The following is a 144179-nucleotide window of genomic DNA, read 5'->3' as shown; positions in this document are numbered from 1 at the left end:
TTCCCTCTGCTGTTCAGACAGTGTTGAGACAGGCTTACGTGCACAAAGATTTATTTGCAGGGTCCATAGCTGATGGCATACATCGACCCCAGTGGTAAAACAAAGGAGACTGGTAAGAAGGAAATTTTTCTCAGTGGCCAGGCAGGAAGGGACACAACTTGGGCTCTTTTCAGATCAGTGTCCTCTTTGGGGTGGTCCCACCCGTGCTTCAGAGCCTGCTCTCTCCTCCATAGGTGCTGTGCAGAAGCTCGCCAGGCTCAGCCTGCAGAGCTGCTGAGCTTGGTGGTAAACTGATCTCGTGTCCCCAGGGCGCCAGCCACAATGCCTCGTGGAAGTGTAGGGCAGGCACCTGAGCGAGCAATCATATCTGTTGTCTTAATTTTGATCTTTTAAAGTTGTGTGCCCTAAAACTGCTGCACTGCAGCTCCTTATGCTGCCGTGGTGGAATAAGCAACCGTCACAGTTGGAGCAGTCTTGGTGAACGGCCGTGATTAGTTGGAGCAAGTAACGAGGTTATGTCCTAAGCGCTTTCCTCTGCAGCTGCTCTATGCTCTGTTGAAAGCATGCAAGTTAGACGAAGCCTTCTCTTTTTTTACAGCTGATGCCAGGCACTACATAAGCCCCTGAACTATGTCAGAATTGGAGGGAGAACAAAGGTGCCCTGAATTTGCCTTTTCCCTCCTACCCTTTTGCCTCTTCTGCATTCAGAAACAGATGAATTGTGTGAACCTCAGAGTCTGTGGGTTGCTGCTGAGGCATATGTTCCACATATGAAAACATACATGTTCTAAATTTAAAAATTCTGCAGTTCTGTACTTCAGAAAGCAAGAGCTCCTTGTTGCTTTGGCATAAATACTACTTTGTGCAATAGAAACTTTAAAAAGAAAAGCATTCACTCCTTTGAATTGTCTCACCTTCCACTCTTTGAAGAAAATTGAAAATATTTGTCTCTCCAATTCGAAGGTTAGAGGTAAAGTAAATTATTTGACTGCCATTGAATCAATTTGCAACTGTTAAAATTTTTGCTGACTTGAAACTGGGTCAAGTTCAAATCAGTCCCGTTAAACCATTAAACACACACTTACTTCAAAACCATCTTTTGTGATGATCTATTACAGTGCTCATAAAATTAACAAAAAGGGTAGATCCAGTGGTATGTTGAAAATGGGAGTGTTTCACTTCTGCATTTTGGAATTGTAACAGATAAGCTAAATACACAGTTGTGGCTCCAGTTGTCTTCCAAGGGTAGTGCCTTTTTTTTTAGTCTAATCCTTATCCCTATAGAATAAGGAAAGAATTGTTTAAAACCCTCAGGAGAGGTTCAATCTGAAAAACCGTGGTTGCAGGACTTGGAGAGGATTATGATAATTTATTTCAATTACCAATGCAAAATAGGTTATGTATATTTTGTGCTTCACCATCTTGTGAAAAATCTAACATAAAAAGTTGCATTCAAAATGTAGTATAATCAGATTGATATATGCATAGTCTCTCGGGAATATTATATGCCAGTCGCTTGTTTTGTTGCCTCTACAGTTGCAGTGACTGTCAGCGATTTAACGTTTCTGTGATGCTGGGTTTCTAGTAAGCCTTGTCAGGCTACAGGGAAATAAACTGACTGATGGGATGGTGCTTCTGCCTACCGCTGCAGCTTTGCAAGGCCACATGGGGCGGGTGGGGAAAAAGGGGCCAAACTAACTCCTGATGTGACTTGGAACTACAATAGGAATTAATTTTGGAATTGCGTTGCTCTCTTCTTCCTCTCTTCTGAGTGCAAATTACCCTTCCCTACATCTGGTAAGTGTAATTCAACTTGGTGTGAGGAACTAAGCCAGGAGGTGAGTGAATAGAAGTAGCCTACATGGGGAGGCAGTACAGTCCTAAAGTAACCATACTGCCCACAGGTAAACACAGTGGCTTTGGTCCTATTTCAAGTGTGGATTTAGGATTTAGAGTACGTCATGATTTATAACTAGCAGTTTGAATATTTGCAGGCAAAAAAAATGAATTATTCAGTTAGATATCTAACTCAAATATCTCATCTACTTGGACTAGATAGCTTTGGTAGCAGTGGTTTTGTTTAGATGGTTTGGTTTGGTGCATGTGTAATTAACCCATGCAGAATAGAATAGCTTCGTCAGCCGGCACGAGGGGAGCCGCTCCTCCAGAGCAGCCCGCCACCGGGCGATCGGCGCGCTTTCCAGGGAGGCAGTCATAGCCTCGCAGGGCTCTCATCCCTCCAGCAAGTGTTGCACACAGTGGGCTTTGCACAGATGTGAGTTTAGCTTGTTTCCAGCAGAAACTTGTGCATTTGAAAAATAGAGCTTCGTTTCAGGCGTACTGAGCAAGACAATGCAGCTTAAAGATGTGGTCCAGCTAACTCATCTTCACTTTTTCTTTTGACCAGGGTATATAGATATCTTTGTTCCAGAAAGTGACTGGAAGTGACTGTTCTTCATACATTGCCTAGATCATGTTGAAGCTGTGGACTCAAGTAAGGACTTGGATACTCAGCCCCATAGTTTAGTGGGTATATGCCTATGTGGTTTATCATGCAGTGCACCAGAAATCTGTGGAAAAATGCACTACTTTTTCAGAGACAAATCTTAAGTAATGGGACTTGTTTTCCTTCAAATTTCAGGCCAGTTACTTTCCTTCTCAAGATTTGTCTCTGCAAGGACGCAGTGAAAGGATTATACCAGTAGCTGGAGGTGGGGTGGGGAGGAACAACTAAGCCAGCTTAAAGAGCCTGTGTCTGTCTTTGCTTGTGAACCTGCCTCCATTCTGCTTCACCTAATCCAGAGGAAGGTTAAAAAGCAACTTCATTGCCTGGCAACCTTAGATATCTGCTTGAAGAAATGTGTTCCTAAAGTGTATGGCCCTTAGTCTACTAGTGGAAAGAGTGACAGATGCAACAACCAAAACCAGAAACCATGCAAACCAGGGATAGAAGTAGTCTGCCTTATTTACTTATTTATTTTTAAGTGGTGCAGGTAGTTAAACATTTAAACAATCTCTCTGTGTGTAGGGAGGAGTCTCCATTACTTAAAGTCTTTAAATTAGAGAAGGATAACTTTCTTGAAGACAAATTGGAGCTCAAAGTGAAATGATTTTGTGTGCATTACGCAAGGTGAAAAAACCTCCTCTGTGCTGTGTGGTAAAGCGGTAGCCCATCTTTCTGTTTCATTTAGGCGTCTCTCTTAAGATGCTGTGCTCATCTGTCTTTTCTCTTTAGTAGATGATTATTTCTGCTTCCTTGATAGCTGTGGAAGAAAAATGTTTGGAATTTGAAAGTCTCAGCACACTTCATTCATGCTATGAGCTTCTAGTGTGATCTGCCTCACCACTTTCCTTTCGCACACATGTACTTTCGCTTTCTCCTATTCTACCCTAATAATGAAATAAGTGACTAAACTCCTATTTGGGGGTACTTAAAAAGGAAGAAAATGTTACTGTGTCCAAATTTAAAGTGAGTGAATGCTCTGTTCACCTACAGCTTACCTCAGTTATCCCATGGTACTCCCCAAAAATCAGTTGCTGCAGAACCGATTACTCTGCATTGTAAGACACTGTCAATACCTGAGGGCAGAGAGTCATCTTGTTGTTTGGCGTAATGGAAAATGTATTGAGCATTGCAGCACTGAATGACTAGATCAAGAACTTTACACAAAGGTTATAAATAATTTAAATTTCCAATCATAGGTTATTCCAATTGCTGCTAATTTCACTGAACATAGAATAGGAGCCACATGACAGAAGCTCTGTCTGATTAAAAAAAAAAGAAAAAGATCTAGGTGATTAATTGAAATTCATTTATTTTGAGCATGGTATATTACATATATTCTTTGAGCTCTGTGAAAAATTAATAGGACTTTGAGTATCTAATTTTAAGCAATGAATCAACTCTGATTAATGTTCACAGTTTAAGTATTTTTAAAGTAAAATGACTTGTTCCAGTCAAAAGCAGTCAGTACAATGTACTGATTTCCCTCTTTCTGTAAAATCTTCCATATTTATTGAATTTTCTGGAACATAACACTAAAAAAATTATAGAATTATAGTTTACAGGCAACTGGTTTCACTATTCATTGATCAGGCAACCTGAATAGTTGTGTCTTCTGTGATTTTTAGCCATCTGTGCCAAAAAATGTGGGGTTTTTTTTGTAACATATCCATTGGTGAGCACAGCAAGATTTTTAATGGTAGCTGAAGGTAGTGTTTTTTAAGAGTTTTAGCTTTCTGTACTTAGCTTAATGGCATGGATGTTTCTTATCAAATCAAGGGAGTTTAAGATGGAAGAGAAGAAGATTTGGTTAAGGTGTGTCTAGGACACAGATGTGTCTGGAACAACTTATATCCAACTCATATGTAAGGAAATCCCAAATCTGTGCTGGGAGTTTAGAGGGTTTTTTTGTTTTCTTCTTTTGAGGGGGCTGCAACCATGCTATTCCTACAAATATAATAAGCCAGTTATCTCTAGTTCTTTGAGAGGCTTTTTATGGTATCTGAGATAGTGGAAATGATGCTACGGCTCCACATTTAGGTTTAATTTCTTTGTAGAAGCAGATATACCAGAAGGGTTCATCTTCAGGCTGTGTGTTCATGGCATCTTCTGGCTTTGTATTTTCAGCAGGCCCCACATCTTAACTGGAGGTGTATGCATCTTAATACAGCCGTGCTGTCTGTCAAACTGTTATGAAACCGCCGTGCCAAGAGGTGTGGATAGTTAGCAGTTCTTTGTACAAGCTTTAATGGAAAGCGGATCCAAACTCCCAGGCAAACCTAGCCAGCGCGTGGTGTGAGAAGTCCTTAGAGGAGCCCGAAGCGCTCTCGCTCCTCTTCTCAGCGCCCGGCGATCACATCACACTGCACAAAACGCAAAACTACTGAGGTCCTTGTGGGAGGAAATGGAGATCGTGCGGCCTGAGATGACTAAATGGTTTTTAGAGAAACCTCAGAAAGCAAGGTCAAGCTTTGAGTGACTTGTCTAAACTACAGCCACTTGTTCTTTGCTATGAACACCTGCATTTTCACACGTGCGAAATGAGTAAGTGGATAAAGGAAGGGTGTTTACGTGGAACAGCTGCAGTCGGAAGTTTTGCAGCTGCTTAATTCAAACTTGAAAACTAGGGTAATTTATTTGTAAAAGAAAATCATTGTGTATATTGTATCTTTTTCTCAGCCATACTAATTTCCTAATATGTTTTAGGAGTTTGCATTTATGTTTCTCCATAACAGGGTAAAACAAAAATGGCTGGTATTTCAAAGTCTGTTTGTGGAAAAACAGAGTAAATGTGCAGTTTTTTAAACTTAGGTCACTGTCTACTGTGACTTGTATCTGCACTGACACATTGCGAGTTTGATTCTTAGAAAAAGTTAACACACTTAACACCTTTTTATTGGGAAATCGCCTTCCAGGTAAGCTGTGGCTATTGGCAGTCTTGGGTGCAGAGAGAAATATTCAAGAAAAATGTACTCGATGCTTTCACAGGTAAAAAGTGCTAGCTAACATTTTATTCCATGTGACTAACAAGGTTTGCCTTGTTGCCAGTGCTTATTTTTCTTAGCCACACTTTTGAGAATATTTCAAATTAAATTTAATCAACTAGTGCTTCTGCTCAATGTATGCAGCATTCAGGTGTCCCTTGGCTGTGAGATTTTTCCAGGATCGTAAGAATCCTGAAAGGGGCTAACCTTTTTATAAATACAAGGTTTCATGCCGTTGTTCACAAGGACAGTGAACATGAAGTCAAAAGGCTTCTACTTAAATTGTCATAGATTATGTAATCAGCTAGTTGTAGAGTACATTAACTTCATTCCTTGTTACCGTTTGTCATTTAACCTACTACTATGAGCATAGCTGATACTTGCAGTCGGAAATCAGCTATTACATGCTTACACATTTCAGTAAAACAAACAAAGCACATTTATTTTAAGGAAAAAAACTCCCCATAGCTTTTATTTCTTAAAACAGGTCTTCATAATTGCTGTCTACATGGGTGTTCCTTGATGGAGGAAAAAAAAAAAAATATATATATATATATATATATCTGTAAGGGTGATTATTTTTTGTGAGGAATGTAATGAAAATGCTAATTCATTCTTTCCATGTCTGCTCTTGACAGACTTGGCCTTCTGACTCTACTGGTACAGACTAACTAACTTGGTCTATATTACTTACTGTGAATCTCACATAGTTTCCTGCTGGGGGGGGGGATCAGTGAATCAGTGAATGGGGAGAGTAGAGGAGGGAAGTTAAGAAATGGGAATAGAAAGCATTATATCAAAAATGGTGTGGTATGAAGCTTCAGATTTTTTTTATACTTAATTTCCACAGAATGGAGTGAAAAATATTTTGTGCTCAGTAAGCTTTTGGAATTTAACTTTGAAATTTCTGATACAGTATTTTTATATTTTATGACATGTCAGCAGAAACAGTATGTGTGTTGCTCCACTGGTGTGCCAGTATATATACAGTCAAAATACATATAGAGTATTTTTTTGACTTATATATATAAAAGTACTAATATATGTATGCATATATATGAAGCCATTACTTACTATACTGTATATACTTTTGTTTTCCAAAGTGTTTTCCATGATCAAAAGCGAAATGTTCCATGGAGAATTCCAGTATTAACTGCCAGCTTGTGTAGCATCCCCTTGGTGGACCACTGGAAAATTGGGACTTCTGATGTGTACAACCTGCTGTGCAGAAACGCTCCAGGGCCTCGGAGTTCACTGGCCTCAGGGCAGTCCACCAGTCTGTCTGCTATTGCGGTAGGGCTCTTTCATGGGGAGTTTTGGCTTCTGAGCTAGAATTAAACCAGATTCTTAGACAGGAAAATATTGTATGGAATCTTTCTCCATCCACTTGTAAAATAAATTTTCTGAGTTTCCAGATAGATTGATATTTCCTATTTACAGTTTATTCTTGGCATTTACTTTGTTCACATGTATAAGACCATAATTTACTTTTGTCAAACATACTTATTCTACAGTTAAGGCCAGGACAAAAATCCAAGCAAATGAAGAGCCAAAAGACGAGCATAAACCAGCCCTTTCTGCTTCACCCTATCTTTTCTCTTTATTTATAGGCAATTTGTCTAACTAAATTAAACAAATTGGCAGAATCTCAGACCCAGTTAAAGAATGCATGAGCTTCAGTGCAGGCAGTTTACTGTGTCTCCAGGGCATCGTTATTGGCGTCAGAGCTCACAGCAACCTGTTTCTGTCCTGTGCTTCCTTTTCTTAATAACAATAGTAGTAATAATCTCACTTTGTCAGATTCATCTCAGCGTCGCTTTTACAGCCTTTAAACCCCACCCCTCCAAATTTCATCATATAAGATCTGTTTGCCGTTTTCGTTCTACTCTGTGAGGTTCTCCTAAGGAATGTGAAAAACCCTCCAAATCCGCATCCTTACAAAACAATAAGGGTCAGCACCATCTCTTCTTCTTGTGGGGAACCTTTTTTCTGTATCATAGTAGATGTCGAGCATTTTCCAGGTACCTCTTTCAGAAAAGGGTAAAAATAAAAATCTAAGCTCCTGTCACACTCTTATAGTTTCTAGCTTCCTCCAAAATCGCAGCTAGAATCTGACAGTTTCTCCCAGGGTTTAACTCCAGGCTCTTCCTGATTAGCTGATACCTTCTCATAGGCACATTTTGGGGAGTAACCACATCTAGTAGCCACGTAATCACCCACTTCATATCTCTTTATAGGGTTTTCTAGTGTTACCCTGTCTGTATAAATAAATATTTTGAATATTTATCAGTTTTTTTTATCTTGCATATATAAACATTTTAAAAAGCCATTATGTAGTGTAACTATTCAGTGACAAATAATATTTTGTGTAGGACCTTTTTGTTCTCTTTTGAAAAACAGAGTTATTGCCCAACTGTACTATTCCCAGATTTCTGTGCCAATACCTGCTCCTTCTTGGTAAATACGCGCTAGGCTTTCTGACTTGCAATACAATCCTATGCTACCCTAATTCAGGGAACAGTTTTATCTCTGCATAGTATTTGCAGTTTCTGAAACTGATGGTTTCTTTCACACATGGCTGGGCAGACAATTTAATGTGCTGATCACCATAGAAACCTGCAGATACATCACTTGGTCAAACTGTTTCCATATTGTATCAGTGAGCTGGCATTGGAAAATGCAAATAGGGGACTGAGAGAGGATCGGTGAAAACAGTATATTTTGTCTTTGTTTTTACCAATGCTAATATTATTTCTAAGCTGCCCTTATTCCTTCTTTACCTCAAACACAGGCTCTTTCCTTAGTTATTTTCTTTCAAGTTGCAACAGCTTTTCTGCGAGACTGCTGCTGCTATTGCTGCATGCTCAGGGTTAGGCTTTTGTTGTTGACCTTCAAGCTGTATTTAACTGTGTGTGTGTGTGTGTGCGCGTGCGTGCATGCGTGTGCAGGGGGCATGTGCACACCTCTCGCAGGTCCCTGCAGAGCTCCCGGGCAATGGGCCCTCCCCAGCAGCTTGGATGCTGCTCTAGCTCTCCTCCTGCCCTCCTAGGATCACTGTGGTGTTAAATGAATATAATAAAACACAGTGKKCTTTTTTTTTTTTTTTTTTTTAATAAAAAAAGTGGGGTTCCTCTCACAGGGCTCCTGTCTCTTTGCGGATGAGGGTGGGCTGGCTCCTCGGAGAACCTTCTCTTCTTCCGTGTCACTGCTGTATTCCAGTAGGAAGAAAGCTAGCGGCACATATCAGGGAGAAGTGTGTGTGTGTGGGGGGGTTCTAGCCAGACCCAAGTCTGTGGGCATGGAGGGAACTGACTTTTTGTACAGAGAGCTGATACCAAGGCATCCTGGTTGAACTTCATGGTGAGGTTAGGCTTCCCCAGGGCTTTAGTGTACAGTTCTTGGGAATATTCTGTTAAAGGTGAGAGGAACTTAGATCAAGCTCCACTGACGCTCTAAATGCTTTATAAAATCAGGTAAGTTATATTAGAGAAGAAATCTGAATTTGGCCTTTGAGTCTCCTAATTTCAGCTACAGACAATTTCAGTTAAGAAGGACTTTAACCCTTCCCCTGGGCTACACTTTTGAAGCCAGTGCCTGGACTGACGGCAGCTATAAGGTAACTTACAGGAACAAATGTGCTGGCCCTGCGATCAGGTTAACATATTTTAGACTTTTACAGTTTGCCTCATTCATAAACTGGCTGTATAGGATTGCAGGTAATTTCATTACTGAACAATATATTTGTTTTTAATGCTAAGCTATATTATTTATAGTTAATACAATGAATGATTCATGGGAATATTGAAAAGGGTTTTATTTTTCTTAAAGAAAAGGCAAGGGAATGGCTGATTTACATGTGCATAGAGCAGATAAATGGTCAAAGTATTTGTGATTACAGCTGACTTGCAAATTAATCCAGGGAATTTTTAAATTGCAGTTAACCTTGGATTCTCTATGCTTTCCACAGCAGCAGGAGCTGTGATTTGCTTAAATTTGAAGATGTGAGCAGGACTGTTCAAGACAGGAGGAAGCTGACGGTAAAAAATGCTTCTTCTGCAGAAAGATCAAGAAAAAGTAAGAGAGGAAAAGGAGGTTTGATCTAGAATTCAGAAATGCCAAAAGATGAGGTAGTTCTCCTCCTTATTAAGGAGTCTGTCTAACAGTTCTCATTAAAAAAGAAAGAGAAAGAAAAATAATTTAAAAAGCCTTGTGCACTTTTGGACTAGAATAGAATGGGTCTGCCAGGCTAAACCTCTTCCCTGGGCTTAAACTGAGGAATGGCCAAAAATGCCATTTTACGCCAGCTCAGGATCTTCTCTGCTTTGATGGAGTAAGGTCAGCTTTAGATCCACAAAGCTTTCAGATAGCTTTTAAGCATGCCACTATTCAAAATGCTGGCCTCTGCGCAGTTCTGTGGAAGCTGTGGACCTGCTGTCTGTGAGCACTCCCCAGAGCTAGCGGTGGGCATTTGAAGCCTAGATGTTATTCAGGTTTTTTTAGTTTTACCTTTTGAGCACCCATTTGTCAAATCTTAACTCCTCGTTTTGAGGCTTTTCCCCTAATCAGAAAGGTGAGAAACTGCTTGGAGCTAACAACACTGCTGAAAAAAGAGTGAAGCAAGAAAATAATAGTTTACCAGAAAATAGTGACCGCTTGTGCAGTAGACAAGCGCTTAGTGGAGGCAGTGTGCCAGGTACAAGAGGATGTGTGGAGGTGGGAGCATCCAGTTATAACATACTATGGGTATTTCAGAGGCCTTAATGATTTGCTTTTCTTTCAGTAACATTGCCATTCACATTCAAGCTAACTGTTGGAATATATCCCCTTTTATACAGGATTTCAAATGATGGTGACCAGTTTAGTCTCTTATGTTTACCACAGTGTGCTGGGAAAGGAAGATTCCTGATTTAGTTACTGGGATTCACATTTCATTCAAAACCAAAAACCTTTGCAGCTGACAGGAATAGTTTACATGTGGGAATAAATATTGGAGCATATTTTGCAACTATTGGGTGTGATGGACTCAGTTTTAGTGAGACCACAAGACATTTGGTGTGTTTAAAAAAAAAAAAAAAAAAACTTCTTTTGAATACAGAGGTATGAGAAAGGGACAAAGGCTGTTCCACAATCTGAGTTGTATATAGTGAGCAGTTTGCATGGGGAGGGGGAAGGCACTGGGGAAATGATCAAGCATTATGTTTCATATTTTCAAAACCAAGTTTCAGCTAGGAAGTACTAAAAATATTTTGCTTTAAGACATGTTTTTTCAATGTAAAAGTTGATCTAAATTAAATTTGAAGGTGCTAGAACAAAAGTCAAGATATTTCTCTTTTTGATCCATCTAGTGTACCACTTTTATTTGCTGAGCAGTCTTAGATAGGAACAGATTCTCCTTACCTGTAGTTTGACTTTTTTTGATGTTATTTCTTGATTTAGCTACCAATGTGGAAGCAGAAAGTTCCTTCCAACAAATCATTGTGACCATTTTAGGATGTCTGAGTCTTTTGACATATATTCAGTAATAGTGAAGTTTCTAATCTTTGCGGTTTGCATAATATGCTGAATATGCTGTTGTTTTTTCCTCTGTGTTCACTAAATGACAATCCAGACTTTTAGTTTGGTATCACCTGTCAGATGCTGTCATTCAAAACTGGCCATGTGAGTACTTGGATCTTATTTCCATAATAAGATTTTTTTCCTACAATCGTAGGCAACAATAGTTTTCCTTTTTGAGCATATGATTTTTAGAAATGTCTATGCATGGTATCTGAATGTTAGTGACATTGTAATCACTTTTCCCTCTATCAAACACAAAATAAAATCAAAATTAAAATCGTGCTTACTGCATCTCATCAAATCCATGTTTTTCATTTTTCTGAGATGAACTGTTAAAAATTAGCTTATAATATTGTATTTTTTAATCCACCATGATTTGACTTTTAGAAAAAACTCAGGAGTTGGTATGATTAGAACGCCTTTAAGTCTCACAGTGATTTGTTTTGTATGATACAGGAATGTGCTTTGTTATTCCTCCTGGTAACAATCCTCCTTTGATATAAAACAGGAAGGAGTTTGATTTTGGAAGACGCATACTGGATGGATGAATAAGGTCTGCATAATGTGAATGTTTATACATTTTTCTTCAGATTGCACCCATACAATGTATACTGTATTTTTGGTGACCTGGCAGTCATCTAGGAGCTGTACATAATAAATCCAAAATTGCTGCTTCCTATGCATAAGAAAAAACTAGATAGATACACATTCTCTCTATTTAGAGCGCTATAAAGCGGAAATTTCATTTATGTGCAGCTCCTATCACAGACTGCTAGGTCATCAAGAATATGGTAACAAATCAATCCGTTAAGACCAAGATAGCATTTTTTGTCTCACTTGTTTTTACATTTGGTTATTTATCAGAAGAGCCAAATTTCTAAATGTTTTCTTTGCTGTTTGTTCCATCGTGTTCCTTTTTTTTGTTGTTGTTGTTGTTGCTTGACTTATTTTGGACAGATCACCCTCAAACTGAAGATAGAGGGTCAGAATCTAAGCTGAACTGAACTGATACACTACGTAAGTAGATGTATGTTGATTTACAGCTGAGGGTCTCACTCTTGAGAGTCAGACTGATACCACTGAAGTTGGCCTAAGGTTTTGCTTGTTAAATTTACTCTGTGAATAATGTGATATCTGTACAGTTCTGTAAAGCTTATGTATAGGAAAGATGAGGCAAAGATGGCAGTTTCTGGGAATGCTGCTTTTTGTTTTGGGTTTTGAGGGGTTTTTTTTTTGTGTGTGTGTATTTAGGGCTGCATTAGTACAATAACTTGTTCCAAAATGGAGCACTCCCATCAACTTGTTTTACAAGTATACCATGTCTTTTTTCTCTTTTTCAAGAGAACTGGAGAGTACATCACCAAACATGACATTAATAAATAAACGAGTCCTCCCTTAGAGCCCCTGATACCTCCTTGTCCATTGATATGCACGCGAATGAAAAAAGATGCATATGTAGCTCCATTTTCTGTCCTTGAATCACAGCTCCCTACAGTCCATTTCCTGTTACAAATAGTTTGTCAGCAACAGGGGAAAAATTTTTTCAGAAGAGGAGAGTCAGACCATCTTCTGTATTTCAGCAAACTTACAGCAGCTTTAAAATGGCACCTAATTTTAGTGCTGAGTCCTCCCACTCAGTGGCATCTCTGGACAAAGCATCTGCTTCAACATTTTCTCTTTTTCCTGGCATGTACGTCATTGGCATTACCCCTTTCAGTCTACTTCAGAAGCTTTTATCCATGGTATCTTTTCCCCCCTACCTTTTTTTTTTTAATTGAGATTGAAAGTGCCAAATTCCCCCAAAGCTCATGTGCAGAAAATTACAGGCAGTTGCTTTCTAACTGCATCAGCTCTAGTTTCTTGAAGATTGTCAAACACTTCCTGGAATATTTGGTTGTGGATGTACCTCAGTCTAGCTCTGGGGTACCTGCTTCCAGCAGCAGAAAGTCCCAGTAAAACTTAACCATGAGAACCATCGTGTGGTGGGCTTGCTATCAGCAAGTTGTCTCAGCTTGCCTGTGCCTACCAGCTATCCAGAGCCCACGTTTGGGCTGACAGATGGACTGGGGCCAAGGGCAGCTCTTCTCCTCGAAAGAACCGCACAACTGAAATAGCAGCGTGCTTCCACGTGCGACAGCCAAGCGCGTGGTGGCCTGTGGGACACCTGACTGCGGCCGAGGTTTACAATAGACAGGGAGCTGCAAGATGGAAAGAGGAGACCTATGAGCCTGGCACTATGCGGATGCAAGTTTGACTGAGAACTGGTGTGAGGCTGAAAAGGCATGAGAAACTCTAGGATGTGGAACTGAGGTAAAATGTTTTTATACCTTCTTATAAAAAAAGAAGACATCAGTGGACTTTGCTTGTCAAAGGAACTAAAAACAGTTCCCGTGGTCCTCTAAACAGTTCATCTGGCGATGGAAGACTTATGTGTTTTGGTAGAAACGGAGAAATTATCCTCTATCCTCTAGTTTTCTGTTACTGGAAAGCCTTGTGCTCCTTAACACAGGAGTTTCCATTGATTTCCCTCAGTTTCATCCTATGGGCTGTAGAAATAATTTCCCATTAAAGTTGTTTGTGAAGTATCGCAGGGTGTTCTCCATGCCGTTCCTCTGCGGTGACTGACGCAGAGGCACGGACACTGCCTATGCTTGCTAACAGTAGCAGGGCAGAAAAAAGGCAAAGTTAGTTTCTTGTTAGCTGGGTCACTGAACGCGCTGCTGGGCTTCTTAATCATAGATCAGTCCAGAAAGAAGTTACAGTATGTGCTCCCTCTGATACAAATAAATCTTAAATGACTGACACCAGTTGAGCACTTCCTAAGTTACCATCAAAATCAGAAAATGCAGCGGCTTTTGGCTGCTGCATCCTGTCGAGGAGGCGAGTCCCCGGGAAGCCGCCCCAGGCTGCACGCTGGGGCTCCCAGGCTGCGGGTGGCGGAGGAGCCGGCCGGTTCTGCCGCTGCCTCACCGGGGACACCCAGGCACGGGTGGGTGTCCCGGGCAGGGCAAGCCAGCAGCCCAGCCTTACGCCGGCAACTTACTGATGTGTCAGGTGCCCTGGTTTGTACCGTTTCAGCTGCTAGTTGGGCTGGACCAGGGTAAGTGGAGGAAAAAAAAAGCCTGGCTTAAATTACCTTCCTCCCTTTGCCTGTTCCAAATAGTCAAGTGGCATTTCTATTGTTCTGGCTGATGGTATCTTTGCAAGCGTCTGTCAGCTGTTGGGAGTTTGGAGTACTTCTTAATGTGGCAACTCTGAGAGATTCGCTTTTTGGATTATGTAGCAAATCAGTCCGGAAAAAGCTGTTATAGGAAAAAGATGTGACATTTCGGTCTGCCTGTAAATACTAATAACAATGGAGATAGCCAAGAAAAATATACCCTTGTAGCTTGTTTACTTTTTCCTGTATCGCTCCTGCTGAGCTAAAGAATTTCAATCAGTCTTTTTAGACCTGAATCAGTCTCATCAGGGATTTGGATAAAAATAAGTCCTAAATGATACCATTGTAAAGCAGAGAAATTTTAAAGAGTTGGAATGAAAACCTTGTCAATTCGCAGTGCGTGCAGAACTGCTTGTTTCCTTTTCTGCTAACAGCCCCACTGGGTTAAAGAGCATCAAGCTGTATTTAATGATTCGCTTCAGTCTCATGGTCTAGAATTGTGTACTCTGCCATATAATACAACCGGAGGGGTTTCTTCGTTACTGGCAGAACGAACAGACACTTTCTAGCCACTTTGTGTAAATGCTGCTCTGCTTAGCAGGGTGCGAAGAAAGGTAGCTTTGAATAAAGGCTGCTGACAAATCAGTCCTGTTTGAACTGGATCTGTAAATATGAAATATGCTAACACGATTGCTTAAAGAGAACATGCAGAAGCTGGTTCGAGGGATGATTTTCTTTTTGTAGTTTAAAAAAATGCAATATTAATTTCAAATAAAATAAAATCTTGGTCACTGTTAACTATATTGAAGAAAGTGGTTTTTACTGGCTAGAGATAATACTGTGCAGGGTTTTTTTGTGCTGCTTTTTTGTTCATCCTTGTAATGGAAAAAATAGTTAAAAGAATGTAATGTTAAAAGTGTGGATCTGGGTTATTTTCAGGGAAAACTCCCCCTGCTTCACTGGGACCAGCATGTTGTCCTAAGGTCTATCATTTGCTATGTCAGCTTTACTATTTCAAGCTTTCAATATGTTGTAACAGCCAGGCAGCAATTTTGTGGTTTCAGAGGCTGGTTATTCTTTGCAAATAAACAGATAAATAATGGGTTTCATTTTAAGGTCCAAACAAGATTTGTGTAAATTTGGGCCTTTTTCATTTGTTTGAGGTCGACATAAAGTCCAGAATTAGGTACGTGATGAAAAGGAGCAAACCCTTTTTTCATAGCCTGTGCTCTCTTTTTTCACGTTTTGACTTACAAGCAAGGTAGCTTTTCAGAGATTCTGTGAAATCGTGGTGTTGTATGAGAAGCAGTTAGTGTAGTTGCAGAATGATTGTTTCGGCTTTCTCGGTGTGGTGCGCGCTCCCCTGTGCCTGGGGCTTCGCGACTTGGCTGGCAGAGCACAGGAAGGAAGGGTGGATCTGCTTGAGATTTCCTGTCTTGCTGCGAGTTACTGATGCACGCTGCTGTTCTTGCACTTCACTTGCTACTACAGGAACATCAAAAATGTGACCCCCTAAACCAAGGCAAGTGCAATGCTCTCCTATCATGTTAAGCACATTAGCCATCAGTAAAGAGCAAGGCTTCTGTTTTTAAGGGATCTGCTTGCTTTCACGAAACAGGACTAATGAAAAGGAGACCGTTCAAGGTCTGTTTGCTTTGGCTTCTTTTTGATTTACAGCTAAAAGTACAACGAATGAACAATCTGTCTCCCTGGACACTGTCACATTTCCCTCTCTGCTGTTGTATGATTCGCAGTGCACCGACTGCTTTGTCTGGCGGATGCCCTGCATCCAGTATTGCCCGTATTTGTAGGATTCAGGCCTACACATGTGTTACTTTCAGGTTTACGTATATGTTATGAACTGTTCTGTGGGACAAAGTGCAGAGGCAAGCGCAGGAAGTGTCAGCAAAGCACTTTATATATGTCCAGCGTTAACAGTTATCCTTACAATTTTTCTGTCTGCAAATAGTTAGAAATGGCATCCTTAAATACAGCTACAGCTACTAGCAGAACTGTGGCTGGGGCCTGTGCTTCCAGTATGGCCACGCTTGAGCCCCGACGGGCTAGAAAGACAGAGGCTAACGAACGCGAGTGCAGCTGAGCCCCTGGAGAGAGCGTACAGGCTCTGCACCAGTGCTCGCGCTAGCCATGTGGCGCTCCCGGGTCTCACTAGTGACTGTGCTTGAGAGCTTCCTACAGCGCAGTTCGGTTGTTTGGTTGTTGCACCCACACACAACTGATGTAATCATGCTGGTACAGCGTCTGGGTAAATAAGGTCTGTATCTAGAAATTTTCAAGTGCTAAAACTTGCTTTCATTTGTTAAAGACTGCTCTTGCAATAGTGAACAGATGGTCTCTCAGGGATAAGCTCCGAGACGTACTAGTCATGGTTGTCCTGAGCAGTTACTGGTCCCATCTGCCTGCTTCCTCCCCGAGGTTACGGAAGCTTGGGCAGACCCGAGTGCGGCCCTGCGCCCTCGCTGCCCTGGATCACAGCGCAGAGCAGGAGCTTGCGCCCAGTGGCGGGTGCTGCGTACTCTTCTGCCGGTTCTGCTGTGGGAGCAGCAACCTGCAGCAGTGTGGGGAGAAGGGTTGGAGGTGGTGGTGGTTTAAACCACTGAAGATATGAGTTGTCAAAGCTTATTTATCAGTCTGTACGCTGTACTGGCTCCTCATTAATGAAGATGTTTGTTTATGGAAAGTTTGTGTTTACTTAAAGGTTTCTGGAGCGAATGGATGTACACAAAGGAGTTTTGCTTCTCACCTCTTAACACCTCAGTATCAGGCTGATGGTCACTGATATCTACTTTAGTGCCCAAACTCTTCATTCATGCTTTGTGTAATTTATTAGTGGACTATCTGACATCATTACAAGGTGTCCTCACAAAATAGCCAACTTTCTTCTCTTCAGCCTATTTGGGGGATTTAAGTATTTCCATCAGTTAGTGTGCTCCACTAAGCATGAGTACAGATCAGCTTTGGACGTTGATAAAAACGAGGCTATCACAAAAGCGCATGGTGTGTGTCAGATGAAGAGGGCTATGTTCAGGCTGCTATCCATTGCGTGCCACTATCCTGCTGAAGGTTTTGTGACGCTTGATGTTTTGTGCTGAGTTAGAACAGTCTTGCGATTGCTCTAATATGCCCTGGGTCTAAGTGACTACTCACTTCTGAACTATAAAAAGAACTGATTCTGCAGGCACAATATTCTGCTCACCTTCTTGCTCTTTACCTCTCTGCTTTCCTCCAGTCCTGCCCATTTTTTCTGTTTCACCAGCTGCAGTGAAGGAGGGTGTTGCAGGACCCCATGCATTGGGGTTGTCGTTGTGGATCACGCCTGGACAAGTGCTAGCAGTGCCACGAAGCAGAAGCAGCTGTACTGCACTGAAGAACCTCGTCTCCCAGAAGACTGGATGTGTTAGCAGGCTGACTTTCTCCTTTTCAAGAAAAAAGCTCAGGTGTCATCTCCCTGGAATTCATTACCTGGCTGCTGTAATGTGTCTGTCTTCCATCAGCAGTTGCATTGAGAATATTGATAAACATTAATCTTATTTTTGGTACACGTAGCCACTGCAGGAAGGATGCTTGCCTCAGCTGCATAGTAACTGCTACATCTCTGAAGTGTTTGCTGAACACCTCACTGGCTTGAGGATGTGGCTGGATTCGATGTTCAGGGATCTTGTGTAATAAATATGAAAGTCCACTAAATGTAATGCATATGCTGTCAAAGAAAGTGGGTTGTTTGCTTGAAACGGGTCATTCTGGTAGCAAATAGGATCATTGGTCATAAAGCTCATATTATTCACAAGAATCCTTTTAGGGGAGGAATGGAATGAGGCTAGTTCTGGAATATATCCATTTCTGTTTTTCTGAATTAGTTTGTATTTCTGTATTAGCTTGCAAAGGGTAATTTCTGCTAACTTTGTGGGCCTTTTTTAGTTTGCCCGATACGATCTGGCTGTTGTCAGACTTAGTCACATAGTGCTGATCATGTGAACTACGTAAAAATGGCACTCTGTCATCTGAAAATTTACCTCAGGCTGTAACCAAGTAATGGGGAAGGATATATGCTCATACATGTGAGAAAGGGGGCTGCACGTGAGCAAAACTTAATGACAGAGGCTATGCTTAGTGGTGTGCAACTGGTATTCGAGCAATGAATGAGCCATGTAAGACCATCCAATTACTGCTGTCAGCAACTCAAGAAACAGCCTCAGCATAGGTTCTTCTCGTTCTTTTCTTGTAGGGGTGATGTGGAAAAATGCACTCATTATTCAAGCAAATATGTGTTATGTTACTATAATTATAGAGCTGAGAATTTACTCTCCAGTATAGAATACAAAATCCCCTAAATCCAGTCTAAACAGAATAATATAGAGATCGCACATGATAAATGTTGAAGCTCACACTATCTTTAGTGCATCAAATTTAGCTTATTCTTGTACTTGTATAAATCTTTGGTATGTGAAAGCAGTATTTGGCCCATTGTATGGATGAAATTGCAGTAAAATATCTGACTTTGACTCATGAGTCAGCAATGATTCACCCAGGCACAATGTGTTAGGAGGCAGTTAGGTTAAATAAGGGTAAAGTAGGGCAAATTACTGCAAGGCTAAAGCTGAGCTATAAATTCAATGTGTCAGATTGAATTATGATTTTATTTCCCAGTTCGGATTCCTAGTGCTACTTTTCAAAGACTTCTCTAAATTGATGCTTGGAATAGATTTGCACAAAGGCCTCTTATCCACATGAACAGACCATGTAGTTAGGTGTATAAATGTGGGATTCAGTATTGAAAAGGATTGTGGTTCAGCCTGAGAATTGGTAGGAGCTGAAGCTTTTGGTCTGCTGGATCCAGGTTGTTCCAAGTGTAGATTTGAAAGCGTGACCAAATACTCAGTAGGATGTGCAGTGTGCTGGGGCTGGAAGATCCAGAGCGCCTGTGCTGCACCGGTAGTTTTAAGGAAGGCGAGTTAGTGCTTTCTTTCCTACCTGTCAGGTAGATCTGCCCGGATATTGTTTCAGTTGAAAATTTGTGCTTTAGTTCAGGTACTTCTCACTACACACAGTAAATGATTATGGTAACAGAACTGAGTGTCTGGGTCTCTGGGGTAATCCAAAATGTTTGTCGCTGCAAGGACTACGGGTACAGCTGGGGCGCAGCGTGCCCATCTCTGCCGCCGGCTTCCCTGCAGGCCTGCGAGCGCAGCGCTGCAGACTTCCAGATGGAGCCGTGCCGGTGAGCCGAGTGCCTTCCCTGCCCTGTGCCATTGCTGTCTCTGGAGGTAATCGCCTCCCCTCATCTGCAGCTGAACCGCTTTTGTGAGCGCTTCCTCGGGGCTTCGTCAAAGCGCAGCTCTGAGGCGGCGGCGGCAATCGCTGCCGCGGGGCAGGGTCAAGCAGCCGGGACGGGCTAAGGAGGAAGCGATCTCTGGGCAACCGCTTGCAGACTGCCTGTGTGTCCTGACACGGAAACCCGCTGCATGGCTTAGCAGTGGGGGCTTATTGTTAGGAAGAGGGAGAGCTGCGCTCTGAAAGGATAAAGTGCTTTTAGCTATACAGCTGTAGGGTAAGCGTCACTATTTCCTCCAACCCCACGCTTTCTGCACGGTGTTGCTGTTGGGGGAAACGTGTCTTTTACCCAGCGCAGGCCTGGACGGCTCCAAGTAGTTAGCTGGTATTTTTGCTATTTGTTTCTATCCTCTCTGTTTAGGGCCCGATCCTAAGGCGTGGGGAGCACCTGTTATTCGCAGACTGTTTAATTGCTTCTGGCGATCCTGTTTGATAGCCCTGGGTTTACTGGCTTTCCTGCAAGTTCGCTCAACCAGCAATGCTGATCAGAACAGCATGTGAAGCTATGGATGTGTACTCCTGTATTTTCAGATCTCATTTAATTTTTGAGGCTTAACAGGATTTGTCAGGCCAAGTCATCTTCACCCGGATGAGTGACAATCACCAAGGAAATAGAGAAGGGCTCATTAGAGCAGTAAATTCAGAATTATGCATAAGAAGCAGTAAATGGTCCCGCTGAATCCCCTCTGTATTTTGACACCAAATAGCTCTCTTAATTGAATGTCAGGAGGGAGCATTTTTTGCTTACCTTTCCAAGCAGAAAATCATCAAAAATCTACAAACCAGGATTGGGCAATTATTTTTCAGACCCCATTGCTGTCTAATGCAAAGGCACTCTCCAAATAAAATGACAGAGTGCAAACTTCTCCGGCAGCCTTCGCTCCATATTCAGGTTGGAGATCACATATTTGTATTTTTCTCTTCCTGAGTGAAGAGTTTGAAAAGCTGTTATTGAAAATGAGACAAAGGATTTGTGGTTATGTTCCTAGCTCTTAAGGGTACAAATCGTCATGCAAACAATAGCAAAACTTTGTACAACACGCATTCTTACAAGCCTTAAAACACTGTCCTGTGTTCAATGGGCTGTCAGGCTGGGATATAGCTTCATCTGCAGCAGCAGGTGGGCAGATTACATCAATGTCAGAATCCTTCTTATGCTTGATTTTCAAATATTTTTCTATGCTAGAGAAACTTTGCTCCCACTGAAGTTATAACTTAACTTTCTATTAACTTGATTGAGGATGGAATGAAATCAGTGTCACAGCTGAGTGTTTTTCATAATCCAGGAATGCAGTAAAAAGCACCTTGGGAAGTGCTGCTGCAAATCAAAGGTTTTTTCTTAGTCATGCTAACTTTTAAATGGATGCTATTGGACTGAAAATTTCTGGGGAATTTGGGGGATATGACAGTGTGGAAATCCACTAAAATCCTTGGATAAGGAAGTGCCAGTATGCAACTTTAAAGAACATCTAATAACTGACGTTTTTCACATTAGTGCCTGCATGCTTAAGAAAAGAATAGTTTGTTATTTCTGTGCAAGTAAGGGCTGTGATGCTTCCAATTGCATCTAAGAACAGCTGACTTAGAGCTGAAGTCTTTATTGCTATCTATAACAGCATTTTTTAATACATTCTCCTAAAATAAATCTATAATTAGATAAAACACTGATCTTGAAGATTTTACAACTGATTCTTATATCATGCAAATGAATCTCCCAAATCTGTGATATGAAATAAGTAGAAAATATGTTCTGCACTGCCCAAACCATTGTGTTTCATTCTCACTGCTATAAACAATCTACAGCTCCCTTCATAGCGAACGGGAAATCTTTCCATGGGAGGGGAAGCACCACCTCTGCTAATGGTCCGCTAACACCTCTAGGTGTCTAACCAGCTGGACCAGGCTCCAGGCAAGTGGCAAATCTGTGAACATGCTCCTTGGGTCACTAGATTTTCTGCAGAAAGGGAAAATTTGCTTCCATTGAAACAGATGGGAGTTTTTCTGACTTCCATCATTTCTAGTTTTCACTGGGCATGAAAGGAAGAAAGAATTTTTTGTACTTAAATCTAGCTAGCAATTGGCCCTCTCCAGCCTTCTTTTTCAGCGCCTCTGCTTTCCTCCCCTCATGCCTTCCAGTCGTAAAGACACGAGTGGGATGCTCAATGTAAACAAAGATTGATCAATACTGATGAACTTCTCTAGAACAAAACTGTAAAGCAGTTGAACCACAGAGCACTGTTTAGAAGTTAGACCTAGTCAGACTGTCATGATGTTGATTTGTCTTTACACAGTTGTTTTCAGTCTTAAGCTAAATTCCAATTACCCTTCTGTTTCCGCTTTTCTCTTATCAGCTGAATAAATCTTGAATTTTAGACGTGTGCAACTTCACATCCTGGGCCTAATGATTCAAGATAGAGGACCATAGATACAAACGCAATACTGTTGAGTTGAAAATATTATATCCTTGTTTCCAGCAAAGTAAACTCCAGCCTAATGTGAGAAAAGGATTCTGTGAGTCTGTTTCCATTTCCTATCTTCTGTTGCAAAAATCACTGATGGGGCTTTGGTTAAATTCTATAAAACATTCATACTAGGTACTGGTGAAAGATTTCAGCTCAAAAGTTGAAATTTTTGGAGAAGTTTCTGTGTGAAAACAGCATGTTGTAGGTATAATAATAATGGTCAGCGCTGCTGCTGCTATGTTGAGTAAACTACAAATCTGTTCTTTTACGTGTGTAAGATTGGAAGAGTATCGCAGTTATTAGGTATGTGTTGTAATTCTTCACATTTTTCTAAATGATCACTTGACATTCACCTATACTACAACAAACTTAGAGTTGAGAACAATTCCTGTAATTAGGAGTCTTTAATTTCTGTTCTGAGAAGAAAATCTTTTCCTATTGAAGACATTGAAGCTGAGTAAAAGAATCATTTAGAAAGACTTCTCCTTCAGGTTTATTTCTTTTGAGGAGTTTTTCTAAGAATAATGTTCATGATTCATCTTCCCTCTGATTCAAAAATAAAAGCAGGCATTATGTATTGAATAGGAGAGTACATAATATTTAGCATCTTATTATCCTATAAAGTGTTTTAATAAAGCTGGTAAGGACGGAAATAAGCTGAACAGACAAGTCAGCTTTATGTGTGCTAAGTAAAGATGGAATGATGGCTGGAGATCTACTGAACCAGTCTGGAGCAGGGGTTAGGGGGCTTGCAAGAGTTAATAAATGTTGCAGTGCTATAATCTAATATAATTAGAGTCAAAACTCTACTGATCAATTCTAGTTATGATATATGGCCCATAATTACCAATCAATGCAAGCAGTGAGCACAGAAAGGCAATAATGAGCAGGGTAGTTTGGAGATATAACTTAGGACACAGCTCTGACAATATGCCAGTCCCTTTAATTTCAGCTATCCTGTTGTCCAACTTCTGCAATTTTGTAGCTTGGAATAAGAGTTTTTTTAAATGGATTCCTCTCCATTTACAGTTGAGACCTGTTTTGGGTTGTGTGGGGTTTTTTTTGTTTTTTTGCTGTGTTTTGTACAGGTAGGGGTCTGTAAATGAAACAAGGAGGTAGTCCTCAGTCACAAAAGAAACTTAGATTGCTCTGTTTTGTTTTGCTGCAGCTGAACTGCTCAAAATTTCTATGTAAGCTGTGCAGCTCCATGTGTGACACACATGATGCAGATAACTTGCAATTTGGATATATTTGCAAATAGTTTATGCAGTATGTATATTTCAGTGTATAAACCATGTGGATTTAATGCTAGTGAACAGCACTGGCTTGACAGTGTTGATAATTTAAGAGTTTTGTTTGTCTGCAGGGCAGGTTTCCTATACACACAGTGCCTGGCTGGCGCATCTCACCGTGTATCTGAAAAAGATTCATAGCTCGTAACGCCGGGAGGGACTACTGAGATCACCGCTAGTCTGACCTCCTGCAGAATATCTGCCATAGGAGTGGCCTGGATGATGCTCTGTTTGAACTAGAGTATGGCTTTTGGAAGAAAAAAATAGCATTTTCAGTATTTTCAGCATAGAGGAACCGTCACAATCCACTTGTTTTTCATTGGCCAAATTCTCTTACTTCTATGATATTCGTCTTATTTTTGGTCTAAACCTCCTGGGCAGGAGACCTTGCCATATGATCAGCTGGTTAGTAAATGGCCTTCCTGAACTGGCAAATGAATGCAATATATGAATACAGTTCCCCACTTTTTTCTTCTTGTTTTCACAGGAAGGAGTTGGGGAAGGACTGAGAACTTCCATATTGCAAACTTAGCATAGGGTGATTTTTATGCAATATTTTTTGTGGAAGAAGATCAATGGAGAGAGGAAAAAAGCATATTTGCTGACACCAAGACATTCCTTAAATTTACACTTTTTTTCCTCCAAGCTGATTTACAGAGAAGAAACAGTCTACAGCTTTTTAAAAGGAAGACTGCATTTTGACACATTTAATTTAAAGATTTTTAAATTTTCTTTTATTTATATTTTTATTCAGAATGGTTTGTTTGGGTTGTAGCATTTCTTTTATTTTTTCATAATTTTCAGCAAATTAAAAGTAACATTAGAATAGGAAGAATACCACGTCTCACCTCATATTCCTTAAACTTAGATTTGTAGTTCACTGTGATTGAAGAATTTCCTCTTGAGCTTTATTTGTCAGCTTCTTTCATAAACTAGAGAAGTGCCTACGAAAGGTGCACTTATGTATAAGACTGTCTGTCAGGTCTTTTATACCAATTTGTCTACCTTTGTTGTTTCAGAGAGTTAATAAATAGCTGAAAATTCTTCTATTGGATCTTCATGACAGGTCATTAGCTGGACCAAGAAGAACGGTGGGATCAGTGGTGCCACTATTGTAGCTTAAAAGGCTAAAACAAAGAAAACTTATGGTAACAGCATCACCAACAGTAATATTACTTTTCATAGAAGTACAGCTCCTTTGTCTAAAATATTAATTTTTATGTTGCTTATTGTCTAAAACTTCAGCTTTAACAGGTTGAGGCTTTCAAATGAATGGGTGAGTTGGATACCTTCCACAGCACGCTTGAAAAGAACGGGAGAGACATCTTGGTACTCTCTAAACTTGCTCCCAAGATTTGAACTCCCTATGCAATTTGCTCAAAACCTTTTTCTTTAAAGTGGATCTTTTGTTCTTGTTATAGTACTGGTGTTAAAATTAGTCTTCCCAGAAGTTCACAGATAAGATGGACTGTCTGAAATACTGCTGCTTTTTCATTTGGAGAAAGCTGCGGTACAATCTGAATGTGCTTGTCCCAGCTATAAGTATGTGCTTGCTGAGTTACACTGTCAATGGTAAGTCATTTAGGTGACATAAATTGGTTTCATGTCATTTCACATCGTGCAATGTAGCAGCCTAAAGTACTAGAATGCCAGCTGCTCTCTGGAGATAGAAAGGGCATAACCATTCCTAGTTTTTATTTCCTTTTTTTAAAATGTAGAAAAACAGGAAAAATTGCTTTACAATTCAATACCGTTTTCCTCTTTGTTCCAGTACTGCAGGGCAGCCTTGCTGGATTTCGGTTTTTGTTCAAGGGAATATAGGAAACCAATGACTGCTTGCTAATTGGAGACCCCATTTGGCTGCATGTTTTGTTTTATTAGGCTGTTTGGAGAACGTAATTAGCTATCAAACCAGAATAAAGCTGTACATCTGCAGCCATACTTGAACAAAAATGTGACTTGATTCATATTCTGTTTTTGGTTTTAGTCTGAAGTTGTGTACATATTGCAATTTGAGTATCTGCAGGGTTCCCTCCCACACACACCCCCTTCTAAAATCATGGTTTGTTCTTTTTAAAGTTATATTGTATATTTTCCATGGCAAATAACTGTGACTGAAGAAGATCTGATGATTTTTCCCAGGAAGCATAGGTGTGATGCTTTTTCACTGGATGTACGATTTTCAAAGTTATCCTCATCAAAATTAACGGAAGCAAAATTAGGGAAAGTTGTGTCCTTTTAAATATTCTTTCCATCTTTGATTGCCAGTTATGTTAGGAATTTAATAAACTAGACAACACTCTAAAAAAGTGATAACGGTGTGAAAACTGACAAAATGTGAGAATTAAACTTATGAGTCTTATCAAACCAATGTAGAGAATTCTGTCTTTGCAGCGGAATTCTAGAAATACATATAAAACAATAGAAAAGTTTTCTGTTGCATTTCATTGTCCTGTCTCCTTCAGGTATAAGCTGTATCAGAGAACAGTGAACTAGGGACGGAGGAGAAAACCTGCTGAATCCTTTCTTTTTCCTTGCATCATCTGCTTCTCCAACACTTGGCCATCTTGTTTGTGGCTGTGGGCTCCATAAAGTCACAAGGATACATTCTTTGGTTTTAACAAAGCACTGCAGGTTGAACAGTATATTTTGCCCTGTTTTAGCTTTGGATGCATTAGTTGCTCTAAGAGCGAAGGAGACATGTGCAGGCCCATGTTTGCCCTTGGAGCGTGCCGGCAGCCTGCTATTTCACCAGGCAGCAGCAGGGGAGAGAAAGAAGACAGGATTTTTAGTTTTTGTGGCCTAGTTTGGATATGATGGCTGCTGGTTTTCTTTGACTTTTCTAATTGGTATGCTTTCCGGTGGCTTTATTTTTAATGTGGTATAAAACAGGCACCTTTCTGCCAGTGGAAATAAAATGAATGCAACTTCAATATATTAATGTGATAGTAAGAACCAAATAGGAAGTTTGTCACTGGTTGCAGCAGGGTCAGGCCCCAGCTGCATACTAAAGAATTTTGTAGAAGGAAATACAGTTGAAAGATTAATTTTCAAGGTTCACGTAAAGAATATTTCATTGAAAGCTATCTTCCGAATATTAGATAAAATACAGGGTGTTAAATAAGCAATCAGTTCTTTACTGCTTTTTACAGTCAAAATTGTATTTTCATTGTAAAACAGAGGACAGCCTATTAGTTATATGTGGTATATGCACACAAAGATGGTAACCTTATGCAAGCAGCTGAGAAGTATGGCAACTTGATCTTTCAGTGGGGTAGGATGATTCATATTATACAGTTTGTTTTTAATGCTTCCTAGACAGAAAATAACTTTCCTGAAAAACTAGTCTATTCTAGTGTTTTCCGGTATCTCTGAGAAAACAGATTTCTTGTCCACACATAAGACAAAATCCAGTAATAGAAGATATTTGCTAGATGGGAGTTGGATGTCTTACTACATGTGCGCCCCATTTGAAAATTCCCAGGCATTCCATGTTAACACCACTCCAGCTGAAATTCCTCAGCACTGCTGCTGGAGAAAGACCGTAAGGAAAAGGAGAAAACTAACAATTCTTTACACCTGTGACTGTGGAACCACAGCCAATAGCGCTTTGGTTTTATGCAAAAGTTATGATGACCATAATATTAGTAAAGTGGAGCTCTTCTGGTCAGGTTCTCTCATGCAGCCATCCCTTTGGGGGGAAATCATTTGGTTACTGAGACCATCTGCCACTGCTGTATGCCACATCATATAATCCTTCTCTATAAAGCAGCAAGGCTCCTCTTTCAAGTCACTTGGGTTCTTGCTATGAATACTGCTCTCTTCCAGAGCTGCATCCTGCGGTATCTAGAAACCGTTTAGAAATCAGAAGAATTTCAGGACTGAACTTGCTCACTGGCAGGTTCTAGCCGTTTGCTCTGGGTCAGTGCTCCCTCTAGCTAAAACACCTTATCCCCCTCTGTCGTGGCTCGTCCTGGTGTTTTCTGAAACAGCCAGGACTTTTTCTGTACTTTTTCAACTTACTGGCTACCTAAGGAAAACATAGGCTCTCCGTTCCTATGATCATTCTAGTCACTTTTCCCTGGATCTGTTCCAGTCTGAATCTCTTTTTCCACAGATAGACTATAAGACCTGTATGTCGTGCTCCCAATAATGCTTTGCCTGCGTCTTGCATGGCGACACGTATTTCTCTCTGTCAGAAATGCTGTGCCTGACAAAGGCAGCAAATGCAATCGCAGGGGGTGGTCTTGAGCACTGAGGGTTAACATTCATCCCGTGACGGAGCAGTGCCCTCAGCTCTTTTCCTTCGTGGTTCCTAATTTCAATATCACCTTTCCTCCAAGCTCATATAAAAAAATCTGTTTAAAAAAACTTTTGTCTGAGACCTGCTGTTTTATGTGCCAACTCTTCTGGAATTCTGACCAGGAGATGTACGCGGCCTCTGCCCGGCACACGTGCCCACTCTGCCTTTCCTGTCCAGCTTAGATGTGATGGATTTTGTGGTACTGTTCCTCCGCCTGTGCTCCCATGTGCAGCATGATAATCCTCTTTGAGTGATTGCTGCCAGTTTTCAGACAAATTGTGACATTTTGTAATTTCTGTTCCATCCACACTGTACTGTAGCCACCTTTCTTTCCTTCTTTCTTGTTATGTTTGTAAAACTGAAGAACCTTTTAATGTTTGGTTCTTTACAAGTCAAACTCGGCACCTCCCCTGTATCCTTTAATTTGGTAACATCCCCAGCATTTTCATTTTGTCCTTCATTTTCTGATTGGTGCTTTCTTCCTTTCTTCTCCTTGCTTTCTCCTAAGCTTTTAGCAGAAAGCTCTTCACTTTCTCCTAATATCCTTCTTTGTGTTGATCATTCATTCAGTTAGATTTTGGAGTTCTCTTGAGAAGATCTCTCCCCCCCCCCTTTTTTTTTTTTTCAGAAAGGTTTGAAAGCATTTTTGGAATCTTTGACTAAAAAGCAATAAATGTGGAGCATCCTCCACATTCAGCTCCCTTAGCAGCTCAGTTCACTCACTACTTCCTTTAATTTCTCAAAACTTTTACCTTCTGAAATTTTCAATTACAAGCATATATTTGCTTTTTTTTTTTTTCCTTACCTTTTCATTTAAAAGCATTCTGCTCATGATAAGGACTAATGCTACTTTTTCCTTGTGATTATGGTTCAAGGGATTACTTCTCATCTTAGGATGCACCTGCAATTTCTGAATTTTTTTGTGCAGCATCTTTGTCCATTCCTCTGTCACATCTTAACTCTTCTATCATTTATTTTCTAGATGCATTTTTAATCCTCTGATTTTTCTCCCCTGGGAGCTCTGTCAGAGCTCATTTCACACATAAATAATTTCTACTAAGTATTCTTTCATGGATAATGCATGTTCCATGGCTTCTACATCCAGTCATCTGTGTTTTCCCCTTCATTTGTAGAGCTGTATCCCACCATTGCTCTAGTAAGCATCACGGTTTCTCTCTGTTATTTGCTGTTTTTATACTGGAAAGAAGAAAGGATAGAAGCCCAACAGACTTGTGTTCATTGTCAGTGCTTCCTTCGCTTCTCTAATCCCTGGATGCCTGCCCGCAGCCCTTGCGGCGCAGCAGCCCACCGGCCGTGCCGGGGGCAGGATGCCTCCCCACACCCTCTGTCTCGCTCCCAGCACAGCCCTGAGCTGGCTCTGCAAGCCGCAAACACCAGTGGACCACAGAGCCTATAAATGAGTCAAGCAAGAGAGTCGCAATCGGATTCGGCGAGTGGACCCTCCTGGGGGAGCTTCTCCCTATGGACAGCCCTTGCAGGACCCCGCGTGCTGTGCCGGCGGCAGGAGCGGCACCCGGCAGCGCAGCGAGCCCGTGGTCCTCGCACGCGTGCAGGCGCCGAGTCTGATGGACACAGGTTTGCTTCAAACCACCTCTGCAGTGCTTACGTACTCCCCAGCCTGGCCACACACACGATTTTGTCCATGCACAAATGGTGATGTTTCCGGTATGCTTCAGACACAAACAGGAAAACCTTCCTTCCCGATGTGGTCAATGCATTACCTCATCTTGTGATGCTATTCTTTATGAAGGGGGGCTTATTATAATGGGATGTCAGACACAATACCAAGAGGTTCAGGAGCTCAGTCCAAGCTCTGTGAACTGTGGAGAAGGGGGAGGAGGATCCATAGCATAATTGCATTAGTTGTATTAGGAATCTGTATGAGGAACTTACAGGCCATGCCTGTGAAGAGTCAGGCTGCTCGGAGAAGGCTAATATTTTAACATAACTAAAAGGAATGACAGGAAAGGATTAATGTTTTCCACCATGCCTATAGTTTAGATGAAAAAAACGATAGGACACATCATTCCATTCATCATCTAAATGCTGGAATTATTTTGTCTTTAGTGATCTGCATGTCTCTGTAGCACTTTTATTAATTTACTTTTTGCAATGATTTTCTTCCAAAGAGATTCACTTTCTTTTTCCTTTCTTGATCTCATTTGTTCTCTTTCATTCATGTTGTTCAACAGATGTTGTGGATCCATGGAACACACCTCTTGTATATTACTTTAAAAATGTCTAGGTTTTAGCAATTTTAATACCTTAATTTTCTTAGATTCTTATAGGCTTTCCCTAAGGAGATTGCTAGGTTGTTTGTAGTCATGTAAATTAAAAACACCCTTTTAAATATATAAAGCTTAATTTCTTACCCTTAGACAGCATGCCAGCTCAGGAGCTAATCTGACAAGATGTTAAAAATCTTAAACGCCTAATGAAATGGAAATATTTGCTATGTTTTTGGAGCGTATTCAGACCTTGGTGACCTAATCTTGCAGTCCTTACTGTCTACTTACACAAGTAATATTTCAATACATATAGTTTGAAAAGCCAAGAGAGAACTGCATGTTTTGAGGTATTCAGAGACTGTACCCCTAATAAAGCAACATTTTAAATAAATGTTTTAGCCTACTGTCTCTGTAGAATATGCTTCATAATATATTCAACAGCCTCTGCTGAACCACAAGGAATGGACCAGAAGCACTAAAATTAAGTCTTAAATTTCTAATTTTGAATGAGTTTTATGGCAGCACCACCTTATTATTCTGCTGAGACCTGTTACCACGAAACCCTATTTAGAGCTCAACAAGCCTCAGTGGTACTTAATGCTTGATCTAGAGTGTATCAAATCTCTACAGTTTTATGTGTCAGTAGGTAACTCCAAAGGCTCTCGTTATCAGAAGGGATAATGGCATGCAGTAGGTCAGAAAACAGGTGACGTGCTGTTAGGATGCTGAAGGCATGGAGAATGTCATGTCCTAAGAAGGGCTCCTTTGGTCACGCATGGAGCAACCTGCTCGTGTTCTAGCCCAGGATGGAGAAACGGGGAAATTTTGATGGCAGCTAATGTATCTGATTCTAGTCCTCTCCCTGCAACTTTCATTAAAAAAGTAACTTTATTGATTTCTGACACTTTATTCTTGAGCTATGACTCAGCAAGAGAAGATTTTTTCCAAGTGCTTAGGTTGGACTATGTTTTAAAAATTGCATGCAGTGTAAGTTAATCTTATGTGCTCATAAAACATCATTTTTTCATTGTAAATGTTTTATTGAAAACGCATTTAAAATGTAAGCATTCCATTTTCTCAGGTCTATAAAACATAGTCTGGCATTTTCAGCTTGCCTTCCATGTTTAAAGCAAACCACCTTTCAACAATTTAACACGCATCTCTTTAAACTGACCAGTCACTAGGGAAAGCCTGTCCCTGAGCATATTTATGCAGAGCTGGGATGACGGGGAGCGACGGCTTTGTGCACCAGGGAGCACGATTCTGCTGGCCCTGCCGTCCGGGGAGTTCTGCCGTGGGCTGCTGGGGCAGCAGGGTTAAAGCCAGGGCCGGAGGTGGCCACAGGGGAGTACCGTGCCTCTCTGGGGAGAGGAGCTGGACAACCCTGCGGTGGCACTGGAGCAGAGCGGCTCTAACTGCCCTGAAGAGTGCTAACAGTACGGGAAGGGCCACAGTTTCCTTTTTTGCTGAATTTTTTGGCAGAGGCCTATATGTTAACCTATTTAGTATAAAACCCTAGGTCCTATAAAATCAGTAACAGAATTACTCCTGTGGATTTCTGTAGAACCAGGATTTTAACGTTATTCTTTTTATGCTTTGCTTGAAGGAAGGAGTGATCTTTGATCCAGGCTAGATGAATGTTTACAACTAAACTTTAATTTTGTCGAGTATTTCTTGTATTACTTTACAAATTACTTGACAAGTATTTTGTCCCCTAAACCCTACACTGTAGGTTCAAATGTAATATGGGGGTTTGAAAGTGTATTTAGGAAGCACTAGGGTTTGAAATTTGCCTATAGGACAGTACCAAATGACAGTTAATGAGCGCTTAGGTTCTAAGGACTCCCACTGGTAAAACTATTCTGTGTTTTTGAAGACTAAACTGTATTTAGGTTGATTGTGTATTTATCTACATTTGTTCTTTGTGAATAGAGAAAAATACTGTTTTTTTATTATATTTTTCTCCTGTAATGTTTTTCTTCTCATCTATAAAACACTTTTACTAGGAGATAAATGGCATTATCACTATACACACTTCCCAAAGGCTATCATATAGTATTCCTTGTGAACCTCCCCAAGGTTTTAGTTGGGATCAGAGATCATGCTTTTGAAGCAATTGTCTTGATTTTCCCCATTTACCACATTTTGTTTATATCATGGAGCATTTCCGGAGCATGTGAATTTGAATCTTTTGGATGAAACTAGATACTAGAAGATGTGTTTCAGGAGCACACCCACGCAACTCGCAATGACCATTCAGTCCACACAACCAGACGGGCTAGTCCAGAAGAAAGCGGAAGCAGAACTATCCTTGTTATTGCTGCGCTTACGTTGCATTGTACTTTACCCTTACTATCTCAAGCTTGAATAAATTTTTTTGTGGATCACCACTGATTTTGAAGGAAGTTTTACATGGAAACATCTTTCAGGATAAAATCATAGTTGCCTTTTATTTCACAACGATAAGCCTTGATGAGTTTCATGACTAATTTTAAGACCTGTAAGCAAACTGAATCTGAGTTTGGGGTGTCTATTTTTGAATTAAAGAATGTTTTTTAGATACAGTTTTGGTAGTAGGTTACCATATATAGACATGGTTGAAATGCTGGAGGGGGGCATAGGTAGGCATGCTTGTACACCCACTCCTACGCAAGTTTCCTTCTGGGATATCTTTTCAATGACATTAGCGGACCATAGTGTGCTGGTACAAATTAACTGCTTTTAGCTTCCTGTAAAGTAACCTCAAACAATTGGAAAAACAAAAGGGGAACAAAGAAGACAGAAAGCAGCAATCAGCAAGCGCAGGCTGCCTCATTGTTTTTTTAGGTTTAATTATTGCTTGAAGCAAAAGTCACGGCATTGAAAATTGAGACCTCAGCAGTCTTGCAGCTGAATGTAGCAAGAAAGATTTTATTTTAAGAAAGGCATGTTTAATTGTTTCTGAAATGTTCTAAAGGTTATAAAAGTCTCTAGACAATAATACTGTTTCAAAATGGCACTATGAAGGCCAAAGAAAAAGTCCAGTGAGATTGCTTTATCCTACTTAAAGCTTTATGGAAAAATCTTTCAATTTGAACTTAATTAAGCATATCTTAAAAATAAAGGAATGATATTCCTGTAAAAACTTGTACTGGCCTGCTAATGTTTTGTCTCTCTATATAATGAAGCACATTTTCCTTTGTTCAAATTTCTGCCTCAGCATGATAGGGGAGCTGATGGAGAAGAACTTGGTTCTAATGCACGGCAAGGCTCAGAAAGGGTCTCTTCCGCTGCGTGGCCCTGGGCAGCATTATACTGCCCTACGTCAGGAGAGCGTAGGCGCTTCGGGAACGGGCACAGGAACGCTAGCGAACCCATCGCTGCGCAAAGGCGCTCGCCACCGCAGGAGGTGAGAGGGCTCAGGCATAGGGGTCATGGGACCACTGCTTGTCTGCTGCTCATCACGTCAGCATTTAAAAGAAACCTGTGCTCATCAGAAAATTAATCTGAGCTGGCTGTGTGTTTTCACACACATAAGAGTAATATATGCACTGAGGGTTATTTTTCATTACAAATAACAGTGTAGAAAAAATTGTTAGCACTTTTAAACTATTAAAATTTAAAATACTTGTGGCATTTTTCATTTCTCAAATGAAAATGTATTTTTTTGTTAAAGAACATTTCAACAGAAATTTTAGCTGTTTGGAAAAAAAAAAAAAAAAAAGCAAGCCCCGATATTGCTAATGGGCCATTTCCAATATTTGAAATGAAACAAATTTGTTTTTTTCCCTATTGAAACAATGGTTTTTAAGCAGCATTGGATTTATCCAACAGAACTAAATATCTCACTTTTCCTATGAAGTATCACAACTGTACTTTTTTTTTTTTTTAATTCACAGGTTGTTAAGAAAACACTCCAAAGAAGACAGTTTGTATTACTAATTCTAACAAAGCTAAAATGTCTGTTCTTGTTATAAGAATTTCAAATTACAATTAGGACAAATTTGTGGTGATTTTTTCTAGTACCATTTAATTTAAATGGTAATTGTTGACTTAAAATCATACTGAAAAAGATTCTGATTTGTTATGCTGCTTTAACTCAGTAATATAAATAATTCTTAAATAGGTGTTTAAGAGAGAGAGAAGTTTGCATAAGTTGTGGTTGTTTCTAGAGACATAAAAGAAAATTCTCTTCTGTTTATTGTAAATATCACTGATCCATGTTGAATTAAACTCTGGTTTATGACTGTGTTTTCTTGTTCATACAAAAAGAAAATCAATATGAACAAAAAGTGTGATCTTAATAAAGTCTTAAATTACATTATAATGACACATATATTTTATTCATGTGTAATTCACCATGAAATACTGGCTTATGGTTCAAATTAATTTTAAAATTATTTAGAATTAAGAATAGTTAAAGAAATACAGATATTCCTTGAAACTAAGGAACCTAGTAATCAGAGATAAAGACTTGTATAAAGCAGACAAAATACATTGGGAATCAATTGCAAATCAAATTGTTCTTTCAAGAAAAAACTCTTATCAGCTCAAGACTGTTGGCTTGGAAGAACAGTATCAAATCCATACTTTCTCTTAAGCTGGAATTTTGCCTAAGAAATCAGTTCAGATATGGGTTTACAGGGAGAAATGTGATGACTGCTCAAAATGATACCTGCTGTTCAGAAGCTATGGTTCAGATGTTGAAATGTAAGATGGTTATGCAGTTTCATAAATTACATGAACATTTCTAGGTAGCTTATTCTGTAAGGGAAAGGTATTGTAGTATTGTACAGCGTTTTTCAGAACTAGCTGAGTACCTTTTATACTGAAAAAATAAACTCGTGTTTTTGCTGTGCCTAAATTATCTTACTCTTCTGAGAAGTTTTTTATTGAAGTTATCTACTATAATGTGTTAAGGACAGATTTACGTTTTTTCATTATGAAGGCAACATATGAATCAGATTTACTCAACACATGAGAGCGGTACTGAACTATATATACCCTTCCCATTCTCAAAAACTGTTTCAGTAACACTGCCATTATATAAATACTTGTAGAGCAGAAGAAAGTGGTAGTAAGAAAACGTATGTTGTAATTTGTTGATAATTGTAGGTCATTAGCTAATTTCTTTCACTGATTTACATCACAGAAGGTTTGTTTATGTGAGCGGCTTATAACAACACAAGTTCCTCTTTGTTGGTATATAAAGATGGGCATCTACAAATTGTGACATTTTACCTTAGTAGTGGATAGCAGTTTGCTCTGAAGAGGTAAAACTAGACCTGAACCAAAGAGAAGTGTAGCAGTGTTTACATGGATGTTTCTCTCTACTAATTATCTTTATTGTCCAGCTGCCTTTTTACAGTGTTTTATGTCCTGTCCCAGGTGGCTGCTATGTTCACCTGTGCAACAGAAGGCCACCTACTTATTTAAATGCTGGCATACAGCCAGATTCTACCTCTTTGCATCTGAGTATTACAGAAATCAAGACCTCGGAAAGTAAACCTAGAAGGTGGGTACTGTGGGGTGTGTTTGTTTTCGTGGCTAGCCCTTTGCCAAGCCTAGTTAATGTGTTTGTAAATATGATTTTGCTTCGGTTCTCGCCTGCTCCACTGTTCACAGCAAAACTTTAGGTAGTACTTCAGGGCCCTAGATAACCTAATCTAAAGCCCTGCTTTCAGCAGAAGTTTGGACAAGATGATCTCCAGAGGTCCCTTCCAACCTAGACGTTTCTGTGATTCGAACTCCTGATGGCCAAAACCAGGGATTGCATTTCCTGACGCATTTTCATGACAATGACTGTCTGGAACCAAAAACTGGACAGTGTGAAATGCTCCATAAACATTAAGAAGTTGAGGGTGACCTGCAGATAAAAAATATATATATATAAAAAATATAAATTTTATAAATGAAAAAAATTATAAATAAAATATATATTTAATATATATTTTTATATTTATGTATATTTTTATATACACACACACACACACACATATATATAGAAAAATCTGGCAGCATGTCAGTCACTTGTCCTTGTAAAGCTTTTTCATCATTTTAGCAAGGGACACTGGCACAGCCCCAGGTCTTGTCTTGGATGGACTGACCAGGGGATTTCAAGAAGAGCAGGAAAGATTTTTTTTTATAAAAAGATGCATTGGAGGGTCAGACCTCTTTGCTTAGCATATGCTTCATCAAGACACTGGACAAATGGATCTGAGCATCCAGCTTGCATTTCTGTTGCCAGGCACTCCTCTGCCTTTGAGAGCACTGAGAGACGGCCTAGATGCCTGCAGGAGAGGCTGATAAATATGTTTGTATTTTTCTTCTCTGAAATGATACCTATCCAGGCTAGGGGAGGTGCATTTGTGTTTAATTCTATTACTAAATACTACTTCCAACATGGCACACCACACTCTTTCCTCTAGTGGGCCTCCACTTGTCGTATATGACAAAAATTAGAATTCTCATGTGTATATCTGCAACTTGACAAGTTACTGTTGTAACAACGTTCCAGGACCATTTTATTTACAGGTCTAGTAGTAAGTTCATGTGTGTTTAAAGTCATATCAGTATGGATCAAGGATATCAGCAAAGTGATTTACTTTGCCTCTTGAAAGTTTCATGAAACAATTGCTAAGGTCCTCTTGCCTTATATAACAAACATTAGGGGAAAACATCTTTTACATAGATCTTTGGGAGGACAAATTATTATTTTATAAATACTCTTCCCTTAGAGACTAGTGTAATTAAGAAATTAAAGCATTTATAATTCTAGTGTTCATAGGGCATAATTTACTAGTAGCTGGGAGTATAAATTAAAAAGAAAGTTAATGTTACATAATCCTAGTTTTAAGAGCTTCAGGCTAGAGATGTAATAAAGTATTGTTTGGAACTTTTTTTGTTGCTGGAGATAATAGTGAGAGCTGCACAAAGTGTAAAGCTTTAAAAAGGGACAACTTAACAATATTCTTCAGCCTGCAGAAATGTCTCAAAAATTAAAAAAAAGGAAATAGCATTCCAATTGATAGAGAACACCTCAGACACATTAAAGAGTTATCTAACATTGTTGTCCTTGAAGAAATGCCGGTAAAGCACAAAACATTATTCATACATCTGGTTATGGCAAAAATAAAGATGGCTTATCAAGAAGAACATGTAGTAGGCTAAAATCATGTTCAAGTCAAGTACAGAAAAAAAGAAAGGCATTTGTTTTAGGTATAGGGTTTATTAGCTGCCATATTAAACTCAGGCAGACTGACATGCTATTCTAAACATCTCAGAAAGGGCTGAAGATAAAATCTGAGGACTGATGCAGGGTATCTGGAAGGCCAAATATATTTGAAACGAAGGCCAGAATTCCTAAAAATGTTTTAAATGTACGAAAACCAGTTGCATATAGCTTCATTCTGTTAAAATTGCTAGTGAAGACAACTACATGATAGTCAAAGATATTTAGCTAAGGACATACTGAATCAGCCCGTTAATCTACAGGTTTGACCTCCAGAGAACTTTCAAGCAGTTGTGTTGGCTCATTCTTCCTTTCCCTGCTTTGCCTTCTCTCACAGCAGCAGCAGTGGCGGCGGCAGTGCAGATCCAAGGGGGACGCCCGCTGTGCCCTCGTCCCGCCAGGTTAAGCGCTCTGCCCTCCCGATGGCTTTGTGCTTACCTGCACCTAAAGAAGGCTGTGAGCACCGGTTACCCAGTGCCTGAATGCCTTCAGCGAGCAATGATAAACGCAGGAAGGCAGATAATTTACCAACATATGTTAAACAACGTAAAAAGTGGAAGAGGAACTGGGAATTAGTTTAGAATCAACGTTTCCTTGGGGAAGTACCACGACAGTGTCTGTTGCAGTTGTTTCCCTTGATCAAGCATGTAACAGCCGGTTAGTAGAGAGAATTGCACCAGTTCAATGGTAAAGACGCCCCTAAACAGCACCTCTGTTTCCTCCAGTCAATTTCCCATTTCAAATGAAGCAGGAATACCCTAAGATGAGAATATAGTATACATTCATCTGACTCGCATGACTTTTAATGTGAATGTATTCAAGGCAAAAATCACATGAAACATTCTAATAAAATCTGGTTATAGCAAGATTTTTTTGACTATGAGCAGTTTATTCCCCCAAAAAGGTGGTTTTGCATCAAGTTCAATTAAGTGAATAGTTTGGCTGAGAAATATTTTTAAAAAGTCAAACATTTTGTTTCAACTGTTTTCAGTTACACGTTTGACATTTTCTTTCAGAGATTGAGCTGAATTTAATAAAAAGATTAAAAAACATAATCAAGTAAAACATTTATTTGATATGAAACAAACTATTTTGTTTTCCTGATGAAACTGAGAGGGTTTATTGTGGAATTTTCTTTATCCTCTAAATATTTCCTCACCCTCACCCCCAATCTTGGAAAATAAAGAACAGGAACATAGGTATCATGGGAAGATGGTTGTCATTCCTGCCTATGAACAAGTACAATAAGGAGTGTGTGTATGTGTGTGTTAAAACCCTTCTTTTTTAATTAATTTATTTTGCAGTACTTTGCAAGTCAGGAAATAAAAGGTGAAGCATAATTAGCAAAGAGAAACTTGCTGCTTTTTGGAGAACGTAGAGATGCTGCAATAGAGAAGGGCACAAAACCAAAATAATTTTGCAATTGCATTTCGATGCAATGAAAGAAGGATGGTAAGGCCAAGATTCACACAGAAAGAGTTGCAGGGGATGAGGCAAAAAAAAACACGGTGTGGATGATTTTGGCAATAAAGATTAGGAGAAAAAAATTTTGAGAGATGATATAATAAGGGCAGGAATTAGCTAATGCCTGGTTGTAAAAAGAATGGAGAAAGTAGAGTCATAGCTGATTACGAGGTGACAAGCTTGGGTCAACAAAAGGACAGTGAGTGTTAACTAACAAAGTCAGCAAGGGTGAGAGAGGAGGAGATGAGATGAGTGTGTACAAAATAACATTTAATTTAACTGAGGGTTAAATCGAGGAGTGATGGGATTCTGAGTTGCAGCTGAATCGGGAGTGAATAATTTGAAGGAGAAAGTAGAAAGAAGATTAGAAAAGATATAAATCTGGAACCTTTCAGCATCTGAGCAGGGAGAAGTAAAACAAAGAGATGTTGATTCAAGGAAGTAAAGAAATGTGGGAGGCACAGAAACATGTATTGGGGAGTGTGCAACTGTTCCAATAACAGAGAGGTCCAGAAAAGCCTAGCAAAAATACATTTAAAATTTTTATTTCCCTAATTTTATTTCATATTAACTGGAGGAAGGATTCTCAGTATTTTTAATCATATAAATTTTACAATATGGATTTATTGTTCAGGTAAATATCATAAAAGCATAGAGAACAGGATTCTGAAAATGTGCTTAAGAGCTCTTACCTTATGGAAGTCGTTGAAGTGTTTGTTGAATGAGACCAAGTTAGGAGGAAGGCAGGTTGCTCTCAGGCTTGTTCTGGGCAAGACTTATGGACACCAATCCTGCACAAATTTACATTAATATTTAATTTAAAATATTTGTATCACTGATATTAATATGACTGGTAATGGTAAGTATAGATACAATTGTTTAAAAGTCTTTGTAGAGCTCAGCCTTAATTACAAGGTGGTATATCTAGCTGTGCTGCAAGTTTAGATAGGAAAGAAGACTGCAAAAAGGTCCCCACCAAAAGCCTAAATTTTGTATTCAGTACTTTTCCCTAGAGTTTCAATTAGAGTACAATGAAGTTAAAATGAAAGTACAATTTCAGTTATTAAATTTAATTCTTCAAACATTTGCTTTAAATTTTGAAAAAGTAATTTTTTAAGACAATATAAGAAAGGCAGATATGGAGGGGGAGTAGCTACTAGAAACTTTCAGTGGTTAGCAGAAAAAGTGTGTGGGTGTGGAGAATTATTATTTGAAGTACAGCTATCTGTAAAACTCATCTGGGATAACTCTAGATTGGGGGGAGGGAGGGGCTTTCAAGCTTCTTTTCAGTATTAGGAATGTAGTCCCATACATGCCAGCCGCTGCTAGCGCCTATAGGCCCGGCTGTGCGGCCGCCTGCCTTCTGCTGAACAGAGGAGTGATTCCTTTGAAGTTAATGGAGCTGCACTCTTTTGAAATCAGCATGGATGGAGAATAACTGAAAACTACTTCTGCTGCTTAAACTTTAAGTTCACATTACTGTTATGCTTATTTATACCTAATGTCAAAAAGTATACAAAATTATGGTCTCAGCTTCAAGAGCACAATGTTTAAGGACCTGATTAGACATGCATGTATCTATTGTATTATTGTCAGTACTAACTTAAGCCCTGATCCTAACTGTATGTGCTAACACGACTTTTGCAAAGCTGTCACATACATTTATCTTTAGGCCAATTCAGTCTGATAGGAATTACTGTTATAAGTAATGCAGGTGAGAGGGGTTTAGAGACTTGTGTAGGGAAGCTATTCTAAAGAGCTAAGTCCAAAGAAACTAATCACCTACGTTAGGCACATGTGTAAACGTATAATATCAAGGCTCAAAAGCACAAGGAATGCAAGGAGCATTCAACCAACTGTAGGCCTAAAAAGCGCATTTGCAATTCAGAAATACTATAGCTAAGTTTCCCCAGAGGAACAGTAAAACCCCAGCCTCTAAAACATTACCAGAGCCAGAGCATTCACGCATACGCCTGTCTCCCATACTCCCAGCCACATATTGCCCCATCTCATAAAAAAACACCTTCCTTCTGTCCCTATTGCCCTAATATCTCTCAAACCACAGCCTTCTAGAAGAGAAGCTATTTGTACTATCATCATATATAATTAAAAGTAGATGCCAGTAAAGATACTTAACTGGAAGCTTCAGCTGCAAGAGATTATTATCAGTGGTTCATAAGTGGCAGTGCTAAGTTATTTACAATTACCTAGCTCTCTGGCTGATTTAGTAGGGCTCCTACAGCTATGCCTTGATGTTCCATGCAATCTGTATACCTAGTAAATGGATTTTCTTTAGATCTCTTTATGGCAAGACTGATCAAAGACCCAGGCAGGTCAGTGTTTTGTTTTGAGATCTCATGTCGCAGAAGATGTGCTCCAGTTGGCAGTACAGGTTGTTTTGATAGCCTTTAGGTATGCTGCCCCTAACGATATCCAAGCACTTTAACTGTTGGAAGCAAGTTTTGAAACATCCCTATAGGTAAATGGATGAAGGAAACAGAGATCGGAGGAAGATGGCATGGTCCATGACTCCTGCAAAGTTTGCTTAAGCTTTATAAGCTAGCAGCAATTAAATTAATGATCCTGTGGTGATCTAATGAGGAAAAGTGTGAGAAGACCTGACTACTAGGAAATGGAAATTGCATGTTTTGTGCAGAGCAGTTAACACTTCCAGACTGTGTGCATGCTGATTTTCTGTGTATTTATTAATTAAGTACAGTAATAGACCATCACTATAAAATGCTGCAATTTATTCCTCTTGCAATCTCTTCCGTGGTGGAAAGAAGGCTGCAGTTTTCTTTCGGGTGCAGAATCTACTCTAATTTCCCATGTGTCTTGTGACAGACAGACCACTATATAAGCAGATTCTTAACTAGGAAACAAAAAATGTCTCTACAGAACTAACCTTTTTCTTTAATATTAAATACAGTCATTATCAATTCATCAGCATAACACAGTTTGTGTGTAGTTTTGGTTCCCATTTAAGGTGTACGTGCAGTACTTAAGACAGCCAGCTTGTAATCTATTTGCTTCTGCATCTTGACTAGGTGGCTTAAAGAATGTGTTTACATAAGAAAATTGACCTGAAGAATTACTGTGGTGTAATCCAATTGCTAGATCAATGCCACGATAACCTCTTCCCTCTCTGAGCAGACATCCTGTGCTTGAAGAAAAGTTACTATTTTGGTATAATTAACAAAAGTTAATTACTTACCAGTGTAAGTAGATTGGAATAAACATGTGTAAACAACCTAGTGTTGTTTGTCAGATTTTCTAGTATAGATAAAGACAGTTTTAACAAGCAGAGGGAAATCTTTCTTAATCTGTATTCTAGGAGTAATTGAGTGTTAACACATCCTCAGTGAAGATCTGTAGCTGCTCCCATCAGGTGTGATGAAAGTTGACATCAGTTGGTCTTCCACTGCAACTCTGGGAATATGGTTTCTCTGAAAATGCATTTTTAGCAACTTACATTCTTATAATATGCAGCTGTCTTGCTTAGTGATATCCCGTCATGCTGTACATCATTCTCTCAGGTCTCTTATTTGATTAAAAGTTATCAAAATTATTTCTGCAAAGTCCTTCTCTTCCAGGACATTGTGAGACACCTGGACATGACATATTTAGAGAGGTAAGAGTTATATCCCCCTTAAGCCTCATGTCAAACAAACACCTCCCTGCTATTTAAAGAATGGGTCTTTATATAGATATAGATATATTTATATATCTATATATATATATATAGATATCTCTTTCCCCACTCCACCTTTCATTGGCGTGATCTCTTCCTTCCCTTCTGCAGTCTTTGGCACCGAACAGATGAACTGAATTTGCTAATCCGGCAAAACCAGGCTCCTTTCCTGCCTTTCGGAAAGCTGGATCAGATCACTGAAAGCACCAGGGCCGGCCCCAGGCAAGCGCGTGCTCGCGCTCAGCAGCGGAGGCCTGACGGGATGGACGCCGGCGTCGCCAGCAGCAGCGCGCAGTCAGGCCGCTCGGCTGGGCCAGCGAGGCGACGCTCTCCCTCTCGCCCCTGCTGCGCATCCTCGCGCAGGTTGGCTCAAACCGCACCCCCGGCTCTCGGGGCGCAGGTGAGGGGCAGGAGCTGCTCCCGGGCCTGAAAGGCGCTGGCGGGCGCTCGCCGCTGTCCTTGCTGTCGCGCGTGGCGTCTCACGCGAAAGGCAGCCGCCTCCCAGCTCTCCTGCAATGAAAGAGCCAATACTCTCCTCAGCTCGGGAGGAAACGAGGAAATTTGACTAGTAGTTACACCTCCGCGTGCCCCAGAACCACCTATTTTACAATCTGAATGCTGGAAAGCCGTCCTGCCCTCTAAATTGTTTAATAAAGCATCTAGCCCAGCACGAAGTTAGTATCAAAACTATAAGCCAGTAACTCCAGACCACGAGAAGCGGCTGTGTGTAACACGGTGTCGCAGCTGGAGACCAGCTGGCAGTGTGGGGAGCAGGCCCGGTATCAGAGGCGCTCTTAGTCATAGGTGTATTTAATGTTAATGAGGGACACCGCCACTCTGTCCCAGGGCAGTGAGGCCGGGGGTGGGGGGGGCCGTAACGGCTCCTCTCGCGACGCCCTTCCCGCGGGGGGAGGGGAGGGGAGGGGCCCTAACGGCTCCTCTCGCGACCCCTGTCCCAGGGCGGGAGGGGGAGGTAGAGAATACTCGATCCCGATTGGCCCGAGTTCCCGCGGCGCCTGGCGATTGGCTGGCGCCGCGCTCGCAGCCCGCCCTTCTGGAAGGTTCCCCGGCCGTTGGCGGTGACGCAGCAGTTAAGAGGTTAGTTATGCGGCAGTTGTTTGAGGGTGAGTCCAGCTTCGTGGTTCCAGCTCCTGCTCGACTGCCACACAAGGTAATATGAGTCAGCCGACCCCACAGTCCGTGTCTGCCTGGATGTTCGTAGCCTGGAATGGGGGCAGCATAATGGGGCTTGATTAACCACCTCCTCTTGGGAGCTGAACTAAAATGCGTTGCCTTGTGCTCACCACTGACTGCAAACACCTATGTGGGCAGCGATAAGATTAGCTGCAGTGTGGTAGCCTGAGTGTTTCTCTGCTGGCACCATTATTTTCAGTCTGTGTAGAGCTTAAAAATAGAGACAATAATTGCTCCAACTCACATTAAAGTGGTACTGTTTAGTGTTTTGCCACTGAATTGTCACAAAGTTTACATTAGCTATGATAGTGTGAGTTCATGGTTATTTTTCAGGTGATGAAAATTCGAGTTGTTCCTTACCCACTTGCAAAAGCCTCTGTTGCCTTCTTTATGCCTAGGGTTATCCACTATCCTACAGTGCACTGAAAATTGATATTACAGTGACAGCATAAAATGCATGAAGATTAGTATCAGAATAACAGGGAGACTGTTATTCTGATAGACTAACTTCATATTTAATTCATTAATCTCCATTTTTGTAATTTAAATTCCCATCTATTATAGGAGAACAATGCAGTAATTATTTTGTATAAATTCTACAGTTTATATATTGCATCAGATCCTAAGGTTCCTTTCAAGGCCTCCTTCGACTTGCAAACCGGCAGCAGAGAATCAAGGACCCTCATTTTGAAATTTAGGTCCAGCTTTTTATGAAATGTAGGAGTTTTGATCATTGGTCCAGGGAAATGAGTGGGAACCACAACAGCCCAGATTCCTTTTTCGGTCTTTCAGCCTGGAATAATTGAGGCTGTGCAAGCAATCTTTTCTGCATCCAGGTGGAGCAGTTAAAGATGTTATCATCTTCAGCTGCTTCTCATACCTCCTACTTGAGGTTACTCCTGGAGTTTAGTTGGTATTAGCGTTCCCTGAATCTGCAGCAGACAAAATCATCCAACTGTTGCTGAATCTATTCTCTTAAACTGATTTTTGCCTGAGGTAAACTTAAGTTACATTGCCAAAACTGCACTGGGAGCAGAAGCATGGTGGTGAACCTCACTGAGCAGTTAAATGTTGAAGTACTGTAGCTGATTGCTAGATAACAGGCTTTTGGTTACCAGATACTACTGGAGAACTAGATCACTGCAAAGAAGCAAAGTCCTTCAAGGAAGGACTCCTCCTCTGTATCAGATAATGCTTGTGGATCTCATATGTTTCCTCCCCAGACAGGAGGCTGCTGGATGAGAGGAAACACTGTTTGCTTGCTTATATTGCTTGTTGGCCAGCTAAATTGTATATATTTAGCTATCATTCAAAAGAGTTCTCTAACGCAATTTTAGCTGTGTTCTTTTTGCAGAAAAAGCACTTAACATAAAGCATCTGCAGTGGAAGTCATATAAAAGGATCAAGCTTTCTAGCCAGTGGTTTCAAATTCTTTTGAAGAATAGGAAATCTAGGAAATAGTTGACTCTTTCTAGTAACTGTGAGAAATCTTTGTGTTGAGGTGGACATTTTAGATGTCTGAATGCCTCTGCCTTTGCTTCTATTGGTCGTGGGATACATATAGTCTGGAAGGTGTATAGTGATGTTAGCACAGTACTTAAGTCCAACTAATGTGCTTGGACCTGTCAGTTTGGTGCCACTTTTCCTTCCATTTCACTTCTTTGCTATCCTTTGCCTTTTTGACTTTAGTTTTCTGAGATATTTCCCGATGCAATATGTGAAATTATACTATTACTGTGAAATGACAATGAATGCTAAAGAAGCTGTTGGAAGCATTTCCGGGAGACTTCCAAATCTCACTGAAAACATTTAAGGGTTATGTTTACTCAGCCAGGAGACCCAAAAAAGTACTGTGTGATCTAAGCATCCAAACAACAATTCTAAAATATCTTGAAAGGGAGACAAATTGCCTGGGAGCAAACTTAATACTAAGCAAAATTAATACTCTGCGTTGTTTGCTGTAATAATTCAAAATAAATGGAAAGAAGGGGTTATATAAATGCTTTGCTATGAATTGTTTGCTTCTATTTACAACAGAAGATGCCTGAAGAACTGTGTGCTGCTGACACAGTGTTAATACAATGTTTTGGAGAAGAGGCTAATCACCAGCAATTAACACTTTATTGTGTATCTTTGTGCATTTTGTTCACTGCTTTAACAAGCAGATAAAGGGAAGACATTGTGAGAATGTGCATTCTGTGTACTTATCAAAAATCCTCAGAGCTATTATTGCTTTACTGTTACTCTGCAGAGTCCTCCCTTGCAGAAATCTATTTCTCCAGTTTGCTGTACCAAAAGGCAATAATACTGTAAAAATGCAGAAGACATTGCAGGACTTGCAAACTGAATAAATAATTCCATTTCTGTTGAAGATCATACCATTTTTGCCGTATTGTACCACATATTTACCAGTTCTGTTTCAGAGTGCAAACCTTTACTTGATGAATTTTAAAAATTTTGTCATTTAAGTTGCATCAAACCAAAATCGTGGACACAGAAAATGTACATGCTCTATGCCTGGAATGAAGTACAAAACTAACTGCACTTTTAATCCTACCACAATTTTATGTCTTCTCCTTCTGCAGTCTAATTTACTCAATCTTATTTTTCTGTAGGGGAAGAAGACTAATTTTTCAGGGAACTTTCTAAAAAAAAACAAACTCCAAATGCAGTAAATTAAGTTGGAGAGACACATTACTTCCTCATAAGCTCCTAACTCTCTGCAGGTTCTCTTAGGGCATCTTTGTAAATATGCTCTTTCCAGGGAACACTGTGGGGGATAAAACTCAGCAAGACTGTGAGATCAGGCTTTGTATTTGTAGAGGTTAGGCTACTGGGGGGAAGTAGCTTGCTCCAGTACCTCACAGTTGCAGAATGGAAAGCACTAATACTGTTTATGCAATGAGTTTGCTAGTCACAAGGGCAACTGAATGGTTTATCATTGTTTATACTGAATGCTCTATTGCATTTCTCTGGTATTAGATACTGAAAAGAGGAGAATTGAAGGGGAGGGAAGATAAATTCATTCTTGTTCTGGAGAGGTTTTCTTTTGTGTTTTTTTTTTTTTTTTAGTTGCCATGCACTAGCATAATGCCATAGTGTTTTAGCTGTAAGTGCTGCAGGAAATTATTCAAGCCTAAAGAAAAGCTTGTTAATAATTGCTCAGAAACATGGAAAAACAGTATAAAAACATTCAGTGAATTTAACACAAACCTGTGCTTTTCATCAACTGTCTTAAGTATTGCTTAATTTTTCATGTTTGCAACAGACCTTAAGCAACAAAGCTTAAAAGCTGTGCTGAATCATGGCTTATTACCTTTATACAATTATTTTATTTAATATAATTTATTTACTAAAATAAAATTACCTTTCCACCACCCCCAAAATTTTATCTACTTAGAAATAAAGTTTCCAAATCATTAAGGATTGTTTCTGAACTTTATTCCTTGAGTATTAGTGCTTTCTGTTGAAGGTTTTAATTGCAAGCTGACACAGTGAGTACTTTGTGGCAATAATCATTCATTGGGTTGTGAAGAAGAGAGATCACTTCTCTCCTTGCTCATGTACACTCTTTTGCTTTAAATGTAATTATGATGCATTTCTGCATTCCAGAATTTAGGGGAAAAGGAAATGGGGGAGGGAAGTCAAGCCCTTCAGTAGTTATGACTCAGTAGAAATGTGGTCTCATTCAAAGAGATATCTGTCTCCATTACTATTCAAGAACCAAACAATAAGCATGCTCAGCAGCACTGGAATGACCTACAGGCTGGGCCTGGCAGACACAGCACTAAATCTATACAGGGATTAGCGATTTATGCGCAAAACACTAATGCTTGAAACAACTTCTCAGCAGTTAATGAACTGATATCTAACTTCCTGCCCAGGTGCTGCTATGGGATATTCTGACCATCTGAAGAGAGAAAGGGGAAGGGACGTTAGAGAGAAATCTGCTTTTTAGTTTTGCTTTTTCTAATAAAGGATAAAAAGGTCATAACTTATTCACAAAGGCTGCAACCTTCTGGGAGTATTATATCAATTATGCCAGTTGTTTCCTAGCAATGGCATTCAGGCTGGCTTGTGATTTGATAGGCCTCTACTTGGCAAAATATTGGAATGGAACCCCATTTTTTTGAATTTAAATACTGCTTTTGTTTTTATATACACTGCAGTTGATAGGCAGGCATGGAACGGCCATTGCTTGGCATATTGTGACCCACATTCCTTCCAACGATACGATTATGTCACAGACAACCTATTTGGTATCATAGTAAGCTTCTGGTATGTTTAGGCTTGTGGCTTCATGTGTGTCTCAGTGGACAGACCATTGTCATTCCTTGGATAAGCTTATAGATTTGCTCCCTTGCCTGAACGGTATATACTTTGACCATGCAAACATTTGAAAAGTGTGTCATGTCATTGTGATCCCAGTGGACGGGAAGAAGGAAGCCCCTGTGCTCTGCAAACAAACCCAGTGGGACTACTCAACATGTGTTTGTCAGACCTGTGTCCATATTTTAATGAACTAGGCCGTTGTGACTATTTTTTCAGTTTCATGGTTGTGGTTAAGTAATGAAAACATATGCTAAAATAATTTGATTTAAAGATTTAGCTACCTGGAGAGACTTATAAATCCCATTAGTGATTTGCAGAGCATTGGTGATCCTGGACTAAAATTTCATCTTCTTGTTGAGACTCCTTAACCAGGAAGGATAATCTAATCTGAGTTGTTCCAGTTTGATAGTGAAATATTAAAAAACCAGTTGTTTAAGCTGGTAACTTGACTATGGCTGGGGGAACCATTCATCTGATTCATCTGCCCCACACTATTAGAAATTATTTTAGTACTTTTAGTAAATACTACTAACACGGGTTATGCAGGTGTTCGGACACTTACAAACCTTCTAAGCTTGCTTCTGTTCTTTCATTAGGCTTTTTTGGAAAATAATTCATTCTCTTTTCAAAGCAGTGTGTATTTTCTTCACAAACGTCTCCTTTTTGCTCCCTTTGCTGTAATTCTGAAATAGGTTTTAGTTTGAGGGCTTTGTTTTTGACTGCAAAGAATGGACAGGTTGTCTATCAAGCAAATTTTCCAGGTTCTTGTAGGTTAAATTTTTTATTCGAAGCCTGTTTTAACCATCTTTGGTCTGACCTGTTGTTATCCACAGTTCAGAATTTCTTTTAGGCAGCATTGTATGACTGAGATGCGTGAGAAAGAGTAGGCAATGGACTGTTTGCTTAAAGCTATGGAATCCCTGCGGTAGGCCCTGGCTCTGCTTAACAAGTAATTGGACATTTTGCTTGTTTATACCAGAGCCCTCAGGCCTGGCAGACAGCTGAACACCCTTTCATCCTTCTGCCTTCAAAGTTCTGCTCAGAACTTTGCAGAAGCAGACTTTTAGCTAGTTCTTTAATTGAAACAGATCTGTTAGACTAGCCTATATCATCTTTGCAAAGTATCTTGTATGTAACATTTACAGCAAATGAGTATGTTACTTTCAGGTGGGGCATGGTTTCATGCATAATTATGGCATCTCTTTTTAGCTATGTGTAAATGAATGCACCTTTCTGGAATTCTATTTTAGTGATGATTATGCACTAGCTTATCTCCCAAGTTTAACATATTTTAAAAAATACTCAGGACTTTCAGAGAGTTGGAAATGAATTTTTTCATTACACACACACACACACACACACACAGAGTAAAAAAGAAAGTAGATGGGTGAGGTCCTCGTTTCTTTCTATTCCATTGTTTCTGCCAGTGTTCAGGCAATACGGCTGCCTTGTTGACTGAGGATTTTCAGTGTTAAAAGCATGACCTACTATAGTCTGAGTTAAAAATTACATAAATATAACTCTTCCTATGGTAGACTTGTATCCTCTGAGTATCAGATATGAAGGTCAGAGTGTTTGACCTACAAGCTTACTGGCAGGGAAGGCACATAAGAGACCTAACATTCGAGTAGGGTGTTGCTAGGAGCAGTTGTCCAAATATCCCAGACTTTGGGAAGTTACTGGAGGCAGTTTATTCTGTTAGAAATTTAGCTTTTTTGTTTTTAGCTTATATGTTTACAAGTTTGTAAACATATAATACTACTTTGTGGTGTGAGGTTGGCTAAGAAACATCGACACCTTACGAATAGGTGGAGGCGCCCAAATTTTTAAAAATAGCCTGTAATTTTGTCGTCTTGATTTTAAATAAATGATCCTGATTCTTTGGAAAGACTGAACACTTGAAATTCCACAGAGGCTCAATGTCTGTGTGAAGGCTTTTTCTCGAGGAGAATTGTTGAGGTTCTGCACCTAGGTTCTGTAGCTCTCAGTGAGCAAGCCTCTGCTGGTTTTGGTGTGTGACATTTCTGCAGAATATGTAACACAGGTAAATCACAGTTAGCAATACTCAGTGACGATCTTGAGGATGGAAGGAAAGGAAATAGCTAAAAGTGCAATAGGTCTTAGGTTCTGTAAATACTGTGTAAAATAACTTCAGATACCCTTTTGAAATTTCAGCTGCCTAATACGGGCACTGAATAATACTAGCCATGCACTGATATAGCATAAGTCAGTGACTGTTCGGTGGCAAAAATCAGCCACAGACAGTTCTGAAGTCTAGCAAAAAACACAAGAATATTGGAAGCTGATAGTAAAAAATAACCTATTTTTAGTGCATGCTGGATAGCCTGCCAGGTGTTTGGGTTTTTTTGCTAGCCATATGATTTTTGTCATGTGGCCTGAAGCCTTACAGTTTTGGACTGTGGACTTAGTCCCTGTTAAGAGACAAGTTGTTTGACAGTGTGGGGATAACAAGCTGTGTCAGTTGATCTAGGATATCAAACAGACTACAGAGCATTTCAAATCTGATATTTAACTGAAGTTTCCTGCTTTTTTTCTACACTGCTATACCAACGGGAAAAAACAAATGTGTCGTATGGTAAGTATGTGCAGGGTGAACACTGGATGAGGAGAAAGGAAAGGAGACTGGGATCTGTTAATTGCAGGAAACTAAGAAAAGAGTACATCTCAGTAAGAATCCAGGAAGAAATACACACGTTCATCTTGTTTCTACCAAATTTTCTTAGAATTTCCAGTCTGTGGGAAGTTCTGAAAAACATTGGTTTGAATCCAGTTTGGACTGAATTTCTTCTTATTTCTTCCTTAATACTCTTCTCATAGCAAAAAGTTTTGCTGTTCAGTCAGCTCTTTTGCTAGTGTCGTATCAGCAGATGAGATAAGGAAAATTCATTCTGGTAATACTTGGATCACTATTTGCATTACTAAACAGGCTAAGTTTCAACCCACGTTAGGCAATGACAGCACCATGTTCTGAGCAGAAATTGTCACCCTGAAAGGGAATGTTTGCTCCTTTGCTTTAAAAACTGTTGCTTCTTGAGGCATGTATCTGTGTCTCTTAGGGACTGTAAGGTTCCATGTAGCAAAACATAAAGCTTTTGTTATTTTTTTAATCATAGGTGGTATTTTTCCTTTGGAGGCTTTGCAAATCTCCATGTGACTGCTACTTCTGAAAGTTCAAGTTGTTTTGCAGGTGTTGCTAAGGTGATTTTATGGGATGAAAATGTACTGGTAATTTGTTGTTAAATTGTTTACAAAAGAATATGAATGAAATTTCTCCACCCACATCAAGGCAAACTTCCATGTCTGATATTATTTCAGAAAGGTTTCAGTAGGGAAGAAAGTAGCTGTACAAATGCACCATTCTGTGCTCCTTCAAGGATGATATGTGTTGTACTGAAATATAATCTAGATATCTCTAGGGTGGAGGACATGACCATTTTAATCTTGTTTCACCTTTTCATCATTTTAACCATATTGTGAAACATTATATTTTTTCCTCTTTTTGCTTTTTTATGTGAATGATTTGACAACTGTTTCCTGAGAATATTTAATATTCAGAAGTTGATATTTACACTGAGTCATAACGAACAGCTTAAATGCCATGAACAAACCCTTCTGCTCTATGGAGAAGCCTTCCTCACAGGAAAACAAAAAAACCCACTAACAGCCTTGACTAGCCTGGCCTGGGGAGAAATTTCTTCTTTACCTCAAATATCAGGACTACTTTATCCCTGGGTACTTTAATTGCATGTGTAGTACCAGCATGTGCTCAACATCCTGCCTCTTGACATGGCCAGTCTCTAGTATTTTAGAAGAAAATAAAAGGAAAAAGGAAAAAAATTCTGAAGAGCAATTAGTTTTGAAGCCTAGAACTAATATAATATAGATCTCATGCAAACCAGCATAATAAAAACCAGCAATCAGCTTTCAACTGCTTTTGAAAAAATATTGATAGAGGACATCTTCTTTTACTATTTTCTAGTGTCTTTAAAAGTCTGTCTTTTTTAATTTCTGAGTCTACTCTGAATTCATTTTCAGTTTACTCTTGTCTACAGTCTGTAATTAAAATAAATTTCCAAATCTTATGAATTCTTCTGTTTTCTTTCACGTTCTCTTAGATTGGTTTTCTGTATTACTTTTTATGTACTCCTGAAAGACAGAAGCATTCTCAGGTTTAAGATTAATAAAGTTGAAGATTATTAAGATTAAAAATTTAAGATTGATTTTTTTTTTCCATGCGCTGTGAAAAACAGTGATATTCAGAGATTTAAAAAAGGTGAGGAGAGGGAAATAATAACTTAGTACTTTTGTGATGATAAATAGAAATCCTGTCACTTTGCAGGTAAAGTGCTAAGTCGCCATTCCACTGTGTAATTGCCCAAGGTAAAACAATAACATTCATCTATTAATAACCGTTTTTGTAAGTCATTACCAAAATGGCTTGCAAAGAAAGCAATATAGGATCTTACAACTGCTTCAGTTTCTTTATGATTACTAAGGCTGTTTTCTTTTTTTTCTAAGCAAAAGAGGCTTTTGTCTGTTTTTTCTTCTGCCCATGTAAATATCAAAAATACCAAATCTTGCATTCTTTGAATTTCTGTGTACGTTGCAAGACCAAGTGGGGTGAAAATGAAGCTTCTTTAGCTCTAATTGCAATGGTAGCCAGCCTATAGAGGTTAACTTTTTTAACTGACCTGACTCAGTGATATTTTTAATGACCTGGTTCAGACACTGTTTGCTAGATCACTTTCATACAAAATAACATTTCCTGCATTTTGTTTAAGGGATATTAATCAATATTAGCAGTTCTAGCACAGTGACAGTCTCGTGTCTTTTGATGTTTTACAGCAGCATGTGTCTGTCAATTTTCAGAGGTTTCAACTCAAACTCTTTTTACTCCTGAGATACCATGAAGTTTTGTTGTTTGAGCTGACCAGTTGCCTTCTCTGGGATTACAGTATTCCTCAGTACATATAGGATTATCCAGAAATGACAAACTGTGCCACCACATACCAGATAAAGGATTTCTTTGAAAACCAGGAGACAGCAGGCTGATATCTCTTCTGTCCAAACAGCTGTTGGCATAAGCAGTATCTTTGTCAAAACTGGAGTAGATCTATGGTTTTAAGATTCAAGGTGTCAAATATATATTTTTTAATTTAAATGGTGTTTCACTGACAAAGTACTGCAGTCTGAATTGAGTTATTGAAAGCAAACTGGCTAGCACATGAAAGAATATTACTGAAATATACTGACTGATCTTGATATTGTTAGATTTATGGAAATACTACTTCTTGAACTGGTAGAAAGTTGATAAAATCCTGCTATTCATCACTGTATTGTAGATTAATCTTAGTTCAGTTGATACTGATTTGTTTAATGTGCGCTAAACGGACAGATCCATACACCTCAGATCCTTGCTGTTGACCTGTGAGTCTGTATTCTTTATGATATAAATACAGACATAGTTGAGATGGTGGAAGAACTGTGTATGGACCAGTCCACAGGAAAAAAACAAAAAACCCAAGCCTGTTTGTATCCCTGTCAAGGAGACAATATTTATACTATTTCAAATGTCATGTAGACAGAGTTCTAATGTTTCGCATAGTAAATGACATTGGGAGGAAGCTGTTATGGAATATATTCTAGACAAGCTGATTCATTGCTATGAAAAATACTTTTCCATAAGGACTTGTAATTTTAAAAAAGCATTATCACTGGGAATAATAGTGCACTGTAGTTGGCAAGTGATTTTCTATAAACCTTCTGTATTCAGTTCCTGTTTTGTGGAATTACAGAAACTTTCAAGTTCATTTTTTTTCCTTTTCAAAACCCTTATAAGATTTGATTTGATAGTTACTAATATGCTGATAACAGCATTAATATGCATTTAAAATAAATGCTTCAGTGTAAGCTATGAGAGAAAATAGTTGACTACTACTGTTTTTTCTTTTTATTAATGAATGTGTCTCAGTCTACATGCTGTATTCTTCAGGTGTAACTGATTGTTCAGTTCTCTCTTGATTTAAAAAAAAAAACTGTTTACAACATTTTTTATTAATTTGAAAAAATTAGATTAAGGCTGGGATAACTACATAAGCAGAAGTAATGGGAGCTTACCTAAGCTGCCTTACAGAAGTCCACATTTGTAAGACTACTTTCAGGAGTTAGAAATTTTAGGAAGCTGACTACTTGATTCTCTAAAAGCTTAGTATTTGCCATACAGGTGTATGTCAGAGATCCCTGAGCATTTTCTCTGAAAATCACTGAAAATAGCTGGGTGTTCCAGAGGAAATTATGATAAAACCTAGAGCATAAACTTACAGAATAACCTGCCTACAGAGAAAAGCTCCCACAGTCTTCCATCTATTGGTAGTTTGCTGAAGTTCTACAGTACAAAGATACTATCTATTTTGTAATGTTTTGGGTTGCTTCGGTTACTCAAATAAAATTTCTGTCTGGGAATTCCACTAAGTTTCTAATCTCAATAGTAATTAATGGCAACTTGTTCCATAGAAAAATCATGTACTCCTTCAAAGTATTTCTTATTACCAATTTTTCTTGAAAACCACCAAATTTTATCATGTTCATGCGGGACATGCAACATATATAAGTTTAATTTTTGCTGATTTTGCTAAAAAATGTGTTTGCAGTGGGACCAAGGACAAGATTTTGAATAGTTTTAAATTGGTTACAAAATTCTAACTCCCCAAAGGCAAAAGAAATTAAGTACTCTTTTAGAATTCTCTCCTTAAATGGTGATAAGTTTTTGGATTCAACTTTCAGAGGAAAAAGGAAAATAGGAAATGTTCAAGGCTAACATCTAATTGAATCTCTAATAAGAAAGCATAGCATTTCACAGCTTGCATATCTAGTATTGCCCATCAAGATTACTACACAAACATTCTGTAACAGAAAAAGTTCAACTGTGGGTATACAAACTTTGCTGCAAAAGCAGATGAGGTGTGTTTGTACATCCAGGTTCCACCAGCACTCTTGCAATAGCATATGCTGGAAGGATCCTGGCTGAAAAATTAAGAGCCAAAAGTTTGGAAATCTGGCATTGAATGTCTAAGACACTTTATGAGGGTTCCAAAACAGCTATGAGTCAAATATCCATTTACCTATAATGTTTGTGGCAATCATTACAAAGTTATCTGTATTCTCAGACACCTAAACATATTTGGAAATTTGGTTCCTAACGCTTAAGCAATAAACACTTGCAGATGAGTTTAGACCTCTTTGAAAAATCCATTCCATAGTCTTGAAGGTTTTTTTTCTGCATTACATGGGGCAAAGTAGGGTTTCCTTTTTACTGAAACTTTTGGCTGTGCTAAATTTCTCCCCCTTAGAAGTTCCTTCTGAATATTTTACAGACAGGTCAATATAATAGCTTGTATAACATTCTCAACATGCCTTTCAGTCTTAAAAAGATATTTACTTTACTCACTTCTGTGTTAATATCTGTGATGTCTTGAAAAACAAGTGGCATTTTTTTATTTTCAAGCTTGTACTGAACTATGCTATACCTCATATAGACATTTTCCATACTGAGGGAACTTTTCTGTGATTTAGCTGTGTCCCCTTAATGTGCAATATGAATGTCTGAGTGGTGATTTAAGTTGAATTTACAAAGGCATTTAGAAGCCTGTGTTCACTGATTTTTTTTTAGAACAAGAACTAGGATCTCTACATGCTTTTATGAACCAAATCTAATGGCAGAATAGCTAGTGGTGTTTAAATTCATACCCTAGCTTATTTTGTAGTTGTTTACCTGTGCAGACAAGCTGTCTGTATTGAGGAAAATTGTAGGATTGACACTGCCGGAGACAAGTTTTTCACATTATTCATGGCTGTGCAAGATTGCTGAAACATCAACCCACTAAGATGTCTCAACAATCTGTTGCAGGAAGCTGGAGAGCAGCTCAGCCTTCATGCACGTTCTGTCCTCGGCTATCTGCTGGGACTTACTATTAGTACCAGCTGTGTGTCATGGTGTTTTAGTGCTTTCAGGTGTGTTACAAGAGGAAATGGAGTTCTGTCGTATTCCTTATTGTCCTCTTCCACAGTTTTGAGTTGGAGACCAAAAGCAAAAGAAAAACAGTGAACATGTTAAAGTTGGACCTTCTAACATAATCAAATCAGACTTCCTGAGCCATCAAAACTGATCTTCATGTTCAGAAAAGTTATGGTAGCAGCTTCAAAACAATTTTTTCCTCTATATCAATTTTGCAAGTGTGATGATCTGATTTCCCTCTGCCCTCTTCCCAACAGTCAAGCTAAAGCCAATTTTCATTACCACTCTCAACAAGACAAAAAGGCAGAACATGAGTAAGTGAGGCTGAAGTACATTGGGATTGGGGCAGGGGACGTGATAACCTTGGTATTAGTTGATTAGAGAATTTCTTTCTAGGAAAGGGTTTTATCTCAAGGTCTTAATTTAAAAGCTAAAGTAACTAGTGCAGTGTTCTTCTGTGAGTGGCTGAGACACATCACAGTGACCCATCAGAAGTTTTCAGAAGCATGGTACGAACTAAACTTTGTAGGTGTTCTCTTTTCACACTGGTATGCTTTTACAGTGAGGAGTTGAATCTTGGTCAGAACTGTTACACACCATGATACTGAACGTTATCGGTCAAATTGCAGAGGAGAAAGATACTAAGTGTTTGAGAGATCTGGATTCCTTTCTAAGAAAAGTAAAAAGAGCAATTGTTTAACAGAAAAAAGGAAATAGGTTGTTAGGTTTTCACCTAATGCAAATATTTAATGCTATTCTGTTCCAAAATCTCTCTTCTGATTCTTTGTTACTTACCATGTAGGCCAGTCTGTATGCCTCAGAGAGGAGGTGGTAGCAATTCTGAGAATTGATGAATCACTAGCCAAAGAGTTAGAAAGTGTCAGGATCTAATCATGATTGTAACAAGCCACTGAATATCTGCCAAACAAAAAAGTAAACCACAGATGTGTTAGCCTGGGTGGAATGTCTTCCAGACGAAAGATATTACTGTTTGCCTGAAGGCCAATTATTACAGATTTTGAAACAATAAAGAATTTTTTAAATCTTTTTGTTTTCCACAAATTTATTTCATTGTATGGCCTCAGTGTCTAACTAATTGCATTTCTTCTTGGGATAAGAAAATGATCAGTAAAGAAGAGTATGAAGAGAAACACAATACAGTTTCTGTTCATGTTCTGAGATCTTTTCCTGAAGTTCAGGGAAAGATAGAGATACTTTTTCTACCTATGTTTCTTATTTAAGTGCCTGAGTCAAAATTCAGCAAAATTAAATAGAAAACGTCTCTCAGCTTAGTAGGCTTGAAACCGTATTCTTTTGAAAACCCAAACTATCATAATAGCTTTTAAGTGGTGCCCCAGTTAGCAGCAGGCCCACATTTTCCCTAGTCTTCCTTTTGCTCCCAGCCCTGGGGGAGTTCATTGAGAAAGTTCTGTATGCTTCTCGGACATCGTTTATCCTCAGTGTTCCAGTGCAGTAGAGAAGATTTTTATCCCTGTCTTTCTGCTAGTTTTAGATCATCTTGGAGATGTCCTGAGCCCAGACTGCTGAATACATTGATGTTAATGACCAGGATTTCAAACTTAATTTGCTTTATGGGTATTCAGCAAAGAGAAGAGAGGACAAGTCTGCAGTACCTCCTACGCTGAGTTGCTAAGCTGTATTGCAGTATTCTGTATCTTCTGAAATTTCCCAAGGGGCATCTAGTCTTCAGGCTCTGCTGTATTTTATTGCTTTTGTTCAGCTGAGTAGTGACAAATGCTTACGAAACCAAGGTCGGGTCATAAGCTGCCAGGATTGAAAAGTGTCACCCAGAATGGCTCATAATAGGGTCTATGTGTAATAATAAGTCATAATTTTAATAAAGTTGACTGCAACAATATGTCACTTCCAAAATGTTCAAAACTACCTGCCGAAAGAGGAAGAGATGATACAATTCCATTTCCATCTGCATAAACCCAGGGGTTATGTTACTCAGCCAAAATATTGAGAACCTAGGTGCGGTTACTCCCTTTTCCTAATAGGATTTAAATTTACTTCTTGCTTCTTTCCCTGCAGTATCCTAACAAGTAGATAAGTTGCTCTCAATCTGTCCTGTGGAAGCTGTTCAGTTTTATTTAATGGATAAGCTGAACTATATCCCAGGTTCAGGTGAATATCCAAACCACCTGACGGTAAAGACCTTGATTTAAATCTTTGTCTTGAATCAAGTGAGATAAATCTGAACTTTTCTTTTCCAGTCCTGTGGTAAGTGAGCTTGACTGTTTTCTAATGGAAATGTTCCACTTTGGACAAAAAGAATAAATGAATATTTATGATGACTAGTAAAGTCATAGGCCACTCACAAATAGATTAAGCACCAAAGCTATAGTACTTGTTCCAGTGAAATTTTTCTTAGTTACACAAAGTGAGATACTGTGATTAGGAAAGAGGGAGATTTTCACAGTGAAGAACAGCTGATGAATAGGATGCTTTCCCATGAAGTATAAATTATGTATTCAAATCCTCCCTGACAAAGGAGAGAATTCATTGTTTCCCATTTCTAGCTGAGTTTTCTAAAACCGAACTGGGTAACAAGAAGAAAACCATGAATCTAAGCCTAATTTAATTCTTATGTACTGCACAAATGAAGAGGATGCTCATGGAAGTTGTTTCACTACTCAAGAAAGTCTTCCTGAAGACGCCCTTCCAAACCATCCTAGTAATTCCTCTGCGGAGGCTTGTGCGCGCTCTCTCTCAAGCAAGACTGCAGTATCCTAGGGTGTAGGTAAGAGAACACTCCTTGGCAGGAGAACTTCCATTAAAATAATTTTTGTTATTTTGCCTGACTAGTGTCTAGGTTATAATTGTAAGATATTATCGTCAATGGGAGAGGCCTGAGAGAAGCTAGCTAAGGTGTAAGAAGTTTAATGCTAGATGATAACTGAATCAAATGTGTATCCATTACGGACTACCATCTTAATATTGCACTATTCTGACACCATTGTATCTAAATCGGACTTATGTGGTAGAAGTTCAGTTCATGAGCTTGAGGCTTATCTGTGAGAATGTTCCTGCAAAATGGTAAAGGCATTGTTTCAGTAAGTTACAGAATGACTTGTATCCATGGTGTGAATGAGCTTTTCACTGGTAACTATCTGCTCAGACCTCGAAGTTCACCAGTCTTATGCTTACATGAGAAAGTAGGATTCTGACCAGTTGTTGCTATTAAGATCCAAAGAAACTTTTCATTTGAACATATCAGGCCAGCTGTCTGATGTCCTAGCTAAGACTGACATTTAACATTGAATTCCCTAATTGCCTATGAACTTCAACTGTGTTCCACTTTCCTTTTTGTTTGTTTTCAATTTATTTTATTATAAAGCATGCTGTTAATAGCTACTGTGTTCACTGTAGGGTTGATAATTTAATAGAAAATTAAATGATTTGTGTTTCTATGAGTACACATTGTTCAGCCATTGTAGAGTGTTTCTGGAGGCTTTATTTACACTCTAGTACTTTGAACTGGGATAAAGTAGAAAATATTTGAAACATTCTCTGTACTTTCTAATTTTTCAGTGGTACTGTTATAGGCAGAGCAAGAAGAAAATAAAGCTCTTTCTGAGCAAAAAATAAGGTGAAGAACAGACTATGCCTGTGGCTGTTTTTTTTTTTTTTTTTTTTTCTTTCTGAGAACAGGACTTTTTATTTCCCAGTAGACTTGTAACCTTTTCATTGACCTTTATTTTGTGTTTTATGAAAGTCAATGGATTTCATTTTTATTGGAGTCCTATTCTCTGTCTCTTAAAAAAAAAAAAAAAAAGCACTAGCTGCTCTTTAGCCACAGAGAAGCCTAATTGTGAAATTTCAGTTTAGAAATGTGCGTAAAAGTGTACAGCAAAATAAGTTGATGCTTCAGTAGACAAGCTCTTTCAGTCTTAAATGTAAAACGGGAAAGTTTTTTAAGGCAAGAGTGAAGTTTGTGAAGATGCATCCTAAAACTACAATTTATCATTTTAACTCCACAAATGAATATGATCCTGTTTTGTTGTTGTTATTATTTGTTTGGGATATCTTAATCAAAACAAGATAAATGTTTTCATCTCAGTGTTTTTTTATGGTTTGGCACTATTTTTTAATTCTGTTTTCTGATGTTGGTCAAATATACTGTTTGTTTGTTTTGTCATTTAAGCACAAAGAAATTTTACAGTTTTGGTTGGCTTTTTATAATACAACTGTTTCTCTGGAGTCTTTAGGCAGCCTCCCAGTTTGAGCTGGTACAGCAGCATTTGTCTGTGATCTCAGGGTCTCCTTCTGTTCTGAGTTTTCTGAGCTTTCTGATTTGCAAATGCATTTAAGAATTTGCCAAAGCTTTGTGGTCCTCCACAGGATTAATTCAGAGAAAGGAACTTTGTGGAACTTCTTACTCTAAAAAAGATGTTAACAGTCCTAAATAACTAGATGGGGAAAATTAGTCTGTAGAGTGAGCTACCTGTTCAGTCCTTGACCGCACCTTTGCCTTGAGTATAGAGTTAAGAATTACCTTTCTGGTTTTCTTATTGCCAATGTGTGGGCCTTGGCATCTCAAACTGTCTTCAGCATATGAAGCAGCTTTCTGCCTATCAACAGGGTTATAAAAACAGAGACAAAAGGGAGGTAGAGGAAGGCTTTAGTAGGGATCAGAATTAGTATAGTCTTCAAGATTCTCATAAACCTTTGCATTTGGTTTGAAAAATATGAAGGAAATTGCTTCCAGTACCAAATTTTCACAGTGCTTTAATCAGTGGATGTTTGGTCACCTACATTATCAATTGTCTGAAGTGCTTTCAGTGGCATTAACTAACAATCAGCATTAGGTTGGGAACCCATGGCTCAAAGAGCTCATTCCTAAAGCGTTATATATAGCTCAGTCTGTGACTAGCCCTACTGACTTTTATAGAGTTGCAACAATTAACGTGAAATCTGTACATTCTGTATGTCTTTTGACAAAGTTAGTTTTAAAAATCCACAGTGAAGGAAATGTTTCTAAGTATTTTCAGGAAGGAACTATTGTGTCTCTCAAGTTCTCTGTAATTCAGCCTTGGTTTGCATAAATCCTAGATTTCGGTTCCCACATGGTGCTTCTGTTCAGGAAATGCAATTTGCAGGCATTTGAATCTGTTCATTTACTTAGTTTAGGAACTGTCATCCTCTTAAAAAANAAAAAAAAAAAAGAAGAAAACAAAGCTAGAAATTGATGTATGAGGTGGAATTGGTGCATTTAATTACAGCCATCAAGACACAGATGAATTTCAGTATGATCCTACCGACTTTTCTTCAGTTTTCTGTAAAACACTAGTAACAAAATTTTCTTGCTTCAGATGACCCTTTGTGACTTATCTCATTTTACTGGCTGTGGTCTGAAGACCTATTTTTGTCTGATTTAAGTTTTCTTTGTATGGGTTTTGTGTAACTGTTACTTCCTGTTTAAGTACAGAATTATGTATAAAATGCTGAACATATGTGGAGACCTACTGTAAAATAAGGGAGGCTATTAGTTTTCATTGAATAAACATGTTAGAAATCAAAAGGCATAATTTAGAAAACAAAGTATTTATTTATTTTCTAATCTAAGAAGGAGACCCCACACCAGGGAACTGACAGTGGATATGCTTTCCTGCATGCAACTCTTTCTTTATTTCTGAAATAACACATCCTACCATGTGAAAGTGGTTTGAATTGTATAACATGAATAAATTAGTATATTCAGAATGTCTGCTGTTTCCAATACCTATGAAAATGTTACCTTCATAGTTGTATGTAAAAAAAAAAAAAAAAAAAAAAAAAAAAAAAAAAAAAAAAAAAAAAAAAAAAAAAAAAAAATCTTGGTCCAGGAGATACTCCAGTCTGCATTGTCTTCTCACCTATCTCAGTGATTTATATTCAAATATAAACCTTGCACTACTTTTCCATTTAATTAAGCTTTAGTCTTTTTGCTCCTCTTCTCTAGTTTTACTTTAACATATTAAGTCAATTATTTGCATGATAACATTCTTGTTTCGTATTTTATCTTTAAATATACTTTATTGACAAAAGTAAGAAAAAAAATCAAGTTGCAAATTTGTTATATGTTAAAGTGATGGTGAGTCTTCCCAGCTTGCATTCTGGAAGCTTTTCACAAATGACTGTTTTATGTGGTATTGATTAATTTCCTTGCTTTTATTAACTTACTCAAAGAGAATTCTTGATGAGCAGAACATACATTTCTAAAATTCACACAGTAATATCACAAAAAATGAACTGATTATATGTTGTCCTTATTTTGTAATTGTTGTTTTCTTAGAGGGAATTTGTCAACCATGTGTATGTTTTATTTTTTTTCTATGTCTGTGAAGCTAACACACATTCACAGTGGGAGGAATGAACTTTTTCTCCACAATGTGGTGGACATGCAATAATGTGCAGGGCGAAGAGGTCCCCTCAGCTGCCATACACAGCATGAAATTTAGATGCAGGGAAGTGAATTTGAGGAGCATACTTTTGAGGGATGGAGTCTACTTCCCATAGGGTAATAAAGGTGATTTATAGCCCTCAGGGTGGGCACTAAACTGCTGCCTAGTGTTTGCATGTTGTCACAGAAATGATTGTTTCACCAGTCTATTTCTATTGCTTGGTGAAAGGAAGAATGAATCATTAGTGAGCTTCTTAATTGAGCAATGGGTATTCATAATTGATTCTACCACTTTTCCTTTCCTGCCCAACTGACCTGACATATTCAAAATCTATTGCTGTGTATTGAGTTGCATTGGAGCCTCAAGCCTGTTACTTTAATAGACCTTCTGACAGCCCGTTGCAGTCATAGATGTTACATTAAGCCCATTAGGTCCTGAACTAACTCTGTGATGATGTATTATTGCCTGTGCATGTACACCCTTCCCCCTGCCTCATTCATCCTTCTTGCTTTGGCTTTTGTGAAAGTCAAGTGTTAAAATAAAAAAAAAAATATATATATATTTTTGCCAGCTTCATATTGGTGTTAACATAAGTCTTTGGAAATCTTTGCTTTCACTGCACTTTAAACAATTTCTTGCAGTTCCCCTCCCTACCCCCGAGGAATAATGGGAAGTGTTGTATAGGATAGCTGTAACCATTAGCATTTGATAAACCTTCTTCCCAGGCTACATGCTGAGTCTTGCAAGTTTCCAGCATATAAGTGGTGTCACCAGTTCAGCAGGAATGATTATTTTTTCGCTGCAAGTACAGTCATAGGGTATGTCTGTAGACAATGTGCATTCAACTTTTGAACAATAGCAAAGGGTTTATATTCAACTACTGGTTTGAAAATGAGTGGAGGACTGAAAGAACCGCATGTGTTAAAAATAAATTGGTATGTTTGATAGACTTTGTGGCTTGCGATGAAATAGTGCATGAATGTGATATAAAAAGGCATGACAGAAATTTCACTGTGTGAAGCAATGTCAATGTCGTATACAGTTGATTGGAGATGTGCTGTTATCGATATCTCAAAAATGGAAATATGCATATGAAAGTGTGACTTTCTGTTTTAGTATAAATTGTTTAACTACTGTACTTGCTTGTTTTATAATAAAATCAGTCTAACCTCATAATACCCAATGTTGAGATACTAATTTTCAAAGAAAAAAGCTGCTTATCTTTCCCATTGTATTTTCTCAGATTATTTGAGGAAGTGTGGCTATGGTTCCATGTTCCCTTCTTTCTCAGCAGTGTCTGTACAGTCACCTTCCACTTGTGACCATTCATTCCTGTCCTGTGTGCTGTGCCAGTACAAGGTTTGTGGTGAACCAGATGAGTGAATTGATTTATCTAGGAAAAAATAAAATAAATCTGCAAAAAAGGGTTTAGGTTTGTTTGTTTTTCAGGTGGATCAGTTCACTGATTAGTTCACCACATGGCCAGAGAATCAGTAGTTCTGGTGCAGTGCAGACCGTGACATTTGAACAGGGGTATGTGGCCAGGAGGAAAAGCTGCTTAGTTTAACATATTGAGCACCAAATGTAAAACCAGAGTCTAATGCCTCAGGAAATAAACAATGTGCAAGCAAATTTACTTAGTTTGTATTTAAATTTTTTCTTGCAGAACACCCTGAGTCGTCTTTCTGTGAGATCACCTCATCGCTTTTATAACCACAGTAAGTTTTTGAAGTTGACTACACAAATAGAGATTTACTGTTTACTCTGTTTATAGTGATTTGTGCAGTCTGAAACTGCACATTTCAGAACAAAATTCATTAAGTATTTCTGTCAAGCCATTACACTGGCACTTTCCACATTCTAATCATGAAAAAGGAATAAACAGCTTTTTTCATGTTGTAAGAAAGTGTTATGAACAACGTTGATACGGAGATACTTGAAACTGTGTTCCTTCTGCCAGTGAAATTTTTATAGGTCTTATCTCTCACATGTCCATGGATTATATGAGATTTTAGCTCATGACTTGAGGAAATGTATACTTCTATAAATCATGTAATATATTTAAATGATAAAATCATTACAGACATATTTGAAAAGACTGACTTCATCTTAACATCTGACAGTGGTTACTAATCTTTTTTGTATTGGTCTTTGCTGCTTTTCCTCAACTATTTCAAGGTGTCTCTGACTCTTGATGCATATCAGTGAATTTAAACATAACAATTTTATACGTGCTTTTTAAGGGTCAGATACAAATTATGCTAAAGTGAATGGAAATGCTTCATATTCAAGACTACTGATGTTTAAGAAGTGGAAACAGTGCTGTAGGTCTGTGACGCTTTTGTACTGGTGAAACAAACTGGGAACTTTGAGTGTAACCTCTGTAAAAAGGGTGAAGAACTTAATGCCTCACAAGAGAATACAGAATTTCCATTCCTTGGTGTATTTAGCATGTGGAAGGTGCATATATCGGTCCATATCAGACTCAAGCCTGAATGCATAAACATTTCTCTGTAGCACAGGACAGAGCTCATTCTTGTCTCGCAAGCACCCACCCCTGTTTTATTTGAGAGAGTGAGAAAGTTATTTATCTCAGGCCATGATGCAGTCTCCCGATTTAGAAGAAATCAGTTTATAGTGCTGTAGAACTCAGTACACCCCTCTAGCAGAAGCACAGCTTGCCTTCGGCGTGGTGACAAACCCTTTTATTTTGCTGTGGTAAAAATTAGTTTTTACGGACATTCACCTAAAATGCAATTTGTTCTATAAAAGTAGTAGGGACTGTGCAGACAGGGATTAGAGATGGTCCATGCTCAGAGAAATCTGTGATATAAAGACAGAACAGACAAGATTTATGGGATGGATGTTTAAATCTTTTATTAAAAATACTGTAACAATAAATAACTTAAAGTTTTGGGGATCCAGTGTGTCAGGCCCCCTCCTCCCCCCACACTTAACTTACAAGTGTGTACATCTGTTTACTGCACTACTTTCCTTTCATCCCCCCAAATAAGCTTTTTTTCCCTCTGTCTGCGTGCATAAATGCTGAATGAGCTAGGAAATCACTAGTTGAATAGCTGAGTTGAACAGTACTCTGCTCTGGAATATTGTCGGGGTGAAATTTTGTTCTAGTCTCTTGGGAAGATTACTGTTGAGTCTGAGGCAAGGAAGATATGCTCGTGGGTTCACAAACCCTTGTCTGAGCTTCATTTCAGACACAGAAATGCAATAAAGATGTTTAAGTTAATTTTGGTTGAAATAATCTTCTGGTCTAGAACAGCTGAAGCTGTCTGTCCAGATTCATTTCGCAAAGCACCAGTGCTGTGCTGTTGCACTTCTGAAGAAAAATGAAGAAAAAACAACCTTTAGTTGGTTTGTTACCTCAGTATAATTTGATTATCAGCTGAGGAATCTGCTGCTTAATTCAGGGTCAAAACTCACGTCTAAAGAAATAATAATAATGTCAGGATCTGATGTAGATTTAATTAAAGTCAATAAAATTGTTATGTTAGCATAAACACTTTGGCTCAGTCCTTTAAATTTAAATTTTAAGATTGCAAAGGAAACATTTTTCAATTTATAAAATAAATGTGAACTGGTGTAATACCATCTGTGTGGGCTGTCAGAGCTGCAGAAAACTATACAGTTTGCTTAAAACTATATCTCAAAATGACTCCGGTGCTAAGATGAATGAAAAAGATCACATTAACTTTGAAGCCTAAGATATAGTCTTATTATAGGCAGTAATGTTAACTCTTCAGTGCTGGCTATTTTAGCAAAAATGACCTAGCTATTTTAATTCTCCCTTGGTGTGTGTTTTAAACATGCCTACAATACTAAGATCAGAGATTTACTGAAATCACTATCTTGTTGCCAGTGAGCATCCCAGATGTTTAGAGAGCAGTATCAGAATCATCGCGTGTACACAGTAGTCCTCCCCTTACGATACATTCCCTGCTAGGCACTCCCTGACTCAGAGACTGCCACTGAACTACTGTGTTTTAATAGCCCTTGATAGATGCATGAGTTTGACTAAATCTTTCTGATCTCATGTGGATGTTTCTGACTTCCCCAGCATTGTGGAGATGTAGCAGTGGGAAAAAGCAATGTTTAAAAAAGATCTTGGAGTAAAAAATGAAGAGTTTCTCTTTTGAAAAATACCGTGGGGAAGAGGGCCTTTGCCAGTCTGATGTTTCAGCCTGAACAGTGGAACATGACCAAATGGATAAAGTCTCCCGCCTTTAGCACTGTCCTCCTTTCACCCACATGTAAAAGGGGTGTGGGAGATAAGCTGTCTCCTGGGGAAGAGAGAATTCCCTTGCTCTTTTAACTTACTGGCAATAAAAAGTCAAATGTTTTATTTAAAAAAAAGACCAAGGACCTTACCCATAGGGTCACTTAACAGTCTTTCTACCAACAAGATTTCCATGTCATTTTGGAAGCTGGGAGGGGAAGAGCAGACAGGATGGAAGGAGGAGCGAGAAAAGCTACTTTTAATGAGAAAATCCTTGAAGGGTAGTGAAAGGAAGACATTAGACTTGAAATATTTGTAGCAGATACTTGAACTTCTACTGTGTGTACGTTAATCAAACATGCAATACTGTGCACCATAGAAGCTTTTACATGTCTGTGGGTGAAGCCCTCTTCTAGTTTTAGACCATTTCTAGTGATGTTGTATTTAAAGGCAAAGTTTGTGCTCTATTATGATAAAAGTATGTATTTCAGGCAAAGCTTTCGGAATTATTGACATTACTTGTGGTCTTTTTTTTTTTTAATTCAAAAGAAGTAAAGAGGAATTGTGAAGTTCCCCCCCCCCCCCAACCCTTTATTTTAGTTGTAAATATCAGGACTTTCAGCCTCTGCAGATTTTCTTTGCTCTTCACAATGGCAAAATTTTTAGGTGCTCCGACTAGTCATTTCACATGACTTTAACCTCCAGTGCTGCATATATTTTTAAGGGGCCCTCAAAAGAAGCAGTTGTTGATTGTTCAGCGACACAGCTTAAAACTTTGTCAGACTCATTGGCTTTGAATGCTTGTCAGCAATACAGCTGCTGCTCTTCAGATGTGGAGAGGAGGATGCTTTCAGTCCCATATGCTAACAATTAGAATTTCTTCCCTATCTGCTAAAGAAAGATAGGGATATTCAAATCAGACCACAGACTAGTATGACAAGGGTATTGAATCAGGTAGTCGAAATTTTTTTCCAGGCTGATGCAGAAAAAGTAGGTAGGAAATAATTCACTTTTAAAGAAATAAATAAAAACCTTAGGTGAGTTTGTAGAGGAAAAGGAAGTGAAAAGTAGAAATCTCTAACTTTTGCCTTGCTCTTCAGCTTAAATGTTTCCTCAGAAGTTCCCCTGCATAATCACAATATTTTATTAATTCACACTTTGTCTTTTTGGAAAGTTGTCATGTTTCTTTCTCCTTGATCCTGGTTGTTACCAATTTCAGTGTGTATAATAGGCATTTAAATACTGTCGTTTACAGTTTACTTAAATTACACATATTTAAAAGTAAAAAGTGGCATCTTTACATTTTAAATTTTTGTGATATCACATAGTTGTATCACAGTGAGGCTTTGGGGAGCTGTTGGGGATTTTTTTAATGTTATGGGGTTTTTTTACACAGTATTTCACAGTTAAAAACAATACTGGTACCCAGCTGTCCATTATAATTATACTGCAGTAACTCAAGCTGGGTGTTTTGGGTTTTGGCTTAGGCTCTTGAAGTATTAGCATTTTAGTTATCACCTGGGGAAAGTTCACACCCTTAGTGTATGTTTGTGTCTCTGCTCGGTGTGATAGCAGTGCAGAAACCTAAATGATATGTTATGCTCTTTCTTTCATATGTGCCTTCAAGTCATCCCAGCTCTTTCTTCATTACATAACCAATACTTGGGTACTGCGATTTCCGAAGAACTAATTTACTGTAGTGAGGGATTGATTCAGCTTAATGCACTATCAGAACGGGTCTGACAAAAATGACTTGGTTCCAGAAATATTTTATCTGAAGATGATGATGTCCAAATATGAAGAATAATGTAAAGTGGGAGATATCGAGCAAAAAACACATTTTGGGCTCTCAGCCCTCCTTGTTTCACTCTTGCAGAACAGCTTTTCTGCCTCTAATGCTATTTCTATCCCCATTCTTTACTCATTTAGATGCTCCAAATGGCATATGAATGTCTCAGTTCAGTAAAAAAGTATTATTTTGGGTTCATGCAAGAAGTAATTAAAATCAGTGTCAAGAAAAGAACAGAGCTTATGGGCCAGATTCCCTTCATGGTTGTAAGGGATCTGGGTTTCTTTTTTTGGGGGGGGGGGGGATTTTATTTTAACACAAGTCTTAACAGGATTCGAACATTGTGTGGCCAGAATGTGGTATCTCTGAAGTGGTATCAGTCAGTTTACAAAATATGCAATAAGATCAGATCCAATATAATTGACCCAGAAGAGCAAAACCAGACATAGTTCTTCAGAATAGTATGATTTACAAAGATCCTTTTCATGATTCAGTCCTTAGTGTGTTTTGTTAATAACTTTTTAGCAAGAAATTGCATTTAAAAGCCATTGCATAACATAGGTATTTTGCCCTTGACTTCATTTGCTCTTACCTCTCATATCAGATTTCTAATATTATCCAATATATTATGTACAACTAAAATGGTGTTTTCAGTGAGACCTTTCAGAGATTTCAGATCGCTATCAGAACTCTGAGAAGCTCTTGGCAAAATGCAGTAGGTGTGATGAGGAAGTATTTTATGTTATTTTCAGCAATACTGATATATTTGTCTTGAGTCTTTACTATCTCATGTACAAAATTGTGTCAGAGATTAGCAGATCAGAATTTCTAGTAATTTTTTGCCAAAGTAAATGATTTCATACAGTGCAAGGCACCAGGAGAGTCGGATTCAGTAAGGATGTGTAGTTTGCCCATAGTGACATTGTATCAGTGTAATGGCTATTTGCTCTTTTTTCTTCTTGAAATTGGTAGCACTTGACTTCATGGCATTGTTACTTTTGCTAGGTCTGTTTCAGGATGTGTCTGTGGAACTCTGGTGTGAGTGGTGTCACTGATTTCATTAGCATGCATGCTTTCTTAATGGACTTTAACTGTAGATCTCACTGACCTGTTAAGTGTGTCTAGTGCTTTCCATTAATTCTAAACACGTCCTTCTGGCAAACCTCCTGAAGGTGATTCAGCTCCAAAGCTCACAAATATTAAAACGGGAACAGAAAATAACACAAACCCATTTAACATTACCTCTCTATTAAATGCAACAAGCACCATTGCCATAGCCCTCCTGCTTTCCCAACTCTTATTCACCCTACCTCCTTCAGTCTTGTCTTATAAGAGCATTATTTATCTTCCTGTAGCTGCACACATTCTGTTTTGCAGATTTGCTTGCATCTTAGGAGACTGAGCATCCCCTTGTATCCAGCTGTCTTCTGGATTCAGAGATAAGAGTGCAATTTCTAGCCTTCAGGCCCTGTGCGGGATAAATCTAACCTAAGTGGAGTTTCATTTAATGAACACACAGCAATTTTCTTTTTGCGTAACTCTGTTAAAATACAATTGTCAGACCTGTTTTCTGAGCATTGTGTGTTCAAACACCCCTGTGATTGTGGTGAGAAACAGTTCGTTGCATCATCCTCTGCTCCTATGTGTGTCATGCAGACTGTATCCCAGAGAAGGCCATTGAACAAGTTACAGCTAATGAAAAGCATGAACCAGGTTATAAATTACTTCAAGCTCTCTCAGGAAGTAGAAGGTTTGAAAAACTTCAGAGCAGACAGAATTTTGATAGTTACATGACCATACCTGGAAGTCTACCCAGTTCAGAGGGTAGAATGGCATCTTCATCCATGGCATCTGCTGACTGCCTCTTTGCACTGCACAGAAACAGGATTCCCAGCCAATAACAGTATAAGAAGGGTGTCTATGGAAAGCAAGAACATATCTCTTATGTGTGATCTTTTGTGCTCTTCCTCCTGGGATTTGCTAGCATGTGTTGCTTGCGAAAGGGGAAAGCTTTTAACTGTAGTCTGGTTTTAGTTTTAGTTTTCATTATTGGGGTAGCCAAGAGCAATATTCCTCTAATAAAAACAAAAACTGAAACCAAAATACACTTTTTATATTTTTAGATTATTTTAGATAAAATAACACTTTCAGTAGTCTGGGATTGATGTGTTGTGCATAAGAGAGTAGCATAGTTTGTGGTAAATCTAGAAAAACACAACAAAGAACTGGAAGGGTGTGATTTATCCAGGCAGATTGGTTTTCCACATCAGCTTATTGGGCAGAAGTCTCTAATTTCCAGAAAAGAAATTTCAAAATGAGAAAGGTATTGGAATCTGAACAGAGGCTAATGTGTTCTCCGAGATGGAAAAAGAGGGGGTAAAATACAACTAATTTAGTAAAAGATAAAAACACGATTCAATATTAATACATATGGGCTTTAAGTTGTCTGGTCCTACTGCTAGAAAGTAATATTGAGCAGAGAATTGCATTCCATTGATTTTGTTGGTGAAGGAGGGAAACTAAACCATCCTGCAAGTAAGACATCTGTTCTAACCAAATTCTCATAGCCGCAAAGGTGAGTTGTTTGGGTTTGAGGCCAGCCTTGTCCTTTTCTGAGCGGTTTATAACTTTCTCCCTTGCCTGTCCTGACTTAGTTGTAATTTTCAAATAATCCTTTGAAAAGACAAGTTATTAAATATTATTGCATTTGTTTAATATTCACATGAGATTTTAATTGAACAAGCAGGTTGTATTAATGGTTCTGTTCCTCTGGTCTGTTTTGATGTTGATTTCCCTTGTATTCTCTCAGATGTAAGAATGAAAACATGCCAACAATTAGTGCTAACCTTCGCTACTTAGTAGTTTAGTAGCACTTACTTCAAACCAACAGGACTGAAAACCATTCTTTTTACCTCATTGTAGAGCCTGTAGTAGATTATTGACTCTTGGAACCTGACTTTGCTTAGATTTTGAACAATTTTTCATTCAGTATTCAGCATATTTTCTGTTTCTTTGATTTTTTTAAAATTTTTTTTAATAGGATTTTGCAAGCAATCCTCCTAAAATGCATGCTTGATAAGAAGCTTTCATATTTAGGGGTTTTATTATCCATTAGCTGTATTTGTTGTCTGTTGAATACAGCTGAGTTATTTCGGTATTTATTATATATTATGTCTGCCAGGACAGTTAGAGCTTGTTGGTGCACTCAGGGCCGTGACAATGTCTTGCCAATAGAAATCAGGTAGCAACTGTCTGCATACAAGTATTTTGTATTTATCTTTCAAATGTGAAGTCTAGTGAAGTTTTCCAGTCTATTCAAGAGGATACATGATACTTCTCAAACATTGAAAAAGAGTTTCATAGTGGTAAATTTGTATAAGACAAATTGGATTAGATAGAGCCAGAGAGTGTCATAAGGAACATAGAAGATGAGTTTGGACAATTTAAAGTACACTTAAAAAAACCAAAAGGAAATATAATAAAATAGTGTTGATTTGCAACAAGACAGATTCCTCAGCTTGTGCATGTGAATCTAAATAAATTGGTTATTTTCTGCAAAGCTGAATTCTCTGCTATTGAGGTAAATCCACTGGGGGGTGAAGAGGGACAGGCAGGGACTGCAAGGGATTTTTTAAAGCAGAAATTGAAAGCAGAATTTTCAAAGACTTATGTGAATAGCCAATATGAAGCTGGAACTTGCCTTACTCTTGGTTTTGAGCAGATTAGGCTAATTACTTTTCCACTTTCTGCCTTTCTTTGCCAAAAAAAAATATTTATTTTCTTTTCTGAATTGGGTACATCATACATAGTTTTGTTTTGATATGTGTCTTGCATTCTACATGAGAAGTTCCAGTCTTTGCTCGTCTTAAGAGTCATGTGATAGAAGTTCATACTTTACCAGAAAAACACATAGTGGTATGTATGAGCCTGTTGCTCACAGTTGATTAAATTTATGGGCTTCATGTACTTAATACCATGGCTATGATGAAAGAAGATTAAAAAAAGAGAAATTCCAAGATTGACTGTGTGCTATATTAAAATTGGAGAAGCTACAGGAATGTGATAATCATGAAAATGATTAAAGAATACACAGGGAGACTATTGGAGAGAACTGAAACCACTGAAGAGGCTGTGTTATTTTTAGCAGCATATGGATCAACAGTAAGGGAAAATGTGGGACATTTCCTTTGCTAACGTAATGTTTTGCAAAGGCCTAAACGTCCTGCGGAAATGAAAAGGAAATCCTTAAAACTGAGGTGGAGTTGGCTGGTGGAAAGGTCAAGAGCAATTTAGTGTGAGCTTGAAGAAGGTGGTAGATAAGATTAGGAAGATTTAAAATTTCCAGTAAAGTTATGAATAAAAAACTTTGTGTCCATTTATGAATAAAAAACTTTTAAGTGTCAATGAGAGGAACATATAAAAATTGGCTTTCCCAGTTATGAAACTTGTATGACATAAATAACATTTACTAATGCAAAATCTTTTTAAAAAAGTTAGTGTTGCCACTTCTTTGTATGTCAAACGAGCTACTTTCTTCAAAGATATTCATAAGGTCGGGTCAGCAGAACACTCATCACATTTCTTGAGGATATGACTGGATCACCACAACGTGTGTCCTCAACAGCTAAGTTGTTGTAAGATTCTTAAACAGATCAGCCATTTATGAGAGGAAGCCCCTCATTAGTCAAGGTATGATTTCTTGAAACAAGCATTTTTGAAGTTCTGTGTGAATTATTTTGTGCACACAAACATTTGTCATTTTCAAAAGTTTCTGTCTTTGGTTCTGCCGGAAAACTGAAGTATTAAAACACTGTGGGAGAAACTCTCCTGCGTATTTTTGACCCATCTGGAAGTAGGAAATGTAAAAATCTGATCTTTTTTCAGTTAGGTTTCAAATCTTATTTGGCAGAATCAAGGGACCTGTGTGACTAGGTAATGTTGCAGTTACTAAGATCAGTTCATTTCTGCCTGTGAGGAGGTCCAGATCAGGATAGAAGAATTAATCAAAACTTTAGTAGGTCAAAAAGGATTTTTTTTTTTTTTAAACCAGTCCTGTGGTATAGCCAGGATAAGTTATAGCTTGCGTATTGGATGCGTGAGCTGAACTTTTAAGATCCCATCAACATTTATCTTGATCAGTTAAGACTTGCCCCATCTCTTCCAGGACTGGGTTTTTCAAGGCATCCAGCATTCACTGAAGTTAAACAGACTCATGTTAGTTTTTAGTAAGCACATTTTAAAAGATTGTGTTCTATCTTACTATAGATGAGTCCAAATGCTTCTTATCGGCAACAACGGTATGGAGATATGGGTGATTGCAACCACTGCCAATGTCATAATAATTAGACCTTTTCTGAAGAGATACCTTTTAGTGCATAGTTCAGTTTGAATTTGATTTTGCCGAAATGTTATAGGTTCCGAGCCCAGTCCTGCAAGATGGAAGTTATGTTGCTCTGACCGTTACAAGATCTTGCTGATCCCCCTTTATTACATGTTTCTCACCATTATATGCTTCCAGAGGTTAGCTGTCAACTTTAGTTTGTAATTCCTTTTGATGTTCCTTTAATTTTTGCCTGTCTTTGATATATTTTAAATGCATTTAACATTTTTCTTCATTTATAGTTACTTCTTTAATATGTATTTTTTTATTGACAATTTTAAGAGGTTATTAAGAATACATTAAATCTCTGTTTGAATGAAAGGTGAACTAGTGACATAATACTAGTGTTTGCCCTTGTACTTTTGAAATTCCCTTCAGTAAATTCCATATACTTGTTATGTTCCACTATTGTGAATGCTACATATTCAGTCAGAGGTAACTGTAATTTAACTAGCTTGGGTGATAATAGCAGTGACGGTATGTCAGCCCAGAGCTAAATGCATAGTTTCAAAACTATATGAGAAGAAGTTTAAGTACTTGGGTAAGCACTTGAACTGAGGTATATTTTCCTGTGCTTCAACCATTGTCAAAAGCTGAGTGGAGATCACTGTCTAGTGAGAACTTACCACCACCTTTTGGTATGATTGACACCCCTGTCTTCCTCCATGCTAAATAAGCTAGCTCTTGGTTCTCAGAATCATGAAATATGCAATATTTTATTACAATTTTAAAGTCCTTGTAAAAATTTGAGCAGGTTCTAAAATCTGAAGGCTGTAGTCTTTGTAAAAGTTATTGAATGATGCTATTGATGGGTGCCTTGGCGTTAAGAATGTGGCAGTATCTCTAAAATTGAGGAGAAGCTTTCCATTAGATTGGCCTGCTGTTTGAAAATATAACAGATGGACCACCAAGGAGACCTCTGCTTTGTTTCCCTCCCTACCTGGCCATCATCCATAATCCTTCAGTAGCTGTTCAGTCCCAGTACATGTCGTTCTGTAAATTTGTAGCAGTCATGAGATTGTTTCTTCTTGTGGCTGATACTCTTTCTTCTGTGGTATGTCTCTTTTCCCTATCACTGGCCCTTGGGCTCACTCAGCATCCTTCATACCCTCATAGGATAGGAACTGTTTGTGCTTGCACACTACTAAATCCAGAAGAGAAGATGCAAACAGTATGTCATTCAGTTGAGGAAACAACTTTGTATCCCTCAGAGACTATACGCATAATTCACTGCAGTCTCTGATTCATATGCCAAGACATAAGTGATTTTTACTTGACTTACAATATGCAATTTTCCTCTACCTGTGGGCTCATGTATGAGATACAGCATACAGGCACTGTGATGCAGAGTTCATTCCCACAGAAACCAAATCATATATGTGAAACAGTGCCATAAAGGGAAACAAACTGGTAGAAGCAGCAGTAGCAATTGTGCTTCTGTTTTTATTCAGTTCTGGAGTACAGTGCATTGTCATATTAAAATTACTATATGCAAGTTGTTAACTGGATTGCTAGAACAGCCTCTCAGCAGAATCAGATCGTGCATCTTCGTGCTACAATATTTTACTTAAATGCTTGAGATTTTTACTTTAAATATAGAGACATATTTTCCTAATTCACTTGGTTGTATTTGGAGAGATACGGTTGAAAAATTCAGCTGTGGTCTCAGGAAGAGTGGGAGAGATAATATTAAGATAACAAACAATAAAAATACTGAATTATTGACTGTGTTCAGAAATATGTTCCAAACCTTTGTCTGAACACTCTTGACCAAGCTTACATAATAGATACCTCCACTGAAATCAGTGAAACTCGCAAGTGCAGGGTGGGCAGAAGATGAAGAATTAGACCCTTTGGGTATTACTCAAAGTAAATTTGCCTGTATCTACAGGCAGATTTACAAACACTATTAATTTAAGCCATTAGGAAGTAGGAAGGAAAAGGCAAGTTACAGAATCATAGGATTACAGGGTAGTTCAGGTGGGAAAGGACCTCAGGAGGTCTCTAGTTTAGCCTCATGTTCAAAGCAGGGTCAGCTTTGGGATCAGGCCAAGTAGGTCAGGGCTTTATTCAGTTCATGTCTTGAAAACCTCCCAGGGCAGAGATGCACAACCTCTCTGTGCAGCCTACTCCACTGCTCAGCTGTCCTCACAATGAAATTTTTTTCCTTATATCCAGTCTGGGACCTTTCTTGTTTCAGCTTAAGACTATTTTCTTTTGTCCTCCCACCGTGCACCACTGTGAAGAGCCTCGCTCTGTCATCTTGATAAGCTACCTGTAGGTACTTGACAGGCTGGTGTCAGGTTCCCTCAAAGCCTTCTCCAGGCTGAACGAGGCTGTTCCCTCAGCCTCTACTCAGAGGGCAGTTGCTCTAGCCCCCAGCCATCTTGATGGCCCTCCACTGAACTCACTGCAGTTTATCAATGTGTTTCTCATATTGGGGGCCCAAAATTGGACACAGTAATCTGTATGACAGAAAATTCTCTATTATAGAAAAAGTTTTATGAGAAACTTAAGTGCATGATTTCTGTAGTGACTTTAATTATCACAGTAAAGTTAAATACTGAGTGTGCTTTAAATTTTTTTTTTTTAATGGATAGTTTTAAGAGTGGAAAGTAATGACCCAAAGATCATGATGGCTTCTTGATAGCACTAGGTATTAAAACTGTTTTAAGGAACCTGAGCAATGTATTTGAAATAATAATTTTAAATATGGTGCTGTATCTCTGAAATGTGGTGGCACCTTAAATCAGCCATGAGGTTTGTGATAGGTCTACTGAATTATTCTCCCTTCTGTACAGGGTGTATTTATGAAATGAAAAGACTATATTTGTTTTTATCCTTAGGCAGTTTTCAGATTTGCATCCAGTGATTTTGAATGGGAATAGAATGCATTTTCTTGCTTAACCAGAAGATTCTGGCTCTGACTAGCCAACCCTTACTTAAAGATTGCTCGTCTGTAACAGATTAAGGGAGGGTGCTGCTGAAAACTACTTGAACAACTCCCGTGTTACGTGAGGATTGTTTGTAAAGAACATTTCAGATGTCCTCCTTGAAGATGATACTGTCATTCTGAGTTGTTGCTGATTTGTTGATTCTTACTGAGGTCTTGGGGGTAGCACTTGTTAGTGAGATACAGCATGGGTTTATGTTTGGTTTGAGCTTTTTACTCAGATTCTGTTTGTGCATGCTGATCTTTTTTGCAAATCTGTCCACTCTGAAATAGTGGGTCGGACTGCTTGCCCTTTAAGAAGCATATTGCATGGTTCAATACAGAGGAGGAGGAGGAGTCCTTCATTTTGTATTGCTATTTCATTAGGTTGGTTAGGGTTCATTGATCAGAGTGATGGACCTTGATTACTTTTTTGTTAAGCTATCCCATTTGGTCTACCTATAAAGTGTTAATGTTACCAAGGCATAATTTCTACATATATAGCTGCACAGTTCTGACTGTGCCGATTAACATTATTATATGTGCCTGTATATTTGTAACTTCAGATACAGGGCTTCCAGCATATAAATAAAAGCTAGGCTAGATGTGAGTGAACAGCTAAACGTATATGTCTGGGCATATCTACATAGCATATTTGATTTTTGTCTATGCTTGGATTTAAATTGCAGATAAGCTTTCCTTTCAGACAGATAGGTTCTTTGGGGCCGCTGTAGTCAAGACTTACCTAGAGTCTTGAAACCTTCCCTGATTTCCAGAGTCAGGATAGGGTGCATACACCAAGCCATCCAGGAACTTGGGTCTTTATGTGCTGTTGATGTATCTGAGGAAATGGTGCTATTAGTTGCCATTTGCTAGGTACATCTAGTTCCAGTTGTGTGAGGACTTTTCCTTCTCTTCTCCTCTTTGGGACCAAAGAGGAGTTTTGCTATGATGTAAACTAGCTTGTTTGACTCTGGGAAAGCACAGAGGGGAGTAACAGAGTTCGTGCAGCTGGAACTCAGCTAGGTGGAGACAGTCATCAGTTGAATGGTGAATCCAGTGCATGCTGTCTCCCAGCTGAGATGAAATGCTTCTGTCCTAACATTGCTGCAGCAGTAGTGGGACAGAAGATTCACAGTGGCGAAGTGTATTGTTCAGGTCCACTTCTCCATTCAGCAATGTATAAGCTTTTGAAATGTTTATTAAAGTGTGTTTGCCATAGTAAAATCTGTATAGGAATTCAGTGGAATGAGTGGATGGTGATGAACTGAAGAAGAGATTACCAGATATCCTGGCTAAAACCATAAAGTTTGTGTTTTTTTTCCCCGCAGCTTTGATAGAACTGAGTTCTACTTTTTAGTTAATTAAAAAGAAAGTGAAGCAGTCTTTCCTAAACTGCTCTTTGTCCTTCTTAACTTCATATTCTTTTCAAAAACTGTATAATCTTCCTAATCCCATCCTCAGGCTGTCCCTGGACAGCTTGTCAGTGGCTTGTTACATTGGGCCAACTTTCCTCTCTTCATACCTGCTCACTGATATCCAAAGAATTAAAAATACATTCCATACTTAACTTTTCTGATGCAAGCAATTGCTGCAGTTGCCATGGGAGGCCATGGAGAAGCAAAGGACAGCATGGGTCTGCAACAGGGTTTGCTAGCCTTTTTGACCTTTCAGACTATGTAAAAAATTCATCCTTGGTTGTAGAATCAGAAGAGAGAAATCCTTGAATGAGATATCCTGGAATGAAATTTGGGACCAAGTTCAAGCAGTGATTCATAGATGGAGACATGACAATAGCTTTCTATGTATTGTAATGCTTGCTACTGTTGTATTGTAGCACCACCCAACTGGGGGCAGCTGGGTCTAATTGCTAGCATTCAGCTAGCCTCCACAGCACCTAAGAGCTCAGTTTCTCCAAATGCCAGGAATTTAGACCGCCCAACAGGTCCTAGCATAGCACTGCTGCCTGACGTAGCCTGGGTAGCAAAGTCATACTTGAATTGCTTATGAATACCTCAGGGGTCACAGAATGGCCACCCTAGTCGGTATAATCACAAAGGGAAAGAAGTTAGGCCCATAAAAATCTTTGATTTGAAAAAGGTTTAGAGTGGAAAAAAGTTGTGAACCTTCAGTATAGAAATAATTTGTTCAATGCAGGCTAATACATACCTGCTCATAAAGAACTTTATGGCAGTGTGTTAAACAAGTATCTGAAACTATTTTAGTGCATCTACTTTAACATGAACTTTCAGTATGCTAATGGCAGGTTACAAGCTTCAGGTTGATTACTGATCTTCTTTGTCTGTCAGTGTGATAACAATATAGGTTTCTCTTTATTTTTTGATGTTATGCAACATTAAGAAATTGTAACGTTATGTTTTAATATTATGTTTTTTAATGTAATTGAGTTAACTTAGAAACTAGAGCAATATTTTATTGTTGTGGTACTACCCTGCGTAGGTTTCTATGCATACATTGGTGTTTGCACGCATCATGCTTGTCTAAGAGACTAATGGTATTACAATAATAGATATTATGGACAAGCTAATGGTATTCTTCTACTAAACCAGAATTTTTGCATGTCTCAGCAGTAATGCTTGGAAAACAGCCACCAGGCAGCAGATACTTAGTGGCTGAATCAAGATTAAATGATGTATCTACTAATCCTAGTCTTAAATTTTTGTTTGTTCAATGATTACCAACTCTCTGGTTGTAGGAGAAGAGTATGCAGTTCTTCCTGTAATGTGGCTCTTGTTTGACCTTTGAGCGTAAAAGTTATTTGCCTGAACTTGTAAATATTTGAAACCTAGCAGAGAATATGTGGATAGTTTTGACATGTACTTTTAATTTTAGTGATAACTTTAAAAATATTTGGATATAATATTAGAAGAGATGAAAACGAGGGCATACATCTCCTAACCCTTACTATTGAGGAGATAGCTAGAATCTGTATATGCTTTTTGATCTGGGGCAAGAAGTATTTCCTTTCCATTTTGCCGCCTCTTTGCACAAACAGAGACTATGGAGGTCCTGATTCCAATCTCCTGTTAATTTTGCATTACCCAGGTTCTCTTGAGAGTTCTCTCCATTATGAAAAGGAGAAGTCAGCTCATTTCTGCTCTATATGAATGGGGATGTGAAGATCAGAAAGAGAACTAAGTAAAGAGAAGCAAAGAACACCCAGCATTTCCTGAACTGAGCTGATTTTATTTTTAGCAAAACTTAATATGATCTTGAATTTCAAGGTCACACAAAATTAGGTAGAGTAACAGATGCCCCTGTCAAAGACAAAAGCATTTATTGAAAAACTCTGTATTTCTGTCTGTGAACATGGATTCTTTATTGGTTTATTATTGGTGAATTATTATCTCAGTCTTGGGAGGTGGAAGAGTCCCATGCTAAAATGACAAACTGAAACAGAAATTGGCTCAGCCGTGGGCTCAGATGCACAACAAGTTTGAAAGCTACAGAAACCTTCTAAAGAAAAACTGGCCTAAATTAGGCAAATACCACTAACTTCACTGGAAATACAGTTAGGTTGAGAAATTTTGAAGGCAATTGAAGCTTTAACACTTAAATATATGAATTAGAACTTATTAGAATTTATGGCAAATGAAAAACAGATCAGTTAATCTTAGGGTAGAACTCAGTGTATCCTGGCTGATATTGCCATAGAAGCTGAGCGCTTAGCAGTTTGCAGGATAGTTTCCATCTTTTCATATATGTGAAGACAGCACCAAGACTAGTATGACAGGTACCATTTTACTAATGGATAATAATAATCTCCTTCTGCATACATGGGATCAGAAACAGGTTATTCCAACTGAAACTGGCACCGCATTAAAACTGTTCCCTTGTAATTACAGACTGAAGCAATCAATGGTAACAAAGCTGCTTAGTAAATTTATTTAAAAAACGTTCCAGTGACAATTCAGAGCACCTATCTTTGTATTTGCACAAGGGGTGGTATGTGGATTATGTTGACAAGCTTTGTTAGGCAGACTGAATAACTGAGGCCCTTTTACTGTATTCCAGCTAGTCACAGTCTAACCATCTCCTGCCATCAGGAAATAGCTTTGCTACAGTGAACCTTTCCTTCAGTGTGGTAGGTGTTGCCAGCTCTTTGAAAACGGTAATAATAAACTCAATGTGGATTTAATGGTAGATGACAGACCCTGTAACTGCACAACACAAAACCATGTATTGTAAATACCTCTTTTGAGTTAATCATCAAGGATTCTGCTCTCATTTAAATCAATAGAAAAAACTCCTGTTGAGTTCAGTAGCTTAGGATGAGGATCAGGCTCCAAAACCAAACTCTGGAGTCCATTGAAGTGTTTTTCTGTAGACTTCAATGGATTTGGACAATGCTCAGAAGAGCATGTTTTATCTACGTGTGCTGCATTAAATAGCTTTGAAAGATAGCCTTTACAGCTCCATTAGCATCCTCAGTTACATTCAGTTGACAGCATTGCATTGCAGCGTCTTTTCTCAAAAGTGGGTGCCTGATATTGGCAGAAATCTAGGTTGGGGAACACAGGTGTGTATACTGTAGCATTCCTAATTCTGTGAAAATGTTTGCTGGCTTGTGTATTGTTTTAATAAACAAAGCAAACCAAAGATTATTTTGTTCTGTGAGGAGTGATTTAAGGACAAGGCTATGCCCATTGATTTTCCTGAAATGATTTTATACTGCATTTTAATGTGTTTCAAAGGCTTTCCTTTTATCTTTTGGTCAATACTGGTATCCCACAGTTTTTCATTTAGAGATGTAATCAATCAGGGCTAAAAACATTTTAAATATCTAGAATTTCAAGCATTGAACTTTTGAAATAGAATTTGCATGTGAAAATTGCACTGTAAACTGAAAAAGCAGGTAATCTAAGTGACAGAGGTGGATTTTCAAAAACAGATCGTCAGGAAGCAGTTTACCAATGCTTTACAGTAAAGTAATACAATCTTGTTATGGCTAATATGCCTGTAGACCATCCACTTTAGGTTCACGTAGTTCAAGACCTCATCAACTTTATCTTCAGTGGACTGACTGTAAATGTAAAGCCAATAACTGATTTGAATAGAAATGAGAAATAGGTGCGCAAGGTTTGATTTTTAAAAACTAATTCTCACCCAAAGTTCAAACTAAACAGCACTGCAAGCTGTGATGACTCTATCACAAATCTCCCAATATTTGCTGACTTTCTTAAAGGCCATTCTGCTGCCGTGAAGTAAATATACAAGAATCTCTTGGTTTCAAAATAGTAGAAAAGTATTTCAAACCCTTCTATCTAAAGAGCAGTGTAAAGAACATAACCCTACTCTAGATGTGGTTGTCTGTGCTGTCAGGGGAAAAATAGTCTGTGTGAATTTGATACGGAAAGACCTCTTACGTGTTAGTCCAAGTATCCGCTTATTCATCAACTCTTTGACATACCATCACCCAAAGAACATAGTAGTATTTTAAAATCTTGTGATGCTGAATCAGATTGTGTTATTTGATTAATTTTTTGCCTGACTCATGATTTTTGTATGCTTGGCTTTGACAATACTGTAAATATGAAACTTAACATCTAGAAAAGATTGGTTTCTGCTTTTAAGAGAAAGCAGTGTTTTCTTTCCCATTCTTGCATGATGGCATTAAGTGTTCTGCTTCAGCTTAGGGTTAGGCAAGCTGAAATGCTTCATCTTACAATCTTGATCTGAATAACGGGATAATAGGGCATTTCACAAGAATCTTCTCTCATGCGATAGCCGGTTTGATGCCTAGTAGTAGCATTATGCTCAGCCATCAATGAGCATGAGACTAGAAGAAAACTCATTCTGTTGCCCACATTAAACAAAATACTACAATAGTTTTATTGAGAAGCTTTAGTGTTTTTGAGTTACCAAGAAACTGATGCTCTTGGTTGCTATGGGCCTCTGCTAGAAGATGAGAAACAAACAAAATAGTTTGAACTTAGCACATAGGGACAGAAGGGTCTGCAAACCAGTAATGCATGCTCTTCTCCAGAGTTTCTGTTATTTTGGAATAGAAGCCAAAATTCTGAGTCCCAGCAATAAATATTCTGTTGTCAATAAATACTTATGTGCTTCTACTGGCAAAATGTATTTCCCAGACCTTTTATACCAGTGGGTACAAAGAAGGATGATCTTCAGTAGTTATAACTTATCTATAGTACTTTTGTTAACAGAGATTTATGCTGTGGACATAAAGAGCATAACCATTCTCACCGTATGTGTGTCAATAAGATGCCATGAGATGGATTTTCTCTCCTTTGGATTACTTCTGAGGCTATGAAAATGCATACAGACAACCTTAATAAGAGTGTTAGAGCTAGACCTGAGCTGCCAAAAGGTAAAAAAGACTGAATCGTCTGTGTATATGCACAATGAAAGTCCTGTATAACTAAATTGTATACTACCTTTCCCTTCATTTCATTTCCCTGCTTAGAGACGTAGTCAGACTGGGTAAGACTACAGAATACTGCTGTGTTTTGAACATGGGATGTAAGGATTGCAGGAAGCAGAGGAGCAGTGGTTGTCTCATACACCGGGTTCAGGCAGTTGCCAGAGAACACCTGTGTGGATCTAAAAAAGTTGCTTAAAACAAGCTGTTATGGTCATCCATTAATGCATACCTCATTTTTCTAGTTGCCAACTTTGGTATGCTTAGTAACTACAGGTGAAGCCCAAGTTAGTATGTGCATGAAGGAGGGGGAAATTGCAGGGGAGATAAGCCAGTGTGATTCTTTTGGGCCTTCAAACACTGTAGTGCTAAGTATTCTAAGGAAATAAGGTCCCAGTAATTTCGAATCTGATGCCTCAAATTAGTGCAGACTTTTCACCTTATTCAGTTTCTTTGCTCCCATCATTTAAAATTGTCTTTGTGAGGGCCATGAAAACAAATTAATGGATGCGAATTCCTAAATACTATAATGAAGATTATTGGAGAAAGGCATATGAGGGAAATGAATAGTTCCATTTTCAGAGCAGGGTGTGCATGAGGCTGCCCTTCTGTTTGGGCTGTATAGAAAGGAATTTCTCTTTTTGTTGTAGTCTTCATGCTGAACAACGAAGAAATATGTCTCCAAACCGTACTGTGCATCCAATAAGAGAAATACAGGCCTTTGGGCCAAAGATGCTGTTATTTCTTGCATTAAATGGCTACCTCCAGGTTTGGGGTAACTTCGGTCACTGAAAGGCAGTTTGTAGGCATATAAGCAGATAATTTCTTTGCGTTATTTCAGGGAGATAATTCTGTATCATGTGAATTGTTTTAACTGTGTCTCCAAATGAAAATCATTCATTTCAAGACCATCAGATAGAAGAGAGATTGAAAACAGATACTCAAGGAAACAAAGGTGAGACTTTATGTAACTAACAGTAAAGCTTTCTGTAATAAACATACACTATTTGAAAGCATGCATCTGATTTGTGACTTTATTGCTGCTGTGAACAGCAAGTGAGAAGCTGAATTTATTGTCATGGCAATATCTGGAGAACAGCATTTACTGTTGCTACACAGGCAAACAGAAATGGTCGTAATACTTTAATATTATGGCTAGGTCCCGAGTTCATGATAATATTCATGAGGAATCTTGTGCTTCCATGTCAAAAAAAAAAAATTAAGATAGATAAACTTCAGTGCTGCTTGCCATTGCTCGTCTCCATTCCCCATTCCATTGTGTCTAATTTATCTATTCACATTGTAATCAGAATATACCTTATCGTGTATTTTTTCTGGCCTCGCACAGTGTTGACACTGTATCGTAAAGAAAAAGGTCCTCTTATTCCTCTCCCCCAGTGCAAAAAGTCTCAACAGTTTAAGTTGAATTGAGTTTGTGAAGTCAGACTCTCAGAAATTAGAAGATACCACAGGTAGTGTTTGTCAGTCATACAGAATAATCATTGAAAAGATACTTCCACCCCCATGAATCTCCTTATGGGTCATCTTTCCTCCTGCACTGTCAGAGTTCTTCAGAAATTTTTTCATTATTAATGCATCTTCACACTTTTTGGGGAGGCTTGAAGATAATATTGTTATCCCCCTTAAATATAGGTTAAACCAAACTAGGGAATATACATTAATATTGTATGTCTTACTGCGTATACTTAAAGCCTGGAGTACTCAGTCTTTATAGCACTTCGCATCTTGGTATCCTGTGTTGCAAGAAGCAGTCTCACCTAGTGGAATTATATAAATATAAATATATGGATTTTTTAAAATAAGTATTTATAAAATTAAAAATATAAAAATACCGAATTTTAATAAAAATATGGATTAGAGAACCACCTAGCAGAAAAAAAATACTCCTAGGTGGTTAAGGTTTGGCAAAACTATAAGCACCTGTTAGCAGGGAATTTTAGTAAGAACTGTTCAATAACTTTTCCTGTAGCTGACACTGGTTTCTGTCTGTGATAGGTAAGTTTCTGGTGTAGATCAGAAGCAGCCTGCTGCTTTCTCCTGCACAGAAACCAGCCAACACCTCCTCTTGTGTGGAATCAAACTGATTTTGGTGGACAGATGGCAGTGTGGTTGTATGACACCATGTTCTAGCAAAGTACTGCTGAAATGAACTGCTTCTCTGGAAAGTCGCAAATAAAATACTAATGACCTTTCTAAGAGAAAGCAGCAACTTGTGATTCACAGTAGAATGTGGATGGAAATTTTTAGATTGCAGTTATCTTTCATTGTATAAGAGATTATCTGAAAGAAAAGACTGCTGGTCCTCAGATACCTCATGCAGGAAGCTGGAATTTAAAGTTTATTTTACAATGTTTAACTTAAAGTTGATTCATACTGCAAAAGCAGGTTTTTTTCGTCCAAATTTCTGCTAAATTCCATTTCTGTGCTAGGGCTTTTCTAATCCCTAGCGTGGCAATGGGCTTTCAGTCATCTGTCTTACGCAGAGGCGGTGCTGATGTCATTATTTGCCTTTATGAAAAGCTATTTGCAGATTCAGGATTTAGATTACATCTACACCGTTGACCTTTTTCATCAGTTCAGGAGGCAGTCAAAAATAGATGTGATTTAAAATGGCTTCAGCTAACAAGGAGATCTGATGTGAAATGTTTTGTTATAGTGTTTAAGCATTAAGCCTTTTTCTCTTTAGTTGTAGATTTGAGAAGCTGTTTTATTTAAATCTCATTTATCTCAATATACTTGATCCAGTATTATAAAAGCAGAATCGCTCAGATGAGGAAATAGTTTCTTTCTGTTTTTTAAATGAACAATGTTTCTGCCTCTTCAGTTTTGTTTAGCCTTGATTCAGCAAATTAGTCAAACGAGGGCCTGCCTTTTAGTGCATGTGTTGTCCCATTCAGATTCTTGTTTCTGACATCAGGCAATTGCTCTGCTGCTTTGCCAGATCAAGGCTTTAAGCACTGGAAGACAGCTTCCCACAGAACATCTGAACAGTTCGGTTTCTTAAGCATAGAAAAGACTTAGCAAAAAGCAAAAATAAATGATGTAGGTAGCCTTCAGTGGTTCAACACCAGTTCTGATGACAACCATGACTTGTTTTTCTGTGTGTTTTGGGGAATTTTGCACCCTACGGAACAAAATACCATGCTGACTTTTGATGTTAAGCACACAGAATATATCCCTGAGTCTGATGGTGGTAATTTTCTCCTGTTACTTTTCTAAGCTTTTGTTTGCCAACTCTTTGAGGGTGGGCTTTTACTTTGATGTTTTATTGTCTTTCAGATCACTAGTATTACCTTTACTGCCAGTAATTGTTGGAGGGCTTTGGAGGGAGGGGAGAAGGGAGAAAAAAGAAATGTAGTAATTATTAGTGTATTTGGTTAGATTATAAAGTCTCAAAGCTCATTAAAAATGAGAAACCATGGCAACCTCAATAATACATCCCACACACATTATAGCTGACTAACAATGTGCAAAGTACATTTAGAAAAGAGAAATTAAGCAGAAAGAAAAGGGGAGAAAAGCATTGACTTTTTATATTACTATTTTTAATTCCCAAGTCCAGGCTATCAGCATACTTGTGCTGGCAGCGCTTTTCACTCCTCTGAATATAAAAAATAAACAACCAAATATTAGGCAAAATATAGGCTCTCCTCTCAGTATTGTTCTTTATGCTCCTGAGATTTCATATATTGTATTTTTAGTGAAGGACAGATTTTAACGGGAGACTGGTAGCTGAGGAAAGAAAATGTGAATATTGCAGAGTTTCCATGAAGCGTTTTCTCCTGAGAGACTTATGGAGTTTTGGGCAGGCTTTGCTTATCCTTGGACTCTTTGGATCACAAGAAAACATGTAGAAATTTCTTTCTATGCTAGGATATACCCATACATGGTTTCTGCTTGAAAGAGTCTTGATTTTTGGAGCTAAACTTCTTGCAGGAAACCTGCACTGAGTTGCTGGATCCATTTGCGCTTTACTGGATGGAAAAAGAAGAGTTTTGAGTTGTAGTTTGTTACCAGAGTTCAAAAGAAGGGAGTCATGAAGAAAGGTATCTCCCTGCTTTAAAGCTGCTCTTCCCTCCCATCCCGTCCTTGGAATTCTGTGTAGATTCATCAGGTGGGATTTCAGGATACAGAATTTTGGACTTCCTTTCACATAGACGCAGCACTGACAGAATGAACCATGCCATAGAGCAGGAATCAGTTAATAAAAATCACCTTTTGTGATCTGCAGAGGAATATACATTTTCTAGTGATAGGCATTTCCATGGTTCATAGTGAATATAAATCTACAGAAGATAGGTTCACTTTTAATTAACTAGTGGTCAAGACCCTGTAGAAACCATGCACGGCTCTCCAGGGTTTAAGGACTGCAAACTGAAAAGCACTGCTAGAATATAAACATTGGCTTGTCCTAGAGGTGAAATTCTAGATCTATTCAAATCAGCAAGAGAATTTAGAGGATACAGGTTTCACTCTGGATTTTAGTTTAATTACACCAGATTTGCTTTAGGAATCAATTGCGAACTTGGATGCAAAAATTATGCAAAGCTGATTTTCTCACTGAGGCTGCCAGCTATCTCAAACCGTTCGGTTTTTCAATGTGGCACATATTCCTTAATTCAACACAATGAATGCTCTCCTACCACTGTTCTCGTTTTTAAAATAGAGAACGTTCGTATTCTGAAGCTTAATTAGAACTGTTATACCAGAAAATAAACACGAGGTGGACACAGACTGGAAAGTTGATATCTTTCTCTTAAAATACCCTGATATCGCAAAGATTAATCATGCAGCTCTTGTTCAACATTAGACTCTGCATCGTAAGAAAACACAAATCTGTTCGAGAGGCTATACAGCAGTAGTTGACAAAAGCGTGAATATGCCTGAGTGGGTTTGGAGGCGGGGGAAAGAGGGGCAGTCTAAACCTTTTGCTCAACTTCTGTTTTGCTCAGACTTTACATCTCACTGCTGATATAAGGAGAATGAAACAGCTGACCGTTCCCTTGCTCATTTGGGTTGAGCTATTTCGATGAGTCAAACCTGAGAATTTGGTTTTTTATAGCTGCAATACCTGTATAGATTATTTTCTCAATTATGTCTGAATAACCATGCCACTGAAAGGATCCTGACTGGAAAGTTGATGTGTGATACAGAAATGGCTGTAATTCAGGATGAATGGGGTTATGTGAAGACTGGTGTCTAACTTCAGCTGGAAGAGTTTTAACACTGTGTAGTGGAAGGCAATCTCTCTCCTGTAATTCCACTTTTTTCTTACCATTTCCTTATCACAGAAGTAACATTATGGAAGGCTGGAATTAAGGAAAAAGAAAGAATTCACTTATGCTGCCTGAAATTCTGTATTTTGTCAGTTGTAGGATAACAGTGACCCTCTGATGTCTTTGGAGCAAGGATTTCACAACTCGCCCCTAACAGGAAAGCATTCTTTGTATTACCATTTTTACTGATTTTACTGTTACCCATTTCTAGAAGAGCAGAATACTGGTAACACGTCCTCTGACTTTTCTGAGAAGGTACTTCTAAAAAGTGGATCCCGTTTATGGATTGGAATCTGAATGAAATTGGAATCCAGATTGAAGTCTGGATGAGTAAAACTAACTTTTCTATTTACTAGTCAGGAATCTTAATGGCCATGGCATTACACATGCAACCACTGTAATTGGAGAGACATAGTTATGTAGTGCTTCTTTTCCTGTGCCATCTACGTGCACCAATCAAGAGTCTGGTAATCCCCAATTCTGCAGTTAATTTCTATATGAGTTTTACCCCTAGCTTGTTTATTGTTAATTATATATTTGTGGTTAATTGAATGAAATGTAACCTGCGAATCTCACAGCTTGCTGGGCTGTACAGTGAAGACATATAGACACAGACTGTAGTGACATTTAGGAAACTAAAATGAAGCTAATGTAATTGTTGGATTTTGTTAGGAATACTTTAAAGGTAAAGCTGAAAACCAGCTACGTAAACGTTTGATTTTGGCTAACTGGCATTTCTGTGGTACTCACTGATACAGTTAAAACATCTTAAAATTTAAGTAGAACAAAATATGATTTTCCAGATAATAGTAGTAGATAAATATTGGTAATAGATGTTAGCATAAAGGCCAAGGGGCCATGACCTCAATTAGGCTTTCCTGGTAAGAGAAGAGGTTTTTAGTTTTCTGTGTCTGTGTTGATCCAGGATGTTTTGGTAAAAGCTTGGAGGAGTGAGCCTGTCATCACATTTGAACTGTATTGGCCTCCACAGGAAATGCTTCCTGTGTAACGTCTCTTCAAAATGCAAACTTTCTGTAAGGGTAGCTCGTTCTAAGGATATTTGTGTTTTCTACAAAACCATATGAATTAGAGGTTTTTTGGTATATTAAGACTGCAGAGGAAATTCTGCTGAATGGCATCTAGAAACTGAATAATCTGAGAATGGAGAAGCGCCTTACCTTTGTGACATGCCATACCACTCTCCATAAAGACCATAAGTGGAAGGGCAAAGGAATAATTTTGCCATATACTTCCAGTAAAAGACAATAGACTAATGTGATTCTACAGCCTAAATAGTAGCTTTGCTGCTATTTAGGCTCTAGAAGTAATGAAGCATAAGCTTCATTACACTCTGGCTTTTTATTTGTCATGTCTGCTGTGGTTTTACCAAATTTTTAATGGTTTTAATCCCTTTAATGTTTCTAGATATAATGCAAAGAGATAATTATGTACTGCTGTGACACAGAACCAAACTTGATATGCATGTCATTTTTTTAACCATTCTGCTTGCAGCTGGTATTGTTAGACTTTTAATGGAAGAACAAGAATAGAACAAGATATGCTATGGGGGAATTTTGAAAAAGAGGAGACTTTTGTGAGCCTTAAATTAACCAGTTGTGAAGACTGGAACATACTCTCTGATCCCTGATTAGTGATCCCTACACCATTTTAAAACAATGTAAGCCCTTCAATTTGAGTGTCTGATGTAGAAAGCTTGTTATTGGTACTGACGAATTTTAATTTATTATTGTCTAGATATGTAGGAGATGGACAGAAGCTCCACAGAATTGCCATTTAATTGAAGATATGGCTATTTCTAATTTAAATTAGAAATTCTGCAGGGTTATTAATGTAAATCTTTCCGTGTTATGTCCTCTCCAAGAATACAATTATTTCCTCTTACTCTGGTTTCAGTCTTTGACAGGGTAAATTTTTAATGATGAACTAATATGGAAATTTTGGGTAGAAACCGATTGAAAAGCCTGCAGGGCCTATTTTTTCTCTAGGGATTGTAGATTTTATGAACATGTTTCTTGAAGAAAGTAACCTGTTCATTGTCTGAACAAGCTGTCCAGATTCTACTGGCTTTAAAATGAAGAAACAAGCAAACAAACCAATCCCCCCAAAACTGTTTCCTTCAGCTGCCTCATTCCATTCTTGTAGTAAGTGATCCTGGCCATCAAAGAAAAATACAGCACAAATGCAACATACAGTATAGTAGGGAAAGGCAAAATATCTTTCTTTTTGTATTAATTGCTTTTATACCACCTCAAGCAAGCTGAAATTTGTACTCTGAGCTGCAATGAAATAATTGTCAGGTGGCCAAAAAAAGGTGCACATTGCATGAAGGTTCAGGGGGGCTTTTTGTGTGTGTTATGTCTTCCACGTTTTGCAGGGGAGTAGACGTTGATGAGAACAAGATAGCCTGTTATGTAGGCACCACCGGTACCTGATTAATTACAGTTTTGATTTACCTCATCTAATAATTCTGCTTTATGTTTTTACTAGCTGTGCAGAGTCTGCTTACAGGCTGGTTGCTTTCAGAGTCTCACTAAGGCTGCAAGTACTAGAGAAAGGGAGAGCATGACCTTGGTAAAGGGTGCCAGTGCCATTCTAGAGAGAATATTTGGAAGCTAAAGTGATTGCCTCAACTATCCTGTGCTTCCAGAAGAACAAGGTTGGGTTTGTAGTTTGAAGAGTCACAAGAATGTGAGACCCTGGCATGTTCTCAGTCTGAGGAATAACATTTTTCTTTATATTTAGGTTTTCCCTAATAGAAAATCCTATAGAATTGAATACAGTTATATGCTGCCTGAGAAGGATTCAGATCCTGAAATCAAAAGATTTGTTATTACAATCCGTACTTTTTAGAATAGCTTCTGTGGGTTTTTTTGTTTTGTCTTTTAATTTCAGCTACTATATCTTATTCCTTCCCGTAGAAATTATGTCATGTCATGATAACATTTAGGTGGCTGGGAAGAACACTGGGATAAAACTGATAGGGTTTACTGTCTCAGTTTCTAGCTAAAGATGACAAGTGTACCTTGTATTCTGTATCTTTCTAGAACATCATTAAAAATAACCTCTGAATAAGCTTTTGCTGTGTCAGGAAAAATAGAAATTAATGGCTGTCAGAGGTAAAGACAAGATGTTGTGAAGTAAAAGAACAGTCAAAACTGTCAGAGTCCTCCTAATGCTAATGAGCATTTGGACTGAATGGTTACTACTGACCTAGTAGCAGTGTCTGATTAAAAAAAACTAATTACACCACCCAAAGAGATTGTACACTAAATGTAACCTTGAGAAGGTAAGCAATTATTAATAGTGTTTGTACTGTGGTTCAAGGTAGTTGAAATGGAGTGGGTGTTCACTAAGAACGTAGTAATCTGTGCTGCATTATTTGCCATAAATACATTAGTTTCAATGGCAGGCTTTCATTCTGTGGCTTTTTGGATTATTTGAAACTAGTGAACTAAATTATTCAGCTAGGAATAGGAGGAACATGAGGAATTCCCCAAAAGGATGGCTCCAAAATATGAGTCCAGCACTCTGTTAATGACTAGGAAACTTCAAACAAGTGGGTTTTTCAAACCCCTTTTGTAGGAATAACAGTCATTTTATGAATTTTGGAGCTAAGCTTGTAAAGTGAGCCAGTTCCACAGAAAGTTCGCAGAACTAGCATCTTAAAATGCAAATATTCTTCTCCTTAGAATCTCGGATACTCCTAGAAGAAGGGTTCCCAGTCATAGGAGAAAATACTCCCTACTCATTAATAAGAAAGAATTGAATGAGAAAGTAATAGGAAAATCTGGAAACGACAGCTATGAATTACCTGGATAGAGAGAAATAAATTTTCTATATTCTGTAGATTCTGCTGCTGTATTTTGGGGAATGAGGGAATTTTGGGGAATGACCAACAGTGAATAAAGTACAAAAGGAGGAAGTACAAGGAAAAGGAAAAGAAGGCTTGCATTACTAATCTCTCCAATTTATAACACAGAACTTAAGTTTCTCAAAGCCCTTGCTGCTGGAGATACATGATTGAACAAGAAGAGTAACTAATCCAAGGGAAAAGCAATGGCTCAAAACCAGGAAGTAAATAAAGCCATTACTGCACAAATGGTCCCAAACTCTTTTGTTAGTTCTCCAAACTGACTGGAAACAAGAACTCTGGAAGCTGTATGCCTGCATCAGCAGGTACTTGAATCTGGGAACTCAGTGTAGAAATGCAGTTTGGTACCTTCTGGATGGGACCTTTATGGACAGGCCCATAAAATAATATCAAATTACTTTGGTTTGGTTATTTTAAACTGTTTTCCCTTTAGAAGGGATCAGATGTGAATTGTTGTGATCAGCATGCCTAGAAACCCTAAAAGAAAATGTGAAATGCAGCAAAGTTTAGCTCAGTTGGCAATGAATAACATTGCTTGACGTGTTTAGATGCTAAAATATTTTACTATATCATAAAATTACGAGGGCACCTTTCTATAACATGGTGAGTAATTGGTTAACTTAAATTTTAGTTCTGCATTGTCCTAGAAGAGAAAACAGTAATTATTTTAAATGCAAAAAAAGATGATTCTGAGTTACAACACACTGTAGACTTAGAGTAGTTTTTATATTTCATCTGCATAGGCCATGAATTCACAACTGAAAGGAGGACTGTGCTGAATATTTACTTGCAATTAAATATGACAATTTTGTGGGGGTTTTTTAAAGAGAAAAAAACAATATCTTGACTTGTTCCAGCTTTTATTATCAATTAAAAGTCCTAAGCAACAAATTTTAAAACCACAGTTAGTAGTAGCTTGTATTGTTGAACTGAAATAATATTAACAGTCATAGCTTTTGTTAAAGTGCAGTTTGTACAAAGCTGGAGTTAGCTGCCAGGCAAGAGCACAACTCTTGGTAAGAAAGGTGCCAGTGATCTCTATGTTAATCTGAAAGGACGCTGTAGTCTATAACAAAAGCTCTAAGAGAAGAACCTTGTCAGCTGGAATGCAAATGAATCAGGCTGACAGAAGGCCATTTTCTCTGGCAAGGGAGCTGGATTCCTGATGGAAGTGTGTGAATGCATGGCTGTCAAAGCATTCTGAGCAACAGTCTTTATAAGGTGTTTGGAGTTGTCTGTATATTAAAAGGGGAGAACAGTTACAGTAAAAACATGTGTGAAGATGAGATAAGAAGATGGTATAACAAGTTGTCCGTTAAAGATTTTCCTGTTTTTTTTATCCATATGAAAAATATTTGGAGAAAAAACAGGAAGGAGGAAAATGACTGATCATAGAAGAGAAGGACAAGATTTTCATCACGTTTCACACAATTCTATGCAAAGCTTCAGATTTTCTTACAAGATCAGAAATTGGCTCAAGTTTGTCAGAAGACTGTGATGATAAAACAGTCATACTTTGGCGCTGGACTCTTACACCATTTGTATGGTTTTGATGTAGACCAAAGGAGAATCTGATGATTTTTAAAAGGGTGTAATATTTGAAGGAGTATCCCTTTAAGTTGAATAGTTGAGCATACACTTGTTTCTCATGCAGTATTTTTCTGCTGAGCTTTTGGCATTTTGGGTGTGGTTTTTTTGTTTTTGTTTTTTTGTTTTTGTTTTACTTACATCTTATGATTACAGTGGGTCAGCATTAAGCATGAAATGAATCTTAATCCTTATTCCTCTGAGTAAGATACCTGAAATATATAGCAGTTAACGACACCTAATTACAGATCTATGAAAGTAAGAAATAATATTTTCTTATGGTTTTGAGTTACAAATTTAACATCTATGTATTCTCTGCCATTAAACTTGGTCGCCTCTATGCAAAACTAAGCTTCCCCAGGGTTTCTGGCAATTAATTCATCTTCCTAGTGTTGTGATGTGTGCCTGATGATAGATACCTTTTAACTCGGGGTTGACTGCAGTGGGTTTTTTGTGGAACGTGACACATTATTGATTACTTTGGAACTAAATAAATACTAGTATGATACAATTGTATTGTACTTTTGGGTACAGATTCTGAGATTTTGTTTGGAGGTCAGTGTTGGGCTAGGGATTGGGTTTTTTGGACTTAGAGATGCTTTCATGAGATTACAATATCCATGACCTTCACAACTTCTGGCCAAATTTCATTTGAATGATTGTTAAAAGATTTTTGTCAGGGAATTGCAGAAGTGGGCTGCCCCACAAGAGGAGGTGATCCGGAAGCTGAAGGTGACAGGCAGGGGCAGAGGCCTCACAGACCAGGGGCTCAGTCCCACAGGACCCAAACCAGAAGAGCAGAGCAGGTCTGGGGACGGTGACCAGGTTCAGCCGACAGTCCCATGTTGACCAGATAAGGCCACAGTGATGCTGCAGGGCTGCAAGCAAGTCAGCAAGGCAAGGTCAGGCCCAGCATGGTACAAGGCCAAGTCCAGCTTAACTACAGCAGAGCTCAGGCAAGGACCGTGGGCAAGGGGTGAGCTTAACTGCTGCTCCTGGGCCAACAAGCAGAGAGTGCTCGAGTGGAGGCTCCAGATGAGGCTTTTCACAGCAATTCCTTACAATTTAGCTATTTTCACAGAAGTCTGATCCCAGGTTACATAGCTGTGCCATATCAGAGCAGACCCTGGACACAGACAGCCAAGACCCTAGGAGGGGAAAAGGGTTCAGGAGAGCATTATAGAGAAAGATGGTTACAGGCTGTTTAGGACAATTAGAGCCTATTGGCACACTCGGAACTCATATGAATCAGGAAAGTGAGGCCTCTTCTGGCGTTTGTATCCAAGTAAACTTCCCAGTCCTACAGAATGAGACTGAAGAGCTCTGATGCAGAGTTTCATATGAAAACAACATCACTTTCTTCAAATTCATAAGCTTAAGTTTGATATGGTCTTCCATGTAATACTTGGTAACAGTTGAGGGTTTGTCTTTCTAAACATGAAATGATTCTGAATTTACTTAAACTGTAAATATTCATTTATTTTATCTGGTAGAGCTAGTGATACTGCTTCCTTGACCTCCAAGGCCTCTAAGTGAGACCTGTAATAGTTTGTGGCACCTATAATTCAGACACAGTGAAGAAATGTGATGCACACTCACCAAGGTACACTGCACTAGTAGCATTTTTACACAAGTTTGTTAGTGTAAGAGAAGCTTCTCTGGTCACCGTTAATCACTATACATTCTCAATACCTCTATTTAAAATGGGTACCGGTATTCAAGTATCATTTCCTAGTTCCAAAAATAGGCCCATCCAGATTTAGAAACCTTACATTTTTCTGCCAGCAGCCTAATTCCATTTCATTTCCCATAGAATTCTGGTACTGTTAGGAAAAAGGGAGATTAAAGAGGCCATAATAAGTGAAAGGAAGACAATAGGATTTAACAAAATTTGAAGCCATTTCATTTGAAGCCTCATTTTTGACAGGGTCCCTTCATTTAATGTGTTCCAGATTAAGCAACTGTTGCGTAGTGTGAATTCCATTGGGTCTGCCAAATGTAAACAAGCACTGTGCATTTCAGTGCACAGGCATTTGATTTGATAGTGAATTTCCTTACTAGTGATTAAACAAATGAAAGATTTTTTATCTTTTTTTTTTTTTGGAGAGGGTGATCTGGTTGTGAACCTGCTTATTGTCTCACAGTGATTAATCCATCAAGCTTCCTCTGTGACATGTCAACTGTTAATACTACATTTTCTTCAATTGGATGGGCGATTTTTCTGGTGGGAAATTGTCAAAAACATATATTTCTGTGCTCAGTGAATCTTCCTAAAACAACTACAGGGTATTTCCTGGTTTTCTTTTCCATTTTAACTTTTTTTTCTCTCTTCAATATCCTCAGTCCCTCAAGTTTTGCATAAAGAGGAAGGAAAGCACTGGAGGTCTTTAGCCTTGTTCAGAGGAAATTTATTGAAGTAAATTAATAAATACACCCTTTCAGCACTGATTGCTAAGGCAAGGAAAAACCAAAACTCACTAAAACTTTGGTTTTCTTTTGCTTCCTACATTGTGGTATGACTGACTGTTTTGCTGAGTATTGCCTCAGTGACCCAGCCATAGCAATGATAGCAGCAGAGGTAGTCAAAGCAACAGCTGTAGGCAAACGTATCCTCCTGCAAAGGTGTTTCATTTGTGATCAAATTTGCAGGACTTGAAAGTACACTGATGACAGCAGCATTAGATCTCGTGTCAGGTACATGGTTGGGCATGTTCAGCTGTTAGGTGGAGTGAGGAAAAGCAGTGAAACAAGCACATAAACCCATATTTGGTTGAGGATACACATCTCTGCTTTCATAATACAAGCAGCAGGTTTGCTATTGTCAGGCGCCTTTACTGGCTGTTATGAAGAGCATATGAGGAAAATTCTCCTTTTCTGATCATTTCTGATATAAAGGGCATCCTACATTATGAAGTCTCCTTTCCCAAGCAAAGCAATGGCAGTACTTCCTTTAAAAAAAAAAAAAAACCAAAAAAACAGTATTTGTTTTAAAACATCGGGTTTAATTACTGTATCTTAATTGAGGGATGAATTTTTTCTTTTGTGATAGTTAAGGCATGGGAGCTGAAGAAGCATCTCAGTGCTGCTCTGATCAGAGCAGCATCAGGATGCTGGCAGATACTGCTTGAGGAGCAGGTTCCAGTAGCAGCAACCAGGTGACTCACTCCTGAGCTCCACTGGTGCCAGGAAGATTAGGACTGGACTTCTGGCCTCACTGTCACTGGCATACTTGAATCCATTCTTATGACTTTCTTGGCTGGATGCAAACTTGGATAGCCTAAAATTCTAATAAGTATGATGAATTCTAGAGCAAAAAAAGATGTTTGATGTATGCTGATTTTGACATTCACATGAGTTTCTTATTGCTGGGCTCCTTTCCCATCATCTTTTCCCTCTGCTGCACATCAGTGTATCTTTCTGCTCAAATGGCACTGCATCATGTTCCTCCCCCATTCTCCTCCCACTTCGAGATGTGCAAGTAGATTTAGTGACAGCAAGGAAGTCTTGGAAAAATAACCCATTTCTGTTTTTGCTCAAGAAATAATGCACATGTAAAGAAAGAATATGTGTTACAATGTATGTTAAAATAAAATAGCAATGTCCTAGCAGCTAGTAACACTTTTCAATAGCACATATATATATGCTGTGTTTCCTGTGCTTTTGAATGCTTTTCTCTCCTTCCACATCTAAGATAAATAAGAGTCAAGGACAGCAGCATTGCTAATCAGAATACCTCACCAAAAAGAGAAGTAACCCAGTGAAGATGTGACAGATCTTAAGACTATGATTGTGCCTTACAGACTTCAAGCGCTGTCTTAAAAATGGTGTGTTCCCCTTCTCTGAGCTGTTGTAAGCTCTCTGCAGACTCAGGCAGACTTTGCAGAAGCAGTGGAAAAAGAGAGACTGCAGAGTAGCCAGAGACTACAGCTAGACTGCTGCATCCTCACTAAGGAAAATGCCATACTTTGGAAAGTTCATTTTGATTTGCGTTAGTTAATATGGAACTAATCAATGTGGTTAATTGTGGGACTAAATACATCCAGCAGGATCTCCACAACCAGTCCTGGAACTGAAATAATGATGTAGAGATGCTGAAGCTGAGTATGTGGGAGACGGCAAGGTCACAAAATAGTGACTGGATTTAGTGCACTATTATATACTGTTCTTCAAGAACCGAGCCCCCCCATGCACTGCACTGAGGAAAAGTACTGGCTCCCCATAACGCTCCACTCCAGAGTGGTTGTAACCACAGTCAGCTAAAAGATGCAATCAGCTCTAATGCCCTGACAGGACAAGGCAGCTTAGAGATGTAAGAGGTCCCCAGGGTCCTTATATTCTGCAGAAGGAAAGGTGGCAAGTCTCCCTCAAAGGCACTTGATAGCCTTCTGTCAGATTTTCACTGAAGGAATGGAAATCCACCACAAAATAGGTGGGATTTTATGTTTTCAAGAGACTCTCTGTGTGGATGTACATGTATTTCTGTGGAGATGTATATGAATGTGCATATATATGTACAGCAAAAGCAAAACTTGCATTTAGCCAATAATGGTTAGATGACTCCTGAAATTCCATAGTAAGAAAGGTTTCATAGTGACTAGAGAAATCTTTCAGACATCAGTGTATTAGATAGATATGTGTGTGGGAGTACTGAGCTTGTCATTTGTACAGTACATCCAGTACAATACTGAAATAGCAAATTAATAGTCCTAGAGACTGCATGTGGACACTGATAGTTTCTGTGCTTCCTTTGCAGTAAAAAATAAAATGATCTTTTGCTGAAGAAGTTTATTTTTATACTGAGGTGGCACAGCAGTCTTAGGCAAAAGGAACCTTTAGGTATTTTAAGCCATTTTGCAGGAAAACATACAGCAAAGGCCCCTGAAAGGATATAAAAAGGGTTTAAGGAGAGCATGTGAGTACCTGTTTTGCCATGTGCTATACATAGAGAGTTAAGAATCCCAAGGCCAAGGTTAATTAATTTTATTTCTCTAATGTACCTTATGCGTGCTGTGCTAATAGCAACAGTTAGTATAGTATGAAATATGGGGGTACTTGTGAGAAGCTGTTTAGCTACAGGTAGCTAAGCATTAATGACCGTTTTTCTTTCCCCCCCGTTTCAGTTCTTTACAGTGCATGGGTTTGAATGGCAATGCACTGTGTAAAAAAAAAAAAAAAAAAAAAAAAAAACCCACAAAGGATGTTATAATGGTTAGAAACTGAAGAGATTTTATCTCTGCATGAATTCATAAAATCTGATGATTATGACTTTCTTAATGACTTCTTTTCAGCAAAAGTCACTATAATACTGTGGCTTTTCAAGGAAGGATGAATTTCACCTGTTTTACCACCAGCAGTTAATAAAATTTCTTAGGAAATGGCATTTTCTACTCCTTTTCTGAGTGAATAATACTTTAATTATAAGGGTGGGCAGTAGCTGCATAATAACAAATGAAAGGGTATGGGGTATTTGGGATAATAATACTAGAGAATAAGGGAACTGCTGGTGTCTCTGTAGTCCCTTTGACCAGTATCTTAATTTATTTGAGAGAGAATGGCTAAGAGTAGTGACAGATGCCTCAGCAGAAAAGGTAAGAAAACTCAAGTAGGCAGTTATTAGATAATCTGGTTGATCCGAAAGTTGTATATTTAGTAGCTGGAGCCTGAGTTACTCTGAATTGCAGTGTTCACTATCTGTTCCAAACTTTTTGCTTGTATAAGCTGTAATAATTCTGTTTAGCTTTATTATTTAACTACATAACAAATCTTGCTTTTTACACTTGAAAAATTCTTCGTCTCAGTGGCATCATAAGGTGAGAAATACCACAGGCTGATTGCACCTCATATGTGAAAGTCTTTCCATTCATCATCTTTCAATTTGCCACCTTTCAATGTTGTTTAGTACTCCTTGCTTCCCTATTTCAGAAGCTGTCAAGTTTTTTATATATGCAGTCTTTTCCTTGGCCTTAAGTATTCTCTGTACTCTGAACTGTGATTTAAGCTGAAGCAATTATTTACCTAGTATTTCAGATGGTGAGCTGTTGATTTGTACACCAGTATTATTATATTTACTGTCTTATTTTCCATCCTATTATTCTTGCATTTTGCTTGCTTTTATGATCACGGTTTTGACTGCCTATAGCAATGCTGTGCTCCTTCTTCTGAAGGGTTCGCTCACACATGTCCTGGGGAGACGTCCTTGCTGTTGAAGTCCAGTGGTAGGCTTCAGTGAAGGATTCAGTGTGCAGTCCCAGTTTTGCCTCAGAATTTCTGAGGGGCCTTGGAGAGCATTTGGCTCAATTCTGTAAGCTTAATATGAGACAGCTTTGGTGATCTATCCTGGTAACTGGGCAGACTGCTGAGTCACCAGTTCTAATTCAGGGATCAACCAGATCAGTACAGGGGGAAGGGCTGATAATGAATTCCCCTGCAGTTCCACACTACTAGGTGTCACATGTTAGTTACTGGAATGTAAACAGATAAATACTAATATGATTATCTGTGGATAATTACAGGACTACATGTTTTGTTAGTAACCCACATTCAAGACTTTCCTTTTCATACGTGCACAGTGGACAAAACAATAGAATCTTAGTTCTCCGTTTACTGCACTGTATGATGTCTGGCCTAATAAAATGGTTAGCAGCCATTTCTTGCTTTTCAGCATGTAGTTGATATATAAAAACTGTAGTATGTTTTAGGACTTCATTTCACATGCAGTACATGCATTAGTATGCTATAAATGTTGCAGTAAGTAATTAAAAAATGATTGTCTAATTATATTTTGATGTGTTATTCTTCTGCTTTAAATTCTGCTAATTCAATTGATGATTAATTCATGAATTTCAGCCATTGATAATTGTGTGTGTCATGAGTGTGAATTCCTGTTGTAGAAGAATATCCTGTACATCTAAATACGAGGTTTTTCTTCCATTGCAGTGGAAGAGATGAGACTTCTTGATGTTCGTGGAACACTTGGTTGATGGGTTGTCTAGAGATTGGCTAAAGCTAGTTATGGTTTCAGTCAGTATTAAGTGCCTAGAAGGCATCAGAAAGCAAAGTACTCCAAACTTCATGTATCGAGGGCTTACCTTTCATGCTGGTGTATTAAACTGCTGGAATCTTGAAATAAGCCAGACTCTTCATCTGAGGAGAAGTTCTGTACAGGATATTAAAGGTAACCAGTGTGCTTCTATTTATGAGTTAGGGTGGGAGATATTTCAGTTAAAATGGCCAGCTTTTTCAGAATGATGTCCTTAAATATTTAGAGTATTTCTTTTTGGAGTGGTTATACTTCACAAGTTGTAGGGTAGCTTAACTAGTGAGAAGATAAGACAGCTTTCATGGTCATCACATTTTTTAACTTGGTGTGCATGTTTTGTGCCGTAAAGTGTACAATCTGATTTCTGCGCTTTTCCAATTTAACATTAGTGATGTAGCTGTGGTGTATTTCCTTTGTTGTTTGATTTTATTTTCATACTTTTTGAATTTAGCTTTTACTGCATTTAAGATGTCTTTACATGCTTTCTTCATAAAGCATACTGACAAATGTATAGAATGTGAGAAAGACATGTAGATCCTTGATTATTTAGATACTTAAGCCCCTCCTTGTTAGAGGTGATGGTGGATGCTCTGAAAAAACAGTTACATCTGTGGAGCAGTCCATGTATCTTCTCTAGCATAGAGAGCATTTCCACTTGCGCAGCTACCCATCATGTACTGCCTGAGAAGCTGAACCCTAGCGAGGCTGCTGCCATATGGTCCCTCTGCACTGAGCACAGAGGATAATGCAGAGGTACTGCCACTGAAGAGCAGGTAAACAGGAAAGAAAAATCCTGTGTGCTTGTGAATCATGCCATCCTCTGAATGGTATGCCATACTGTGCATTGCTTGTCCTTCTTGAATCTGTCTTTCTTTGGCTTTTAATTAGTTTGAATACTAAGGAGAGGAAAAGAAATCAGATGGGAACCATTTTGTAGGTATTGTTGGTGTCATATGAATCAATATTGACAGTGAAGATGAACGATCATGGATTTTTAATGTTATTTATTTAAAGAAATACAAATTTATTTATGGTTAGGAGAGGCTTTTAGAATTCCTCACACTGACACTTTTGATGGTGCTTTGTGTTCTTATTATTGGTCTATGCAAATTAGCGTGCTTTACTGAGAGTTACCCATACATAATCGGTCTAAGTTGAAATGGAGTTCTTTGAATTATAGCAGATCAAATGTATCATTATTTGAGTTGACAAATTAAACATATTGTTTTGAATGAATCGCATTTGGCTGTGTTAATCGAGTATAACTGAATCTATTTACATAAGTAATTTAGAGCTGTGGTATTTTTTGATAAATAAAATAATCTGTCTGCCTTCTGTATTAATTACCTCAGTGCTTGCTTTTATCAGAATAAGAGAAATAATTGTTTTCTGACTTAATACATTTGCTTTGTAAATGAGATTTCAATGTTATCATTGATTATCCTGTCACATATAGGAAGTTTATGGACTTGATTGTTTTTATCTAATATACTGAGCTTCATATTTCATGCAAATGAAAGAATGTGGTTCTTTCACTAACAAAGGCAAATAGTTTACTGTTCTGTCATTATTTACAGGAAGTATAAAGCATGCTAATCAAAATAAAGATAAGCTTTATGGTGCATGGTTTTGCTAAAATTTTGGCAGGAAAATGGGAAGAAGGATGTATGCCTGAAGAACGATAAAAGCACATTGAAAATTGAGTACTTTTTTTTGTTTGCCTAGCCAAGATGAAGTTATAGTACTGTACATTGCACTTCTCCCAGGCAGGAGCTATGGTTGCTTGACAAGTTCTGCTCTTTGGTGGATCATGGTGTTCTAAATACAGGCATTCCTCTTGGAAGCTGCGTGTTATTGTACTACTTTGAGATGTGAAGTTCTGGATGAATTCTGCATTCAAGCCATGCAGTTGTCTGCAGGCAACAGAGAAAAGGAAATACAAGGGCTGATCAGAAAGTATCTAAAATTCTTTGTGGCCTTCTTACCAGATAATACAGTGGTGCTCCATATTTCCCCTGCATCCAAGTATTTTTCAGACCATAAGTCAAGAAAAAAATATGGTGCTCACACTTTAAACTCTTTGTCTTATTTTCCACAGACAAAGACTGAATGTTACATATATAATAAAAATAATCTCTTCTAACCACCTGCTGAGTACTTAGTGAAGTTCCACATTTCTCCGGGTTTGTTCAGCTCCCCTCTGCTTCCTCTAGCAAGACCAGTTCCTCTTTGAGTTTAGCTCCATATACAGAGCTGCTTGCTGTTATAAGAACCTAATTACACCAAACGAACAGATTCAGGCATTCAGTATGTGTCCTGGACATAGAAAATCCCCATCAGGAAAGCTGCAGTTGGCAGAAGTAGAAAATAATATCTAGAAATATGTATCGATTATCTATCAATATCTTAACTGGCTTGCCATCATATTTCTGAAGAGTGATATTCAGTATATGAAAACAGCTGCTCAGAAGTTCATCACTAGCAATTGCAAACAAAATCTCTATCCTGTTTTAATATCAGTTTAATAATCAGATAAAAAACTGGAATATTTTTAAAGGAATAGTTGAGAATTAATAGAAAACCTCATGTTCCCATTTGCAGTTTCATGGTGTGAGTAAGAGAATGTGTGCTCATGGGCATGCCTGGAAAGGTCATTCAAAGGAATGAGATCCTTTCCTTTGCCTTTTAAATGGACTTTAGATTATAACTCTTCAAAGGAAGATAATCCCTCCTGCGTCTTTCTTCCTCAGCCTTGCAGAAGCCTCTGTATAGCAGACAAAAAAGTTTCTCTCCTGTCTTCTAAGATTTTTCTGAGTCTGAGGAAAAACTGCTTCTTTTATCTCTGCTCTTGGGAAAAATTCATATCATGCGAGTTAGTTGTGAGGAATAAACTGGTCTACTCAAGGAGGCTAGAGCTGTGTCGACAAAGTGCAGATGGGCATCTATCTGAAATGTAATTATACGCAAAGTGGAGACTTTTAGGAAGCCCTGACTAATAACAGATATCAATTAAAAGCCCTGCTCCAGAGCAGAAGGTGACACACACACAAGTCGAGCCTGGGTGCAGTGAGCCAGGGCCTTATAATTAACGAAGGGAAAGAATCTCTCTGATTTTTTGGGGATGCAGGCAACACAGATAGACGGAACACACCACTAATTGTAGACTCATTATCCTCCCTCAGTGCCTTATTCATAGTTCCATTATATTTCCTTGCCTGTAATATTCATAGAGAAGAGCAGTATTGAAAATGCACGTTTCAAACAGGGTATGAAATGGAATGAGTTTAAAACGTCTGCTTGAGACCTCTTTTTTTTTTTGTCCACCTAAGAGACCTGGATATCATGAAATCAGCTAAATACACATGAAAACTCAATTAAGATGCTTTATTGTTTTGTAAATTGTATCTAAAGCAGCAGATGTAAATTCTCTGGACAAAAAGCAAATTCAGTGGTGTATAAGAAGTCCTATGTTTTTGCGTAGCATTTTTTTAAATCATATAATGGAAGGCAGACCTGTAAACCTGACAAAGCCCAAATATGGAATACTGTTAAATAACTATAATAAAGGTCACAACTTGTAAAATAACCTTACAGGAAAATTAAATGTTGTGGGATTCTTTAGTAGTGTAAATAATTATTTCTTGAAGTACTTTGGGAATGTATTTCTGACATAAGTAACTTTCAACTGTATGATAAGGAACTGAATGTATGGTAGAATGCTAATTAATTTGGAGAGCAAAAAGACTGAGCACTGCTGAATGACGGCAGTATAGTGACAAGAGAGCATTCCTTTACCCACTGTAGTAAGCAGCTGACAAATGAAAACAGTGTTAGACTGTAATATGAGTAGCAGAGGTTTTTGAGAATCTCGAACAATCTGTAGGACTTCATTTATGGAGGCTTAGCTTTAAGAAAATAATGGATATAGATCTATGTCTTCAAGTAAATGTTTTGAGCTTTTTATTTTATGAAAAGTGATTTCTGTTTTAATTAGTGTAGATTCTGTACAACCCTTCTTCCTTTTTAATGTTGCATCAGTATTTTCTTGTTTTTATTAACGTATCTTAACATGAACATTACTTTTTTAAATCCTGCTGCTTCAGGCTGGTCTAAATTTTTATTTAGTTGAGTTGTATGTTTTCCTGATCTTATGGAAGCATGATATTAAATGGACATGCTTTCTTTTTCATCTCTGATATTTCTACTTTAACTCATCTTTCCACATTTGTTTCATGTTTCTTCAGAACAGGCCATGTGAACAGTAAAGAAAAGCCACTATATAGACCCATGGAATGAATTTTTATCTAGAACCATCTGGATTGAGATGTGTCATATCTGGTGAGTGCTTTGTCCACTGTAACATCAACCTTTGGACTCTTACTGACTAGTAATATAGATTTGAACAATTTTGCAGATGTACTTTGAACATGAACAACCACTGAATTTGTAATCACACAAAACTGAATAAGGCTTAAACCAAGAGGATGCTATAGAAAATAGTTGGATATTAACAGAAATCAATCTAAAATGGATAGAAATGGTAAAGAATGTCAAATGTTGAGATAATTTTTAAAACGGCCTATATGTTTCTATAGTATTTAACAGGAAATTATGCCCCTTCTAAAGAAGAGGCATGTGGGCAATGCATCCTTACTAAACACTAGAGAACTTTTCCAGACTTGTGGGTACCTGTGCGAACAGAGTCATGGCCTTTTCATGAGATCCTTATGGTCTAACTGGGCATATTTTGACAAATAATAAATATGGTTTTAAAAAAGTGCAATTCATATAGCATGTTGATTTCAAGGATTAATCTTTGTTGGTTTCTTCTGAAAAACACAGATATACCCAAATGCGAAATCTGTTCAGGAAAAGTTGATACGAAATTAGAATTTGGTCCATATTTTTACAGGGGATTAAAAGACATCTTAAATAACTCAAAAGGAAAATGAAACCTTTTTCAGGTTGCCCCCACATGACCCCTCCTGCTCACACTTCAACTATCAAACTAAAAACAATCATCATTCATACAGTTATAATCTCTACACTCCTTTTCCAGATACTGCCCTGAGCAGTGTCTCTAAAGAATTTAATCATAGTTTGTGAAGTCAATTTAGACACATAGGTGGAGATGAGATGAGGCAAGGAGGACCACAGTGTATCTCAGTAGATAGATGTAGCTAGAGGAAATACGAAACCGTGAAAATGGCACTTAGAATTGGTATTATATGTGTGAGTTTCAAAATAGCACAAAGTGTAACTCCATCAAAGAATGCACAAAAGCATAATTTTCAAGTTCTTGGCAATGTGCCTCATATAAACAATTTATTCTTTGACTTTGGAGGATGGACCAAAATGAGAAGTGACCTCAGTGGCATGATAAAGTATATTTTGGGAGAAGAGTCGTCTTTTCATCTACCATGTCAGTCATCTATAGGGAAGAACCTTTGTGTATGTAATGAGAAATGGGCATCCCAGGAAATGGGCTTATTTAGGATCTTGTGAAAAGGCTGGCTGATTGCTTTTGCTCTGATGATCCTGAAACAAGACAGTATTACTTGCAAAGCTGCATTCCTCTCCTATAAATGACATTTACTCCTGCACTGCCACTAGTGTGGCAACTAGTTCTTAAGTGGTACAAAGATACATGGTGTGGTGTTTCCTTTGAATCATTTCCCAATCCCATCCCATACACAGATGAAGTTTTAAAGGTAAGTTGGAGTACGGATATGCTGCTTAAAAATCTAGTAAGAGGAGACGTTTAGATTCTGTTTAAATCGTTAGCATGTTCATATCTTGGGACGATAAGGGGGAAAAGCCAAGCCTTTTTTTGGCCCAAAAGCCTTGTTGTGGGGAACCCAAATGCAGTGCTGTTTGTTCTGCTGCCTGCTGAGAAAAAGACAAAAATTCAACGGCTGTGAGCCGCCCCATAGCTCAGTCTGTCATTGTCCTCTCCTAGGTCTGTGCTTCTGTGTGAGCACCTGGGAATTGTGTCAGTGGGAATGTTGTTTTAATTTCTCCCTGAGGCAAGAGCCTCTTCCTCCCTCCCATATCCACTTTGTCCTTAGGATGCAGTAATGCTTAAGTCTCTCTAAAATCATCCTCTTAGGCCTGAGGGCAAACTGTTTAAGGCCTGTTTTTTTATTTTTTCTAGATATGGAACTTCTCTGACACAGAATTATTATTATGACACATAATTATGATTGGATGTCTTCATTATGTAATTGCATGATATATAATGAGTAGCAAAAACTTATTTCCTCTGGTCTTTGAATACTGAACTTCTGAGTTTAATTAAGCTGATACTAAAAATGCTTTTAATTGCATATGCTGCATAAACATCAACTGAAAATATTATTGCCTGAACAGTTTCTTAAATTTTTGAAATACTCGCTGTGTTTGTGTTTTACATTATTGTCTAAAGAAATGTGGTCTTATTCTTTTCTGGGAAAAAGCTCTCTGTGCAGTGAATGAAAGAACAAGGGAGTATTTGCATGATTGCTAAAGCATGGAACAGCTACCTTGGTCTAATTGCAGTGTGTAAGAACAAGCCACTGTAAAATTAGGAACATTTTATTTCAGTAAGTGCTTCCACATGTCTAATACCTAATCTAATGTCCCTCTATAGGTGTGAAATTGGTCAAATATATTTCTATCCCTCCTTCTGAAACTACAATTACCCCAAAATTACACTAATAGCAAAGGTAGCAACAATACGATCAGTAGGATATCATCAAGTCCCATGATCATTCTTACTGATTTCCTTGTGCAATACTTTATATGCACCAGAGTATAATTCTAATCCAGTGTCAAGTGAAGTCGCTACACGTTTGTTTTAGTTCAGTAGGAGTGACTAACTAATGTAATCAGGCACGGTGCCCACTCAGGGAGACTGCTAATTGTCAGCATGAAGACAGCTATGAGCAGGACTGACATGATGACAGTTGGCTTGTGGGCACACTCGTCACCTGTGTCTTCTGTGACTGTATTTAAAGAAGGAGTTTTGAGACTGGGTAAGTAATATTAATGTATGTACTTTATCTATAATTGGATGCATTGCATATGCTTACTTGTAAAAGCTCATTGTCAAGAGAGTTATAACTGGTTTTTGGTGACTAAGTTTGCATGAGAAACTTCAGTTCACTGTCAAAAACAAACATCTGCTGAAGTCATTCAGATGAAAGAGGGAACTCTGAATTAAATGATGTGTTAAAGTAATGGAATAGAGTTCTTTCCATGTTTGACTTAAAAGTTATATACATACCCATATATTTAAGGCTTGTCAATATGCAGGAGTAATGTAAATGAGGCAAAAAAGAAATCAGTTAGATTTGTGGATTTGATGCATTATTCCATGTGTGTTGACAAGGTGTTGCACACCAACATGTGTGACTTGCACCTGTTATAAACCATACAGTTTAACATTGGGCTACTCCCTTACTATTAGCAGTGATTGCATTAGTACTTTTTACATACAGAGTGTATATGTACAAAATCTTTCTTCAGCCACATAACCCATGAGAAGGAATGTATGAAGCAAATGGTTTTCTTTTGATGTGATTTAATAGTAATAATCTAGTGATATTCATAGCAATCTACTTTATAACCCTTCTCCTTTAAGGGGACCATTGTGTACTCCTGTTTGCCATTCCTCTAAATGTCCTTTGCTTTGGTGGACTTTCCAAGGAGTCAGTCCTACTTTTGCTTCTCTGATTTCAGAGATTCCCTTTGAGTTCTACTTTTCCATTTTATCCCGTGATGAAATGAGAGTATGTCTATAAGTTATAAAGGACACACTTACAAATCATATCTGTTATCTCTGTCTCACCTGTTCACGCTAACTATTGGTTTTGAAATGGATCATAACAAAAATAATTTTAGAGTCTTGTAGTTTAAATCCCAGCTGTCTTGCTGTGTCTTATGCTCATAGCTCTACATGGCATAAGGAGAATTTCGTTATCAATCAAACCTTACAATTTACAGGATTATCAACCTGCAAAAGTACCATGCATGCAAAAAAGGGGTGGAAGATCAGGAAATGTACTTGAACTGTACATGAACATTTTCTCAAAAGCAAGATTTAGCTACACCTTTCTAGTGAAAATTGCCCCAAAGAAAAACTGCGTTTTTTTTAACATAACAGCCATAGTCCTTACTGAGATAAAAGTAAAGGGCAAGCTGTGGTGAGCAAGATGCTCACCTTTTCTAAGTTAGTCCTGGGTTGACCAAAGTGTTGCTGCTTGAGTCTACCTGCAGTTTTTTCCCTCCTCCCCTCTTCTTCCCAACTTCAGTCCTCAAGAAATCTCATCAAAGTAGTAGGCAGAAAGAATAGATCAAATAACAGTTAATAAATAGCAGATGGTCTTGTGAACTTCCCATTTCATTGAAGGTTGTTGGGAACATATGCTTAAATTAGCAAAAGGCAATAGGCAAGATAATTGTTGCCATGTGTACTGAGTGTATGAATATATTACAGCAAAACCTGGGGCACCCTGTGCTGTAGTGCATACTAAGGCTTCTGGTTCTAAGAGAACTTCCCAGAAAGTGAGCAGGAAGAACTTGCCACACCTCCTCCTCCAAAACTACATGCACTGAAAGGGAATGACAATAGCTGCTCACTTTTTTTTTGGAGCTCTTATGTTGAAAAAGCTCGCTCTCTTTCTTAATCTGTCCAGGGATTTTAATGAGGATTTTTGTAAGACAGGACTTTGTCCAAAAAACTGGGTATGTCACTTTTCTTGGTGGGCTCCTCATGCTCATTTACTCTTATGAAAGTGATTACCAGTTTATTCATGAGCAGCAGAATTTTGTGTAAATGACTGAAGTGTCAATGATTATTTGACTGAAATTGGACTTCCGATATTTTGAGATTAACCTCTTTGTTGCTTAGAAAAGCAAAAGGACCACAAGTTATAAAAGATCATGCAAAGAAAGAATAGACATATTGTCTGATAGTTAATGTGACAAAAAGAGTGAGGGAACTTCATTGTCCCCTTACAAATTGCACGACTCCAGGTGACAGATGATGAGCACTACTGAATGGCTGTGAAAGATAAATACTGTACATACTGAAGCATTCAGCGTTTTAGAAACAATGAAAGCAATAGATGATACATTCTAGAACAAAACACAGTTCCTCAGGCTCTTAAGATCATCCATGTGTGCACACATGCAGACAGTTTTCTGGTTTGAACGTGATGGGAAAATCTCCAAAGGTGTAAATTTAACACCTCAGATATGCTTTATCTTCAGTTAGTAGGGAAGTAGCCTATTTATTTTCACACAAAATCCCAGGCACACAGTGTTCCCTTTTATGCAAAACCAAAATGCTTTGGGTATTTCATCTCTTCAAGACCTGTCTGTTTGTGAAGTCTGAGAAACCAGCTGAGGCAGAGATATTACAGCGTGAGAGATAAGCACCCAGCCACAAAAATCTGTGCTGAATTGTGAATACTGGCTGAATAGTGAATTACGTTAAACCATCTTTGTATAAAATGTGCTCATTTAAGATGTTTTAAGTGCTTCTAATAATAGATGATTGAAAAGATAAGCCTCAGCATTTAGTGAATAGTTCATAATGCAACCTTAAGGTCAGCTTTGAACAATTAAATAACTACTGTTTTCATCCATTTGCACTGTTTGAGGAAGTTTAGAAGTTCTGTTTTGGACCAATAGAGGACAAAAATATGCACATACTTTCCTAACCATGACAACAGCCTTACAACCAACTTAACCATCCTGAGGAAATGAATTTGGTCTGTTTTTTTTTTTTTTTTAGTCACCCCAGCTGTCTTTGCAGAAGTGTGTTTCTTGAGGTAACCTCTTGGTTCATCCATTCTTTTTATCCATCCTTAAAAAAATTCGATCACTTACTGCTGATGGTTGGGAAGACCTTCATCGTGTAGTGCTGGATTTGCCCATTGTAATTCTGCTGAGCAATGCTTTGCTTTGGGAGCAGGTTTACTGAGTTCACTAGAATTATTACAATTATTAAAATAAAACTCTGTGCAGAGTTAGAGACTGACATTTCAGATACTCCTTTCCTGTTCTGCAGGGTTCTGTGAGCAGACTGCTTCTAACAGTCCATCAGCTCAGATAACTGTATAGCTCTCATTATTATGGTATTAGAAGCTTGATTCTGTGTATTTATCCTCACAAGTTCTTGTGGTGCTGTTTATCAAAGGATTCCCCTGGTATTACAACCATGAGGTGCTGTCTGTCACTGAGCAGCGTTAGCTAAATGGACTACTAATGGTATTTGTATAGTTTTCTTTCTTCATTCATAAGCCAGACAGATGAAACAACACTTTGAAAGAGCATACTTACATACAAAAATAATCTCCAGAGAAGAGCAGAATTTTAAAAGGGCATGCCCAAAATTTCAGATGCTCTAGCTCTACCTAATTTGCATATTTAGTTCCCACTACTGCATATATAAATTCGGTGGTATTTATAAATTAGAGGTATTTATCCTATTGTTCTTTGTCATCTTCGTGCAACAGTTGAGGAAAAGAGCAGAATTTAGGCCAGTGTAGCTTTAGTTTAGATCTAGTGTTTAGTGGCCTGTTGTATCTTGTCAGGGGAGATCTTATCAGTGGGATTGGTCTTGCTGGCAATCTCCATTGACTATCACTTTTTAAATATCTGTCTAGTTATATCTTTGCCCTTTACAATGAAGTATTATTAGCATGTCTGCAGAACATAGACAGGATAAACTTTGTTTTTCAGAATACCATTTATTCTTTTGTCTCTCAGAAGACTAAAAAGGCTGACTGAGAATTGTAGTTCCATTGGATATACTGCTTTGTACTACTGTCTTTCTACATTTGTATCGTTTCCCATTCTTTTCTACAATAGGCATTTTGCATATCTGCCAAGTGCCCGGGAAAATCGGCTCATTAATGTTTCCTCTTTCTCTCTAACTAGTCATTTATGGCCATCTGAAATGGATGTGTGTTTGCAGCAAAGAAGAACTCAAATTTACTAACTGATGCTCAAATATGCTCATTTACATGCAAATATGCTTTTTTTCACAAATGCATCTGTTTGCATAAATAAAACCTCTTTCCCAATATTAGTGTGAACAAAAGCAATTTTCATGGATGCCAAAAAAAAAAGTGGCTAAATAGAAAAGCCAATTCAGAATTTGTGTAATAGTTGCTAATTGTTTTCCTTGCTATTAGCCATCTCTGTTTAATAGGCAGTATCTGGATATCTTTCATATCTGGATACAGTTCAGTATAAGGGTTTTGACCTGCAGTATAAGATCTTTATAATTTCAGATATCTATGTGTGCAATTCTAGGACTTGGTTCTGTACACAAGCATGGTGGGGAAATGGTGCTGGCAGAGCCCAGCATTTGGCTCCTGAATGTCATGGTGTAGCGAGTGCAAGACTCCTCACTAGAAATGTACTTCCCTTAGTCTGGTAGAACCAGAAAATGATTTATTCTCACAATGCATCATGAAGTTTGGAGAAAATCTCAGTTGTTTTGGGGGGAAAGAAGACGTATCTTTGTATGGCTGACTTTACCAGCTTTGGTTTAACATATTGGTCTTTTAAAATGTTATTGCTTAAGCCTTCAGAGAGATTATGAAAGGCACACTGTTTAAATGGGAAAAAAAATCTCCCTCTACTTGGATCAGATCAATTTAATGAAGTTCCTTCATTTAGACATATAAAGAAAGATCTAACATGTTTTTATTGTTCCTCCTGATATTTATTGCAGTGCTTCTTCTGTTGAAATGTAGTGGTCAGTACGGCTCAAGACTGTTAAGTAGGACTAAGCTATCAACTAGCTTTAGGAAATGGAAACTGAAATTAGGTTTTCTGGCAGAAGTTTATTTCGTAGAGAACTCCATTTATCCTCCATATAAAGAAAGGAAGAAAGATTAAATAAAGTATGTTTTATTCTGAGACTAAAAACAGTGCTTTAGGATTTTTTTTATTTCAAAGATGTTCTGATGCACCTTTATAACTTTATGGTTAGAAACTAATTGCTCCATCCCTATACAGCCAGTGATTTCAATGCACTTTGTCCAGAGAATTAGAAGGGAACAGGAAGGATGGAACAAACCATATTTTACCTTCATCATGGTGCCGTGACAAAGTGACTGATGGGGATTTTGAAACACTTGTAACTAGTTTACAGCGTACCCAATGAAACGCTTTGAACTTTTAAGCTGTCAGGCAGTACAAGAAGTGTGGTGGAACAGTATGATGAGTCTGATGGATCAGTATTTTTAGTGTGGAATTCTTTAAGTTTACCTGATGTCTTAATTCAGGCTTGGACGCATGAACTGGATGAAGATAGAATCTTCATATGATAAACTGGACATCTTGGTTGTGATACTTGTTTTATTAAGTATTGTATTGCAACTGGCAGTGTGCAGTATCACCCAAGGTAACTGGCAGCAGGCTAAGAGACTTCCCATGTCTTTAAAATTGAAGTACTTTCGACTGTTCTGTTTTCACCTGAGCGTTTTATTTTTACCTAGCAACGTATTTCCATATACTATCATTTTCTATTTTATAATGTATGCAGCAGGTTGGGGTTTCTTTTCCCCTCTCAGTTGGTTTTTCTCAAATCTTCAGATTGTTCACAGAAGTGCTATTTTCTTCAGGCTTTCCTCATAAAGAGGAATTTGGGTCATCTTGTGCTGTGGACAGGGATGTTCCTCAAAAGTTTCTGATAACTGAAGAATTTAACCTGCAGGCACACTTAAGAGACAAATTCTCTGCAAAACAAAATCTAGCTCATCATTTAAGTGCAATAATGACCTTTCTAAAATCTGAATTTTAAAATAATAAAAAGAGTTGGAGAAATCAGGCAGTAGTCAGACTTTGTCTGTCCTTACAGCAAACTGTGCTGATTTATAGTTTATTCCCATGCTAGTTATGGTTTAGTCAGTTGGATGTATGTGATTCATACTGCTGTTTTCAGAGGCATATATAGAGAGAAGTGAATATATTGCAGGATGTAGAGTGTCCCATAGATGATAGATAAATGTAAAATGATGCAAATATGTTTACAACTTTTGAAATTGATTTTTTTCCAACCCTGCAACCTGTGTAAGTGAGTTTACTAGAATTATGTATATGACCAGGACTATTTTGTTGCAAACAAATATCAAACCATACCATCCTATTAAAGAATTACAGTATATAAAGTATTTCAGAATAATTGTTTGGATTCATATCATGGTGTAGCTGATGCTGCTTGGTTCTACTGCATGCAAAATACACAAGGAGCTGATCTTTTCATTGAGACCTGTGATATTGTTTAGTGAATGATGCCTGCACAAGCCTCTTAATATTTTTGTGTCTTACTCATCTTCCTTTTCCCACACTTCCTGTATGCTTTGCAGGTGTCAGTTATCCTAGTAAGTAGACATACGCTGTTTCTCTCTAATAGCTTATTCTTCTCACACTCCCTATGCTGCAGATAGCACAGTTCTCCTTTAGAGGTACAGGCATGTCGTTCTACACCTTACAGTGTTGACCGCTCCACTTAGAGCTCCTTACGCCTCTCAGCTTTTTGGCAACTTTTCTTACTGCTCCTAACTGCAGTTCAGTCCTCCCAGTTTTAGCAATATTGGTGGGCTTAGTGTAGGTTGATGGTGTTTTAAGCTCCTAATTCAACAAATTGACCTAATGCTTAAAATGTCCCGAGCACTTTTTTTCATCGTGAAAGCTTGCGAGGCAGCCTTTAAAAGTTTTAGGAAGAAAGGATTTTTTTTTAAATTTTCCCAGTACAGACAAAACCATAGAGGGTATGTACGTGCTTTGTTTTAAAAATCTAACTCGGGTGCCCTGAAGTGATTCTCTCTGGGCATCTCTTTCTTTCGCTTAGGGACAGAGGGAACTTAAGATATCTCATTGTGGTTTCTCTGAGCTGCAGCTAACTTAGGTACCTAAGCATCCCTTCTCTTGCCCCATGCCAGGGCTGCCCTCGAGCTTGGCTGTTTATGTTGATGTTATCTTTTAGAATGTTTGGTCACAAATCTTTAACATACACGTACTTGGTAAAAACTGACAGTTGAAGATCTTGGATACAACATACTTTGCAAACCATCAGAAAATTATTGCCTATAGAAGTAATGTTATATTAGGAGTCTTGCTTGTTCAACTTAAGTCATTTTCAGTTTTTAAACTTGAATTCTTTTCTTTTGAATTCTTTTATAATTTCCTTACTGCTGTTGTAGTAACAACTGATTTCTACCAAATGCCGAGGTTTGAAAGTGCTGTCATGCGACACTTGCATTTAAAGTTTTGAAAGTTATAGAATACTTTTGACATTTTACAGCAGCTTTTCTGGAACAGACTAACTGAATCAAGGAAGCGGTACTTTGTGGTCATGTCTTTGCTCTTACAGAGTAGATAGAACACACCTTTTTTCACTGCTCTTAATGGATAATTCTTGTATCGCATGCTTTGTTGTCAACATTAGTTACACAGCAGTGCACTGGGAGGCCTTAATGACAAAAGTAAAGACCAAATTGTTAATCATTTTAAAATACTCTTGTAAAAACCTTGCTCTTTCAGAGATAGCAGTAAAGGAGAAAATCATCACTCTACTTCCCAGTCATTCTGACACTTTTCCTTCATCCCTAGATCCCTAACTGATCCCCAGTCAGCTTTTAAATGGAGACAGTCAGAGGAACAAAAGCTTCTCTTTTAATTTTATTTTGCTATTTTCAAGGCTAGCCTACAACTTCCATGGGAAAGTATTAAGTAGCTGAATCACTGCTGGAGTAGAGCAGAGGAGTTGGTATAATGCAGTTACATTCCTTTCTAGATCCTTGGCTTTAAGGCTTTTTTCTAAATGGGTTTGTATCTAACCCTTACATAGTAGCTGATGAGGAAATAATTTACTTATCTCTTCCATCCCCTTCTTCCTCTCTGCTCTTTTCTGTAGGATGGCATGAAGTGGAACATACCCATTAAGTAACATCTTGCTTTATGCTTCAACTTTTTTTAAAAAAATTATTTTTAGTGAAATAATGTGTGTTGTCACTTTCAGGGAAAGAGGTGATATCCTGGCTGAAAGGTTGTTCAGTAAAATAGCAGCTACTGTGAACAGAGGGCACGTGTGCTAAGATGTGATTGATCCCCTCGGATCATTCGGTGTTGGAGCTATGTTTGTGAAATACAGAGACAGCGTGTGATATGATGTACAGTTGAATGCTGAACTATGCTAGAGGGCAGCTCTGACTTTTTGCAGCTCATTCCAGAGAGACGTCCTTTTATTGCCATCTAAATCTGTGACATCCCTAGAAATTTCAACCTTGGAAGAGCTCGTTTGGGTGGCGGTGAAACGTCAGTTCTGTTATTCCAGAAATAACTCTGAGCTGTAACTAGGATTTATGACTTGGAAAAGTAACACGGGCATGAGAAAGTCAAACCAACTGTTTGGAGGTTTTCAATATAAAGCCTGACTCAGAGTGGGGTCACCTAAGAAGTCAGTTCTGTCCATGAGTTTGGGCTAATCTCTGGTTTATGATAGAAGATTAATACAGGAATTGTATATCCTGTCCCTACTCCCCCCCCCCCAAAAAAAAAAAAAGAAAAAAGAAAAAACAGAAGCAAAAGATAATTTTGAATGAGTTTAGTCCTAAATATTTGCAAATACTTTTCAGAGAAATGTGCGGGGTTTTTTATATATAAGACCAGTTACAGAGGATCTGCTGTGCTTGTGAAGGATTTATGTAAAGAAGGAAGAAGAACGTATCTATATTTGTGTGTATGTTTTTCATCTAATATTCTGAAATACTAGATTCAGTGGTGTACTGTCTTATTCAGCAGGTCCCAATCCCCTTAACTTCAGTATTGCTTTCAAAAACCAGTATTTTTTGTAATTAAACGTTCTCTCTAGCATGCTAGCTTTGATGACAGAAGCCAGGCGCTGAGTGTGCCTTAGTGAGAGTTTGCCCCCTCCCTGGTCAGGGTTGGCCTCGCTGGTACCGGGGAGCAATAGCGACCCTGCCTGGGAAGGGCTGTTGCCCGAGGAAGAAGATACACTACTTCGTCACAACTTCTCCTGGTGCTGTGGATCCTGAACTTAAGGTGAAAACCTGGTAGATGGCAGAAGTAATACTGCTGGTCCTTTGCCTGTATGTATATTCCTGGGATATAGGGACTTCATTAATGGCGCCTTCGGTGTCCTTTGTACCAGCATTAGGAATTCCAACCCATTCTTTGGAACAGAGCTTTTCTTTTTCATCTGTAATTTTCTTTCCCTCTCTCTCTCGCCTATACTTCCTGCTTTTCACAGTAGCGGTTCTATAAGAATTTCAGGAAGTCAATCTATTATCAGTCTTTACAGATGTTTCTTCAACTTGCCCCTCTCTGAAGCAAATCTGTTTCCTTTAAAGATACAGTGCCTCTTTCCGCTGCCCCTATGGTAATTCAGAAGCTTTCCAAGCTGTGCAGTAACTTGTTTCAGAAACATCTTTCTAACATTACGGGTGAACATGTGTAGGTAGGTTCCTGTCTTTTCAGGAAAAGTTTGACATTGTGGTTTCCTTCATAAGAAATGTGTCTCTGTTGAAAAGGAAACATATTTTCCTTTCAAAAAAGTATGCCACAAAGAAAACCACACAAGAGACAAAACAATAAGCCTGGATATGCTGCCTTATCACAAGGTGTACTGCCCACTGTTCATTCCTGGGCACAGCACAGAGAGATTTATGTGTCACATATATGCATAACCGAGCACAAGTTACTACATTGCCTTGGATTTTTATGTAATGCTTTTCTCAGTAGATTTCAGAATGTTTAAAAGAAAAAAGGAAGATAGTAATATCATTCCCAGTGTGCAGAGGAAAAAAAATGAAGCAAGACAGGGTTGTATTTCTAGGAAAGAAATGCCAGAGTGCAATGTAAGATGCAAGTCTTCTGAGACTGAGTTGGCTGCCCCTATATTATGTTACATTGCCTCTGAATGAACCTCCTTTTTTAGAAATACATGGTGAAATGAAGCAGTATAGATCAGAGTTAATTTGTTGGTTGATTACTGTTTTGTGGGTTGCGCTGACTGAAGTGCCAAAAATATTTGTTATATCTTTTTCTAGAAGATATTTTAAAAATATTTATCACTTTGAAAACAGAGGAAAATAATTTAGTTGTGATTATTTAATTTTTCTGTTTCAGTTTTACTTAGTAAAGATCAGTGTAAAGGCTTCACTGTCTGTATTTTTTAGTTTAGTGTTTAGTTAGTGTTTAGATAACACAAAGATACCTTAATCTTTTTAGATTCCATTTTTTGCTATCTAGCAGAGGTGACCATCCCTGGTGACCATCCCTGTTAACATTTTGTGCTGATGCATCATTAAGACTGTTTATTTCAGAGGTGTATGCAATGAACTGTAAACAGGAGGTGTTGGAGCTGTCAATACTAAATGCTTCATGAGTCCAGCGTCTCTAGATAGCTAAACAAATCGTTTGCTTTAATCTCCTTGTTCAGAGATCACCCTTTAAAGCATGAAGAAATTAATGATGTAAAAATAGAAATTTAAAAAGACAGAATTGGAAGGATTAATCATCAGGAAAAATTAATCATCAGGTGTCTAGTCCATAATGATTTTGTATGATGAGATTTGCTTCATGATACTGGTAGAAGTATTGGTCTTATTTTAATCTGGATAATACAACTATTTAGGGCTTAAAAACACCTAAGTTTTGTTTTAATTTCTTACCATGACACACAAAGCAGACTTTTCTGCCCAAACATTGATTAAGGGAAAATGTAAGTTAATTAATCTTAAGTGCGATATACTTATTTGAATATTCCACTTCTCAAATTCTCTGGAAAAACCCTAACCGTAACCCTGATCCTGTATTTTTACTCAAAATTTTAGGAAGCAAAAAGTCAAGATAAAGGTACATAAAGAGAAATATTGAACTGTGTGTCATGGTTACATGTTACTTGCCCTCCTTCCAGCTGCTAGCATATACAAGCACACGCCGTTAGGCTACATACTTGGAGCAATCTGTGGTGCAGTTATGTGATTCTTCTATAATGTAATATGGATGCAGCATTTCTTTTATACCACATCATAGTAACTTTGGGGATCATATATGTACGTTTACACTTCTCTACAAGGTAGTTCCGTTTCTTTTTGCTCTTTAGTTTCAGGTCTGAACCAGCCACATCTCAAATCCTTTTAGCAGTCCAAGATCCTTAAGACTAATCAGGAATTTGTTCTTCTAGTGAGAACGTGTCTCAGTTTCTCGTTTGGGATTTTCCTTTGCTTGTAAAACTCCATCCCTCCTGTTTGAGTCATGCCCTGCTTACCAGATATACATATATATACATTTTGGCAGCATGTATTTTCCAGTGGGAGAATTTTGCCTCCCTTGCATGACATCATAACACTGGCAAGGCTATATTTTACCTCCTGTTCTAAAATCATGCCTGATTTTTATCCATTTTTTCTAAATGCATTCTAGTGCTGCTGTTTTGTACATGAACAATAATCAGCTCTTCGTGACAGTGTCTTTGCCTTTTGGGGAAAATACTTTTTTTTTTTTTTTTTTAAGCATTGGATTAAAATAGCCAATAAAATTGTACTGATTCTATTTCAAAATCATACTTGATCTGAAATACTTAATCTGCCTGCAGCAAGTCACACTTCTTAGGTTGGCTTACTAGACTCAAACTATCTCTGGAAAGCTGAGTTCCTGGCCTCGTAAGAGTGAGATCAGGACCAGAATGGGCTTGAGATAGCAGGTTCAGAGCTTTCTGTAAATAAAGCTACTGTGAGTTTAATGTGCAAACACCAATTTAGAGCCTGAAGCTTATTGTACTAGGCTTATGAAAAAAGAAGTTGAACTTTACAGGAGATAAGAGACTTCTAAAATGATTTGCTAAAATGTCTAACTCTCTAAAACACTCTTGGAATGCATTTTTACTCACATAAGTGACTTACAGAGGCACAACAACATGGTGTGCTATTAAAATTAAGGTATATTTGCAATTAATTAAATTATATGAAATACTTCCTTTTAAAAGCTCTACAGTCCAAACATTCTCATATACTCATATATATTTTCTCTTTGTGTATTCATATTGCATGAAAAGATAAGAAAAAGAATGAAAATGTTTTCTGTGGTATCTTGTGTGTTTTTTTTAATGCATATGACCAAAACCTGTAGTGCATAGTCGCATGAATAATAGGACAAGTAAAGAAAAAGATTCAGACTAATGTCCCTCAATGCCTTTCTCTTTTGTCTATCTGCCATCACTAAAAATTATCATTTTCACAATTAAACAAAAAAGCAATGTGTGAATTTTACATTTTACACTCTGTGGCACTGGAGAAACAGTATGCATGAAATCAGTTTTATAATAGTTGTAAAGTCACTGCTACTTGTATAGGTGCTTTTACAGTTTGCAGTAAAAGTCTTTGGTGGTTGTGCAGTTCGTAGTAAATTAATCTTTTGCTCTTTAGTTCATTGTATCTTCTGAGGCTATGAAATGAATTATTTTCATTTGTGCTTTTCTAATTCCTGTAGCCGTTGTTGTGTCTAGGTTGAGGTAATTATCACATCTTCACCTAAAGATTTTGTGTGTCCTTGAACGCTATGGATTTCATCTTGCATGTGTTGAGATCACTTGTAAAATTTCTGCTGAGTGTAGAGTAAGGGTCAGGTCTTGCATATTCTTGAATTTTGTTTCACTCCACAGCTGTAGTTGTTCTGCTGCAGCAACAGCAGAATGAAGATCAAAAGATGGATGGAATTCTCCATAGTTCTTCAAATATTTCAGTTATTAAGATAAAATTAAGGGCTGTGGTAAAGATTCTGGGGATTTTCTTTTATCTTTAAACAAATCTGCTTTCTCAAAGTTTGTGTTCTTAATTATTAGTATTTGTTGGAGAGAAGGGCACTATCCTTCACTCATAGCTGCTGGTTACCTGATGTATATAGATTAAGTAATTTCTTTATTATTACAAAGGCAGTTCATTTAGGACAAGTGTTAAGGAATAATGGAAGTGACAGACATCGACAGTGAATTCAGTGTTGCTGCTGTTGTGCGTTTGGGAACACTTGGGGTTAAAGCCAGCTTAATAGTGATGAGAAAAAAAATGCAGACCTGCAAATGGCAGTCCTGCTTGGGAACACCTTCCCAAACAGGCCGACTGCCCTATTAGCCTGCTTTCTAAAATGAAATAGTTGATCTAGGTGCCTGCAAGAAGCAAGCAGTCTTTTCCCCTTGCTTTCAGAAGCAGCAGCTTTTTTACAGGAGGTGAGCTAACGATGGTAACTGAGTCCGGCCCAGAGCAGCTCCATCTCTCCCTTACCCTGTTTGTTCTTGGATTCTCAGTCGTTATCTTTGAATTTTCATGGTTCCGGTAAAGGTTGTCAGCAGTGTGAATGATAAAGCTCTGAACACATTACAGTTGAATTGTGGTTCTGAAATACAACTTGTGCTAGAGACATGTCTGTGGACATTCTGACCTTTTAGTGGAGAGGAAAATGAATTCCCATCAACTTACAGTGCGCTGTGGAAAAGGTAGACATTATTGGCTCAATCTATTTGTCAGAACACAATCAGGAGTCTCCAAAAGCAGCAGGTGCTGAAAATGTAGTATATATTCTGCCCATACAGCCCTCAACTCTGGTTACTGGTTACAGGAAACCAAGGCTGTGCTGTGCAGTTTACCAGTAAACTCTAACAGGATCCCATCATTCCCTAAGCAAAAACGTGGTCACTCCTTGGCTCCCGTACAAGCTGCCAGTACTCTGATGAATTTTGTCAAGAGAATGTGGGAGATACAGTGCACAAAGGTGCTGAGAAGGGCAAGGATCCCACTGCTCTGCTGCTTTTCTTTCATTAAATATGTGTATGACCTGTCTGGAGTAGCCATATTTGTGTGCATGAGAAAATTATGTAGTTTTAAAGTCTTCAGGTGGTAAACTGTTTAAATTTAGGAGTTCTTGGAGGCAATCTGGTTATCTTTGTTCGGGATCCTGCCACCCCTTCCAACTCCGTTGTTACTGTGACAGGTACTTGTTGCCTACTGTTAATGGCATCTGCCTCCTTTCTGCAGAATTCTGCTAGAATTAAAGCAGAAGAAGTATTAATATAACAACAGAATTTCAAACATAGAGCTAAACAGTCATAAATCCTAGTGTTACATTACAAAAATTATAGCATCTTTACAGTAATTAATGGTGGTTGCTAGGCAGAACAAAGGTGGTGAGGATTAGAACAAGACGTTTAATTTTTATATGAATCTCTTACTATATTAGAAGTGATGAATTTATATTTTTGTGTACTTTGTGTACATCATCAAAGTGTGCTTTGATGAATTGAAATTAGCATGCAAAATATCCACAGTAATAATTGCAGATCTCAAAATCTGAACATCTTTGCTTTCCAATAGCTGTCTTCATCCCCTTTATGTGCTTTATGTTAGGAGGCACTGCAGAAGTGGCCAGTAGTAACAGTACAGATACAGGCAGAACTGGGAGACAAAATCATTATGTAGTGGTTAGAGCTGGAATGGGGTTTACAGTATGGCAACCTGAGATCTTTTATTTGAATTACTGAATTAGAGAGTCCTGTTCTTGTGGTGAAAAATCAAAAATAGTGACTAGACACCAGATTTTAAGGGGGTTGACGTTCTCAAGTTACCACTCCTAGGATTTTATAGTGGGATTTCCAGGGGAAATGGGATGCTTATCTCATATGGGAATCACTGCGAGTGTGGTGCCAGAGAGCTTTTGGAAATTCTGTTCAACCTCTGTACACACAGGCACCAAAATACCAATAAATCTGGCCTTGGATTTTAGTTGGTGCAGATGCCATTTGATGGTGTATGCAGGTTGATACAATGTAGTTTGTTGCTTAAAGCCATGTGAACTAAGGCTTCTCAGTCAAGCTTTTTGGAATATATTTCCAAAACAAGCATCTGAAAATGAAAGAAGACGACAAAATTGTAACTTCTGTGACAGCTATGACTAATGAAGTTAAAGCAGAACATCATTTCCATAAGCTGCATTTTATAGAAACAAGTCAGTGTGTTCGTTATTGTGTTAATTGATTGTTCATCATAAATAGAAATAACATCTATGCAGATTGTCGTGCAATCTATTTAGTTGATGTTATTTAATATTTGTATTATGTCATTTCTGAACTCCCTATCTTAACAGCATTTATGGCAATTTCTGTAAATGATCTTCTGCTTTTGGTTAACTGGATAGGTCTTGAGAAACGCTCAATAGCTACAAAATTAGGCCATTTTCTTTTTGTTAATTAGACTATTTGAGCTACATATAATTTTAAATAATATTGCTATACGAACAGTGTCTTGGGCAGAATGGTGTATAGATGTCCACATTGCCTTAAATGCGATATTTTAGAAAATATTTCACTACAAGCCGATATTTCATTTTAACTGGCTACTGCTTCCAATATGACATTATATTTACCTCTTATTCTTCTTTCAAGAACTAAAAGTGTGTTTTGACAAGATTTTTACACACAATAGCAATAGCGTGCTAATTGCGCTCAGAAGCTGACAGTGTACAACCGGTAAAGCTCTTTAAGATAACCCCTTTTCCTATTCAAAATGATAATCAGCCTTCAAAATTAATGATATTTAGGAAACATCGTTAATCTGCTTTGTGTTTATTCACTTTAACAATAAGATTAGTTCAGAATTCCCTCAGGCAGACTTTAATAATAATTTGTCATTTTTGGAAAATGACCTTCCTGTTTATCAATTTGCACTCTTTACCAGTGATTTTGGCTTCCGTGATTGTATTTTTCAAACAGTGTGTTTTGTCTGAATTAATTTTTCCTAGCATGTTTGTATTCCATTTGACGTTCTGCCATCTCACATAACAAGACTCTAAAGCCATATTTGCAATTCTAAAAATCAGCTTGGCCCAATTCGGTGAAAATTTTACTTCAACAGCTGATAGTTCTAGCGCTTCTTTGATGTTCTGTGGCTTGATGTAGCTCTTCCGAAGCATGACGCTGACTTAGTAGATCAAAATGTTTCTTCTGATCATAGACTACCTGCCGTATTGCTTTCAGTAGGACCTTATGGAGGATGCTGTGCCATGGAATGTGACTTAGAAAGACAATGTGATTCTATAGGAGCATTTGCCAAGAGGCAAGCTTAGTGGCCAAAGCAGGAAGCAAAGCCCATTTGCACTAAATCCGTGAAAGGCAAAGGAAAAGAAGGGAGAAAGGGAGATAATGCAAGTCATGTTGCTCCCTACTCCAAGAAATACCTGAGATCTTTTTTCTTTTTAATTCAAAGATTCAATTTTTCTGTAAAGGCAGATACACTGTTTTTTCCTACCTTGGCAAATGGTGAGCTGCCAGTCTCATACATTTGTAAAAATGCTGCTGCGAAGATCATTGCCTTGACCTGTTGCTTTGCCCATATGTAACAGCAGGAGTCCACGTCTACCAAAACACTATGGGGAGAGGGGAGTTATACAGAATACGGCCTGAATGCTAGCTCTGCTCTTGATGGCTACAAAGGTGAAGATGAGCAGAGATCCAGAGACACTGTCATTTTCCACTGGTGTTCAAGGCGTTGTGGAGCATGCCTGTATTCTACAGGATTCTTGCTTATTGACTTCAGCCAGGCCAGACATCTGGAGGATAACAAGTGGACAGAACTGTACGGCAGGGAGCAGTATAACCTTCACAAGAAATGTCTGATCTCCCTTAAGCTCCTTTACTGAATTCCTGGGAAAAGACTTCATCCTCTCTGGTCAGCAGCTTGCAGGCTCTGAGAAGCCAGAGTTCAACTGCTAGCTCCAACAGTAAATCCGTGTAAGGCTCACCTTTCCTCACTGCCCTCACCAGCTGCAGATGCCTCGATTTCCTCCTGACTTCCAGGAACTGCTCTCACAGGCCATAGGACTGGGTAACCCAGGCAGACAATCATCCCTACAAGATATGAGTCACACAGAGGCACTGTTGTCACCTCAGCATTGGTATTTAGGGATCAGAAGTCCTGTGCCTTAGGCAAATGAAAGTGTTAAAGACTCTGCAGATGGGCAGACTAGTAGAGTGTGCTGGAAGGCAACTGAGATTCACAAGAGCCTTTTTTTATGTGGCAACAGAAAGAGTCTGTTGTATGGAGAGAGGAAGGGATGGGGAAACAGTTATAATGGGGAGAAGTTTTGAAAGGATGTAAAGAAAGGTGTGAAAGATAGATTAATTGCCTTTGTCAAGATATTGCCAATCCTTGTACTGAGGTGAGAAAGGAGTTAACTGCCAACATCCGTGGCAGATGGCAATGCATGTGGCCATTCCCCTGCTTGGGGCCTGCCTAGAACCTCTTGCTTTCCCCTTATTCTTCCTGAGCCTAGTTCAAAACAAGCCACTGTAGTGAGATTGCTGTGAATGCTGAAACACAACATCTGCTTAAACAGAGCTATGTTGTATGATCAAAGTGCATACACGATACAGGTGAGCCCGGGTGAGTTTAAAAAGGCCCTAGTATTCTGCCTAAAATTCCTCATCTAGTATCCAGTGTGGACGGGATGGAGCTGTCTAGAGGAGGTACCAAAGGGGCCAGTGGTGTGCATGCAGAGCAGGCGGTCTTAGAGGAGGTGGTCTGCAGTTTAAGTACAGAGAATGACTAAATATAAAAAGGTATGTATCTGCAGTATATATTACCTTGTATAGCCAATCCTATGTCAGAAGAGAAAAATGGTGACAAATTTTCAGGAACGTTTTGGCCAGCTCTGCTTATTAATCATGTGAATGAGGAAGTGAGTCTTCCCAAGGATCACATTCCATATAAAGCTTTAAGTCTTTGTAATTTTGTACTTCCTTATACTGACTTGATAAGACATGAGAAAATAGTCCTGACTCGCAACATGCCAGTCTTACCTTGAGTTTTGCATCTGCTTGTTTTTCCACCTGCGCATTGGCCAGGAATTTATTTTCATTGCTTTCCCAAGAAACAAGAAACTGCTCTGTTCCAGATGTACTGCAGTTTTCTCTACTCCCATAGCAATTATTTTTGAAGATCCTGAGATACTTTGGCTTTACATTGAGATGATACTGGGGGTGGACACATTTGAGAGTTTTCGAAATCTTCATTCACCTAATATTTTTCTGTTTGAATTATCTCATAATCAGCGCTAGGACTAAGCTGCCTCATTCTTAGAATAAGATGCCTTCTGGCACCGCCAAAGGTCTTCCGTTTTTTAATTTTTGAGCTGCAAATAAATCAAAACCTTTTCTCTTTAAAATGATTTGCTGATGTATGCATGCCTGAGCACACAAAAATAGTGTCTACTTCTGTATGTGTTACACAGATTAAAGTTTTGTTTGTGTCCAGAAAGAAGCAACTGCTGAATTCCTTCCATTGACTTTATGAGTATCAAATGAGGTCCACCTATCTGCAAACTTGAATGGAAGTAATAGCAGGTTTGGACAGAAAAGGCAGTATAATTTCAGTAACTGAAATCTGACCATGCTAACAAGCTCTGCAAAGAGGAAAAAGGTCAGTGTCCCTAAGACCATCTGAAACTGCTTTTTGTATGGTTTGCTCGCCATATACTATGTTCAGTGTGGCATTAAAAAAAAAAAAGTTAACAAGAGTGTAGGCTGTTTCCAACTCCAAGGTATATAAACAATATCTAATTTCTTCTTTGGAAGTATATATTAAATCATATATTTTGAAAAAAATTGCCCTAAATGCAATGATTGCTTGTGCATATATACATCCTGTATGTATATCTATACATCACTTAAGCATAAAAATGATGTGCAGGAACAAATTCTAGATGCTATGACTAACCCCTTTTTCATAATATAGGTAACATATATTTCTTAATGTTATTTTAAAATAATGCAATGGTTTTATGAATCATGCTAGTTTTATTATTACCAGTACCAAGCAGAGTATCAAAGGCAAAACAGGAGGAAAAAAGAGAATTTAGAGCCAGGTTCTGAATCTGTTTTATTTTTAGCACTTTTTCAAGTTACGGTTCATAACTGCCAGAAACTGACAAGCAGGAAAAACACAGTGTGAATCAGTAGTCATCTGCTCACATTTTCAGTTTGTGAATATGACATGCAAATAGTTCTTTCGCCCCGGTGTTAATGTGGTTGCACGGTGTATGCTCCCTTGCTGATGCATTAATGATCAGGTATATAGGGCTTTTGGTCTAAACTGAGCTTGTGGCTTTCTGTATATGCTAGCCATTAAATAACATGTTTTTCTCTTAAAATACAGAAATCTAGGGTCTTATATCCATAAACTTTGTAATATACTGTTGCAGCTCCAGATTAGCAGAGACAAAAAATGGTACTTATGAAAATAAAGTTTAAAACATTCAGTCATTGCCTGTTGGTTTCTGCTGCTCTCAATTCCCTGAAACTAAATGAATTCATAAAACCTTCTTTAAAAAGTCCACACTTGCTAATTGTTTCAAAAGTAAGGGACTCCGCTTCCAAAATGCAGACAAAGTATGTACTCTGTTAGCTGAGCTCTGTGTTTTGGAATCAGGAACTTTGTATCTGCTCTTCAGCTACATGGATATTTCAGTGAAGGACACCCTGCCCCCACATAGAAGACATATTTGCCTTCTATTTTTTTTAAACCCCAGAGGTGTTGACTCAGATCATGATAATCAAATTTAAAATAATTTGCAAACCCTAGTTTTAGTTTTAAAGATAATGATAAGTATGTAACCGTACACAGCACTGTTTTGAAGTTGTAGGTAAGCTTAGCTGATACATCCTAATCAATGTTCCCAGGAAAGCTGTTTGCTATATTTGACTGTGAAAGAATGAGTTTTCAACAGTGTTTGTTTAAAATAAATTAAACGTGTTAAGCCAAGAGGTGTCAGACCTAATCCATATTAGGAGAAAGGAAACTCCCTTTTCAAGGCCTCCTTTTTCAGGTCACAGATACATGTTGTTTTCTATGTTCAGCTGTGCTGGCTGAAGAAGTTACTGTCCCTAACTATTTCTGAGCATTTTACCATTTCTTGGCCAGCTGAACTTCAAGTGATCACTTTCTAATTCTCTTCAGTCAAAATGAATCAAGCTAGTAAAGAGAGCTAGTGAAAATATTCTGCAAACACTAGTTTTGGAAAGGAAGAATGCATTTTGTTCCTTTCTATCTTAGCAAGTACCATCACAATACCATCACAATCTCGAAATAAGAGCGGGTTTGGAGACTGAAACAATTGGTGCTGAGGACCTCATTTCTACGCTGTATGCATTAGGAGTTTATCTCAAGGCTGATCCCGTGGACTGAATGCCCAGTAGCAGCAAGAGCACATTAGACTATGCTCCTGGAACATATCATCTTATTTAGTTCAGCTCAAAAGAAATCTAGGTTGTGTGCCATTGAGATTGCTCTTTGATGTAAATCAAAGCATGGGGAGGGGGAATGACAGAGAGGTGTCCAGAGAGCACTCCAGTCTGAATGAGAATGGAAATTTAGATATACCCCACAGTGACCATGCTTCACCACCCAAGGAGGCAAGAAAGTTTGGGAAGAAACCAATCCATTACATTTCTTAATTCCTTTCTCTGCTGCAGAACTTAAACAAGTGCTATTATGTTAATAAAATCTATTTTAGCTAATTATTTAGTAAGTTATTTAATAAAGGAGTGAACTGGCCCAAACTGTAAGGTGGTGAGCTACTTAAAAATCAGTTGATATTCAGAAAGGAGCACAAGGAAATGTAGCCTGTTTTTGGCATGAGAGCAGCACATTACACAGAAGTTGCTGTGAGTTCATGTAGTATAAATTCAACCCCTTTATAATATATTGCTTTTCTAGTACACCCTGCTAAATGGCCATTTGGGGAGGGGGGAGGACAGCATTTTCACTGAGTAAAAATGTATTGTGTGGCTTTAAGAGGAGTCAGGCACAGTAAACACTAATGAAAGGCTGAGAGGCTTTTATTCATTGCGATTTCTGCAAACACAGACACCACGTTACTCCCTGACCTTGTAGTTTGCAATATCTGTTGTCAAGATGTGTCTAAGTCTCAGCCTGTAGGAGGCCGTTAAGGAGAAAATTGCTGATGGTGCTAAGGAGGAACCTGAGGGCTGGTGTGCTCCCCTGCATGGCTACCCTTTGCCAGAGTTCACTTTAGTCACAAGGCAGGGCATTGCGCAGCACTGGTCACTAGTCAGAGAAGAGCCAGCTGTCCAGTTGTCCTGCATAAAAGAGGAATGGCCACTGATGCTTCTGCCGGAAGGGCCAAATGATGGCTTAGCTGGACAGGACAATTCCAAAGCGGAGCCACGTGTGGTTTGTGATTGATCTAACTGGGAAGCAGCTGAGGCAAGGGGTGCTTACCCAAGCTTCACGGTGAGGAGGGCAGTGGGTGCTTCAGGAGATCTCTGCGAAACAGTACAGTGTGGGATTGAGCGGACTTGGGGTGTCAGTGCTGTTCATATTTTAAACAGATTTGAAATGCATTTGCTTTCTTCTGAGACTTTTTTATCCCCTGTGGAACTTGGGCAATAAGACATCCTGACATATGTTAGCTCTGTGATGTGGATGTGCTTGGTTATAATGGACCAAAGATAGACAGATAAATCCTGGCAGGAGTTTCCAACAAAGCAAGCAGTGTTCTTTATATATTCCTTAAATGGGAAAATAAGGAGTAAATAACCTACCAAAGAGAATGGACCTCAGCCTCTCCTGATCTCCAAGATACTCAACACAGGAAAGAGAAAAAGGGTCTCTTGAGCGGGGTCATTATTTTCTGGTTTCCCATCGCAAGCTTTTGTGGTGTGCCTGCCTAGCTCAGATTCTCAGAATCTAAAGATCTCAAGCACAGGTTCATGATACAGCAACTGTTCAGCACTTCATTTCAGTAATGTGCCTGTCAACATACCTGCCAAAGAAGAAGTAGAAAACTTGTCATGCAGCACAGAGAGATGGGTTAAGGAATTGGCAGTTATGTCAGGAAAAAAAAAAATGAGGAGAATGACTAGGAGAAAGAATGCAGTGGAGAGGGATTATCACACGTTAGCAGAGAGGATATAAATGTTCAGAGAGTTTGGAATGAGAGAATGAAAGAAAAAAGATACAGGGGAAGAAGTAAGATGAATTAAGAAGTAAATGGAAAGAGTATATTTTGCAAAAAAAACCCCCTATATTAAAAATAAAAATCGAAATACCAAAATATCAAATTAAGATGTATAAAAATGCTACAATAAGCTTTGTAGAATGTACCAAACTGCAATTTCACATATTCAAAAAGATCATAGAAGTGTTTCTTTTTGCCATTCCTCTAAAGGCTTTTTATTTTAATCTTTTCCTAAGTTATTGTATTCCCATATGGTCAAAGAATTTTCCGGTGTAATATGTATGAGGATTGAATAGTGGGTATAAATGGGGTCTAGAAAGATCTAATGAAGGATAATCAGGGTCTCTTAATTCTAGATCTGAAAACAGTCCAACCTGTATTGTGAGATCCAGTAGCAGAATATGCAGGCTCATTGAACGCTTTTTTGGGGGGAGGAAAGGAGCAAGATTCTTGAGCTGAAAAATGTTCATAGTGAGCTGCAACAAGGTTTTATTCTCCTGACTGTACACACACTGCTATTACTACAGTCTTATCTGAAAAACTTTACTTCAGGTTGATGCTTTTGGTTTAGTGCTGGCATGAAGTAAATGCCTTCTGGCATTTCCATGGACTGTGTCAGCAATCATGCTGAAGAACAGAGGATGGTTCGGCTAGCAACTCTGAGGCCGGCTGGCTTAGCACCGCTGGGAAGAAAAAACAGCAGTGGAAAACTTGAGTGTTGCCTGAAACCAGCAAAATGTTTTTGATTGGTTAGTTTTGGCTTTTTTATCTGAAAGAGAAACAGCTTCCACATTTTGTGTCACAGATGAACTGGAATAGGGGGGAAATGGTTCCCTTCCCCATCATCTTCATAAAATTGTGTTGTTCCAGACATTTCAGCAGCTGATTTAGGAGGAAAACAAGAAAACATGTCATGTTCCATATCATAGCTCTGCTCAAATTTTACCGGATTTTTTAAAGCACTAGGTTAACATTTTCCTCTGTGAAACAAGTTAGCATGAAAGCTCTTTTGCAACAGCTGTTGCTTCACTTAGATTTTTAAATCTCTTTGTTATTCCTGAGACATTTTCTTCCAAAATCAATTTATATTCTTCATATAAAGTACCTGAAATGATCATAGGTTTTGCTGCTGGTTCACAGAGCTAATGAAATGGATTTTGTGTATTGGCTACAGTTAAATGCCCTTAATTTAGACAGTAACTGAAATGTGAAAAATGGGTGGAGACACAACGTTCCACTGTTTCCATTTATTTGTTTGACAATACATTGTGGACAAATTTTTAAAAAGCTTTTCAAAGTTAAACATACACAGGGATGGTCTGTACTGAATTTTTTATTATTGTTGTTCTTATAAACAGCCATTAAAAATTTTCTATAGATTAATCTGCATGTGTTTAAGCAACCAGAGTCTTCAGAGACTTTGACCGTCATTTCTATACAGAATCTTTCTTGGGAAGTAAAATTGATATTTTAGCATAAACTTATATGTGACTGCTATAAAGAGGTAAAATTAAGTATTTCTTCAAAAAATATTTGATGGTCTTGATCTTGTGAAGAGCTAAACAATCAAGGTTCTATATACCTTACACTACTTACTACTGTTGTATACCAGTAATGTCTAGAGGCTTCAGCTGAAATCAAGATCCCAGGATGCTGTGCCGTGCATAAACTTAGAAATCAAGACACAGCCCATCAGTCTATGTCATCTGAAAAGTATCTTAATAAAGATCTGATTGCATTAAATTGCGTTTCAAATGATCAGTAAAAGTGGGTCATAATAGGACCTTGGACTCCTACTAGAAGTTCATCCAGTTGTAGCTGTTTTCCTAATTAAAGCACATGATCATTTGATCTCTCTTACTTAGTTCCAATACAGCAGTACAGATGCTTTCCAGAAGGGTCAGGGGGTTGGGATCACATAGCAGGTATCTATCAAACTGAAGCAGAGCAGGGACTTATTACCCTCCTGGGGTAATGCCCTAACCACTGGTCTTTTGGCTGTTCTGGAATGTGACCTCTCCCTTTCTCTGCTTGCCTTTTACAAATGGTGCCCAGGGACAGGAGGAGAGGCAAGGGCACAAACTTAAACACAGGAAATTCTACTTGAACATAAGGAAACAGTTCTTCATTGTGAGGGTGACTGAGCACTGGAGCAGGTTGTCCAGAGGGGTTGTGGAGTCTCCATCCTTGGAGACAGTCAAAACCCATCTGGACAGGGTCCTGGGCAACCTGTTGTGGTTGACCCTGTTTGAGCAGGGGGGGTTGGACCTGACAGTCTCCAGGGGTGCCTTCCAGCCCCAACCATGCTTTAATTCTGTGATTCTGTGAAATGTTTTCTAAAGATGAAAAGAGGGAGAGAAAGAAATCTCAGAAATGATCGGGGTCTGAAAATAATTTCCTGCCAAATGTTCCCTGAGGTGGACATACTGCAAGGAAGTGCCATCTGTCTGTTCAGTGGCCCTTCTCCTTCAGACCTTTTGCTATTTCAGACCTTGAAGATTCTGGAAAAAGAGTGCCAGACTTTTGATGGCTACTAGAGTGTAGTCACCAAAGTAATTTTGCATAGTTAGCTACAGCTCAGATGCAGAAATGTGTTTTGAAAGAAATGCTTGCATAGAGTGCCTGTTTCCCTTACCCTCACCCACATGAGTAGAACCACTGATTTTGATACAGTGGATGTCAAACCGAGCCTTGTATTGTATAACGTTTTCAGGTAGCTAAATAGCTGAAAAGTTTTATTCATCTTAGAGATAAAATGAATGACAACTTCAACTTCATTCTGTGTAAGCTGAAGATGTGACTGAGCTGTCACAGTAGATGGGAGGATTAATGACTCATTCTGATAGCATGATTGGAATTCGCTGTTTTGGAGGGTTGTAGATATCCAAGATGAACTTGAAATGCTCTGAAGTTAATGCTCTGACTGGGCATTCTTGTAGCCTAAAGATCTGCAAACTGTGCTGATTACAGGCCCTTATTATATCTGCCTTTCAGCCATTATATTAGACTTGCTGGTAGGATTGACTCCCTGCACCATCAGGATAGCGCAGAACTCACTGCAGTTGAAAAGCTGTTTGTGTCCTAGTTTTACCAGTTGCATGATGCCCCTGATTGTATTTATTTTATCGTGTCTGTTTACCAAAGTTTTTTTTTAAGTTTTGGGGATGCTGAAAAAAAGTGATGGAGGTGGTAAAATCATCAATAACATTTTACTGTCAAAAATGGGGACTTGTGAAAATAGCTGATTAGATGATCCTGGAATGGGGAATAATTTTCATCGCATAGTTGTTTTTTTTCAATAATGGGATGTTATGGGCATGGTGTTAATGGTATTTTGATCATTTATTTTAGCCCATCAGCTGCAACAATCATATCTTATATAAATAAGGAAATTTAAAAAAATTCAAGTGAGGATTTACATAAGAAAAGTAATGAAAAAAGTAATAAATATCAATCCTGCTTATTACAAAGTCTTTGTAACTGTGTATTACCGTACCATACATGTACGTATTTTGCTCACAGACTAAACGTTAAACAAATGTAGGCCTCCACACTAAGACTACTTCTTCCATCTTCTGTCTGCACTTGTACTAATGGCTAAAGAAACTGGACCAAAAATGTTTTTTTGGCTGTTTAAGAGTGTGGCTGTCCCCAACATAGAAATTACTACCTATTGTCTATATAGTAGATTATTATTATAGGTCTCTCTTTTTCCATGTTTCGTTCAAAAGACAAAGCAAAAGGATTATTAATATTCAGAGTCAAGCACAGTATGTAAAAGATCAGTACTTTTCAAAAATTAGAAAATATGAAAAATTGTAAAAATATAAATAATTGATATAATATAGAATGACCTGAACAGACACTTTCTAAACTGACAGGTTTCCATATTCTTCATAGCTTTTGCAGGGGACTGGCAGTCAAAACTCAGAAGTTTCTGTTTCTGATTCCACTTCTGTTTTGCTCTCACATAATTCTTATTTACCTATTTGTAAGTAGATACAGTAATACCTATTTTACAGATGCAGTGTAGGACTATTATTTGTAAAGCGCTTACATATATTTGAATTAAATGCACTAGAAGTGCTGTTATTACTATCACTGAGATCTTTACAGCATGTCAGATAATTCTATTAATATTCTATTAATATCAATGGAATTGGTATGTATACATTTTGTAAATTAATTTGAAATATCTCTACTATTGTCTTCTGATTAATTTTATGTTGCTGTTTTTATTTATTTGTATTATATTACTCTCTGGGGCCAATATGAAGACCGGTGCTTAGTAGTGTTAATAAAAACATACCAGCATTCCCTTTTACTTCCGCTCTACGTTGACAACAGGTAGAGAATAAAAGGGGAAACAGAGTCATACATGGAGCTGGTAATAGGTTTGCCTTATGCATCTAGTCTGTTTAGTAATCAGCCAAATCTGGAAGAGGTCTGCATTTAACCTTTGGTTAAACCTTCGTTGTGGTTACCGGTACGCGATGTGCAGAGCACTGGAACCAAAGGCTTTTGTGAGAGCCTTTTGAAGATACAGTTCCCTCATTTTTCTAGCATAGACAATATAACATTAATAATGTTTGAAATCTGTACTAATGCAAGAATTTCAAAGGCTTATAAACAGTCGGCTCAGTCGCCTGATTGCTTTCTGATGGAGAGACTCACGGATATGTGGTTCTCCTCTGAGACCTGAGAACTGATCATTCTTGTTGGCCAGTGATAAGTTCTTTCATTAGTTTTGGTTGTCTAAAGTGATTTCCCTTTGCCTGTTGTGCTTGCTTGCTATTTAAGACATCCTCAGGCAAGCTGGCTGTAAAAATGTCTCTGATCTACCTCCTTGCTGGAATTGTGACAAAGCTGAGTGAATGCCTTTGCAGCCTCTCTCTGTCTGGAGTGCTTCCCATGACTGCAGGGCTGTCTCATGGGACGCTCCAGCTCTCTGTGATGATGGTTTCCAATTGGAGATATGCGCAGCCTCTTGAGGAAGCTGTGGTAGTTCCCAAAGTTTCAAATTGTACTGAGTTCATTGTATTATTTTATATATTTTTTTAGATATATGCCATCCCCCTGACTCTGAAATTGTTTTCTAACAAGGTAGGCTTTCTTTTTTTTCAGTTTTCCACTGTGACAACCTGGCATTTTTTGGTGCTGTTCTGTAATTTAACAGGACTAAATATGGATCAGAGTCTCACTTTGCCTGTTCTGTGCTGGCAAACTGTTCCACCAGTGTATTACGTTGTCAATTGTATTCTCAGTTACCTATTGTAGAGGTGACCGATTATCTGCTTCATTAAGCATCTGAATTGTAATTGATCAGTGTAGTGTGACCTGAGTTTCCGTACAGCACAGGTGACTCCGTAAACATCCTGAAGTTGCCGCACAATCCAATGCACAGTCTAGCACACCAAAATCCCTTGTATGTAACATTACGTGTCACTCTCAGGTATCACATTACTCTTCTACCATTTTCTCGTATTCTTTAATGGATAGTTAAATAAGTAGTTGTAAAGGATGGGAAAATATTTTCACAATTTTCTTACTTGCTTTACTTGGCTCTTAATATTACTATTTAACATATTGAATTCTGATTCCCAAGTGATTCCAGAACGTTTACTTCTTCAGCAAGAAAGAAGATTAGGCATAATGAGTGAGAAAATGTAGACAAAGTGAAATGCTAATTAGGGCTGCCATGCCAAGCTAAGCTGAACCCTGGCATAGGGAGGTGTAGACTGCAGGCCCTGTTTGGAGTATCCGTTACCCCTTTCCAGAACAGAGATTCCAATATGACCACCATTATTTTTTGTTTGGAAAAGGTAAGAAGGTTGTATTGTTTCTGTTAGAACAATGTATATATCCATGCAATGACTTAAAAGCATTAAAGCCTTTATGAAAATGACTCTTTTTCCCATTTCTTTAGTTGATTAGTAACTTACTGCTTAGATGTTTATGAGAGTTTGGGTCAACTGTTATCTTCAAATGTGTGGATAGCGCTACAAAATGCAGTAGAAAAGAGCTTAGTCCTCAGTATGCGCTGTAATGTTCTTGAGGGAGTGAGGTAAGCTAAGCAATTTTGAATACATATGAATGTGTATACAGTATGAAAACTTTTTAGCAAGTAAGTGATTTCAGTGAGTTTGCATGTAGAGTTTTCCCTAACTTCTCCACTCAGGAAAAGGCAGTCAGATTTCTGAAGATGAGAGCAGTTTAAATGAACAGTTACTGGCAGTTGAACAGAGAAAATAAATCTGTGGTTGCAAAACTTGAAAGAGCAAAAATGGTTGTCTTTGTTATTCTAATAATAGAACCAATATTGTTAAAACCATCAATGGCAGGAAAGTTCTTGTAAGTGCTATCAATAGAAAAACTTCTTAGGGAAAATTGCAAGCTTTGGCTGATGCCTAGAGTGGAAAACCTTCCTTTTCATTGGACACCATTGTTCAATACAGCTTTAAACATTTATAGTCCAACACTTACAAGAAACACAGAATTTTCATTAGAGACGGTAAAAATGGTAACATTCTAGGGTTTGCAAGACTGCAGTCATAGCCATGTAATTTAGTTTCCGAATGAAAGTCACCATTTTTCTTTGCCTTCCAGTTTTGCGGCTGAAGTTACCACCTGTAAAGGCGGGAGGAACACATGCCTTGTGATTCAGTCACTGGGGTGGAATTCCAGTGCCTGGCTTATCGGTGTGACTTTCAGCAGGTCACAAAGCCTAGATTTTGAAACGATACAAAAAATAAAGTTCAGAATGTCAAAAGATCCTGTTCTTACCTGCCCAGAACAATAATCCTGAAGAAATATCTTTCATTCTACACTTCATATAATTTTAAGTGCTTATAAATGGGAATAATGATAGAAAGAAAAGCCTATTAATAATTTGTTGTACGTATAAAGTATTTTTTTTTTTCAGTGAAGGGAGAGCTACTCCATGTGCTTTTTTGGAACTGTATGACAGGACAAGTCAGCCAAAAATTTGACCTTTCATTTTACTGAAAGCAAGCCACAGAGTACCACAACATCAAATGAAAAACAGTATTTTACAGCAAATTGTTGTTAATACTAGCTGCTTATTTTGTGGTTCTAAGGGTCAGGAATAGACTGCAATTCTGGCAAAGTCTGTGAGCCAAGTGGTGCTCTCTCTTTTCCCCCTTCTGAGTTGCAGCGTTGCCCTGGTCAGGAGGAAGGCTGGGTGCAGCCCCCACAGGAGAGGCCCCGCAGCAGTGGGAGTTGGAGCTCTTCCTGTGGTCAGGGGAGCACTGCTGACCTGGTGCTAACAAGAGGCTCTTATTCTTCCTGCCCTCCAGTAAATTTGAGCCTTATTTACATCACAGTATTTGCAAACAGCCCTTTCCTTAGATTTATTTGTATGAACTGCAGGTGACCTAGATTATATTTTATTTTGTTCCTTGCTTTGAATGTAGAGAGGACTGGTCCTGGGAAGATCAAGCAAATGCTCGTGAAACAGAGTCACAGTCTAGTTCTTCATTCCTTCTTGCTCCAGTTTTGGAAGTAACTTGAATAGCCCCTGAGAGAAGTTACTCCCCTAATTACCTATATGAGCGTTGGTCCCTTCCCTGTGCTATTTCCAGCACAGTGGGTATTCTATGCCAGATTACCTAGGATTTCTTACATAGACACGTAACAAGTTCTAAATAGAAATCACAGTTATATAGGGAATAATGTCCCCTGACTGGTACTAAAAAAGGAAATCCACAGTGAATTAGCAAGCCACTATTACTTTGTTTGTTGAAAAAGCTCATCAAGACATGAATGCTTATAAAATAATTAAAAAATAAAAGAAACAGGAATATAAATCACAAGTACTCATACAGTAGAAATATGCCTATGATGGACTTTTGGATACCAAACAGAGAGATCTCGTTCATTTGTATACAAAGTAGGTGAGGATGCTGTGAAAAGCATTCCTATTCTTCCATGTTTTGTGACAATTTTCAGGTTAGAGCTGGATGTCTTCAGTGGTACAGAAACTGCACTATATTAAATACTCCTATGAACTATTTTAAACACAGTAATTTTTGCTTTGTTTGGTCTGAATTTGAAATTCAAATATGTCACAGCAGAAAGCCCTCAATAAATACAATGTTTTCACATTAATATGGCTGTGTGGGATAATACGTTACATATTTCCAGTGAATGCATTTAGAGTTGGGCCACCTAAATTCATACTATAAGTGGTCCAAATTGTTAGGAAAGCTAAGCACGTCCAATTTCAGGTGACAAATTTTCATGACACATTTGAACACTTTGGCATAAATTTGCAGTGATGTTGAAGCAACTCAGTGTAGCATGCGTGTTATGTCAAAAAGACAACTTTTAATATCGATAACTGATATACACAGGTGGCTCCCCACTACTGCAGGAAGTGATTGATCATTATGACTGTAGATTGGTATATAAGTACTATATGAAAGTTTACAGTTTTTCCCTATTGTGAGCCTCTGAGTGACAAAACCGCTGCTGTGACACATAGAGGACTGATTTAATGCTTGCTGTCTCAGAAAAGCCTGCTTGCTTGTTGTTCTTCTGATTGAATACATGACTGAATTTCCTGAAAGATCGTGCTGCTGTGGGTGCCTGATAAGGTATCTGGAAGCTCTGAGGCTTTGAATTAAGGCTCCTGGCATGCTGCAGGAATGAACTGTCTGGGGCTGATTGTTCCTATTTAACTGATCATTACTCCAAACTTAACCCATTTGTCATTCTTGAATCAGATTTCTGGCATACCCATGCTGTTCTGTCATTGATGTGTAGGTGATGTAAAGCAGCCATAAAAGCCAGATGACGTGTGAGATGACTTTTGTGATGGACACAGGGTAACAAACATATGTCTTGTTGCAATTTCAACTTTATCAGCTTTGTGTGTTTCAGGGGATTATCAACCATACTCTTTAGACATGCAGATTACTTAGCATTTTCTAAGCAGTTTTCTTCAGGCACAGCATCTCTCAGTTCCCAGGGATGCTCCAGCATCTACATAGTACATTTCCTTCCTGTCGCAACATCCTGGAGCTGTCTCTTCGGAGGCGGATTGTTTGAGTTTCTGCAAATGAAAGAATGTTCAGTACTTTACAAGAATCACTTAAACTGCTACCAAGCAATGCTCCTGGCTGCAGAAGCTGCATTCTGTTCATTTCTTTCACCTTCCAAAACCTATTTGGAAAGCACCCTAGAAGTGCTTTAAAAATGTTAACACGTTGTCAGTCAGTATGTTGTCAGAACTGTTCATTTGCCCTTTCTTGCTTACTTGGAGCTTAGAAATGATTAAAAAATGGAACTGTTCCAGAAGCTTGTAAGTACTGACAATTTTTTCGCTGGTCCTATGTTCCCAGTATGCATGGCCAAAGAGTCGTGATCACATACGTAGGTGGTTCATATACACAGCAGTCCTGTGAGTCTGGTTCCATGCCTGTTTCATGTTAGCACAGATCCTGTATTCTGTTTGGAGTGCAGCTATGAGAGTTAGGCACAATAGTTTTGTGGAGAATACTTGCTCTAAGCCGTCAGTTGCTAATGGAGGTCCCAAATCTGTCGCGTTATGGCTGCACTGGCTGCGTATTTGCTGGCTGTCTTTCCTTACTACCTGCCTTCTCCACCCTACTTCACCCTTTCCACCACAACTGAAGTATAGGGAGCCTAGGGGAGTCAGGTTCCAAAGCAGCTGTCCCCGTGGCCGGAGGGGCCCTGCCCACACCCCCTCCTACGGCAGAACCCACACAGTCCTGGGAATCGCTCTGGCATCTTTGTCTACATGTACAGGAAGAGGCAATGTATTTTAGGGACTGAAGATACAGCTGATAGACTGAATATATGAATTTAGGATGGTTACCTTTCCTTTATGTGAGAAGAATAAAAGACACTTGCTTACCGTTGTAAAACACTTAAGAGAATGAGGCTAAAAAGTTTGAAATGAGCACAAAATAATATTGTTGTATATCTTTGTAAGGGCATCATCCTGTGTGATTACAGGCTGTGAAATCAACATATATAACAATTGAACTAAAAAAGAATATCTCTCTGTAGAATAAAAAGTAACTTCCTTTAAAAAATCCTTTTACTATCTAGGAGAGTCTATACAATGCTTTGTCATAGCCCGTAAATACCATGGAAGAAGCTTTGAAAAAGCAAATAAAATTGTTATCTCTCACATTAAAGTATATTCTTAAAATCAACATTTAAAGGAACATTCCAGAATGATTGTTCAAGAAAGAACATAGTCTTCAGTGAGGTACCAAGCAGGCTGTGCCGGACACTCTCTGTAAGGAAGAATTTTTATTTATCAAGTATCATATGTAGCTTTCAACCGCTAACTCTCTTCTATGAGAGCAGGACTGAGCTCACAAGTTCAGTATATGAACCGCATGTGCTGCATATGTTGTTTTTGTCACTGATAACTACCAAAAGAAACTAACTTTTTTAGATGGCCCTGCTTTGAGCAAGGGGTTGGATTACGTGACCTCCAGAGATCCCTTCTGACCTAGATTATTCTACTTCTGTGTGCAGAAGTAAGTACCGTGAACCGATTCCAAAGGCTGAAGAGCAAGATGATAGTCCAGAGGTATGGTCCAATCACTTTCCTCTGCTGAAAGTCCATAAGCAGATAGGGGGAGAGACCTCTATACTGTATAGTACAGGTGTTCTGGAACTGTTTTCCTGTGCCAAAATAGTTTGAGACTACATGTTCAAACATTATTCATACTAGTTCTACTTCCCTGTTTGAATTTTTTCCCCACTTTGAGGGGAAACTCAAAAATGTGTGTGTTTCCTTAGAGAAACTTGGAAGATTTACTTTCTTTTTTCTGAATTTTAAACATTAGCCATCAATTTACTCAACAGAAACAGTAGGAGATACCAAAGTTAAGGTGAAAGGACAGTCCAAACCATCTTACCTTCTTTCCAAGGCCTATTTTCACGTAAGAACTCTTGTGCTGTAAACACTCCTTATGTTCCAGCTTCAGCTGTCAGAGCTCCTCGCTGGCTGTGCTCTGGAGACATTGGAACAGATGGTAATGGAAGTGTGCCATGTACGAGGCTTTCACGTGCAAGTTTCTAAACAGAGACAAATCAGATGAAAATGGCAGTATATGTTAACTGTGACTGCTTGATGGAATTGAGTAAGAACTTCTCTTAGGTGTTTGAAGAAAATTCTGCTTTTACTGTCAGCCTGAGAGTTCAGAAAAATTTCAGGACACGTGGGATTCCAGAAAAAAAAAAAGAGACAGTGATCAGGAGTTCAGTACAAGACAGAATTATTATCTTGATCCTAAACTCATTCATCATTGCAAGTGGATATTGTCCATCATACGACCATTAAGGATTCTAAGTTGTGAAAACTAGTAGGAGCAACTCTGTTTGAAAGAAAATCACCCTATGTTTGTTTTCACCCTTGAAGAACAGTTTCCTCCAACGTGAAAAGCAAGAGTTGTTTACTTTTTAGCATTATTAGGTTCCTTAAGATTTGGTGAAGGATCTCAAAAAAGCATTTTGAGGATGCATGTATGCTCTATTGTTTGTGTGTTATATCCTTACTGAGCAAAAACTCAGATATGAGGCACGTTTTTTTCTCCACAAAAGCTTTGTTTACCCATCTCTCTGATACCTGTTTTATCCATGTATTTACTAGTTCTATTTGTCTGATGCAGAACTCGGATGTCTAGCGTCCTACTGAAAATGCAGAGATACTATGAGAGATTTCTGGTTAACATTTGAGCAGTGGTATCCTTGCTATTTTCAGTATTAATGAACCAGATACTTTTCTTCCTGTAACTGAGAATATAGTAACAAAGGCAGATATTTCTCCAGTAGAATTTCGATTCACCCATATATGTAGAGGAATGGAATTAGTAATCATTTTTTTCTCATATGTATTTTAATTGTCATTATTTTCTTAGGGTTGACTGTCTGTCACCACCTTTTCTAATTTTATTACTAAGATCATATGGGAGAATTCCTCTCACCTGTCATGGAGCAGCCCTAAGGGACGGGGAGCCCATCCATAGCTGGGGGGCTCCCTGGGCGGCAGGGCAGAGCAGGGCCCAGCCCAGCGGCCCCAGCCCCAGGCATCAGGCACCGCTGATGGGGGGACAGGGACAGGCCAAAGCTGGGCTGGGCAATTGCTTGCAGGTCGGGTCTGGATGAGGCCCATTGAGGGAAACCGGGTCAGACACAGTCCTACGATGGCCAGGCAGGGCTGTGGGGATGGGCTGAGGCTGGGCTGGGCGGTCGGCCCGCAGGTCAGGTCCAGATCAGGCCCAGGGAGGGTAATCGGGGTCAGATGCGTCGCCGGCATCGCCAGGTGGGTCCATAGTGACAGTGCAGGGCCATGTCGAGCAGAGATTCAGCCTGCCGGGCGGGTCCGCAGCTGGCCACCGGCAGGGCTGCAAGGCAGCTGGAGCTGGAGCTCGGTTGGGGCCAAACGCTAGAGCCTCAGCTGAGAGCAGCTCCCAGGGCAGGGGTCGGCCCTGACCCTGGCCCCCCGCCACTGCCGTGCTCTCTGCAAGCCTCTGCCTGCATGCCCGGAGGGAAGGGGCAGCCGCTGTGCTGCCCGGAGCCCTGGCAGCCGAACCTCTGGCGGGGGGAGGCTGTGCGCAGGGCCCGTGCATTGCCCACCACGGGTTCGATGTCCAGTCAGTAGCCATTCACATCCAAGGTCCTGGCGCTTCTTTACAGTTACTGGAGAGCAACCGGCATCTTCAGTGAGCAATTCGTCCTGAACGTTTTCAGCCCTGACATGAACTGGGGAATCAGCCCACTAGCTGTGCTCATTTCTCTCCGCTGTCTAGAAGGCCAGGTTCGACAGATAAGATTTATGACTTTTAAACATCTTAAGTTTGTGAATTCCATTGTATATGATTGAATTTATGGTTTCTGACACCAGGCTTACTCTGTTAATGCTAATGTGCTTATATGTAGTTGGGAAAGGAATTAGATAGAAGGACACCAAATTTGACAAAGATGTATTTTTGCTTTAGGTCATTTTCCTTTCCATTACAAAATAAAATCAATATTTGATTATGATCTTTGTTGTTATTATGGATGAGAATGAAATCTCCATTTTGAATGATGGAGTTGGTTATCTTTGCTATAGTTTTTTGCTTTCATATTGAGTGCAAATACAACACCGTGTTAAAATTCATTCATCCGTTCAAATGGGGAAATTTTTGGCAGAGGGATAGCTCAGGTTCTGGGCTACCCTGGTTTTATAATCTAAACTTTCAGAGGAGAGAATGATAGCTAAGTAGGAGATCACCTAACTGGAAATGGGTCTGATCAAAAGTCATTTATCAAAAGTTTTGGAGGCTGTAAGAGAAGGCACCTGGACTTACACATTCGCAAGGCAGGGAGATGAGGACACCCCACTTGCACGGGCGGAAGGGGAAGCCATGTGCAGGAAGGCAGTGACAAGTTGTCACACGTGCAGTCAGATAAAGTTTGCATGTGGGGTACAGGGTATTGAAGACCAGGTTTAGAGACTTAGCCGTTTGCAGGGGAGATGAGCTAGGGTTCGCACCCCAGGACCTGACCTGGGTGTAAGATGTAAACATACCTTTTATGTGTTACATTTTGGCAACCAGACAGAAACTTGATGTAGTTGGTGGTACAGAAGCTCACTTTTACAGATATGAAAAAGTTCAAATTTATAACTAACTAAAATAAACCTAAAAGCAAAGAGCCAAGTTACAACATGAGTATTTAAGCCAGACTCCTTCTATTAATAGCACAATATATGTTGCATCACTTTCACATGATGTGTACAAACTATATATTAGTCACCTCCAGCATCCAGTAAGAAGTTTTATTTTAAAATCTGTTTTGTGTTTTTTTATTTATTTAAAAGACTATAAAAGAGAATGTTCAAAATGGATCCAAAAACATCTGGAGCCAGCAGAAAAAGAAAAAAATTCTTTGTCCGGAAGAGCACAACTTCTGAAGTGAGACCTTCTCATTGAAAGGTTAGGCCTCGTGGGCAGCCCCCACCACTGTGGCTGTACAGCTTTGGCCGCAGTGGCAGTGCTGCGCGGTTACGTGAGCGCTCGCCTTTGACGCCACTTGAACACCCTGTTTTAGGCTGTTCAGTCTCCAATTTCACAGAGTTTCACAAGTGAAACATACGGAAAAAATTAACCCTTGCTTCCACCACAGCGAATGAAGGAAAGCAAACACATAGGTCTCCAGTGCTTATTATTTATATCAAGCACAAGCTCCTTTTATTTCATTTGATACTTGGTCATAATATATTACATTCTCTTTCTGATAAACAGAGACTAGCCTGAACTATAAAATCTGCATATAGATGTGCATCTGAAAGGGACAGTTGTGGGACCTTAATCTAAACAGAAATACAAGCAAACTGCAT

The sequence above is a fragment of the Apteryx rowi genome, unplaced genomic scaffold, assembly GCF_003343035.1.
Source record: "Apteryx rowi isolate R43461 unplaced genomic scaffold, aptRow1 scaffold_224, whole genome shotgun sequence".
Lineage (NCBI taxonomy): Eukaryota > Metazoa > Chordata > Aves > Apterygiformes > Apterygidae > Apteryx > Apteryx rowi.
This window is presented reverse-complemented; position numbering follows the sequence as displayed.